Source organism: Acomys russatus, chromosome 24, assembly GCF_903995435.1.
Source record: "Acomys russatus chromosome 24, mAcoRus1.1, whole genome shotgun sequence".
Lineage (NCBI taxonomy): Eukaryota > Metazoa > Chordata > Mammalia > Rodentia > Muridae > Acomys > Acomys russatus.
Genome location: NC_067160.1, coordinates 54,833,917 through 54,971,761, shown reverse-complemented (window position 1 = coordinate 54,971,761; position 137,845 = coordinate 54,833,917). Strand labels below are relative to the sequence as shown.

At 52.4% G+C, this 137,845-nt stretch overlaps 9 protein-coding genes across 15 annotated transcripts; 5 read left to right on the top strand and 4 right to left on the bottom strand.

The window, feature by feature from the left end:
* The first annotated feature begins 2,686 nt into the window (after positions 1 to 2,686).
* LOC127207568 (guanine nucleotide-binding protein G(I)/G(S)/G(O) subunit gamma-5-like) lies at positions 2,687 to 3,118 on the top strand. The gene has a single exon (XM_051167026.1). It carries the CDS (start codon positions 2,687 to 2,689, stop codon positions 2,879 to 2,881), a length of 195 nt encoding a protein of 64 aa, XP_051022983.1. The 3' UTR covers positions 2,882 to 3,118.
* Positions 3,119 to 6,807: 3,689 nt separating this feature from the next.
* LOC127207005 (collagen alpha-1(I) chain-like) lies at positions 6,808 to 7,943 on the bottom strand. Its single transcript, XM_051166298.1, has 2 exons — positions 7,643 to 7,943; positions 6,808 to 7,568 (listed from the first exon to the last, which is right to left on the bottom strand). Exons 1-2 carry the CDS (start codon positions 7,941 to 7,943, stop codon positions 6,808 to 6,810), a joined length of 1,062 nt encoding a protein of 353 aa, XP_051022255.1.
* On the top strand, positions 7,537 to 13,947 carry Ppp1r26 (protein phosphatase 1 regulatory subunit 26). 2 transcript variants are annotated; one of them, XM_051166990.1, is made up of 3 exons: positions 7,537 to 7,608; positions 8,151 to 8,258; positions 10,275 to 13,947. In XM_051166990.1, the coding sequence occupies exon 3, from the start codon at positions 10,334 to 10,336 to the stop codon at positions 13,850 to 13,852; it is 3,519 nt and encodes a 1,172-aa protein (XP_051022947.1). In that variant the 5' UTR covers positions 7,537 to 7,608; positions 8,151 to 8,258; positions 10,275 to 10,333; the 3' UTR covers positions 13,853 to 13,947. The 2 variants fall into 2 exon arrangements, with proteins under 2 accessions (XP_051022947.1, XP_051022946.1); XM_051166989.1 differs by having other exon boundaries at positions 7,538 to 7,597.
* A 6,401-nt stretch (positions 13,948 to 20,348) lies between these two features.
* On the bottom strand, positions 20,349 to 24,792 carry Pierce1 (piercer of microtubule wall 1). Its single transcript, XM_051167025.1, has 3 exons — positions 24,516 to 24,792; positions 24,001 to 24,079; positions 20,349 to 20,537 (listed from the first exon to the last, which is right to left on the bottom strand). Exons 1-3 carry the CDS (start codon positions 24,656 to 24,658, stop codon positions 20,349 to 20,351), a joined length of 411 nt encoding a protein of 136 aa, XP_051022982.1. The 5' UTR covers positions 24,659 to 24,792.
* Positions 24,793 to 26,242: 1,450 nt separating this feature from the next.
* Mrps2 (mitochondrial ribosomal protein S2) lies at positions 26,243 to 28,287 on the top strand. The gene is made up of 3 exons (XM_051167016.1): positions 26,243 to 26,357; positions 26,828 to 26,957; positions 27,627 to 28,287. The coding sequence occupies exons 1-3, from the start codon at positions 26,306 to 26,308 to the stop codon at positions 28,189 to 28,191; spliced, it is 747 nt and encodes a 248-aa protein (XP_051022973.1). The 5' UTR covers positions 26,243 to 26,305; the 3' UTR covers positions 28,192 to 28,287.
* Positions 28,288 to 43,813: 15,526 nt separating this feature from the next.
* Gbgt1 (globoside alpha-1,3-N-acetylgalactosaminyltransferase 1 (FORS blood group)) lies at positions 43,814 to 49,547 on the top strand. Its single transcript, XM_051166297.1, is given in 8 exon segments — positions 43,814 to 43,856; positions 43,859 to 43,883; positions 44,434 to 44,499; positions 44,586 to 44,617; positions 47,974 to 48,003; positions 48,006 to 48,144; positions 48,237 to 48,282; positions 48,931 to 49,547. Coding segments are annotated over 8 exon segments (840 nt in total). The 3' UTR covers positions 49,390 to 49,547.
* Positions 49,548 to 72,243: 22,696 nt separating this feature from the next.
* On the top strand, positions 72,244 to 98,967 carry Ralgds (ral guanine nucleotide dissociation stimulator). 6 transcript variants are annotated; one of them, XM_051167001.1, is made up of 18 exons: positions 72,244 to 72,483; positions 85,901 to 86,011; positions 87,192 to 87,385; positions 87,786 to 87,884; positions 88,686 to 88,879; positions 89,118 to 89,536; positions 90,609 to 90,824; positions 91,029 to 91,132; positions 91,478 to 91,562; positions 92,749 to 92,817; positions 93,247 to 93,333; positions 93,722 to 93,754; positions 94,056 to 94,177; positions 94,305 to 94,400; positions 94,634 to 94,835; positions 94,986 to 95,231; positions 96,217 to 96,331; positions 98,252 to 98,967. In XM_051167001.1, the coding sequence occupies exons 1-18, from the start codon at positions 72,298 to 72,300 to the stop codon at positions 98,428 to 98,430; spliced, it is 2,757 nt and encodes a 918-aa protein (XP_051022958.1). In that variant the 5' UTR covers positions 72,244 to 72,297; the 3' UTR covers positions 98,431 to 98,967. The 6 variants fall into 6 exon arrangements, with proteins under 6 accessions (XP_051022958.1, XP_051022962.1, XP_051022959.1 ...); XM_051167005.1 differs by having other exon boundaries at positions 72,245 to 72,483; positions 87,825 to 87,884; XM_051167002.1 differs by having other exon boundaries at positions 72,245 to 72,483; positions 87,789 to 87,884.
* Positions 98,968 to 102,514: 3,547 nt separating this feature from the next.
* Cel (carboxyl ester lipase) lies at positions 102,515 to 111,103 on the bottom strand. The gene is made up of 11 exons (XM_051167027.1): positions 111,030 to 111,103; positions 107,849 to 107,999; positions 107,645 to 107,767; positions 107,235 to 107,432; positions 106,663 to 106,793; positions 106,407 to 106,514; positions 106,145 to 106,262; positions 104,607 to 104,793; positions 104,198 to 104,401; positions 103,454 to 103,651; positions 102,515 to 102,966 (listed from the first exon to the last, which is right to left on the bottom strand). The coding sequence occupies exons 1-11, from the start codon at positions 111,093 to 111,095 to the stop codon at positions 102,585 to 102,587; spliced, it is 1,866 nt and encodes a 621-aa protein (XP_051022984.1). The 5' UTR covers positions 111,096 to 111,103; the 3' UTR covers positions 102,515 to 102,584.
* Positions 111,104 to 115,103: 4,000 nt separating this feature from the next.
* Gtf3c5 (general transcription factor IIIC subunit 5) lies at positions 115,104 to 134,907 on the bottom strand. Its single transcript, XM_051167007.1, has 11 exons — positions 134,648 to 134,907; positions 131,419 to 131,638; positions 129,011 to 129,209; positions 122,268 to 122,463; positions 121,129 to 121,233; positions 119,822 to 119,936; positions 118,337 to 118,417; positions 118,099 to 118,196; positions 116,999 to 117,081; positions 116,152 to 116,294; positions 115,104 to 115,475 (listed from the first exon to the last, which is right to left on the bottom strand). Exons 1-11 carry the CDS (start codon positions 134,798 to 134,800, stop codon positions 115,336 to 115,338), a joined length of 1,533 nt encoding a protein of 510 aa, XP_051022964.1. The 5' UTR covers positions 134,801 to 134,907; the 3' UTR covers positions 115,104 to 115,335.
* Between the last annotated feature and the right edge of the window lie 2,938 nt (positions 134,908 to 137,845).

Sequence of the window (137,845 nt, the reverse complement as noted above, 5' to 3'; positions counted from 1 at the left end):
GGCTGCTCTTCCAAAGGTCCTGAGTTCAGTTCCCAGCCACCACATGGTGGCTCACAACCATCTATAATATGATCTGATGTCCTCAGCTAGCCTGCAGGTGTATATGCAGATAGAGTACTCATTACATTAAATAAATAAATCTTTAAAAATTATTTTAAAAAATAAAAATAAATAAATAAATAAATAAATAAATAAAATGTTTTACAGACTAGGGATATAGTTCAGTAGGTAAAGTGCTTGCCTTGCAAAAACAAGAGACTGAGTTCAAGCCCCAGGACCCATGTTTAAAAAAAAAAAGAAAAAGAAAAAGAAAAGCAGGGTGTTGGGCTGCTTAGTAGCTGAAAGCACTGGCTGCTCTTTCAGAGGCCTGTATTTGATGCCCAGCACCCACATGATCCCTCACAGCTGCCTGAAACCCAGTTCCAGAGGATCCAACAGGTCTCTGGCCTCCTCAGGCACTGTGTGCATGTGCTACAGACATACATGCAGGCAAAACACCCATACACATAAAGTAATTAATTAAAATGCATTTTAACAGCATGTATAAAAGAACATACTTATAACCCAAGTGCTGAGGAAGCAGAGGCAGGAGGGACCCCAGGGCTCACAGGCCAGCCTTGCCTAACAGGTAAGCTTCTAGGCCAAGGAGAGATTCTATCTCAAAAGGGCCTGAGTTTGTCCTCTGGCCCCCACATGAATGTATACACACATTCACACACATACATAAATAAAATTGAAACAGCTAAAAATTATTTTTGCAGAAAGAGAAATTTCAGAAATGGAAGGCTATCCTTGGCTACATAGCAAACTTAACATTATGCTTGATTTTAGCAAAAATGCTGATAAGCAATACATAACAGCCATAAGGGTAACCTGGGCTTCAAGAAAGCCTCTCTTGGTTTGTTTTGGGTTTTTTGTTTTGTTTTTTGAGACAGGGTGTCTCTGCATAGCTTTGACTGTCCTGAACTCACACTGTAGACCAGGCTGGCCTCTAACTCACCTCAATCCACCTGCCTCTGCCTCCAGACTAAAGGCTTATGTCACCACACCTGGCTAAGAAAGCCTCTCTTAAAGCTCCCTCTCCCCCAAAAGAAGAATAGAATTTTCAAAATGAATCCAGTTGATGAGGAGGAGCTCCTCCAATCTGGGCCATCTCTGTAAAAACAGGCTGTCCCCCTCTGTGGCCTCAGAGAAATAAAGTGCCACCACCTCCCAACTCGTGGCTCACAGATGGGTGCATCTGTACGCATGCCTGTCTTTTTCATGGTTGCAGAATTGTTTACTAAGAATTAGGGTGAACTGACTCTCAAAAGTTCTCCTCTGACCTCCATGTGAGTGCACATAAAACAAACAAACAAGCAAATAAATAAATAAATATATGGGGTTCTTGTTGGGTTTTTTTTGTTTGTTTGTTTGAAACAGGGTCTCACTCTGTAGCCCTGCCAGGACTGGAACTCAGAGATCTGCCTGCCTTTGCATAAACAATAAATACATAAATAGATGTGTTTTTTTATTATTATTATTAAAAGAGGGAATGGAGAGATGGCTCAGTGGTTGAGAGGACTAGAGTTCAGCTCCCAGCACCATCAGGTGACCTAAACCTGCCTGTAACTCTGGGTCTAAAAGACACGACACCCTCTTCTTGCCTCTGCCAGGACCACCACACACACACACACATACATGTGCACACAAAAATAAGCATTAATTCCCCTCCTCCCTCCCACTTTGAAACAAGGTCTCCCTATGTAGCCCTGGCTGTCCGGGAACTCATCCTGCAGACCAGGCTGGCCTCAAACTCACAGAGACCTGCCTGCCTCTGCCTCCTAAGCATTGGGTTTAAAGGCATGTGCCTCCACACCCTACACCCCACTCCTTTCAAAAATTTTAATTGAAAATAAAGCATTTTTGTTTATGGAAATAATGCTATCCATGAAAGATTACAAAATACACAAAGGAAAACAAAAACCACCACTGTGACTTTGTCATTGGCGCAGCTTAAATGCCTTTGATGTAGACTTGTGAATGCTAAGGTCCTTATCTGGATCTTTTCTGCTGTTATGTTTCAACACACCAGATCTAGAGACTGTCGGGTGCTTTTCAAAATGCGGCCCACACCCAGACTGTTAGCATTTCCATTGCAGCTGTTCAGATGCCCTGGTTTCATGTTTGCATGTCAGCAGTGGGACGGCAGAGCAGAGCTACTCCCGTTACTCCCCTCCCTCAACACGGTCAGGTGTGAAGCTTTGGCTGGAGGCTCAGCAGGTAAAAGCACTGCAGGTGAGCTCAGTCTCTGAACCCACGTAGTGGAAGGAGAGAGCCACCCCCTGCAAGATGTCCTCTGACTTCCACTTTGCATGTCACGGCACACAAAATAGGGTGGTGGTGGGCAGGATTGGGGAGATGTCTCAATGGGAGAGTGCTTACTGCGCATGCATGAGAACTGGCAAGTCTCCTGCAAGCATGGAAAAGCAAAGCGGATGTGGCGGCCCTCCTGTAACCTCAGCACTTGGGAGCAGGAGACGGAGCTCCAGGGGCAAACCTGTACCTAAACTAGCTGAATAGGTGATGTCTGGGTTCAGTGAGAGGCCCTGCCTCAGGAAGTAAGGCAGAGAGCAATCTATGAAAAAACGCCAGGTGTTGGCCACCAGCTGCTCCTCACTCGGACTAACAGCTGTCCCTGAGGGCCATGTCAGAGTCTTCTAGCACCCCTGCCATGAAGAAGATGGATCAGCAGCTCCGGCTGCAGCCCAGGCCCAACCGTGTGAAGGTTTCCCAGGCAGCTGAAGACTGGAGACAGTTCCGTCTGCAGAATGCTCTGCTGACTGGAGTGTCTTCATGTACAAATCCCTTCAGACCCCAGAAAGTCTGCTCCTTATCGTAATCATGTGTCTCGAGGTTTCTCAAGCCGCTTTTCACGAAGCAGTGAACATTCCGAGAACTAAATCTGAAGTCTGTACAAAAGCGTCTCTGTAACCCGTGCCATGACATACAATCTTCTACTTGTCAGTCCTTAACATCTACCTCTCTGAATTTTCATGGATTTCCGTTTCACAAGGTTTAACTATTTTATATAGACTGGCTGTAGCATACAATAAAACAGCATGCAAAAAGAGAAGGAGGAGGAAGAGGAGAGGAGGAGAAGGAGGTAAAATGCCAGGTGTCAACCTCTGGCCTCCACACACATGCACACACATGTGCCCACACATGTGAACATGCATACAGATACCCATCACACATTTGAGTGAAAAAAAGTATTGAGAGCATGCATATTGCCCCCACAAATATTCTTTATTTGAAAAGGGTCTTGTTATGGGGACCAGGACGCCTTCAAGCTGGCAATCCCCGTCTTAGTTTCTCAAATGGTAATATAAGCCACCATGTCCATCACACATGCATAAATATTTATGTACTTGCATTAAATATTTTAATCATTCAAATTATGTAAATGTGAGATTATACCTCATGATTTCCCTTTCAAGACACAGTTTCTTTGTGTAGCCCTGGCTGTCCTGGAACTTACTCTGTAGACTGGGCTGGCTTCAAACTCACAGAAATCTGCTTGCCTCCTTGGATTAAAGGATGTCTCACCACCGCCCAGGTATTGGCTCATGGTTTTAAGAGAGGCAGTGGTGGTATACACCTTTAATCCCAGCACTTACTCGGTGAGGGGGGGTTGGGGGGGTGGGGGGGAGGCAGAGACAGGTGGATCTCTGAGTTTGAGGCCAGCCTGATCTACAAAGTAAGTCCAGAACAGCGAAGGCTACAGAGAAACCCTGTCTTGAAACCCTCCCCCTGTGCCCCCCCCCCAGAGAGAGAGAGAGAGCGAGAGAGAGTGTGTTCACGAGTTCACATGCTTGCGTGTGCCTGTGAAAGCCAGAAAAGGGCATCAGATCCCTAGGAGCCAGAGTCAACAGGTGGTTGTAGGTCTTCCAACATAGGTGCTAGGAACTGAACTTGGTCCTCTACAAGAGTAGTAAACACTCTTAACAGCTAAACCATCTCTCCAGAATTGTTTTCCTCCTTAAAAATTGTTCATCTCAGTCAGGTGTGGTGGCGCCCACCTTTCATCCCAGCACTCAGGAGGCAGAGGCAAGTGTATTGCTGTGAGTTCAAGACCAGCCTGGACTACAAAGCAAATCCAGGACAGCCAAGGCTACACAGAGAAACCCTGTCTTGTAAAACCAAAGCAAACAAACAAAACAAAATGAAAAAGGCCAGGGAACACATATAATTTTCCTAAAGTCAATAGAAGAATGAAAGGATGCTCAGTGTCATCAACATTAAAGAGATTAAAATCAAAGTGACAAGGATGCGTATTCTACCCATCAGACTGCCAGAAACTTAATGGGATGGCATCTTCACAGGCTGGCAAGATGTGGGAACTGGCATGCCTACCTAGCGTGAAGACAGTGGGGTGGATCCCTGTGGTAGTTTGAATGAGAACAGCCCCCCCCCCCACCTCCCGTAGGCTCACAGGCTTGAATGCTTGGTCCCTAATTGGTGGACCTGTTTGGAAATGATTAGGAGGTGCAGGCTTATTGGAGGTGTGTCACTGGGGGTGTGCTTTGAGGTTTCAAAAGCCCATGCCATTTCCAGTTTGTTCTGTGTTGTGCCTGTGAGCTCAGCTACTGCTCCAGCACCATGCCTGCCTGCCACCATGCTCCCCGCCATGATGGTCATGGACTCGCCCTCTGAAACTGTGAGCCCCAGTAAATGCTTTCTTGTGTAAGAAGCTTTGGTCTCGGTGACTCTTTGCAGCAATAGAGAGCAACTCAGACAGTCCCGATCTCTGAAGGGCATCTGGCAAGTGTCAACATCTCTGCCAAGCAGACCACTGTCTTCCAGGCATCAATCAGGGACAACCCTGAAAGCATGTCAAAATAGTCCTACTGCCACAGCTCTGAGGGACGGCATTATTGGTTGGATAACTGGTTGGCAATATTACTTCATAATGACAATAACTCAGGCCAGATGTGATGGCACGTGTCATTCATAGTCAGGGGCAGGTGGATCTCTGTAAATTTGAGGTCAGCCTAGTTTACATAATAAATCCCCCCGCTGGGACCCTGCCCAAAAGAAAAGGTGGTGGGAGCTGCACTTTCTGCTCTAGCAGAGGAACTGAGTTCAATTCCCAGCACCTCAAGTTAGTTCACAGATGCTTGTAACTCCAGTTCCTGAGGATCCCATGCCCTCCTCTGGTACTCCTTGAGTACCAGGCAAGCAAGTGGTGTGCTTACATACATGCAGGCAAAACACACATACACATACAATAAATGAGTTGTTTTGTTTCAAGACAGGGTTTCTCAGCTGGGTGGTGGTGGTGGTGGCGGCGGCGGCGACGGCGGCAGCGCACCCTTTAATCCTGGGACTCAGGAGGCAGAAGCAGGAGGATCTCTGTGAGTTCAAGGCCAGCCTGGTCTACAAATAGAGGGTTGTTTTGTTTTGTTTGTTTGTTTTGGTTGGTTGGTTGGGTTTTTGGGAAGGGTTGTTTGTTTTTTTGGTTTTTCGAGATAGGGTTTCTCTGCGTAGCCCTGGCTGTCCTGGAACTAACTCTGTAGACCAGGATGGCCTCAAATTCAGATATCTGCCTGTCTCTGCCTCCTTATTGCTGGGTTTAAAGACACGGGTTACCACCATCCGGCTAAAATAAATGAATCTTTAAAAAAAGAATGAGAAAAAAAGAAACAAACAAAAGAAAGGGGGGGACCCTAGTCATTAAAATGTCTTATATGTTTCTTTACTCCAACTCCACCCCAATTCCACAAGCTTAGAAATAGCTCTTCCAGCACTAGGGCATGGTAACACTTAGTATATGTAATCCCAGTACCAGGAAGGCAAAGGCACGAGGAGAGGAGTCCAAAACCAGGGCTGGAGACATGGCTCAGAGATTTAGAGCACCATCTCCTCTTCCAGAGGTCCTGAGTTCAATTCCCAACAACCACATGGTGGCTCACAACCATCTAAAATGAGATCAATGCCCTCTTCCAGCAGGCAGGCACACATGCAGGCAGAACATTGTTTACATAATATATACATAGTTTTTTTTTTTTTTCAAAAATAGTCCAAAACCAGCTGTATCAAAATCAAAACAAGCAAACAAACAAAACCAGAGAGAGGTGGTGCAGGGGTGAGGGGAAGAAGGCCATGAGCCCTTCTCTGGAACAAAGTCTGGGGTTTTTTCCAGTCAGATCTCCAGCACTCACTAATCATTTCATCTACTCCGTCAGGCTTGCTCCCTGACACTAACATCAACGCACTATCTCCAGACCTATCTAAAAAGCAAAAGAAAATTAGAAAGCTTTCCGATGTCAGGTGGCCAGAGAGTACCACAGAGCCAAAGAATTCCACTCTCGAATCCAGACCGAGTTGGTAGAAGCCAACCCCACTCCACCTGTTCCACCAGACCACAGACTAGATCACAGATTTGAAAGTAGAGCAAGGTCACCCGCATGCCCCCGGGTGCTTGTCTATCCCTCAGCCTCTATCTCTAAGGGTAATCCTACTAAATGTGGTCTGAGATCTCCATAAGTGGAGGTGAGGGGTGAGGTGGGGTTATTGTGAAAAGACATAGAAGCATTCTGCAAAGTAAGGGGACTTGGGCACCCCAGAGACATGGGCGACACCGAAGACCCTGGCAGAAGGCCCCGCGTGTCCAGCGCAGGCAAGCTAAGCGCAATCTCGAGCTGGGTGCAAACTGTAAGCAGGGAAGCACACCTTTGCTGGCTTGAGGATGTGAAGGGCCGGGCTGGGCAGATGCCAGGCACGGGGGCAGGGGAGAGCACTGGATGTGGGCTACCAAGAGGCAGCTTAAGGTCTGTGCGAGGGTCCGGCGGCCCTCCTCCAGCTCTCCACGGCCACGCCCCTCGCCGTGGCCAACTTGCCAACGCGCGCGACCTCCAGCACCCCTGGGCTGTGCGCGCTCTCGGCTCCGGGCGTTCCGCCAGGCCAGGGTGGGAGGACAGGAGGGTCCCCGCGCAGGCTCGGACTCCCGCGGACGCCGCGGACGCTTCCGCGCTGCCCTATGCGCTCCTCCCGCGCGCCGTGCGTGTCCAAGCGCGGGCACTCGCGGTGCAGGTGGGCGCGCTCTCGCGGGCGGGGGTCCGGCCGGGCCGCGCGCCTCCCCCGGAACTCGGCCGTGCCATTCCCATGATGCCCAGCCACCGGGCACGGCTTCCGGAGCGTGGCCGCTGCCGCCGCCGCCGCCGCCGCCGCGGGTAGGTGGCGGGAGGGACGGCCTGAAGGGGGGTCGCCCCGCCCCCTCTCCGCGCCGGCCCCGCCCTCCCCTCCCGCGCTCCCACGGCGCGCCGGGCCCCGGGGGCCCCGCGGGACTCCGCGGTGGCTGCGGGCGCCTGTCCGAGGGAGGGCGGGGCGCGTGTGTCCGCGCTTCCCTTGGGCTCGGGGCCCGGCGCCTCCCGGGACGCGGGGCGCAGGGCGGGCAGCTGGGCTGGGTTCGCCGTGCAGGCCGCGGCGGGCGGGCACCGGATCGGGTCGGTGGCTGGGGCTGGTCGCTGCCACGGGAGAAGGGTCACGGGAGGAGCCTCCCGCGCTGGCCTGGCGCTTGTTGCGCCCTGCGTTCCTCGAGAGCCAGCGGGCGCAGGTCGGGTCCAGGTGAGGCTCAGGTGAGGGCTGGGCTCCGGGTCACCGAGGCCTGGCTGGCCTTCAAAGGCTGCTTTCTTGCCCACGCACGGCTTCGAGGCCCCTGATTCCCTAAGCCTGGGATCCCAGAAAATGACTTCGGGGATGGGTGTGTGGGGGCCACAGACCGGCGGGAGGCCCTCCCTCCTTGGAGAAAGGTTGGCGTTAACCTGCTTGAAGACCAGACTGCTGCTCCAGCCGCCTCTCAGGCAGCGAGATGAGCAGCCGCGAGAGTCTGTCTCCCTCTCCGCCTCCACTCCGCACAGAGGGTTGTAGACACAACAGTTTTTCTCGAGGCCCTGAATCATGTCACCACCTCTGGCTCCTAAGGCCCAAATCTTACCACACCCACTTCAAGTTGGAGTACAGTGGCCTCTACATCATAACTTAAATTTAGAGGCATGCTGGGGTGCGAGAGCTGACAGTACCCACAGCCGCTGTGGAAACCTGATTCCCAGAGCCGCCAGTTTAAATCCCCAACCTTGGCTTCAGTTCACATCTTTAACTCTCTGCAGTTCATGGTTCTCCAGAATGACAGCTCCCAAGATTGACGTAGACCAGGTAGTTGGACCAACAGCCATTAAGACTGTCAGAAGCCCAGCTCTGGGTCCATCTGTGAACAGGTGAGTGGACATAAACTGATCTTTTCCGCTCCCTCGATCTTCCTCCCACCCCACCCCACACCCCCAGCTCTGAACCTGGTGTGATGGTTGTTACCCAGCCCCCACAAGCACCCTTTGTTGTGTTTACTTTGGTCTGTTGAGATAGGAGGATCTCTAGAGCCCAGATGCTGTCTTTAAAGATAAGAAAACAGTGCTTGCTTGGAGGACCTCCTCCTCTGGCCTTCACCCCTTCACCGGAGACTCCAGGCCTGGCCACCACACCCTGCTTGATTCAGACTCTTCACACTTAGGCTGTGCAAATGTTTTGTGATTTCTGTGGTATTGCTCTGGCAGTTTGAACAGCAAGCCTACTGCAAGGAAGAGGAAGGTCCCCTAAACAGTTCCCATTGTCCTGGGCCTGGGAGGTGTTATTGTCAAGCAGGACTAAGGTAGGTGACTGCCAGGATGAGAGCCCTAGTAGCTAGTATAGGAAAGCACCCCCTAACCCCCAGCTGTGGCCCTCACCCAGAAGAGTGGCAAGTTAGCTACAGTTAATGTAGCCGATGTCAGGGCAAGCGTCCCTGAATTTGTTTTGAGTCTTTCTTTACATTAATGACATATCATAACAGAAAAAAAAAAAGCATTTATAAACTATCATCAGTTTCTAAGCTAGATGTCACCAATTTTTTATAATCCTGGTAGTAAAACTGATTTATTTTTATTCATTCATTTATTTGGACAATTTGGTCTCTATGTTCCTGAGTAGCCAGGAACTCACTGTGTGTAGTAGGACCAGGCTGGCCTAGAACTCACAGAGATCCTCCTGCCTCTGTTTCCTAAGTGTTACCATTAAAAGTGTGCACGACCATGTCCAGCCCTTGCAGTGGACTTTAAAAGCTGGTGGAAGATGCTTTGACATGTAAATGGAGCAGCGAACACCTCATGCCTTCGCTTACCCTTACACCTGTACTAGTTTCTTGGTTCTAAAAATGAGCTGCTGCTGCGTTTGCAGAGACCTCTAGTTAGGCCGTCTGCCGCTCTGAGCACATTTTGGTCTGGATGGCCAGCCCCACCTCTCGGGGGAGGGATTTCAGTATGTATACAGCACATCCCAGCCTGTCAGAAAGACAAGTTAAATAGCTGGTGGAGAGGACAGAGCAAAGCAAACAACAGGCCAGACCCTACCATCTGGCCTTGGGTTAGGGGTGGGGACAACTTCTGTGCCATCCCTTGTCCCTCAGAGGAGCTCTTGTAGGCGCTCTCCTTCTGTCTCAGGAGGCAGAAGGGGACCAAAGCAGCCCGGAAGAATTAAGAACCGCACAGAGACATTGGTATCTTTCCAAATGACCCCGCACCTCCTAGACTAGGCTCCTCTTTGCCCTGTTCCTGACCAGCCTAACTGACCTGTGGAGACCTGGCTCTGACCGCGCACAGCCATACGTATTTACTTCATAGCATCCTCGCCGTCTGAGCCCCGTGATCTCTTTACACACCACAGCCACGCAGTCCTTCCTTCAGACCCACCCATAGCCAAAGTTGGGGTAATTTTGATGCTAATTAGCCAAAATTGATGTCAGCCTACGAAAATCATCTGTCAGATATGCATTTGACATTTTCACATACAACAGTGTAGTGAAGGCATGTCTGTAAAAAAAAAAAAGCTTGAGAAAGTGCTTTTTGAGTCCTTCGTATGGTGCAGCTTTGGCTAAAGAACAGAGTGGTCATTCACAGAAAGGGTCTACCCATAAAGTCTCCTGAGAACACTGGGAGGTAAATGACACCTCTTTTGTCCTCTGGCAGAAAAGCTGCTAACCCAGGCGGGAAAGGAAAGGGCCCGGAGCTTGCACTTTTTTTTTTCCTAACTGAGCCTTCCACCTATAGGATGGAAGTGCCTGGGAGGCTTGTGTAAGCCCCTCCTCCGCCCCAACCAACAAGGCATTAGGTTGTAGCCCCAGGTGTACTGTCTCTTGTCTCTTGTGTTTGTTTGATAATGTGGCTGCTTAGCTGTGTCCTTCATTGTGCTTTCTTTGCTCCCAGGATGTGAAACAGGCTGACCCAGAAAGCCCTGCCTTCCAGCACCCAGCCTGCCTGCTAGAATGTTCCTAATGAACGCCCCTCCAGTGGTGGCGCTCCAGTCCAGATGGGAGGCCTTTGGCCAGCCCAGAAACTTCTGCTTTCCTGACTGCTTCTCCGAGTCTAGAGAGGACACCTCCAGGGCCTCAGTGAGTGCCAGGGTACAGATGCTCATCAACACGCTGCAGAGAGACGAGGCTGCCCTGGGCACGAGCCATGAACACGTCACGCAGAGAGGCCAGCGTGCGGAGAGGTGCCGGGACAGCAGGCTAGCCCAGAAGCCTGCTGTGTGCAGAGAGCGGCCAGAGTTCCCTGCCTGTGGTCTTGTTGCAAACTGTGGCCCTCTGGAGAAAAATGAAGCTGAGAGGCATGGTCCCTTGGAGCCAGATTGTGACAGTGACGACTCAGTGGACCGGGACATCGAGGAGGCTATCCAAGAGTACCTGAAGGCGAAGGGTGGGGCTTCTGAGCCTGTGTCCCAAGGCGCCCTCTGTGTCCCAGAGCCTGCCCACAGCAGTGCCCTGCCTATCCCATGTCCCCCACAGCTCAGTCCTGTCTCAGGTAGTGTTCCTGCGGAAGCCAGTGAGGACCAGGGCTCCACCTCCCCAGCTAGCATGAGCAGCGAGGACTCCTTTGAACAGAGCATCCGAGCTGAAATAGAACAGTTCCTCAGTGAGAAAAGACAACATGAAACCCCGAAGTGTGATGGGTCTGTGGACAAAAAATCAGACCCAAACGAAAGCCATGCCACACCTAGGGGGAACCAAGAGACCTCAGCCAGGGCAGCTCCGATAGGACCCTGTAAGGAGTTCATCTTCCGAAAACCTCCCCGGTTAGCAAAGATGAACTCGCAGCCCAGAAACTTCCGGCCTAAGGTCTCCACAGAGCCTGAGGCCCCTGGGAGCACAAAGCTGACGGCCCACAGGCCTGAGGCTGCACACACCAGGGGTGGAGTGAGGAGGAGCATGCCTGCCAGGCGCAGCAAGCGCATCAGGAACTTAGCTCCAGTGCACCAGGCGTCTGACTCCAGCAGCGATGATGGCATTGAGGAGGCAATCCAGCTATACCAGCTAGAGAAAACCAGGAAGGAGGCCAGTGGGGACCCGCCTCCTAGAGCCCAGCCAAGAGATGAGAGCCCTGGCAGCAGCCAGCCAAGTGCCTTGCCTGAAGCCCACAGGAGAGCCCCTGGCAAGAAAAAGCTGGCAGTTCCAAAGGTTATGGGCACCGACATGGGAGGTCTCCACCCTGACCCCATCTCCAAGCTCCTAAAGGATGCAAGAGCCTCTGTACCTTCAGGACACACAGCTGCCAAGAGTGACACTGTGCACCAGGCCTCATGCCTAGCAGACACGTCCACTGAGCTGATGTGTGCAGAAGCGATCCTGGACATTTCTAAGACCATCTTGCCCGCCCCCATGGAAGGCAGTGACAGGTCTCCATCCATGAATCCACTCTTCTGTCCCCGGCCCGTGCCTGCCCGATCTGAAGGTGACAGCAGCAACGTTGACAGTGATGACAGCATAGAACAGGAGATCCGGACATTTTTGGCCCTCAAGGCACAAGCAGGGAGTCCTCAGCCTGCCCAGGGCCAGCTGTCCTCACCTGGCCCCAGTGGCCAGCCTGGCATCCCCAAGGCCCCTCTTCCTAAAACACCAGATCCGCCTCCAGGCTGCAAGCGGAAACGGAGAGGTGGAGGCAGCAGTACAGTGCCCAAGAAAATAAGGGAGGGTAGAGAGAGTGCCCAGGACAGTGACTATATCCAGGGGAGGTTGCAGCCTGGCCGTGATGGGTGGGACCCTCTCAAAGTCACAGAGGCCGCAGGAGGGGAGGCTGAGGCCAAGGACCAGCCCGTCACCTCCAGGACAGTTGGACTTAGTGACACGCACCTATCCCAAGGCCGTGGGGGCCTCACGGCAAAGACCGGCGAGGGGAAGAGTGCTGGCGGGGAGAAGGACAGCTCCGAGGATAAGAGCAGCTCTCTGGACAGTGACGAGGACCTGGACATGGCCATCAAGGACTTGTTAAGATCCAAGCGGAAGTTCAAGAAGAGGTGCCGAGAGACCCGGGCTGCTTGTAAGAAGGTCAGGTTTGGCACCGCAGAGTCTCGGTGTGGGGAGAAGCTGAGCAGCCCTCCCAGGGACTGGAGGGACCATGGGCAGCAGGCACCACGAGGCTGTCCGGCCAAGTGCAGAGGGGAGAACAGAGACAGCCCGGGAAGAAGCCCAGGCAGCATCTTCAGCAGTGTGGCTGAGAAGGTGACGCAGGGTGGCACAGGGGGTGAGGATGCAGGCCCCACCTTTCTTCCCAGGAGGAAAAATCCAGAAGGGGCTCCCACCTCTAAGGACGTAGGAGCCAGTGGCTGCCCTCCCTCAGCCTCTGACCCACTGTCTGAGGACAGCTCAGTGGACAGTGATGACAGCATTGAGCTAGAGATCAGGAGGTTTTTGGCCGAAAAGGCCAAGGAGTCTGTACGCAGCTCAGAACCTCAAGGGGGCCCTGCCAAGCCAGAGATGCCCTACAGGAAAGAGCCAACCCCGGGGTTGCAGCCTGGAGTGTGCACACGGAGCCAGAAAGCCAGGGGAACCCCTCAGCCAGCTGAAGGAAGGAGAGGCCCGGAGAGAGCTCGGACACAGGCAGCCAGCCACTTGAGCCAGACTGGGAGGGGCACTGCCCGTGCCGAGCAGCCCACCCGCCTCCCCACCGTCCTGGGCCGAAGCGAGCCAGCACTACCCAAGAGCACCAGCAGGAACAGCTGTGCCAAAGCATCTTCACCAAGGAGGAAAAGTATTAGCCTTCACAAAGACCACAGCCCACGAGGAATCCAGACTGCCACCGCCGAAAGTGTTTTCAGTCAGCTTCCCAGTTGTGCCAAAGTGGGTGCCGAGGCTGTAAGTGCCAGGGGGACGTTTCACCTGAACTATGGAAGTCAGAACTTGCTGACCCCCAGCCCTGGACCCCAGGCTGACCTCACCCTCCCTTGGAGTGACTTTGCACACCAGAGCAGGCTTCCCAGTCCTTGGGCACTGAACTCAGGTCAAGGCACAGTGTGGACAGGGGTCTTCCGGGGTGAGAAGGAAAAGGGGGCCACACCACAGGCTGGGGCCCCACCCAGCCTCTCCTCAGGCCCCAGAAAGAGCCTGCCTTTCCTCTCCACCCAGCTGTTCCACTTCGGGAAGAGTGTCTCCTGGGGGGCCAAGCAGGCTGGCCTCTTCAGCCCTAACCTGTCCCTGCCTCTGCAGGGCCCAGCGTTCTCTGCCTTCAGGGAGACACAGCCCGGCCACAACCCTGTATTTGGAAGCCCACACTTGCTTATGAAGGACAGTGGGCCCTGGCCAAGCCGGAAGGCTCAGGGGGCCCTGAGACAGCAGGACAGGAGGAATTCTGGCTCCGAGGACAATGTCCTAGACCTGAGATACCGGCACAGGGTTGACAGGGAACACCAGGACCAGGAGGCTTTGGGCAGTGATGCCAGTGAATTCAGTGACACTTCCATGGAGGATGGGGGCAGTGCCACAGTGAGCAGTAAAGGCCTCAAGTTGTGACAGGTGTGTCATGGCTCTCGTCATAGCTGTGAGAAGCAGTGTTCATACTGTGTCCTTGTGCACACCTGCCTCTGTGTGTGTGTATCTGTCTGTCTGTCTGTGTCAACAGCATGGGGTGGGAGTAGGGGACAGTCAATGAGCAAAAATTGGGTCCTTTCTGTGCAGCCCGCCCCCCATATAAATATGTACACTAACCTCAAATGACATTTTTATTTAATGATTGTGTCCTGGTACATATGGGTTTTGTAGGGTTTTTTGTTTTGTTTTGTTTTGTTTTTTATAATTATTTAAAATACTGTTGTTTTTTTTTTAAAAAAAGACTTTTTAAAAATGTTCAATCTTGCAGGGTGTTCCTAGCTGCAATTCTCTCTGGTCTCTGTGCATGTATGGTAGTTGAGCAAACACTTGGCTCTAACTGTTCCTGTGAAGGGCAGAGGCAGAGGCTGGACCTGTTGGCCATTTGCTGATGCAAATATTCAGGCAGCAGCTGTCCACCTCAGAAGTGCTAATATGGCTGCGGTGTGTCAGGATGCAACTAGGACAAGGGTGCTTCACGAAGCACTCTGGTCCCTGGTCCAGGCTGTCTCTGGAATCTGTAGTCATGGCCTGTAACTAGAAAACACTTCAAAGCACAACAGCTAGCAAGTAGCTAACCAACCATCATCATCTCCCTCCTCCACCTCCCCTGCCCCGCCCCAGTGTGAGAATCTGGCTGCCATTGTTGCAGTTCAGCAGAGCCTGGATCATCTAATACCAAGATGCTGGGGGATTCTAGCATCCATGGTAATCTCTTCATACAAGAGCTGCTGGTCTGCTTTTAATCGTGGCTCTAAAAGGCGATTCCACGGGTTTGTTGTCATGGTCCTGTGATGGATGGATGGATGGATAAATGGATGAGAAGTGAGGCCATGAGATGGCTTGGTCCCCAAACACCTTAGCCTCCTGTGCTGGTGAGCCCCAGCCTTGCAAACAATGGCAACAAACCATCCCCACAACCCACCTTGAAGCACTCAAAGGCAGTTAGTTGTGTGTGGCCAAGGATAACACCAGCAGTCTGCGTGGCTTTCTGCAACCCTGTCTCTACCCAGGAGAAAGAAGGGCCCGGCCAGTGCTGAGGTGCCATGGCAGCTGGGGCTGAAGATGTGCCAGACCCCGGATGAGAAGGTCGCATCTGTGTTGTAATCTCCCTGTCGCCACGGAGTTCTGCAGCTCGATGTGCTGGATTGCTGCGGATCTACTTTGTGGCTGAATTCTGTTGGTACTCTTAACATTCTGATGTGGAAGTGAGCTTTCTACTTTACGCACCCGGGTATGAAGTGCAAGTCACTTCTGTGCCCAAATGCAGGCACATACCCCTGCTGTCCTCAGTGTCTGCTGTGTTGGAGCCGTGATATGGTGCAGGCCCCTGTGGTCCCGTCATGCTCCTAAATGATCTTTATCTGTGATTAATAAATTTCACGTGTATATTTGTTTATGTGTTTCTGGGAGAGACAGCTTTGTGTCATCCGCATTGCCATTTTAAATTTTTAAAGAGTGCTTTTAACCCTTGAAAACAAAAAAGCATCTTGTTTTGTATATAAGACCCATCCGGTTCTTGGTTTTTTTGTTTGTTTGTTTGTTTGTTTTCTAATGAATAAACCAAGCACTATTCACAAATTAGTTTGTCCTTTGTTTTGGGGGCCGTGATCTATAAACACAGCCTAGCCTGGGTGGGGTGATGACATCATCACCAAAGGGAAGGAGCTTTGCCCTGAAACAGCATCCCTCAGTCCTGTCCCTGCTCCCTGCCTGGGGATAGCACTGGTCCAGTGTCCTGAACCCAGTGGCCCACAGTGCTTTTCTTCCCAGGTCTGTTGTGCTGTGTGTAACAAAAGCTGTTCGGAATCTGGGAAGGACAGTGGCCTTGGGTTGAAGGCTGTGCCATCAATCAGCTATGGTTACAAGTCCCACATGCACGCTCTTGTCTTATTTTCTTGTCCTGTCCCTGTGATAAAATGCTCTTGACAGAAGCAACTTCAGGGTTGAATCTTACTCAGTTCAAAGATACGGTCCATTGCAGCAGGAAAGGCCAGATGACAAGAGCTTGAAGCAGCTGGTCACATCACATGCACAGTCAGGAAACGGCTGAGAACCCTGATCTGGCTGTCTTGCTCTGCCTCCTCATGTGTTGTTGCCTCTGCCTGATTTGGTCCAGAGTAAGGGCCTTAGACATGCCCAGCAGATACCAGGGCCTGATACAGAATCCTTAGGCACTAGAGCCCTGAGCCAGAAACAGAAGAAAAGAACAAAAACAAAACCCAAAAAACTCTATTCTCTTTAAATTACAAGCCTAAGATAATTTGTTATGCCAACAGAAAATAGACAGGTGGATTTGCAACAAAAGTATGTGGGTTTTGTTTGGGGTTTTGGTGTGTGTGTGTGGTTGTGTGCTGTGGTGTGTGGGGTGTGTTGTGTGTGTTGTGGTGGTGTGTGTGTGTGTGTGTGTGTGTGTGTGTGTGTGTGTGTGTGTGTGTCTTTCCAGACACTTCCTCTATTTAACAGGTGGTGTCTACCTTTGTACTCTCATCAACTCTTCCAGAAAAAGCATTTTATTGGACACGACCAATTAAAGTAATTCAGTGCCTAAGCATAGTGCCAGGATGAAACCCACACCGCCCACAGGCAAGCTTGGTCCTTGTGCCAAGCCACATTTGTTTGCGAGCTAACAATCCTGGCCCAGGTCCCAGCTTACCCTGGGCTTGGAAGTGGGGACTGTCCAGGACACAGGTTCTACCTCATCACACAGCAGGACGGGAGCTCAGTCACTCTGGCTAGACCCAGCCTCTGGTTTTCCTACCATGGCACTGTCCGCCTGCTTTTCAGGTTGGCTGCTGTGAAGGTGTGCCTTCTTTTCAGCCCTTGCTTGGTGAGCCCCTTTCTTTCAGCAGAAACCAGATAGGGCTGAGGATGCAGCTCGGCTGAGTTTGGTCCCCAGCACCACATAAACCAACTGTGGTAGTGCATGCCTGTCACTCCAGAGTTCAGGAGGTTGAGGAAGGGTCAGAAGTTCAAGGCCTTCCTCAGCTATGTGGAAAGCAGAGAGGCTAGATATGGAAGGGCTAGTGGCATTTAAAGAATAGTTTTTTGGCTGGGCATGGTGGTGCACGTCTTTAATCCCAGCACTCAGGAGGCAGAGGCAGGTGGATCGCTGTGAGTTCGAGGCCAGCCTGGTCTACAAAGTGAGTCCAGGATGGCCAAGGCTACACAGAGAAACCCTGTCTCAGAAAAAAAAAAAAAAAAAAAGAATAGTTTTTTGGGGGGTTGTTTGTTTTGGTTTTGGTTTTTTGAGACAAGGTTTCTCTGTGTATCCTTGGCTGTCCTGGACTCTCTTTGTAGACCAGGCTGGCCTCAAACTCACAGCAAATCCACCTGCCTCTGCCTCCCAAGTGCTGGGATTAAAGGCGTGCGCCACCACGCCTGGCTGTAAGAATAGTTTTAATGATAACCTATTTTCAGTAAGACATGGTGGTGCACATCTTTAATCCCAGCACTCAGGAGGCAGAGGTAGGTGGATCTCTGTGAGTTTACGGCCAGCCTGGTTAACATAGTGAGTTCGATGCCAGCCAGGGCTCCATAGACAGACCTTGTCTCAAGAGCCACAGATTGTTGAAGTCAGAGGCTGGAAAGATGGCTCAGCAGTTAAGAGCAGTATTGCTCTTGCTGAGGACCCAGGTTCAGTTCCCAACACCCTTATCAAGTGGCTCACCCCCTCCTGTAACTCCAGCTCTGGGGGCCCCCTCTTCTGAGCTCTTCATTCAGGCACCAGCACCCACAAACTCATAAAGACATGCACACATACACAAATAATGTATTAAATTTATTTATGTATAGGTGTTTTGTCTGCATGTATGTGTGGGCATCACATGGTGTCCTCAGAGGCCATATAGCTGGAGTCACCATGTGGGAGCCAAGAATTGAACCCATGTCCTCTTAAAGAGTAGCCAGTTTCCTTAACCACTGAGCCATCTCTCCAGACCCTAACTTTTTTTTAAATTTGGTTTTTTTTTTTTTTTTTTTTTTTTTTTTTGGAAACAGGGTCTCTTTGTGTAGCCTAGAACAGGCTATATAGACCAGGCTGGCCTCAAACTCAGAGCTCTGCACACCTCTGCCTCGGCCTCCCTGGTGCTGGGATTGAAGGCATGTGCCACCCGCCTGGCATCCCTAAAGAAACCATTCGAAACAGGGCCAACTTTTTAGTGGGACACCCAGTCTGATTTTCTACCTCAGAGAGGCAGTCTATAGATTCTGGCTTCAGCCTCAGCTCATAGCTTCTTAAACCAATCGATTTTTTTTTTTCGTAGAAAGCATTTCCACTCCAAATTAGACATTAAGAGTATTGCCAAATGTTTACTTTGTGCATTAATAATACCAAAGGGGAAAAAAAAAAACAGAGTGTTGCATTTCTGTGAACAAAACATCAATGACAATGTATAAAGAGCTCTCCTTTCTGATCTCAACATTTCCAAAATTTCCTGTAGTGAAAACACCTCATTTATGAGAATAAAGGTTTTTTTGTTGTTGTTGTTGTTGTTTGTTTTAAATATCAATGGTGGGGAGATGGCTCAATGGGTAAAGCGTTTGTCACACAGACCTGAGTTTGGATCCCCAGCCTGGCACAGGGGCATGCACCTAACACCGAAGGACAGACACCAGCGGATCCTGAGGGCTCACTGGCCAGTCAGTCAAGCCAAAACACCAGGCTCCAGATTCTGTGAGGGACCCCATCTCAACACAAGGCAGAGAGCAAATAAAAGAAGACAGCAGATGTCAATGTCTGCCTCCACACATACACACATGGCAGAGTATAGCTGCCCATAGGTACACCCAGGTGCAGGAGCATACATACACTAAAAAAATAAAATAAAATAAATAATAATATAATCAGGATCAGTGTACTGGTTGATTTTGTGTCAAATTGACACAAGCTAGAGTCATCAGAGAGGAAGGAGCCTCCACTGAGGAAATGCCTCCATGAGATCCGGCTGTGAGGCATTTTCTCAATTAGTGATCAATGGGGGAGGGCCCAGCCCATTGTGGGTGGTGCCTTCCCTGGGCTATAAGAAAGCAGGCCAGGAAGAAGCACCCCTCCATGGGCACTGCTGTCTCCAGGTTCCTGCCCTGTGTAGGAACCAGGCCCAACTGGGCTGCCTGCCTGTCTTGCTGTTTCATGTCCTGTTTCTAGCAGCTTCCATGTCTGTGTTTATCTTGGTTAGCTAGTCATGTTTACTGCTCTGAGAACGCACCCCTCCCTTCCTCGAGACTTTTCCTCCAATGTGCAATCACCTCTTGAGGGATTTCACCTGGGAGGAGGATTCCTGTTTTGCTGCCTATAAGAAAGCTCGTTGGAACTCTGAGAAGAGGAGGAGGAGAATAATAAACCGCTGTTATGGCTGCTGCTGTGGCTGCTGTGTTATTGTGTGTATGTGTGTGTGTGTCGCACGTGTGTGCATGCATGAGTTAACTCCGCAGTCCCTCACCCTCGACTCGGTACCGCGGTGGCACGGGCACCACAGCCCTGCTTGACTTCCTTTGAGCCATGGAAGTGTAAGCTGAATAAACCCTTAACTTGCCTTTTGGTCGTGTAGTTTCATTGCAGCGATTAAAAAAACAAAAACAAAAACAAACCGAAGACAATCAGCAAAATGGCTAGTAGGTTAGGGCACTTGCTGCCAAGCCTGACCAAAAAAAAAAAAAAAAAAAAGAGAGAGCTTGGAGAGATGGCCCAGTGGCTAAAGGCATATATTACCCTTATAAAGGACCCAAGTGCAGGTCCCATTTGGGATAGTTCACACCTTCCATAACTCCAGGAAATCTGACACCCTCTTCTGGATTCCTCAGGCACACAATTTAAAAATAAAATCTTTCTTTTTTTTTTTTAATCACCAGAGAGGGGGCTGGAGAGATGGCTCAGTGGTTAAGAGCACTGACTGCTCTTCCAAAGGTCATGAGTTCAATTCCCAGCAACCACATGGTGGCTCACAACCATCTATAATGTGATCTGATATCCTCCTCTGGCCTGCAGGGGTACATGCAGGCAGAGCTCTGTATACATAATAATAAATAAATAAATAAATAAATAAATGTTTTAAAAAAATAAATAAATCACCAGAGAGAGCCTTCGTGTAAACCTGAGCATTTCCAGCAGGGCGTGGCAGCACTGCTCCAGGACAAATACGAGACACATCAGGAAACTGAGGCAGTAACAACTTTTTAATAGAAAACCCAGCCATCCGCATCCTTCCTGTGTGAAATACATAATGAAGGACATTGTGGCTCTATTTGCATATTTTTCTCCTCCGGAAAGGAAAAGTGTTTTCTGAGAAGGCAGTGAGATCTGTGCCTTCAGAACTGGGCACTTGTCGAGGATCAAGGCAGCCAAGTTCCCTACAGCAGCACTGAGTCAGGAGGTTCCCCACCCCCCACCCTCACCCACCCCCGGGACAGGCATCCTGCTCCCTCAGTCACAGATGGACGGCCTGTTGACATTGTAACTGGGGTGGAAGTTAAGGCGATCACAATGGGTGATGAGATTGTCAGGGCCCGTCACTATGCTCTTCTCCAGGCCGACATTAAAAGTATTACTCTGGAACATTCCACAAGCTGCAAGTTGTCTGGAAAACTTAATTGAAGATGGATAAAATACTTTCTGGAAGTAAAAAGAAACGAGAGGGTCAGTGGGGCATGATGACACAGGCAGCCAGGCTGGTCTGTTGGAAGAAGAATACTTAGCACAGAAACCAGAGTGGGCAAGGTGGCCCCTTGTGCCCCAACCAGTCCAGTGTGTGCTTAACATATCTAATATAATTAACACTGCCTCCTTTCCTCACCACATGGACAGCAAGAGAAGCCATAGGATCACCTGTGTGTGAGCTACACCACACCTATGTGTGACAACAAACATTAACCTGGGGTGGGGCCAGACACATACACACACACACACACACACACACACACACACACACACACACACACAGCAGGGTCTACTCCTGCCAGCCATGCCACACTAAGCAAGTCACTAGGCCTCGGTAAGCTTCAGCTTTCTCTTCTGTGAGTGTGGTCACCTTGCAATACTTTAACAAAATACTTATAACTAACTTAGAAAAAGTTAGTTGAGTGTGGTGGTGCACACATTTAATCCCAGCACTCAGGAGGCTGAGATACAGAGAGAGAGAGAGAGAGAGAGGGCAGACAGACAGACACACAGACACACAGAGAGAGATCTGGTCCCATGAATGAGCAGTCTTGATGCTTTGGCCCTTGGCTGGAATTGCTGGGTGGCAGTGATCAGAACTGCTCTAGTCAGGAGCCATGAAGAAGAGCAAAGAGAGGTCTGGCTGGATCCCAGGATTCCTCTGAGGTGCACACCTCCAATACCCTGAAAACCCCCATAAAATCCCACATCCCAGCAACACATTGAATACACGGACCTTTGGGGCCACTCCTCCAAGCCACAGCAATGGGTTTCTGTTCTATTGAGTCAGAATCCTTTGTATTTTTAAAAACTCGGGGAGTGGGGGCGGTGCTGCAGAAGTTAAGAGCACTGACTGCTCTTCCAGGGGTCCTGAGTTCAATTCCTGCAACCACATGGTGGTTCACAACATCTATAATGTGATCTGATGCCCTCTTGTGGCCTGCAGGGGTACATTCAGGCAGAGCACCAGACAGTACCATATAGCCAGACAGAGCACCGTATACATAATAAACAAATACATCTTTCTTTTTTCTTTTTTTTTTTTCAAGACAGATTTTCTTTGTGTAGCCTTGACTGTCCTGAACTGGCTTTGTAGTCCAGGCTGGCCTGGAACTCACAGAGATCTGCATGCCTCTGCCTCCCAAGTGCTGGGATTAAAGGTGTGCGCCACCACTGCCTGGCAAACACATAAATCTTTGAGAGAGAAAAAAAAAAAAAGACTCCAGGGCATGCACCACCAGCCCGGTGTATGGGAAGGGGCTGGCCTGCTGCTGAGGCCTGCAGCAGTCAGTTCTTGCTGAGTGTGTAGCCACTGTGAGTGCAGGAACCTAGCCAGACAGAATCATTGGATGACAGGGAGATGTCTGCCATGTGCAGACTAACCTCCACCAAGTAGCAGTACCCTAGTCCTCGGAGAACCCTGGGTCAAGATCGCCTGACGTTTTCTCTCTTTGGCAGGAGACCCATGTAAAGAGAAATGATTTCAGAGCATTTGTCAAGAGGCAAATTTGAGTTCTCCAGGAAAACTGAACATAGTGTCCAAATGCCATCCCAACACACACAGCTCCCCCATTAGTGGCATGGTGTATTGCAGCTGCTCCTGATATGAGCCAAAACTACTTGGCTGTGCCCTCCCTGTGCACTCAGGGGCCCCCTCTTGGCCCTGCCCACTCAGGACATTTTGACGAGTATATAACAGCAGATGTCCACCACTGCAATATCATAGCAAATAGCAATAAGATCTGCTCTCTGAGCGCAGTGAACACAGTCAGAAAGCTGAAAAGCCAACCCCAGACAACGGGGCTATAAGAGACAGGGACCAATGCCGGGCGTGGCGGCACAAGCCTTTAATCCCAGCACTCGGGAGGCAGAAGCAGGCAGATCGCTGTGAGTTCAAGGCCAGCCTGGTCTACAAAGCTAGTCTAGGACAACCAAGGCTACACAGAGAAACCCTGTCTCTAAAAAGCCAAAAAAAAAAAAGAGAGAGAGAGAGAGACAGGGACCACCTACCTGTTCCTAACTTGCCTCTGATACTTTGCCTGCTAATCTGAGTGTAAAGCACCACTGTTGAACGGGGGCAGCATTTTCTCGGTGGCCTTGTATAAAGGTGCGGGCAGAACCTGGGGCCGAGGCTCAGCTCGTAGAACGAACACTTTGCCTACCACCTGCAAAGCCCGGCAGTTCATGAAACACAGTATATAGTAGAGCACACCTTTAACCCAGCACTTGGGAGGTGGAGGCAAGAAGTTTGGGAGTTCAAAGTCATCTTCAGTTTTGAACTGATTCAAAACTAGCTCCGGCTATCTCGAGGCCATGTCTCACAGAAGATGATAAAGGCCCTTATGGCCAGCCCTTGATGACTTGAGTCTGATACCCAGGACTCACGTGGTAGAAGGAAGGAGAACCAAGTCCGACAAGCTGTCCTCTGACCTCCATACATGTACCCGCCCCAAAGACAGGTCGAATATAATTTTTTTGGTTTGTTTTCTGTTTTTTGAAACAGGGTTTCTCTGCGTGGCTCTAGCTGTCCTGGAACTCACTCTGTAGACCAGGCTGGCCTCAAACTCACAGAAATCCACCTGCCTCTGCTTCCTGGGTGCTGAGAGTAAAGGTGTGTGCCACCATGCCCAACAAGTAGAATGCACTTATTATGTACTTATTATGTGCTTATTATGCGTACAATGTTCCACCTGCATGCCAGAAGAAGGCACTAGATCTCATAGACGGTTGTGGGTCACCACGTGGTTGCTGGAACTTGAACTCCTGACCTTTGGAAGAGCAGGCAGCGCTCTTATCCTCTGCGCCATCTCTCCAGCCCCATGGAATGCATAAGCAGCATTCCTGCTTATATACCTGCTTCCCACAGAAGCACCTTGTCTCTGATTCTGGAACACTGACTAGTGAATAAGTCTTTTCCCAGGGTTCTGTCACTCATATGACATAACTAAGTGACCAATTACCAGGTCTTCAAAACTGACAACTGTTTGGGAAAATGACCTCTAACATCCTAATTCCAAAGTGGGAGGCCAGGTAATCTGGGGGTGCTCACTGACTCCATAAGTGTGTTCCCTGGATCAGAGTGTGACTTCAGTTACAGAGGAGCCTTAGCTCTGACCAGCACCACAGTCCGATGCACAAAGCACATCTCCCAACTCCCAATTCAAGAACACTTGGCTTCCTGGATTTGCCCCTGGGGTGCCTGTGTGAAGGTGTGGGTGCCTGTGTGAAGGTGTGGGTGCCTGTGTGAAGGTGTGGGTGCCTGTAGAATGGGGGGAAGGACAACGTGGACTCTTCTCTTTCTACAATGTATTCTATCATCTCTCTGCCTTGGCCCATTCTAACAGGATTCGAGGTGCCCCACATTCAAGTCTGACTCCTCACGACCCTTGTCATCCCGGCATGTCTGGCTTGCACGTACCGGCATCTCGTGCACCGTGGGTACTCTGCTCCCATAAGTCTGGTTACTGGTGCTGTACATGGAGATAGCTTTGTCGGTCCTGTAGAAGAGACACACACACTCTGTTTCCCACAGCAAATGCTGGAGGTGGGGCCCTCAGTGGCTCTACTTCACACCCTGGGGCCTCAGCAAGCCATCTCCTTGTTTGTAGGGAGTGGGTGGTAGTGTGCCCGCACCTCCTTCACAGAAGTCAAGAAGGCCTCCAGCCTCATTTGTACAACTCTCAGGGGGAGCTTCAAACTCGAAGAGACACCGCCCCTCCCCACGACAACTCTGCACCCACACACATTAACTCTTGTGGTTGCTCGGACAGTAAGATAAGACTCTTAATAGTAATGGTGACACAAGGCAGGGTTCACGTCTGGCTTATTTTGGCCTCAGCAGCCAGACACTTGGGAGTTCTCACACACATGGCCAAAACTAGGGCCACCTGCCGCACCCTGCTGCACGGAGGAGGTAACCTCAGTTTTCCTTACCTGTAGCCACGAAACCACGCCGGGTTGTTGAACCTGTCTGGGAGTTGCTCGCTCACATGGTAGTAATCGCTCGTCTTCTCTGGGGCGGGCTTAGCCTTGGGTTCCACCGGCTCGGTACACTCTTGGGGATTTTCTTCAGACATTGAGGTTCGGCAGGAAACTAGCCATGGACAATCAAATGCGCGGCTGCAGGCGGCGGCGGCAGAGCGTCCTGTTGCTAGGCAACAGCGTCACCTGACCGGGAGGCGGGGCGGCGGTCCTTTATAGGCTGCTTGCCAGTGGAGATGTAGGCAGGTCTAGAATCTTCCAGAGGGCGAATAACAAAAGGAGACAGTGATAAGTTCTAAGCTGGGACTGTCGCGCGAAAGGAATTCCGAGCTTCCAAGCTCAGCTTCTCTGGGAGTTCCGCTGGCTTTTTCTGGGATTGTTGGGAACATCCTTGTATCATCCCAAAATGCACTAGGAAGCAGATCCTGGGCAAATGAAACCTTAGGGCCTGGGATTTCACTAGCAAATGCACAGGAAATTAGGTGCTTGCTCAAGCACCTCACTGGTTTGCCTGTACTTACTGTACTGGCCAGGGCTTCTCCTTGGCCTCTGTCACCCCATGCTCCCCATAACTCAGCCTAAACTAAGATTCAAGATATTGCTAAATTTAGGTAATTTTCCTAGGCCAAATATTGGTGAGCTATCTTGTGAGCCGTGCACGTAGCTCATATGGAAGAGTAACTGCATTTAATGAAGTGCTAGTGAACTACCAGGTGGCAGGTCTCTGAGTTCCTGGCCAGCCTGATCTACAAAGAGAGTTCTAGGCCAGCCATATGTATTTAGTAAACTCTGTCTCAATACTACCTACTACTACTACTACTACTATTAATACTAACAACAACAACAATAATGATAATAATTTTTTTCATTCTTTCTTTTTTCTAAGATAGGGTTTCTCTGTGTAGCCTTGGCTGTCCTGGACTCGCTTTAGTAGACCAGGCTGGCCTCGAACTCACATCGATCTGCCTGCCTCTGCCTCTTGAGTGCTGGGATTAAAGGCGTGCGCCACCACCCCTGGCAATAATAATAATTTTTAAACAAACGATAAAAACGACTTGGGGCACAGTGTGGTGGTGCACGGGCACCAGGCACTCACAAGGTGCGTATACATACCTGTAGGCAAAATACTTACATATACCTAAAATAAATAAATCTAAAACAAATTTTAAACAACAGCAAAAAATGCAATTAAAGTGGCCAGGCGGTGATGTTGCACGCCTTTAATCCCAGCACTCGGGAGGCAGAGGCAGACGGATCTCTGTGAGTTCAAGGTTGGCAGCGTGGTATACAAAGCCAATTCCAGTTCTCAGAGAGTTCGCAAGTCCTGGTTCAGGCCCACGGGTCCCAGCCAGGCACCGATAGCCTTGGCGGAATCTCACTTACAAGGTCGCGCGCAACGGGGACCAGGCGGCGGTCCTCCCGGACTGCGTGCGGCGCTGCAGCCCCGCGCGCACAGTGGAGGAGGCGCTCTGGCGCGCAGGAAGAGTCTCTGCGGCATTTCTGTCCACGCGCCCGCCATGGCGCCCGCCCCGGCCGTGTTTACCCGGCTGCTGTATGCAGGTGAGCGCGGAGGACACCCTCCCCCTACCCAGGACGGGAGGGACCCGGGGATCCCGGAGAGAGACGGGAGGACGGGAACATGGACAGAGCGCGGTCTCACGGGCTTTCTCCCCGCAGGTGTGCGGCGCTGGCCAGGTTTCCTGCAAAAGGTGACCCGGGGCCCAGCGGGACAGAATGGGAGGATGGTGACGGGAGTCCCGGTCCCCGCGGTCAGCGAGCCCCAGGACGGCGACGGTAAAGGCCAGCGTCTGGAGCTGGGCCGGGGCGCGGAATCGTGGAGGGGGTTGTCATTGCGGGATCCCCGAGCGAACCCTGGGCCAATCTCCCTAAGTGGGATGGGAGGGAGAGTGGCCCCCCAGTGGCCTTAGACGCTCCCGAGACCAGTGAAAACCGGTTTTGGATCCGTCCACCTTGCTGGTTTTCAGGTGCGACATTTGAGGCACCAGAAGTCAATGAGGCTCCTGACTCTTTTCTCCCCTTTTATCTGTGGAAACTAAGAGAAGAGGACCGGCCAGGCTTTCCCCACACAGAGGCCACCTCAGACCTGGCACTAGCCCTTCGGTGCTGTAAAAAATGCCCCATGTCTTCAAGATCTTTCCTGGCGTTTCTTCTCGCCTTGAGGTCCCCACTCCCAGGAGATTCGTGCCTCCTCGGTTGTTGTTGGTGGGCCACAGTGTCTCCCCTTCCTCTTTTTTCCCCCCCAGATCTGCAGAGCAGGATCCTAGATGTGCCACTGCAGCGTTCGGACTTCTTCAATGTCAAGGAGCTATTTTCTGTGAAGAGCCTCTTCGAGGCCCGAGTTCACCTGGGACATAAAGCTGGGTGCCGTCATAGGTAGCTGGCACAGGCAGTGTGGGCAGAGCGTTGGGATCGGGTCAAGGTTGGAAGTGATGCCAGGTCGCAGTGTCCACAGCAACACCAACTGCAGTGCCTGTATTGATGCTGTTTACAGACATGGTGAAAAGAAAGGGTCGCCACAGGCTGGGGAACCCCTGAGCTTTTGGCCACCCCAATAGAGAGGTCCTGCCTTACAGAACTGAAGTTACCACAGATAGCATCACTAACCAGAGTGCCTTGCCTGGGTTCATGTTTTGGGTTTGGTTTTCCAAGACAGGGCCTCTCTGTGTAGCCTTGGCTGTCCTGGAACTCACTCTGTAGAACACGCTGACCTCAAACTCACAGAGATCTGCCTCCCTAGTGCTGGGATTAAAGGCAGCCCCACCACCACCACCAGCCCCCGGGGCTCGTGTTTAATGTGCGGTTGATCCTCAAATCTCCACAGGGCGAAGGTGGGACAGGTTGAGCCACACACCTGATGCTGGCTGCTCAACTCCACAACCCAGAGCCCATCAGTAACTAACTAGACCAGGAGCAGTGGGGAGACAAATGTAAACAGTGCCTCCCAACCTGCATTGCTGACAGGAGTCTGTGGAAGGGGACGGGTGGCTCTGTCAACACTGCAACACTCACTTGGGGCTTGTTTGTTTGTTTTTTGGGGAGCAGGTTCATGGAGCCGTACATCTTTGGGAACCGCCTAGGCCAAGACATCATTGACCTGGATCAGACAGCCTTGAATCTCCAGCTGGCCTTGAACTTCACCGCCCACGTGGCCTACCGCAAGGGCATCATCCTGTTTGTGAGCCGGAACCGGCAGTTCTCTCACTTGATTGAGAGTACAGCCCGGGACTGCGGGGAGTACGCCCACACCCGCTACTTCAAGGGTGGCCTGCTGACTAACGCGCGCCTCCTCTTTGGGCCCACAGTCCGCCTCCCAGACCTCATCATCTTCCTGCACACGCTCAACAATGTCTTTGAACCCCACGTGGCCGTGAGGGATGCGGCCAAGATGAACATCCCCACAGTGGGCATTGTGGACACCAACTGCAACCCATGCCTCATCACTTACCCTATCCCCGCCAATGACGACTCTCCCCAAGCTGTCCATCTGTTCTGCAAGCTCTTCCGCACAACCATCAACCGGGCCAAGGAGAAGAGGAGGCAGATGGAGGTGCTGCATCGTCTACAGAGTCCCAAGGGGTCTGAGGGCAGTGGGAGCCATTCCCCATGACAGGAAGCTCCTTGTCCAGCCCTGAGCTAGATCCCCATTCCCCATGCCCAGCATCAGCGTCCTATATTCAGAGTCTGATCATCCTGAGCTAGCTCTTGTCTGGCTCTTTTCTGGGTACAAACTGAGGTAAAGTGCATACCCACATTGCCTCTGGCATCCACGAAGACTTGGACATAGCTAGCCAAGTGGACGGCACTGTTTCTGCTTTTGAAATAGGGCTGGGTTCCATTCAATTTCTCTTTTCTATTAAAAGTAATCCTCATTGTCTTCTAATTCGTCCTTCATTCTCTGAAGAAAATTCTAAGCAAGATGATACTGATGTCCCCCAGAGCCCCCAAATAGCTGCCTCTAAACCTAAACCAGACTTAAAACTAAGCAGGCTCCTGGAGGGGAGGTGGAGTATGGTCCATAAGGAGGAGCGCTACACTGCTAATGAGCTTACTTAGTCTCCTAATTCATCAAGCAGAAGTCTGGGGGATGTATGTGGACATGGATCTTAAGAGTGTGAAACAATGGTGAAGGAACATGAAACTGGATCAGGCTGAGTTTAATGTCATAGGCCTTCTGAGTGGAGATGGGGATTTAATATGGAAACCTGTGCAGCTAAAAAGGAGACACCAAAAAATAAATAAATAAAATAAAAAGGAGACACTCAGACTTTCCACTCATGGTCTGTTGGATGCTGGTTCTGAGTTCTCACCCGATTCCATGAGAGCCCAAGAAACACTGTGGCTCTCCAGTTAAAGTAGGGGCTTATGGAGGTCAGGTGACTAATGGAGTTTTGACTGAAGTCCAAGTCACAGTGGGTCCCTAAACTCATCCTGTGGTTATTTCCCCAGTCCCAGATGTGTAATTGGGATAGCGACTGAGAAGTTGGCAGACTTCTTCCATTGGCTCCCTGACCTGTGGAGTGAGGGCTGTTATGTTTGGGAAGGCCAAACAGAACTTTAGAGTCACCTCTGCCAGAAAAATAGTGAATCAGACAGTATCACGTCCCTATAAGAGCTGCAGAAGTCAGTGCCACCAGCAAGGACTTGAAAGACCAGGATGCTGCTTCCCACGTCTCTAACTCTCCTATCTGCCCAGTGCAGAGGACGGATGGATGGCGGAGACTGACAGATGACTATCGCAAACTCAGTCACTGACTGCCACTGCTGCTGTACCAGATGTGGTGTCCTTGAGCTGATTAACACATCTAATACACAGTATGCAGCTGTTGAACAGATAGATACTTTCTCGGTACCTGTCCATAAGACCATCGTAAGCAATTGCTTGCAGTTGGTGAGGCCAGCAGTGTACCGTCACAGCTTTACCTCAAGGGTGTATTAACTCTGCAGCCCTGAGTCATAGCTTAGAAGGGATCTTGATCGTCTCATGAAACACCATGTTGGTGCACTACATTGATGGCATTATACTGGTTGGCCCTAATGAGTAGGAGATGGCAACCACTTTGGACTCATTGGTAACATATACACACATCAGAGGATGGGAAATAAATCCAAGCAAAATTTAAGGGCCGTCCACCTTGGTGAAATTCTCAGGAGTCCAGTGATGGGAGCCAGGTAGAGATACTCCTTTTAAGGTAAAGAATTAATTATGGCATGTGGTCCCTCCCACCACCAAGAAAGAAGCACAGTGTTTAGTGGGCCTATTTGGATCCTGGAGACAATACATTCTTCACTTGGGGTGTTATGCCCGCCCATATACCAAGTGACTTGTAAAGCACTAGCTTTGTGTGGGGCCTGGGACAGGAAAAGGCTGTAGCGTGTCCCAGCTGCTCTACCACTTAAATTGTGATCTAGCAGACCCGATGGTACTTAAGGTGTTAGTGGCAGATAGGAATGCTGTTTGGAGCCTTTGCAGACTCCTATAGGTAAGTCACAAAATTGAGATTTTTAAGATTTATTTATTTATTATGTATACAAGGTTCTGTCTGCATGTATGCCTGCCTGCCAGAAGAGGGCACCAGATCTCATTATAGATGGTTGTGAGCCACCATGTGGTTGCTGGGAATTGAACACAGGACCTTCGGAAGAATAGCCAGTGCTCTTAACCTCTGAGCCATCTCTCCAACCCACAAAATTGCAATTTTAAAGGAAGACTCTACCATCATCTGCAAATAACTCTTCTCCCTTTAAAAGACAGATCTTGGTCTGCTATTGGGCCATAGTAGAAACAGCATTTCACAATGTACCATCAGATTGCCATGTGACACAAGCTGGGTGTCATCTGACCCACCAAGTCATAAAGTAGGATGTACCCAGTAGCAACCCATTACCAAATGGAAGTGGTACAAACACCAGCAGGCCCAAGCGAGGCCGGAAGGGCACAAGCAAGTCATGTGAAGAAATTGCCCAAATGCCTACGGTTTCTCCTCCCATGCTGTCTGCTGCTGAGCCTGCACATACAGCCTCAAGGGGTGAGGAAGAGAGGACTGGAGCCTGGTTTTTGTAATTTGTAATGTGTTTGCACTTAATACAAGGGATAATTATGTTAGGTGTTGTTAGGATAGTCATGAACTGGCTATTGTTTCCATTGGTGCACGCCTGTAATCCCAGCACTTGGGAGGCAGAGACAGGCAGATCACTGAGTTTGAGACCAGCCTGGTCTACAAAGTGAGTCCAGGACAGCCAAGGCTACACAGAGAAACCCTGTCTCAGGAGACGTGGGGGGGAGCGGGGAGGGGTGGGTGGAGAGGAAGAGAGAGAGAAGATTGTGTGTGTGTCGAGTTGACAAGGGGTAGACTTGTGATGGCTATTCGTGGTTGTCAGTTTGAGTACATCTGGCATTAACTAAAACCCAAAAATGAGCCGGGCGTGGTGGCGCATGCCTTTAATCCCAGCACTCGGGAGGCAGAGGCAGGCGGATCGCTGTGAGTTCGAGGCCAGCCAGGTCTACAAAGTGAGTCCAGGATGGCCAAGGCTACACAGAGAAACACTGTCTCGAAAAACCAAAAAAAATAAAAATAAAAAAAAAATAAAACCCAAAAATGGAGGGGCACACCTGTGGGGGATTTTCACTTAGTTTGAAGCGGGAAGATCCATCCCACCCCCGACCCAAGACAGAGCTTCTCTGAATACATTTGGCTATCCTAGAATTCACTTCGTAAGCCAGACTGCCTCTTCCTCCCAAGTGTACGGTGGCGCATGCCTTTAATCCTGGGTGGAGACAGGCAGATATCTGAGTTCAAGGCTAGCCTGATATATAAAGAATTCCAGAGCCGAGCGTAGTAGCGCATGCCTTTAATCCCAGCACTCGGGAGGCAGAAGCAGGCGGATCACTGTGAGTTCGAGGTCAGCCTGGTCTACAAAGCGAGTCCAGGACAGCCAAGGCTAACACACAGAAACCCTGTCTCGAAAAACCAAAAAAAAAAAAAAAAAAAAAAAAAAGAATTCCAGGACAGCCAAGACTGTTACACAGAGAAACCTTGTTTCAAAACAAACAAAATCCCAGAAGTGGGTTGTGGTGGTACATGCTTTAACCCAGCACTCAGGCAGATCCCTGTGAGTTCAAGGACAGCCTAGTCTACAAAGGACAGCCAGGGCTCCACAGAGAAACCCTGTCTCAAGAAAACAAAAGAATAAACAAAAACCCAGAAATATTGTAAGAATATGTTTTCAGCTGGGGAGATGGCTCAGTGGTTATGAACATTGCTTGGTCTAGCAGAGAACCAGAGAACCGAGTTTAATTCCCCGTGTCCACGTGGCTCCTCACAGTGATCTGTAACTCCAGTTTCAGTGGATGAAATCTCTCAGAAATCCAGGCAGAATACCAATGTACGGAAAAGTAACAAAAAAAAAACAAAACAAAAAAAGTTTTCATTTTAATCCCAGGTGTGGGAATATAGGGCTGTTTCACAGCAGCTAACTAGCAGAGGGTATTTAAATGCTAGTGCCCTAATAAGTGGCCGTGGTCATTCAGGGGGGTTGGTTGCAGTTTGCTAGTGGTTGTTCTCAAGGAAAAAATTACACACTAAAGACCATCTTAGACAATCAGCCTTATGAACTGAACTGCTAGATTCTTGGACTTTCCATTCATAGGGACCATTGTTGGACTAGCTGGACCACAGTCTGTAAGTCATTCTAATAAACCCCCCTTCATACCTTCATACACACACACACACACACACACACACACACAGACACAGGGAGACAGAGATTTATTCTATACATTCTGTCACGAAAGGGACATGTCCAGGTCACCAGCAGCAAGGTCACCTGAGGTTCCCTTTATACAATTTTTTGTTCATCAACCCTCTTGTTAAAGTAAGAGCTCCCGCCTGCATGACTCTCCAGTGCAACAGTGACTGCCAGTAAGGGACCCAGCCTCAAGGAATAAGGTAGAAAGCAATGGAAGAAGACGCCTGATGTCACCCTTGGGCTTCTACATGCTCACATCTATACACGTGAGAACACACCACACACACACACAAACACAGAGATATAGCAGGCACATGTGCATATGTAAATTTCTGTGTGCCAGGAAAGAGAAGCAGAAAAGACATGGTAAGTGTACTGAGCCACCTGCTCATGGCTCCCCGCTGCGTCTTGCCTTGCTCTTTTTGGCCCTGGTGCCAGCTATTGTAAATATTTATTTCTATGTCTGCCCAAGTACCAGTCTAGGTCACACATGTGCTCCAAGAATAAGTAAGGCCAAGATGGGCGTTGTGGCGCACGCCTTTAATTCCAGCACATGGGAGGCAGAGGCAACTGGATCTTTGTGAGTTCTAGGACAGCCAGGGCTGCACAGAGAAACCCTGTCTCGAAGAAGAAGAAGAAGAAGAAGAAGAAGAAGAAGAAGAAGAAGAAGAAGAAGAAGAAGAAGAGGAGGAGGAGGAGGAGGAGGAAGAGGAGGAGGAGGAGGAGGAAGAGAAGGAGGAGGAGGAAGAAGAGGAAGGGGGAGGAAGGCCAAATGCACCTGCACTTTCTCCCATCCTCTTCCTTTCCCTCTCAGATATTTTTAAGTCAAGGGAGTCTCTTATCTTCCACCCCCATGTTTTTCATCAGCCCTTCCCAGGCTTATAAGTGTTACAGCTCTGAGGAGAAAGTTTCCCCCAGTGCAAGTGTTACAGCCCTGAAGGTGGAGGTATCCTGGCAGTCAGGAACCAAGGAACACCCCAGTGTCACACAGCTCAACAAATTATCCAGGCAGACACCTCTATATTATTAAACTTTCCGTTCATCCAGCGGGGTATATAGGGTCTCACCCTCTACAGTCCAGCTGTCCACCCTCTGGTTACTTATCTGGGATTGGCTATTACTCCAACTCACAGGCCGTCACCCCAGATAGGAAACGTTAATCCGAGTCAAAATGACAAACTGTAAAGTGCTGCAGCTCTGAAGGGGAAGGCTTCCCTACAGAAGTGTTGCAGCCCAGCTCCAGCTGTGGGGGAAGGGTTCCCACTGTAAGTGTAGCAGCTCTGTTCAGCAGGCATGGTTTTCCCCCAGTAAAGTGTTGCAGCTCTGCTCCTAGGGGTATCCTGGCCATCAGAGCCAAGGAATACCACAAAATCACACCACACAACAAACCTCACACGAGAAATTTATTGGGGTCAGGGGGAAACGCAGGAGCGTGGCTGCCTCAGTTCAGTGGAGAACCAGCAGAGGACCGAGCAGAAGGCAGCATTTACGTAGGGTTTCTTTGGGGAGTGGAGCTTTCCAGGGTGGCCTGGGGGTGGAGAGATTGTACGGCCTGTTTATGGATTGGTGAAATTCTGTGGCAAGCTCAGGGGTTGGTAGGATTCTGTTTCTTTCTTTCCTTCTTTCTTTCTTTCTTTTTTCTTTTTTTAAATTTATTTATTTTTGGTTTTTCGAGACAGGGTTTCTCTGTGTAGCCTTGGCTGTCCTGGACACACTTTGTAGACCAGGATGGCCTCGAACTCACAGCGATCCGTCTGCCTCTGCCTCCTGAGTGCTGGGAGTAAAGGAGTACGCCACCACTGCCCAGCTGCTCCCCTGTTTCTTGAAGAGGGTGTTCTTTTAAAGTCTCTGGGCCCACAAAACTTCAGTCTGTCCTGGAAGTGTGGTGCCCATCACTCCACAAACCTCAAACCTCATTCTTCTACACAGAGGCTGAGAACTCCTTGCTGGCATTGCCCCGGGACACCTTCAGGGATGGTAGGCCAGGCTCTAGCTGGAGCAGCTCCCACCCTGCCCTGAACAGGAACCGGGTGAAGGCCTCAGATGCTCCTGGAAGAGGCTGTACCCCCAAACTGGCGGGAAGTGGGCACAAAGCTAGGCTGGGAGAGATCTTCCATCTTCGCCCCTGCTGACGGATGCTGCTCCACGTCTGTCTTCCAGAGGCCTTCTCCAGCTTCCGTGTCCAGAACTCCCTTCTCAAAAGAGCAACTCCTTGAATGTGTGGCCTGCCCTCTTACCACAGCGCTGCCTCAGGACCACTTCCATGCCTGGCAGCCTCAGACAGGTGCTCTCAACCAAGGAAAGACGCTGGGTCTGGTCCAGCTCCTGTCTCAAAGCCCCACAGGCTCCTCTGGACTTTCCATCTCTCTGGCCAGGCTGCACCCCTGTACTTGAGACTCTCTGTCTGCCACTCTTAGGATCACCCCTGTGTGGCAGATGAACTACAAGGTACAGAAAAGCACTCAGGGTGAGCCGCCAGCTTTGCCAGGGATGGGTGGGTTATGGGGTGCCTGCAAGACTTCAGAGTGGACACCCCCCCCCCCCGCCGCCAAATCCACGTGTTGCTTCCTTCCATGGAAAAGATCCTGCAGCTTAGGGAGTGTGTATTAGGTGACCAAGTTCTCAGAGAGTGTCCAGTTCATCTCTGCCTGGCCTCCAGGGGTCTTTGCAGTTCTGGGACCAGGCTGTTACACCCTCTGGTCCCATTGCCCTGGAGCCCCATACCCACCAGTGACCTCCCAGGGGCATAGTGGCCATGGATACAAAGGGGGATAACAAACATCCTCCTGTATGTCCAGGGACTGAGGACACACTGATGAGCACTGACATCCTCTAGGTGTGTGGCCACCTGTCCACGTGACCCCATCTCACCCAGGCTCCCAGAATTGGAATGAACACAGTCTCTGGCAGCAGAGACTAACTTTAGCATTTACCAACCCTCTCCCCACATGGACTGACTGTTTGAAACCCACTGTGTCCCCCAGAACTATCCTGCCTGGCAAAACAGTCATCCCAGTCAAGGACTTAGGCTACACGATCTTTATTTATTTAGTTTTTTTTTTTTTTTTTTCTGGAGACAGGGTTTCCCTGTGTAGCCTTGGCTGTCCTGGACTTACTTTGTAGACCAGGCTGGCCTCAAACTCACAGCGATCCGCCTTCCTCTGCCTCCCAAGTGCTGGGCTTAAAGGCATGTGCCACCACGCCCGGCTAGGAGTCTGTTTCTTGACCTTGGTCTTTAGGGTCAAGTCTGGGTCAGGATATTCTTTCCCTGGCCCTTTTGCCCTACAGTCACTAGACAACTTCCTGCTGCATGGGGGCATTGAAATCCATGGGGCAAGCTAGGTCTTCAGCATCAGGGTATAGTCGGGAGTTGCAGGCTCTATAGCTACGGACAGGTGATCTTGATTAAAAATCTGGCTAGAGGGGCTGGAGGGATGGCTCAGAGGTTAAGAGTACTGACTGTTCTTCCAAAGGTCCTGAGTTCAATTCCCAGCACCCACATAGTGGCTCACAACCATCTATAATGAGACCTGGTGCCCTCTTCTGGCCTGCAGGCAGAATACTGTATACATAATAAGTAGATTTTTAAAAATGTGGTTAGTAATCTTTTGGCAGGAGGAGAGGGGTCTGGAAAGATGGCTCAGTGGTTAAGAGTACTGTCTGCTCTTCTAGAAGTCCTGAGTTCAATTTCCAGAAACCACCTGGTGGCTCACAACCATCTATAATTTGATCTGGTGTCCTCTTCTGGTGGGTAGACATATATGCAGTCAGAACATTGTGTACATAGTGTTTTTTTAAAAAATCTTTTGGATCTATTGTGGAAGAAATCGAGACAAGAAGTTAAAATATTAAACATTAAATATTAACATTTAAATAATTAACAAGAAATTTAAAACAACTTTAATATTATTCATACTCAAAAGACATTTGAGGGGGCTGGAGAGATGGCTCAGGCTCTCCCAGAGGTCCTGAGTTCAATTCCCAGAAACACATGATGGCTTACAGCCATCTATAGTGAGATCTGATGCCCTCTTCTGTGTGCAAGTATACATGCAGATATAGCACTTATATTCATAAAATAGATAAATAAATCTTTAAAAAGAATCCAGTGACCAAAAAACCCAAAAATAAATTCTAAGCCATCCAAGCAGCCATGGCAAGTGCCATTAGCGGCGGTAACTGGTGGCTGGCAGCACCAGAGAACGCAAAAACAAAACCAAGAAACCCAGAACACAGCTCATATGCTCAAAGGAGATCAGTCAGAAACCCTGTGGTGACCACCAACCATCATTCATACATTCAACTGAGCCTGACCCATTTCTGTCTCAGCTCCCGTGTTTGCCACAAGACTCACAGACACACCAGAAAACACAGACCCATCTGCATGTGTAAAAGACAGACAAAACATTTCAAACAACCAGGACCAGGTGGGCAGGCAAGGTCTTGCTTTTGCGCTGCATGGCAGTGAGAGGGTTTTGTAGTTGGATAAGAGGAAGGTTGTGTTTGCCTCGAAGGGGTTTTACCCCACTTAGGAAACATCTAATCCAGTTGCTTTCAAGACAGAATTCTATCCTTCCTAGGGATGGCTGGCTTCTTACGCTCTTGGATTCCTTTCTCTCTTCTTGCCTGCACCTTATACGAGGCAGCCCTTGGCCCTTCACATGAATGCTTTTCATGCACATTACCAAACCCTTTATTTATTTATTTATTTTGGTTTTTTTGAAACAGGGTTTTTCTGTGTAGCCTTGGCTATCCTGGACTCATTCTATAGACCAGGCTGGCCTCGAACTCACAGCTATCTGCCTGTCTCTGCCTCCCGAGTGCTGGGATTAAAGGTGTATGCCACCACGCCCGGCCTACCAAATCCTTTAATAGCTTCAACAGGCCCCTCCTCCAGGGCCCTGGCCCACATCTTCCAGACTTAATTCTCCCCTTGTCTCTGTTACAGGGTCCTGAGTCACCAATTGGGACCTTCTTTTGCAGTGTGTCTCACAATTATATGTAAAAACAAGGCTTATTCGATGCCCACCCTAGGTCCCAACTAATGACACAGAGATCTGTTATTTTTATTAAAAGCTTTAAACACTATAGCTGGGCAGATACTCTGCTATTCTAACCCAAATCTGCTGGCCTGGCCTACTTTTCACCCACATGGCCCACTCATTACTTGACCTCTTAGTCTTGCTCTGCCACCTCCTTGTTCATCCGTGTCCTGTGACAACTCCTGGTCCTCACCTGAGACCTGCTCTGTCTCTCTAGGCCTGGGAAGACGCCCCTACCTTTTTTCTATCCTGTTTACAACATACCAAGACAGAAGATGCTTCATAATAATAACAGTGCCAGAGTCTGGACTGTAACCAGATCTCTGGGTACAGAAATCAGCATTTGAAAGCTGGGTGTGGTGGTGCATGCCTTTAGTCCCAGCACTCAGGAGGCAGACACAGGCGGATCGCTGTGAGTTCAAGGCCAGCCTGGTCTACAGAGGGAGTCCAGGACAGCCAAAGCTACAGAGAAACCCTATTTCAAAAAACCAAAAGAAAGAAAGAAATCAGCATTTGAATAATACACAGAGCACACAAACATCCTTTAACACACACACACACACACACACACACACACACACACACACAAAATTAGATCATACTATCCAAGAACAAATGTTAGGGTCCTTGTGATGTGCTGAAAAAAGACCCCAAGGCAGTATCTAAAAAGAAAGAGTGTTTTTATTCTGGCATGCTAGGATCGCTTCTCTAGAGGGCAATCCCGAAATGAACACACAGGCTCAATTTATAGACAGCCAGAGGGATTTGTGACAATTTTAAATTGATCGGTCAGAATTGATTCAGAGTGTACGAGGGGATTCAGGATTGGCTGTTTGTTTGGTTCCTGAGGACTTTGAGTCACTGAGGTTTTGGCTCTTACTCAGGAATTGGCTTTTAATTTGATTGAATGGGGCCAGCTGTGTTCGTTACCAAGGCCATGAAGTAATAAAAACATGGCATCTGGTCATTTTGTTCTATAAGCTGATTAGCTGCCCATGAGCTGTCCATAACTTGTGGTTTTCCTAGGAATTGTTAGAACCTTGGCCTAGTTAGGCAGGGTGAAAACCTGAAGCCTGTCATGGAGTTGGTCTAGTCAAGAAACTGGGGTCTTTGGGGGGTTTGGGGTCCTTGGGGTCAGGTCCCTTCACAGCAACTTCTTCTTCTTCCTCCTCCTCTTCCTCTTCTTCTTCTCACGAGACAGGGTTTCTCTGTGTAGCCTTGGCTGTTCTGGACTCTTTTTGTAGACCAGGCTGCCTTTGAACTCCTGCCTCTGCCTCCCGAGTGCTGGGATTAAAGGCCTGCACCATTGCCACACCCGGCACAGCTAAACTTCTTATATTCAAATAAAAAAGGTTAATCTTCCAATCACCCACTCTTGTCTTCTCTTCTCACTATGTATTCCACCTAACATACAAGGGTCTCCAAACACTGCTTCCTTCCCGATTTCTCTCTCTTCAGGTGGCATTAGCAGAGGGTGCCACACTTACCTTTCAGCCATGCCCACATCTCAACAGTTCTTTCTTTCTTTTTTGGGAGGAGGAGGAGGAGGTGTTTTTTCAGACAGTTTCTCTGTGTATCCCTGGCTGTCCCAGAACTCACTCTGTAGACCAGGATGCCCCAAACTCTGCCTCCTGAGTTCTGGGACTAAAGGTGTGCGCCACCATCGCCTGGTGTCTTAACATTTTAAACGGACTCAAGCTGCTGATCTGACACTCTCTCTCTCTCTCTCTCTCTCTCTTTATTTATTTTTTTTTATTTTTTGGTTTTTGTGAGACAGGGTTTTTCTGTGTTATCTTGGCCATCCTGAACTCACTTTGTAGACCAGGCTGGCCTTGAACTCACAGCGATCCACCTACCTCTGCCTCCCGAGTGCTGGGATTAAAGGCGTGCACCACTACACCTGGCTCCAGCCCCTACCTTCTAAACAACAGCCTGTCGTAATAGGAAAATTGTTCTATAGCAGGCTGTCAAAGGCTAATCAAGTTTCCTATAACTCCCTTATTTATCTCTTCACCTGGGCTTACTCCCTATGGCTGTTTTCTCTTATTTTTGTTTGATAATTCCTGTCCTGAGAACAAATACCATAAAAACAAGGTTTTGTGATAGAAACACAGCCCAGCTGCAACAAGAGTCTAAGAAAGTGTATAAAGGTCTGAGAATCCAAAAGCTTAAGAAAGTTCTTAGAGTAGAAGAAAGTGGTTTATAGCCGGGCATGGTGGCACACGCCTTTAATCCTAGCACTCAGGAGGCAGAGGCAGAGGAATCTCTGTGAGTTCAAGGCCAGCCTGGTCTACAAAGTGAGTCTAGAACAGCCAGGGCTACACAGAGAAACCCTGTCTCAGAAAAAAAGAAAGAAAGGTCTTAGAGTATAAGAAAGTGATTTATAGCTGGGCACAGTCGCATGCGCCTTTAATCCTGGCACTCAGGAGGCAGAGGTAGGACGATGCCTGTGAGTTCGAGGCCAGCCTGGTCTACAAAGAGAGTTCCAGGACAGCCAAGGCTACACAGAGAAACCCTGTCTTGAAAAAACAAAAAAAGAAAGAAAGTGGTTTATGTGGCCGGCCTTTTGCTACTGTGTGGGTTCTTTCTTCCACTGTTTCAACCAGCTGACGCCAGACAAGAGAGAGGAAAGGATAGAGAGGAGAGAGGGCGGTGTTATGTTAGCCGGCTTCCGGCTGCTTAGGGGTGTTGAGCTTACCTTTGCTGTCAGAATATCTAATTGCTTCTGCTGCTGTCTCTTCTTTGCACGTAACTACTTAACAAACAGCAATCATGGGCTGAAGAGATGGCTCAGAGGTTAAGCATACTGGCTGTTCTTCCAAAGGTCCTGAGTTCAATTCCCAGCAACCACAAGCTGCCTCACAACCATCTATAATGAGATCTGGTGCCCTCTTCTGGCCTGCTGGCTCACATGCAGGCAGAACATTGTATATATAATAAAATAAAAGCTTTTAAAAAAAAACTGATACAAAACAAAACAAAACAAAAACCCCCAGCAATCAACAACCCACCAACCACCCACCTACCTCCTATGGGCCCTAGTATTTATAAATACTCTGAAAAGTAACCAGAATTCCAAAGGTCACACATTCTCAGAAACTATCTACAGCTGGCAAAAATCACACCCCTGCTAGAGCACGAGGCAAATCATAGTCAGCTGATGTAAAGCAGACCATATTCCCACACCTGGGATTAAAACAAAAACATTCTTATACTATTTCTGTGAGTTTTTAAAAAAGATTTATTTCTTTATTTTTTATGTATACAGTGCTCTGCCTGCATGTACACCTGCCTGCCAGAAGAGGGCGTCAGATCACATTATAATGGTTGCAACGACCATGCAGTTGCTGGGAATTGAACTCAGGACCTCTGGAGAAGCAGTCAATGCCCTTAACCTCTAAGCCATCTCTCTAGCCCTTCTATGTTTTGTTTGTTTGTTTTTGTTTTTAACCAAAATACCACAATTCTCACTAGAGATTTAAGGCATGAAAAAAATGCTTGCGATTTCTTTCCCCCCATGCTATTGTTACAGTAAAGATTTCAAAGGTGCAGGGAACTTATACTCAACGGTCCAACCGTGCTGCTCATGTGGTGGGGTCTGGAGACCACTCACCAGCAAGTTGCCAAAAAAGACCTAAATCAACATATTTTTTTTCTTTCTTCTTTTTTGGTTTTAAAAGAAAAAGTTTTCTCTGTGTGCCAGCCCTGGCTGTCTTGGAACTCCATTTGTAGACCAGGTTGGCCTTGATCTCAGAAATGCCTAAATCAATTACTAAAACACCTGTCCCCTATGCTTGCTTAGTTTATTGTTGTTGTTGTTTGTTTTGGTTTGTTATTATTTTTCTTTTTTTTTTAAGATTTATTTATTATTATGTATACAGTGCTCTGCCTGCATGTACACCTGCAGGTCAGAAGAGGGCATCAGATCACATTATAGATGGTTGTGAGCCACCATGTGGTTGCTGGGAACTGAACTCAGGACCTCTGGAAGAGCAGCCAGTGCTCTTAACCTCTGAGCCATCTCTCCAGCCCCATGTTATGGTTTTTTCAAGACAGGGTTCCTCTGTGTAGTCTTGGCTGCCCTGGACTCACTGTGTAGACTAGGCTGGCCTCAGACTCACAGCAATCTGCCTGCCTTTGCCTCCCAAGTGCCGGGATGAAAGGCATGAGCCACCACACCCGGCTGCTTGCTTGTTTTATGATCAAACTAGAGATCACTGTCTATTACAGTAATCGTCTCTGTTGGCCAGAGACTTATGGAGGCTGCCCTTCTTGATGCTGTAGGAGACAGCAGGAAGGTGTTCTGCCTTTTATACAGAATGGGGGAACCTTTTATATCCTAATTAAGGATCCTCCATGGCCCTTCAGATGGGAGACAGGGGTCACTAGTACACTTTGCTCCAGCATCTGTCACAGCTGTCCATCAAACACAATCAAAACACAGAGGGTGCACATCCTACTCTCCCTCTTTTTTTTTTTTTTTTTTTTAAGATTTATTTATTTATTTATTATGTATACATGGTCTGCCTACATGTACATCTGCAGGCCAGAAGAGGGCATCAGATCACATTAAAGATGGTTGTGAGCCACCATGTGGTTGCTGGGAATTGAACTCAGGACCTTTGGAAGAACAGACAGTGTTCTTAACCTCTGAGCCATCTCTCCAGCCCCACATCCTACTCTCTCAACCCCTAGGTTACACATTACCTACTTAGCACTCTGCCTGGCCACTTTGGAGAATGCTGGTAGTGAGTCCCTCCCGGGTCAAACTCACGACCTCCATCTCTAGCCTCACCCATTAGACTATTAGACTTCTCTCACCTCGCTGCTCAGTAACTGCTCTGAGCTGGAGGGCTGTGGCCCCTGCTGCTTTGAGACCCTGGGCAAATCCATACTCTCTTTTGAGTCCGAATCCAATCCTCTCAGCCATGGTTTCTCTGGCTGATTTCTCCCCTTCTATCTTCCTTCCTAGCAGAGTCCTCTGCACAATTGATCAGATGTGTCAGACGGTCCTTCCTAGCATCCTGAGGTAGACAAGAACTGCCTTTCTTGAAGCAGATAGGCCGAAGAAAGAAGCATTGCCATTAGTTTGGCTTGAAGAAGAGACGGAAGAGGAGGATTCTGAGCGCCTTGACCCCGTTCAGAGCCCCTGGTTCTCCCTTTCCTTGACTGGCCGGAAGTAAGTTTTCCTCCAAAGTTGCACCTCGCATCTCTACCTACACCAGGAACCTGTGATTCCTGCCTGTGAGGGGACGCTCTGCACGCTAGGCTGGGACTTAGAAGGCTAGAGGAGACACCCGCGAGGTTCAAGCACCCAAAACCTTTCAGGAAGCACAAGGCTGAGGCCAGTGGGCGGAGCTCGAGTGTGGGTTCCCAGGCTGAGAGAGGGCCTGGGAGGGGCGGTGGATGGGTAGGGCTCAGGTGGCTTTCAGGGCGCCAAGGTACCAGTCCTCTCCGGGACTTACTTTGCTCCGCCCCAGAGTCCAGGAGACCCACTGTACTTGCTGGGCTGGGCTCCACCCTGGGTAGACCGGCAGCTGCGCTTTGGGGAGTCGCCCAGTTTGTTTTCTTGGTTGAGGTCAACCCTGAGGGAAAGATTCTGTACTCCCAAGGACAGTCTTGCTGCGCCCTACTCTGCACCACCCGGTCCCTGCACTTCGCTGCCACGGCTGAGAGGAGGAGGTGGTGGAGGAGGAGGTCCTGGAGCCGGCACAGGTGGGCCAAAGTTCAAGTCTCAGCCCCAGCCTCTGGAATTGCACCTCCTTTTGGACCAGCAGGGTTTGGACCTGGGCTTGGTGTCTGCAAAGAACTCCTGTCCAGCTGGAGCCCGAGGCTAGTGAGACAGGAAGTGGCAAGCTGGTTAGGGAAACTGAGGCCCCAGAGGGTGAGAGAGGGAACGGTTTACTGGAATAAGGAGTGCTCAGGACCTTAACCCCTAGGACCCCAGACCTGAGGGCTTTCTCCGATTGCGGGTCCACTGCACTCTCGGTGGCCTGTAGCACCTTAACGTCTTCCCCCAAGCCTTTGGCGGCGGAGAACCACCAAGCACAAGGTCTTTGAGCAGAAGATTGCAGAACAGCCTTCGGTTGTGTCCTGCAGAACTCAAGTCCCGCCTCCCCCTGGTGGCAGGAATAGCTTTAAGAAATAGGAGTCCCCATGAGCTGAAGTCATTGGGGATGCTGTCCCAGTCTGTCGCTTTTGCTGATGAAGGGACAGAGCCTAGGCACAGATCGCTGCCTAAGCAGGACATCCTAGCTGCCACCGAGCGTTGAGGCATCGTCCAGCTGCCTCCCAAGTAATGGGAGCATTTCTTTGCAGACCTTTCTGAACCTCAAGAAAGACAGGCTCAGAGCCTGACAGACCCTGGAGGGTAGTGCCTGATTGGCCAAGGTCCTGTCGGGTCTCTGAAGGTGCCCAGCAGCTTCTGTTCAGCACCCAGAGATGACCCGCTGAAGACTGGCCCTGGGCCTGGTATTCTGCCTGCTGCCAGCACAAGTCTCTGCTTCCTGTGGTGAGTTACCTTTTGAAGTCTCTCTCCTGCCCTTCACAACACTTGTGCCTCTGTTTGTCGCCCCTACACGTTGATGCCCATACAGTTTTCCAGGTCCCGTTAACCTCTCAAGTCTCAGGACCCTCTAGCCTCAGACAGACAAACTAGTGTTGGCTTTTGTGTCCTGCCAGGATTTGCCTTCCTGGCCTGTAACTTGCCATGTTTTCTGCCTAGATAGTCCCTTCAAACCGTGTTGATAAGGAACCCTGCTGGTGCTCCTAAAATCACCACCGTTGGCCTTGTGGGGGAGCTACTGGCACTGTGTACCTCCTTGCTGTTTGTCTGAGGGACCTGGCATCAAGGACATAGCCATGCCATGAGTGAATAGCCATGTGGACAAAAATACGGCTACACACTAGGCCTGTACAGGTGTTGTCCTTTAGAGTCGACAACCATAGTGTGACAGGGCTTCTTCCCAATTGCACTGAAGGTCTTTGCCCCTAATGAAGTGCATGTAAGTGGTGTCAGCCTCCAAGGCACAGTAGCATTAACAGATGTTTTTTCTTCCTAGGGGATATGTCAAGGACTGGCTGTTGGTCTCCTACGTGCCTTACTACCTCCCCTGCCCAGAGCTGTTGTAAGTATGAGACCAGAGGATTTAGGGGCAGTGTGAGGTGACTGTATTTGGAGAGACAAAATCTTTCAGGGTGATGTTGTCTGAAGGTACCTGCACCTTCAGCTTACGGCTCTGAGAAGTGCGTCTTACAGCGGCCACAGGCTTGAACTGAGAACCTGAGATTTCAGGCTTCAAGCATCGCTTTAGACACGCCACACAGCACTGGGCCTCCCTTGTTGCTTGCTGTGCCTGTTAGGCAGGATGGTTAGATGAGTGTCTCTCCTGGACTGATGTTTCTGAACCGCCCCGTGTCCTGGTGCATAGAAGGCAGTCAGCAAACAGACCTGCTAGGAAGGACCCTCTTGCTCCATTTTGTGTGGGTGCAGGAGGGAGCTGAGTGGCATTGGGCTAAAGCCGTCCCCACTTGGTGAACCTAACAGTGGATAGACTGAGCCTCATGACTTTTCTGTTTCATAACAGCTAAAGAAAAGGTAAGCATCTAGATTATAGGCTATTTAATAACACGGGTGGCTTATTTTATTATTTATTTATTGTTGTTGCTGCTGCTGCTGGTGGGTTTTCATTTTGTTTATTTGTTTGTCTTGAAGATGGGGTTTCTCTGTGTAGCCCTGGCTGTCCTGGGATTCACTCTATACACCAGGTTGGACTTGAACTCAGAGATCCACCTGCCTCTGCCTCCCAAGTGCTGGGATTAAAGGCATATGCTACCACCAACTGGCATAACACATGTTTTATTAAAAACAGAATATAGTACTGTTTTAAGCCTTATCCAGATATGTTTAACAGGATACTACAGCTCTGTCTGGCCCAAGACCAAGGAGCTGCATGTGTTAGGTTTCTTGGTGGCTTTCCTACTGGCAAGGTCCCAGGCCAGGGCAGGACACTGTCTGGTGAGAGATAGAGAGGGTAATGTGCATATTTTGTGGTCTCTTCATTTTTTATTTTAAAGACAAAGTTTTTTTTTGTTCTGTTTTGGTTTTGCTTTGGTTTTCTGTTTTGTTTTGTTTTGTTTTGTTTTTGAGACAGGGTTTCTCTGTGCAGCCTTGGCTGTCCTGGACTCTCTTTGTAGACCAGGCTGGTCTGCGACTCACAGTGATCCACCTGCCTCTGCCTCCCGAGTGCTGGGATTAAAGGCGTGCGCCACCACGCCTGGCTTTTTTCTTCCTTTTCAAGACAAGGTTTCTCTGTGTAGCCTTAGCTGTCTCAGACTTACTTTGTAGACCAGGCTGGCCTCGAACTCACAGTGATCTGCCTGCCTCTGCCTCCCGAGTGCTAGGATTAAAAGCGTGCACTACCACGCCTGACCTCAGCCTGCTTTCTTATACATAACACCCAGGACCGTCTGCCCAGTGGTGGCCCTCCACACTGGGCGGGGTCCTCCCACATCAGCCATTAACCAGGAAAACACCCCCATACAATTGAGCTTCTCTGTTCCAAGATGACCTAGCTTGTGTCAAGTTGACCAAAATATTAACTGGCACACTGGCCCTGAACTCTGTATACATCTGAGGGTGACTTAGAGCTCCTGATTTTCGCGCCTTAGCTCTGGAGTGCCGAGATCACAGGCATGTGCCACCATACATGGCTTGCCTTTACTTTCATCTTATTGCCTTCAAAAGCTTAGAAATATAAAGTTCTGGGTCTGGAGAGATGGCTCAGTGGTTAAGAGCATTGGCTGCTCTTCAATTCCCAACACTCACATGGCAGCTCACAACTGTCTATAACTCATTTTCTAGTGGACCAGACTCTTTCACACAGACATTCATGTAGGCCAAACACCAAACATACATAAAAACACATTTAAAAATATGTTTTAAGCCGGGTGTGGTGGCACACGCCTTTAATCCCAGCACTCAGGAGGCAGAGGCAGGTAGCTTGCTGTGAGTTCGAGGCCAGCCTGGTCTACAAAGTGAGTCCAGGATGGTCAAGGCTACACAGAGAAACCCTGTCTCGAAAAACCAAAAAAAACAAAAAAAACAAAAAAAACAAAAAAAACCCAAACACACACACATATATATATATATATATATGTTTTAATAAATAAAAATAAATAAATATGTTTTTAAAAAAATCATAGACTGTGGGGGAAGAAAAGAAATACGAAGTTCTCCTTTTTTGGCATATGTGTGCTAGGCTGAAGGGCAGCCCCTTGGCCTCCTGTGTGTAAACGGGCTCTCGGCCCCTGAACTACACTCTCAGCCCCAGCATCTGTAACCTTGTGTTTCACTCCCTAAAGTAGCTAGGGCCTGTCAGGACTTGTAGGAAAAAAGAAACCGCTGTGAGGCTGCACAGAATGCTGGGGCCTAGTGTGGCATCCTCACCTTGATTCTGACTGCCTCCTCAGAACCCCTTTATTTTCTGAGCGGGGACACGGTAGATGGAGTCTGAGGAATTGGCAATTAGAGGGTAGAGGTGACTCATGAAGGAACAGACACCCTGCTCTCAGAGTGTAGTGAGGAGCCTTTTGGAATAAGCACGCTCCAGGGAGAGTGGAGGAGAGCTGTTCCCCGTGGACCAAAGCCAGACAGCTCCGGAGAGGCTTCTGTCGGGGAGGACCCAGTCTGCATTCTCACTTGAGACTCTAAAACCACAAGGCGGGGCCTGGCAAGTGAGCAAGGTTTTACAGAAGCAAATGTGCCCAGGTCAGCAGGTGGCCAAGCGCAGCGACCCAGTGGTTTGGTTATTTCTCCAGGTCATCCTGTTTCAGGTGCCTTTTTAGGTAGCAAATGAAGCCATGCTCAGCAACTAGGCACTACAAGCAGTGCTTTAAATAAATCAATAAATAATCAGTATCTAATAATTCATCTTTTTGTACCTTATTCTACTTTAAGAAGAGGTACCAAAAAATAAAAAATTTTTTAAAAAAATTAATTAATTAAAAAAAAGAAGAGGTACCAGTTCACAGAGGCAGAAGCAGTGGTGGCAGGTTCCTCATGGGCAAACCCACAGGGAACCACTGTTGATGGGTCAAATTTAGAATGACAAAACATTTTTTTTTGCCGGGCGTGGTTGCACACGCCTTTAATCCCAGCACTCGGGAGGCAGAGGCAGGTGGATTGCTGTGAGTTTGAGGCCAGCCTTGGAGAAGGGACATGTCACCTATGGTACATTCTGTCACCTCAGCCACATCCCCTGGTCTGCAGTGGGAGTGCTTGGACCCTCCTGAGCAGTGGTTCTCAACCTTCTCAAGGCTTGACCATTTTAGACCGTTCCTCATGGTGTGGTAACACGCCCAATCAAAAAATATTTTCATTGCTACTTTATAATTACAGTTTTCTACTGTTATGATTAATAATGTAAATATCTGATCTGCAACTTATGTGGTGGGTGTGACCCACAGATTGAGAACCACTGCTCTCAACACTGTGTGTCCATGCCAGCCCTAGCAGGAGATAGCTACTATTATCCCCACTTTCACATGGGGAAACTGAGGCCCAGCAACAGGGCCAAAATGCTGCCCAGGCTTCTGAACAGGGAGGTTCCCATGGCCTGAGCCTCCCCTTGTGGCAGGCCCACAGAGCTGCTGACACTCACGCCCTGGCTGTCACCCATCATCTCTGAAGCAACCTTCAACCCAGAGCTTCTGAAGACCATGTACCAGCCACTGAACCTGACCATCGGAGTCACCGTGTTTGCCGTGGGCAAGTGAGTAGTAGCAGCTTAGCAGGGGCGGGGCTTGCTGTCCTTTAGCCACGGGGGTTTCTAGTCTAGGGTGAGGCCAGCCTGGCCATATGCAGTACAGTGATGTGGGAGGGTTTTTTGAGGGAGACACAAGATGCCTGGGTGAGGAATAGCAGGATATAGGAAGAGGTTTCGTCTTCCCTACCTCTCCTGGTCCCTGCCTGGCCTTGGGCAGATAAAAAAAATGGACCACAGAGGTCAGGTGGCCCCTTGTATTAGATATGGAACCGTGCAACTCACTCTGCTCTATGTGCCCAGCATCTAGTATCCATCTTCCCTTGATTCTGTCCCCTGGTAGCGTCTCAAGGCTCAGTATTTGTGTGTATGGAATGGTCAAGTTTCTAAGCAGATGGCTAACACTAAGATAAAGACCACGGGCATCCCAAACAGCCCTGCCTGGCATCAGTAAATGCTCAATGAAAGCAAGGTGGCTCGGCAGATGAAGGTGCTTGCCTCTAAACCCAATGAACCTCAACTTGACCCCAGAACACATTCAGGGTGGAAGGGGAGAACTGACTCCTGAAAGCTGTTCTCTGAGCTCCACAGGCACAGCACAGCATGCACACACACATATATAAACGGTAGTGGTTGTTTATTTATTTATTGGGGGGGGGGGTCTTTTCTTTTTCTTTCTTTCTTTTCTTTTTTTTTCCCCCGAGACAGGGTTTCTCTGGACTTTGTAGACCAGGCTGGCCTTGAACTCACAGAGATCCACCTGCCTCTGCCTCCTGAGTGCTAGATTAATGGGAGGAGATCTCCATGCACCGAACGGAGGCCATCAGCAAACTCATTGCCGAGAGGGCCCACCAGGGCCCCGAGACCTTGGGGGATCTAGTGGCTGCCATTCACCCGGGCTACTTTGCTGTACCTCGCCAGCAGTTCCCTTACGAACGCAGGCAAGTTTCCTCTGCCTTTGTGGCAAACAGTGAGGGGGACTTCTATTATGGCGGGGCAGTCTTTGGGGGACGAGTGGCCAAGGTGTATGAGTTTACCAGGGGTTGTCACATGGCCATACTGGCAGACAAAGCCAACGGCATCATGGCAGCCTGGCAGGAGGAGAGCCACCTGAACCGCCGTTTCATCTGGCACAAACCGTCTACGATCCTGTCCCCAGAGTACCTCTGGGATGACAGGAAACCTCAGCCGCCAAGCCTGAAGACGATCCAGTTCTCCATGGTAGACAAGGACACCAACTAGCTGAGGAGCTGACAGCAGAGCTAAGACCCACCCATAGGGGCTGGAGAGATGGCTCAGCAGTTAAGAGCACTGACTGCTTTTCCAGAGGTCCTGAGTTCAATTCCCAGCAACCACATGGTGGTTCACAACCATCTATAATGTGATCTAACGTACACTGTATACATAGTAAATAAATAAATATTAAAAAAAAAAAAGACCCACCCATAGCCCCGTCAAGTCCCACCCCATGCCAAGTGCCTTCTACCTCGAGAGTCCAACCAGGGAAATGGGAATACAGAGGGTATCAGTTGAGAGGGGCTGTGTACCCACAGTCGTATAACGATCCAACACAAGGAATCCAGAGCTTCAAAAAGGACCGGGCCTGGCATGGCCACGCAAAGGATGGATGTGCCTTCCTGGGCCAGGGCCTGGAATCCATCCCTGCTCCAAGTGCTTAGAGGAGCACTGTCACCCTCACTTGTTGATACTGCTTTTTAGTTTTGTTTTAGTCTGCAGTGTTGGGGACCAGACCCAGGGCATTGCACACCAAAGGGAAGTGCTCTGCCCCTGTGCCATCCTCAGCCCTGCCTGCTGCTTTGAAGATGCACGTTAATGACCTCATCCCAAGCGCCATGCTGTTTCCCTAGCCACAAGTGCTAGTTCTTCATTCAGGATTCCAGAGCTAGCTCTGAAGCAGACCAGGCCTAGGTTCCCGCTGGTCACCTGCATCCCATGGTGAGCCACATTCTTAGGGATTAGATCTCTCCTCTGCTACATGGTGTAAGGTAGCTTTCAATAAAGACAGTATAGCCGGGCATGGTGCACGCCTTTAATCCCAGCACTTGGGAGGCAGAGGAAGGTGGATCGCTGTGAGTTCGAGGCCAGCCTGGTCTACAAAGTGAGTCCAGGACAGCCAAGGCTACACAGGGAAACCCTGTCTCTGGAAAAAAAAAAACCAAACCTAAATAAATAAACAAAGATCGTGTATCCTAAGTCCTTGACCAGGATTTCAGCTGCACAGTGGACTGTTTTGCCAGACAGGATAGTTCTGGGGGACACAGAGTGGGTTTCAAACAGTCAGTCCATGTGGGGAGAGGGTTGGTAAATGCTAAAGTTAGTCTCTGCTGCCAGAGACTGTGCTCATTCCAATTCTGGGAGCCTGGGTGAGGTCGGGTCACGTGGACAGGTGGCCACACATCTAGAAGGTGTCAGTGCTCATCAGCGTGTCCTCAGTCCCTGGACATACAGGAGGATGTTTGTTGTCCCCCTTTGTATCCATGGCCACTGTGCCCCTGGGAGGTCACTGGTGGGTATGGGGCTCCAGGGCAGTGGGACCAGAGGGTGTAACAGCCTAGTCCCAGAACTGCAAAGACCCCTGGAGGCCAGGCAGAGATGAACTGGACACTCTCTGAGAACTTGGTCACCTAATACACACTCCCTAAGCTGCAGGATCTTTTCCATGGAAGGAAGCAACACGTGGATTTGGCGGGGGGGTGGGGGGTGTCCACTTTGAAATCTTGCAGGCACCCCATAACCCACCCATCCCTGGCAAAGCTGGCGGCTCACCCTGAACGCTTTTCTGTACCTTGTAGTTCATCTGCCACGCAGGGGTGATCCTAAGAGTGGCAGACAGAGAGTCTCAAGTACAGGGGTGCAGCCTGGCCAGAGAGATGGAAAGTCCAGAGGAGCCTGTGGGGCTTTGAGACAGGAGCTGGACCAGACCCAGCCTCTTTCCTTGGTTGAGAGCACCTGTCTGAGGCTGCCAGGCATGGAAGTGGTCCTGAGGCAGCGCTGTGGTAAGAGGGCAGGCCACACATTCAAGGAGTTGCTCTTTTGAGAAAGGAGTTCTGGACACGGAAGCTGGAGAAGGCCTCTGGAAGACAGACGTGGAGCAGTATCCGTCAGCAGGGGCGAAGATGGAAGATCTCTCCCAGCCTAGCTTTGTGCCCACTTCCCGCCAGCTTGGGGGTACAGGCTCTTCCAGGAGCATCTGAGGCCTTCACCTGGTTCCTGTTCAGGGCAGGGTGGGAGCTGCTCCAGCTAGAGCCTGGCCTACCGTCCCTGAAGGTGTCCCGGGGCAATGCCAGCAAGGAGTTCTCAGCCTCTGTGTAGAAGAATGAGGTTTGAGGTTTGTGGAGTGATGGGCACCACACTTCCAGGACAGACTGAAGTTTTGTGGGCCCAGAGACTTTAAAAGAACACCCTCTTCAAGAAACAGGGGAGCGGCCGGGCAGTGGTGGCGTACTCCTTTACTCCCAGCACTCGGGAGGCAGAGGCAGGAGGATCGCTGTGAGTTCGAGGCCAGCCTGGTCTACAAAGTGTGTCCAGGACAGCCAAAGCTACGCAGAGAAACTCTGTCTCAAAAAAACAACAACAACAAATACAAGCAAAAAAAGAAGAAGAAGAAAAAAAAAAAGAAAGAAAAGAAAAGAAACAGGTGAGCAGCTTGGAGAGAGCTCCACGCTAGGTGAAGTTCTTGCCAGGTAAGCACAAGAACTCGAGTTCAGCACAGTCCACGCATCATAGTTTGCGTTACTATGGCTACAAAGAAGCACCACAAGCAAAACCAGCTTGGGGAGGAAAGGGTTTGTTTGGCTGACACTTCTGCATCACAGTTCATCATCAAAGGAGGCCAGGACAGGAAGCGAAGCAGGGCAGGAGCCTGAAGGCAGGAGCTGATGCAGAGGCTAAGGAAGGAAGGATGCAGCTCACTGGCTTGCCCCTCAGGGCTGCTCAGCCTGTTTTCCCCTAGAACCCAGGACCACCAGCCACAACGGGCTCTCTGCACCAACAGTCCCTTATTAAGAAACCTCTTGCAGGCTTGTCTACAGCACCATCTTCCAGATGTTCTCAGTTGAAGTTCCCTCCTCTTTAGTGACTTTAGCCTGGGTCAAGTTGACATAAACTATCCAGCACACCATGATTTGCCTTGTTAACACAACAGCAAGGAAAAGCTAGCCTACCGCTTGTGGTTGATGAGGCCTTTTGAAAACCAGTAAGATTCTTAACTGAATTCTAAATACTTAAACCTAGACCCAAACATAAGTGTAGCAGATATCACTCCTCACCGAACAAGCGTCTTCTTGCAGCAGATGGAGAGCGTCACAGGAAGCCACAACTGGTCAAAATGCAGAGGGCTGACCACGGGGTGCCCAGACCCAGGCGAGACAACTAAAACACCCCCTCCACCTAAGGCTCAGGGACCATCACAGAAGAGGGTGTGGAAAGACAGGAAGAACCAGAGGACCAGAACAGGATATGGGTGGTTGTCTGCTTCAGGATAGTGTCTTCTATGACAGGAAAGTAGCACCCAGAAAAGTCTCAACAATATCCTTGCCTAAACAAGACCTAAAAATACCACCACCCATTGACATGCCAACACAGATGGGGGGAATTCTCACAGGCATCATCCCTATAAAGAGAGCAACAGGTAATTGATGGTTGTTGGGACAGGGCAAATCAGTCTTTTTTTTTTTTTTTTTTTTGGTTTTTCAAGACAGGGTTTCTCTGTGTAGCCTTGGCCATCCTGGACTCACTTTGTAGACCAGGCTGGCCTCGAACTCACAGCGATCCGCCTGCCTCTGCCTCCCCAGTGCTGGGATTAAAGGCGTGCGCCACCACGCCCGGCTCAGTCTTCTTTTTAAAAAGAAAAAAAAAATTATTTATTACGTATACAGTGTTTTGCCTGCATGTACACCTTCTTGCCAGAAGAGGGCACCATTTCTCATTATAGATGGCTGTGAGCCACCATGTGGTTTCTGGGAATTGAACTCAGGACTTTTAGAAAAAGCTGCCAGTGCTCTCAACCTCTGAGTTGTCTCTCCAGTCTTCTTCGGGGACAAACTCTCTGATAAAGTAGTTGATCCCGAGAGAGATTAGCCTTAAACACATATGGGCAAAGTTAAATGAACTCAGCAGATTGTACAAACTGTGTAACAATTATAATCAAAGAATAAGCCAGGTGTGATGGTACACACACCTTTAACATCAGCACTCTGGAGGCACTCGGCGAGTTCGAGGCCAGCCTGGTCTACAAAGTGAGTCCAGGACAGCCAGGACTGCAAGAGAAACCCTGTCTTGGGGAAGGGGCAGCGGGGGGGGGGGGGGGGGGAAGCCATGAAATTTGAAGAGTGGGATGGACATGGGAGGAGCTTGAGGAAGAAGAGCAGGGGGGGGGGGGGGGGGGTAGAAAATGTTAATGCACTGTTTATATGATATTCCCAGGGGAGCTGGAACATGGAACCAGCTGGCCATTCAGTGTAGTCTAATTGGCAAGCTTCAGGACCATAAAAGAGATTATCTTTTAAAAGGTGGATAGTGCCCAATGAAGAACACCCAAGGTTGTCCTGGGAACATGCCTCCTTCTGCCCCCCCCCCCCTCACACACACCAAAAAAAAAAAAAAAAACCAGACAAAATGAAAATGTTGACAAAGTTCAAACACAGAGCACCTGCCCTAGGTTCAAACACTGTCTCTTCACGGCCCAGCAGTATCCATCATGGCTGAGCTTAGGGCCTGGCCACACAACTCTGCTCACAGGCCATGCCTGTCAGTGGATGTTCCTGATGACACATCTTCCAGGAAGCCTGCCTTGCAGCTCTTCTGCTTCCCCACCAGGCACATCATTTGCATTGCTCTTATGTCCCTTCCCAAGCACGGGTCACGTGGGGGCAGCTTCCGCCTGGTGCCTGACATCCAGGGAGAACCCCATGGCCTGAGTAGCCGAGTGAAAGACAACAGACTGAACACCACTTGAGGAGTTTTAGGACCTGTGCAATGCTGGGCAGGTCACCCACCTCTCAGAACCCCATCAAATGGGATGATCGCTAAGAGACCTTTTTGCACTTGCTCTCCTTGGACGGCTACTTTGACTACTCCAGCCCTGGCCCTTCCAGGCAATAGACTGCACCTTCGAGGAACCTCAACTGCTTATAGCTCCATGAGCCACAGGAGGGCAATGAAACGGGTGCGTGGGCTCCATGCCAGGGTAACGGTACCCACTCAGCTCCTCCAGCCATCCTCTCTAGGATGCTTTGGCTCTGAGGAGACGTCTTGGATAGAGCCCCCGCCTTGCAACAACCCTCAACTCCTTGCCTGAAATCACCAGGCACTGCAAGCACTCCCCCCCACCCCCAGCATACCTCCTTGGTTCCCGTAGAGCATAATGTTGGGGGCCTGTTGACCTTGGTTCAAAACCATAGTTGGGCCTCACCATAAGCCGTGACAGGTGGGGTCATGAGTGACTTCTCAAAGCCTGTTTCTTACATTGAAAATGGGTTAGTGGGCTGGAGAGACAGCTCAGCGGGACCCAGGTTCAATTCCCAGCACCCACACAACAGCTCACAACTGTCTGTAACTCCAGCTCTAAGGGGACCAAACATCCTCTTCTGGCTTCCTTTGAACACTGCATGCAAGTAATACACAGACAGAAATGTATCGTACACATAAGATACTTAGTAGAACAAATTTTAAAAGTGGGTCAGTGACTGCCCCTGTAAATGTGCTTCCAAATAAAACAGGGAAGTGGGTGGCTTCCAAAAGCCGAGATAGGAGGAGGTACACTGGCTGGCGAGGGCTCAACACATGGCAGAGAGATGCGTGATGCCTCTAAGTCTCCCAGGCACGGTTGGAGGTAGTCTCCAAAGCTAGTTAGTTGTAAATGTTGGTGCCACTGCTCGTTATAAATGAGGCTTTTTGTTTGTTTAAGTATTTTATTTATCTATGTTGAGCCAGGGTCTCACTGTTGTAGCCCTGGCTGGCATAAAACTTTCTATGTAGACCAGATCTGCCTGTCTCTGTGTCTCCTCAGAGCTGGAATTTAAGGTGTGCACCACTACAGCCAGTAAGATTTGTGTGTGTGTGTGTGTGTGTGTGTGTAAATGTATGCTGGTGCCTATGGAAGACAGAAGACAGTGTTGGAGTCCCAGCATGGGTGCTAGGAACTGAACTCTGGTCCTCTGGAAGAGCAACAATCCTTCTTACCAGCGGAACCACCTCTTCCACTCCTAAAATGAGGCTTAATCCTGAGTGACCAAGAACTCCTTGGTAGCAGTAACTCCCCAGCCCCCAAAACCTGCTCATCGCCGGGGTACAAGAACCTCCTTTTAGGCTCTCTCCTAACCTTCACACCAGCCAGGAGCAACCTGGATCTTTTGGTGGGTGACATAGAAGGGAAGGGATAGGAGAGATGAAGGTCCGGGAAGGGACTGGACTAGAGCGACTTGACCTTCCTGCCAGACCTAATTGCCACCAGCCACCCACCAAGCTGACTCCAGCCTGTGGCGTCTGGATACCTGGGTAACAGAGTGTCCAGGCTCTCAGTGTCCACCCAGCCCCAGCACCTGTGTCGGTGATCCTAAGCCCTGCCAGGGTGGGAATTCCGCGCGGGCTCCTGGGCTGAGCCGGGGACACGTGAGACAAGCCCAGCGGAGCGTTCCATGCGCGGCGCGTGCGCGCGGCGAGGCGGGGTCACGTGCGCGCGCCGGGCCCTGGAAACCGGGCCGACAACCCCAGGTCCATCCGCTTGTGCCCCGCGAGGAGGCAGGCGGAGCGCGTCCCCGAGCTCGCGCGCCGAGGCCCGCCCCTCGCACCTGCGGGCGGGCTGGGCGGGGCAGGGGCGGGGTCTCGGTGTCCCCGCCCACCCGTCCGGAGCCCCGGGAGCTCCGGCGGAACCGAGCAGCGAGGCCCCGGGAGCGCGGCGAGGCGCGGTGCAGACAATGGAAGCGGCATCGGCGAGGGCCGCGGAGCCCCGGGCCTGGCGGGGACCGGAGGCCGCGCCATGAGCCCCGCAGCCCGACGCCCCGCTGCGCCGCGCGCGGGCCGAGGCGAGCGGCCTCTGCGAGCTCCGGGCCGCGCCCTGGGGCTGGCGATGAGCTGCCGAGGCTGAGGATGATGGTAGATTGCCAGGTGAGTCGGCGTGGGGCCCTGTAGCGGTGGGTGTGGATGAGGCCCGCACCCACCCAGAGAGCGAGAGGGACCGCGTCCACGCAGAGCGTGCACTTAACGCTGTTCCGCGTCCAACCTGCCGTAGTACAATCGGGAAACTGAGGTCTGGAAAGAGGCACGCCAGGTGGGCGGAGACCAGAGGAGGAGAGGCTTCCGGCCTCTTGGGTCAGGGCTGAACCCCGACGTAGGGTTTGCTTTGGGAATGAGAGTCTCCCGAGGTCCTAGGGAACACTGGCCAACCCCCTCCATGTGGAGCCCTCCCAGGCACGAGCGCTCACCCCTTCTAACTCTAGAGATCCTACAGACTTCCTAGGTTTCCAAGGAGGGTGGGACAGTGGAGGCGGTGAGGTGGAAGAAAGAAGAGACAGGAAAGAGGCAGCTCTGCCTTGGGGCTGAGGCGTCTAGTCTCCTAGCAACATTGGGGGTGTCCATTGTACCGGAGGTGCTGACGGACAGAAAAAAAAAAAACAAAAACGCTAAGCTTCCCGGGGTCTGCTCAGAAGGGGCCATCCCCAGACCAGCCTGGAGGGCAGGGCGGAGGTCTTTAGTGTGGAGGGGGCTGCTGAGAAGACCCTTCAGTTTCCTCCTTTGCAGATTGGGATGCTTGGCCTTTGTGACCCCCCCTCCACTCCCGGCTTCCACGGGCGTGTGTTGGCTTTGGTTCTCCTTCAATGACCCATTACCCACGAAGGTTCTAGGAAAATGCCTTCCCCCTGGTGGACTTGCTAAGCAAAGAGCAGCCTGAGAGTTTGAGTGATTTTAAAGGCCCAGGTAAGCCAGAGGGCGGCAAAACTCTAGACCACCCTCCAGGGTCCAGGGACAAGAACACCCCCGTTAGAGTGTGTGGTCCTTATTAGGATATAGGGTCCGGGTCATTGCCTAGACTGAAAGAGGAGGCCTCCTGAGTGAGCCAGAACCCCAGAGCCAGCAGAGAAAAAGAGAGGTGAAGCGAGGTTTCTGATGTCTTCGAGGTAACCCCTGGAACCTACCAGTCCTGTTCCTTTGCCCAGCTGGGGCCTGGGAGACCTGCTACCTTGACAACATGCAAACAAAAGGTTGTGTTTTGTTTTCTGCGTTTCTTGCCTGGGGCTGTAGTGCTGGTACTGGCCACCAGGGGGCAGCAGTGTCCTTGTACTCAGTGGAGCAACTAGAGCCTGGGAGCAAAGTTCCCACAGTCCTTTGGGTGTTGTCTATTCCACTCTTCCAGACCTCCCAACACTAGCGTGCCTGTCTTTAGGGGCTGCTGAGGGTAAGGGCTCTGGCTCTTCTTGTCTTTTCACTTAGTGCCTTGCATGCCTGGACTTCGACCAGTGACTGCCTTGCTCCTGGGTGTGGCTCTCAAAATGATGGCTGTAGGCCGTACCCTCTAGGAACTCCCAAGTATACAAGGGGAGAAGCCGACATTTCTGTTTATCCTCCAAAGTCGGACAAGCTGCCTCTAACTCACAGCTAACATCCCCCAGGCCTTGATAATAATCCATTTTGGGGTTTGGGGTACTGGACCCAGGCTGGTTCAGCTGAGAAGAGCCACCTTGGAGCTCTAGTAGGCAGGACCCAGTCAGGCCTCAGTTCCGTGTTGAGGGCTCTTCACCACGTGGGCCTGCTTTTCTGTAGGGACAGCTCATAACGTCAGAACCTGCTTCCTCAAAAGTCTCCCTGGGAAGATGGGGGGGGGGGTGGAGCTAGGAAGAAGCCAGTAAGACAGAAGTCACTTTCTAAACAGAATACTGGTAGTGACCTTGTAGCCTCGGTGTTGGTTGATTGGAAGCTAGTCACCAAATCCAATACACTCCAGGAGATGGAGTTAGGAAAGGTGGGGGTCAATGGGAGCATTATGGGCTGGGTGAAAGACCTCCTCGGGTGCAAGCCACTGGGAGGCTCTCGCCAGAGTGGCCCTATTTTGGTTTGTTGACTTGTCAACCCTCCAGTGTGTAGACTGAGAAATGACTGTCCCTAGAACACTGCCCCGGAGCCATGCTTGTCTTCTCCGCCGTCACAGGTGCCAGCAACCCTCAAGTGTTACAGTGCTGTCTTACACAGACATAGCCGAGTAGAGACCAGAATGCGTTCCCCCTCCCCTCTCACATCCCCCTCTTCCACGTTGTGCTCCTGAGAGACTAGGCAGGCCCTGAGAGACACAGTGGCTACCCCAGGAAAACAAAGGGCAGGGATGGGGGACCCATATGACCTTAAACTTCCTGAGATTTAAAGAGATACAGAAACACAGAGGTTGGTTGTCAGGGTGACTGTAGGAAACTTCTACCTCCTTGCCTGTTTCCCATCAGCCCTCTTTTCCACACATACTGCTGTCTCTTGATTTTTTTCCCCCCAGTTTCAGGTATGTGTCTTATGCATGCATGTGCATACATATGTTATGCATGCATGTATCTTATTCATTTGTCTGCTTTCAATAGTTTTTTATTTGTTTTGAGGCATGATCTCTACATAACCTTAGCTATCCTGGAACTGATTGTGTAGACCCCTGGACTCAAAGAGGTCCTCTTTCAGGTGCTGGGATTAAAGGTGTTGGCCATCACACATGGCTTGGATGCACATTTGCATGTGTGTGGGGGCACATGTGTATGGGAGGTGCTGTATTCATTGAGGCAGGGTCCCAATTATACGGCTGGTCTTGCTGGGCAGCTTGCTCTGGAGATCCCGTCTCAGCCTTGTGAGGCTAGATTTACAGACAGATAGCAATGCCCATCAGGCATTTGCCTGGGTCCTAGAGACCCAGATTTGCCTGGTCTTGGCCCTTTAACCCTTGGACCATCTCCCCAGCATCTGACTTTTATGGACATCTGAACTTGCTTGCACCTCTCATCGGTAGGGCCACACCAGAGAAGACAGGAGGAGGAGTGGAGAAAGCTGTCAGGGAGTGAGAGAGCACAGAAAGACATTCCTGGGAAATGTCCTGAAGGCAAGCGGTAAAGAGGACAGTAGGTGTGATGGTGAGGAAAAAGGTGACAGGCCTGGCTTGCTGTGCTAACGTCCTGCAGCTGCTCTGACAAGACGCCACATATTGGATGACCCTGTGCAACAGAGGCCTGATCTCATGGTTCTAGAGGCCAGGTGCCTAAAATCAAGACATCCATACCACTAAGTCTTCTCCTAAGGCTCCAGGAGAGCTTCCTTCTTGTCTTTTCAGCTTCTGGCATAGCTGAGTCCTTTAGCTTTAAATCCTGCTAAACATGTCACTCCAGACCCTCTGCCTCTGCAGAGCTGCTGCTTCTGGGTGTCTGTCTAGTTGCCTCCATCACTATATCATTGTGGGTGGCCCTAACCCATCCCAGTCTAGCCTCCTCATGTTGACTATATCCACAGGACCCGGGATCTTTTGGAAGGACACCACTGAGCCTGTGATAATGACACAGAGAAGGCCAGGTTCCCTCAGGTATTAGGGGACATCTGAGGATGTGGCCCGAGTTTCACTTTTGGTAGGAAGGCTAAGGCTTGGAAGCTACCAATGGTAACACCAGCAGGTGGCGCTGTGACTTGTGTGAAAGTCCAGCACTGCAGTGCAGTGTGCTGAGTTTCCACCACCAGGCTCACCTGGTTGCCAGGAGACAAAAGCAAACTGTAAACAGGACAGGAGTCATCACTGCTGACACGCACTGAAGGAAATCAGAATCAGACCAGGCAGACAACCTGTTGAGGAGGACACCTGAGCTCACCCTGCAACGCACACCTTGGGGGGCCTCGGCTTCCCTTCCATCTGGTTCTTCACCCACAAGTTGCCCTGGTCTACTGCAGCTTCCAGTAGCTCTCTTGTTGCCACCGGCCACAAGACCCAGGCCTGGAAGTAGCCTTAGGGACAGGAGGACTGCCTGTGCAGTGCATGACTGGAAAGCACCCTGACCCGAAGAAGGTATGCCTACCCAGTCTGCCCTTGGCAGGTTACACCGAGGTTTCCTTAGATGCCCTTTGGTACATAGGGAGGCCAGGGCCACTGAGGTGGGGCAGAGTTCTCTGTAGTGGAAGCCATTTCTCACAGTCACCCTTCTTTGTCCGCACCCCAGTATAAATGCTGCTGGATACAGTCTCACCCTTGAACTCATGGTCTGTGGCCCCCTGACCAAATGAGTTAAAAGAGAACTGTGCGCACATGGCCTCTGATGGAGAGCGCCTCAGCCTGTTACCGAACAAGCCATAAAGAGGAACACAGGGCAGGAATACGGAGCCAGCCGCTGGGGCTGATGGGAGGAGGTGTGACTGAGGCCTCAGGACCAGGCTCAGCTTCAGCAGCCCAGGAGGAGCTGTGCCATGCAGGGGAGCTGTGGGGGGGGTCCCCAACAACCCCTTTCTTGCACTGCTGGGACCTTGATGAGCTACAATCTCTCATTGTCTACCCAGAGCTCTGTGAGGTAGCTGCTCCAAGCTGTTTCTGAGCGGGAAATGCTGGTCGGTTGGTTGTGCGTGGGGACAACCCCTAGCTGGGTAAAGGCGAGCCCTAGGTGACACTTCATTACAGACAAGCCAGGGAGGGGCCAGACGCCAGGGCTAACCCGAGAATGCCTTCCAATTACATGGGGCTTCAAGTGGTCAGAGCACTGGCAGGGCGGGAAGGCCCTGAAGTAGTAGTTAGCAGAAATGCAGATGTAAACAAGCTTAAACAGTTCGTTCAGCCCCCTAACTCTAAAGAGGGCCTCGCCTCTGCCTTCCCTGCCTCGCCTCTGCCTTCCCTGCCTTGCTGGATCTTGACCTTCAACAGAATCCTTCTTCAGAGGGTCATGGTGATCCTTTCCAGTACGCCCAAGCAGAGGCAGGAGAATTAAGGTCAAGCCGGGTGTGGTGGCGCACGCCTTTAATCCCAGCACTCGGGAGGCAGAGGCAGGCGGATCGCTGTGAGTTCGAGGCCAGCCCGGTCTACAGAATGAGTCCAGGACAGCCAAGACTACACAGAGAAACCCTGTCTCCAAAAACAAAAAAAAAAAAAAAAAGAGTTCAAGGTCATCCTGAGGGACATCCCGAAACCTGAGTCTCAACAAAACAAAACAAAACAAAACAAACAAAAAATTGAGAGTCTTTTCTCTTTTTTTTCTTTTCTTCTTTTTCTTTTTCCAAGGCAGGGTTTCTCTGTGTAGCCTTGGCTGTCCTGAACTCACTCTGTAGACCAGGCTGGCCTCGAACTCATAGCAACCCACCTGCCTCTACCTCCCGAGAGCTGGGATCAGAGGCGTGCACCACCATACCTGGCTTGGATTGGTGGCTTTCCTGTAGGCAGGGGTGGGTTTGGGAGCCTCCAGGTCCCCTCACAGGTAGCCGAGACAGCCTGAGGAGGTAGAGATGGTAAAGACGGTGGCAGCCCCTTAAAAATGATAAGCCCCAGAAGGAGAGAGAGTTCCCATGGCAACCCAGTGCAGTTGCTTGGCAACTGCAGTCCCCCAAAATACCTGCTGGAAGGCTCTCAGCTTAGGGGCTTTCCCATGGCTTGTGTGTGGCCCTTAGTTCTGAGTTTGCTTGGGGACCTCTTGTGGTTGCTCCACCCACACCTCCACACAGGACCTAGCAGCCCTCACCCCCTGGATCCTTCCTGAGAAAAACCCCAGTCTACTCCCTCTTCCCATCACCCCAAACTGCAGCTGCCTACCATCAGGCCAGTCCCCTAGCAACCGAGGCCATTTCCTGGATACCTGAGTAACAGTTGGATAGCGGTAGTGTCAGAAAACTCATAATCAGAGGTGCAGTCAGTTGTAGCCTGTGCCAGCCATGCAGGAGGGGCAGGCATGATGTTTGTTTGTTTGTTTTTTGTTTTTTGTTTTTTGAGACAGGGTTTCTCTGTGTAGCCTTGGCTGTCCTGGACTCACTTTGTAGACCAGGCTGGCCTCGAACTCACAGCGATCCACCTGTCTCTGCCTCCCGAGTGCTGGGATTAAAGGCGTGTGCCACCACACCCGGCATCAGCCATGACCTTTTAATAAACACACACACACACACACACACACACACACACAGTCACCACCACCACCACACACACACACAGACCCTGTAGCCCTAGACTCCCTCTACATGTGGCAGGGTGGCATACCAGGTGTAGGAAGGACCAAAAGCCCCCTGGAGTCCCTTGAATATAAGACTATGGCTCCAAACCAACTTTGAGAGTAGCCAGGTGACCCCAGCATATTCCTTCTCCCTGCTACCCCATCCCATGACAGGGTTTCTTTGTGTAGCCTTGGCTGCCTAGACTTGCTTTGTAGACCTCTGCCTCCCCGAGTGCTGGGATTACAGGCGCATGCGCCACTGTGCCTGGCACAGACCCCTCCTTACTGGCCCATTTCTCCGTCTGTGGCTCATCTACCCTTAGCCTGTGCGCTCACCATTCTACACTTAAACACTACCCTGTACGTTGTGTCACTTCCCGGGGACTCGCATAGGAAATGAGAAGGCGGGCCCAGGGCCTCCACTTCCTGAGTCCCTCTCAGCTGGAAGATTCCAGGGCTTCAGGTGAGGCAGCTGGCTTCGGATACACTGGCTGTGGCGCTGGTCACTAGGCTTGACTCCCAGATTGAGGCTTAGTACTAGATGTCCTGAAATGATTGCTAAGCCATTTTGTGTGTTTTGTTTGTGTGTTTTTTTTTTTTAGAATAATATCACCATGTAGACCAGGCTGGCCTTGAACTCATAGATTTCCCTGCTTCTACCTCCTAAGTGCTGGCGCTAAAGGTGTGTGCCACCATCCGTCAGAACCTATCTGTGTCCGCTCTCCTTTCCCTTCCCTTTCTGCAAAAAAGTTCCTACCCCTGGCTTCCCTGCAAGGGAATATGTAGCTATATATTCCCTTAGAGTTTGTGTTCATTTGTGGAGCCCAACCCTGTGCTTGAAGAAAGTGGCCTTCTTTTAAGGCAGGACACTGTCAAGTAGCTGAGCAAGATGAGACCTCTGACCACCTGGAGTGGCTTTGTAGCACAGAGGAGAGGGCAGGTGTGAGGATGTGACCTCCAGACATAGGTGTGGCAGAGGGAGTGATTCCTTTCTCCAGGAGGGAACCAGGCTCACTAGTTTTCTTCCTGGATAACCTTGGGCTACATCCTTCCTCTGACCTGAGCTATGCTTGCTCGTCACATGAGGGACAGAGGCATGATTTGGGCAAGCCCATGGTAGGTGTTTTGCCAACAGTAACCTAGATCTTCCCTGTTTGTGCTATCCCGGCACGGAGGGACTAGAGACTGGAGCCTGCAACCCCAGCCCACCCCTGCTTGGGCGCCCTACCCTCTGCACACCTCTGCCCCTGGCCTTGTAGCCCTGCCCTTCGGATTGGAGGCTTCTTAGTCTTCCAGGGCCGGGTGAGACCTTTCCCTCTTACACTGGCAGAGGTTCTTTATTACCAAAGGAGATCCAGTGAGGTGGATAGGCCTCCTCTTCGGGGATTCCATCCTGACCCTAGGTGACATGTCTCAAGAGACTGGGGTGGGTAAGACATCCCAGTAAAGGCCAGACTGGAACGTGGGAGAAGGAAGGGTTTTGAGGCCTTGGGGCTGCCCTCACCTGAACTGAACTGAAAGGAAGTCGCCCGAGCCTGGCTGAGACCCAGCCCCGATGGTCTATATCGTCATCTGTCCCTTGTCCCGAGGAAGGGCAGGTGCTTGTCTGGAAGTCAAAAGAGAAGATGAAGGCAGGCTGGTGGGAATCCTGGCCTTGACCTGGCCAGGCTCCTTAACCCAAAGCCTTCATGGCCTCCCCTGTGGACAGGAAGACATGGACTGTGTATGAGGGTGCTCAGATAGATACCTGAGACCACACAAACAGGCCTTCCAAAGGTACAGTGCTTGAAGACAGAGAGCACCAGGGTTCTCCAGGAGTAACTGCCCTTGGAGCAGGCAACAGGCAAAGACACATGCAGGCCCTGAATCGAACCCACAGATATTCCCCAATATACCCTGAGAAGTTGAGTATGTTGTCTGAGCTCTTTGAGGTGGCCTTGCCAACACCCACTGCCTCCCCAAGGCCAGTTTCAGGCCTCTGAACATCCATGTTCAAGACTGGACTTTAAGAGTGGGGTGGTTCACCTGTCTCAGAGCAGCCCTGAGTGGTGAAAATGGCAGCCCGAGGCTGGAGGGAGCATGTGAGCAGTGGGAAGGGTTAAGACTCAGCCTCAAAGTCCCTGGGACTCTAAGAGTTTTCCTTCCCAGCAGCCAGGACTGGGAAATCCCTTCATAGGCTCGCTTCCTCCGCTCGCTTCCTGCGCTGCTCCCAGCAGCCCTGCCAGGAGCAGGTGCCAGGCACAGAAGCCAGATGGAGGCACTGAGGGAGTCAGCCACCAGGTCACACTCCCTTCTTGTCGGGTAGTTGTGGGGAAGATTCTGCGCCTCCCAGGCCTCTGGGCCTTCGACGTGGAGCTTCTGTGTGGTGTGCTGCTCTGTGTGTGTGTATGTGCAGGGTGGGGGGTGCTCTAAATCAGCGTGTGCTCTGTGTGCCCGTGAGCACAAAGGCACGGGAACATCTCCCTGTCTTTGGACGCCATTGCCCACATTTGAGCAAATACAGGCCCCTTGTCACTGAGGTCCGATGGTGCATGCATCCCCAGACATGACAGACCTACAGGTGGCTGAGCCAGTACCTATGCTAAGGGACAAGTGGCAGTATGTGGGGCCCAGTGCTGAAGGGGAGAATGAATACATGATCACATCCTGGCTGTGGGGTAAGGATATGAGCCTCTGCCCTCAGCTGCCCCGTGTCCATTTTCCGATCTCTTCATATGTTGATAGTCATTTGCAGCTCACCCAGCATTTCAGTGGCCGGGAAGAGCTCTGCCTAGTGCCTGGCATATATAGTTAAGCTAGTGCCAGCAAGGGCACGGAGTCCAGGGCAGCCCCTGGCAGGCCCCAACAGGAGAGGGTGCCTGGCACTTTACTCTCTTCCCTTGTTAGGTTCCCAGATATGAGAGCCTTCTGGAAAGACAGCGATGAAGAAGAAAGTCTAAGGGTTGGGAGAGAGCCAGCAGGTAGGTGAGGGAGCGGGGCAAGACAAAGCAGTGTCAGCAGCCCCCAGGCTGAGGGAACTTCCTCCCTGGGAAAGTTCTGTGGGAAAGAGGGCAGCAGGCATCAGCCCTGACATCTCCTGGCAGCCAGCTGGAGTCTCGAGTCCTCTTTAGGCCAGGGCGACTCTGGAGGTCCTGCCGAAAGGACAGCCCTGCTTCCCAGCCCTGGGCTGCAGGCTGGTGGCAGCTCTGGGCACACAGTGTCCCTGGCACAGCAATTGGTCCCCCGCACCACAAGGGCCCATTTGTCCTGACTCCTGTGGTTCCTGAACCCTGGATGGCCATGGCACAAGGGCCTGGCTGTGGACTCCCCTCACCCATAGGCTCTCCAGGCTTTCTAGCTGTCCCCTTGGTGCAGGCTTCTCCACTCAGGCCAAGGTACATCAGAAACAGCCTCTACTTAGCCAATGGCCAGAGACCCACCCCCTAAAACTGTTTCTGGCTAGCCAGGAAGGAGGGAAAATCTCAGTGCTGAACCAGAGCTGACACAGCATCCCAGGGCAGGCTGATTTCTGGGAAGCACCCAGCTCTTGTAAGGAAAATGGCGCCTGCTTCCCAGAAAGCCTGGCCGCCACCTCCCCTACTTTCCTCCGCTGGCCTCCAACACCCTTACTGGTTTGCTTCACTCTCTTCTTGGGCAAGAAGACACCTCCATGGGAGTAGGTGGTCAGACAATGTGTCCCTCCTCTTCCTCCATGAAACTGTCCTGATCTTGAGGAATTCTGAGTAGAGTCCATGAGTTTGGAAGCTACAGGGACCATCAGATCCACCTGTCCCTGCAGGTACTCACAATCTGGCGTGTCCAGTACCCACCCGTGCCGGGAGCAGAGCCCTTGTCCTCCAGGGGCTGGTACCCAGCTCCCATCGCTTCCAGTTTTGGAAGGAGGGAAGGCTGTGGGTTGACGCAGCAGTATCGGTGTGTGCTGCGTGATGCGGGTGTGCTCCCCCTTAACCTGTCAACACCGAGAGACTTCTGTCCCTTCAAGCCCACTCTGACCATGGGTGTAGATGAGAAACAGGACAGTGCTGTGCCCATGAAGCCTACGGCTTCCTGGCTTGTGCCCTCCCTGTTCCACAGCGCGCCCCCCCCCCACAGTATTCTTGCTTTCAAACATTTTTTACTCATATTGCCCCAGGGTGACAGGGGCAGAGTTGGATTTTTTTTTTTTTAGGGGAATCGTGAAACTTTTTTGTTCTTGTTTTGAGATGGGGGTCTCATGTAACCCTGGCTGGCCTCCAACTCCATATGTAGCCAAAGATGCCCTTGATTCCCAGTTCTCCTGTCTCCCTCTCTCCCTCATGAGAGGATGACAGGTGTGTACCATCATGTCCCTACCATGCTTTGCTGGGGATGGAACCCAGGGTCTCACGTGGGCTAGGCAGCCCTACTGAGCAGCAGCCCCCAACACTGAAGGTGGCTTTATATCACTAACTCTCAGACAGTGCCGTGCACCCTGTAGGTGCCAGGAAACTTCATCAGGCTGATGTGCATGCAGGCTGCTGTGTGGCCCGGGGCCCCCGTGGTCTTTGATGATCAGGTGCTGGTGCCTTCTCAGTTAAGTAGGGAAACTGACAAGATTTAGGAACGGTGGCATTTGTCACCAAAGCCATGCCGGTTACATTTTGCAAAGGTGGCACGCCTCTGCCTTAGCAAAACTGTGTGGTTCATCTGAGAGAAGACCAGCCCTAGGCAGCTTTGGGGCTCTGTTCTTCTGAGCAGTTGGCCCACGGGAGGCCCTGTCCCAAGTGTTTCCACTGACTATCTCTTTCGAACGGTACAGCCTGTCTGAGGCAGAGATTAGCTTTTTGTGGGCCAGGACCAACAAGGAAGAGACCCACACAGCCATCAGGTGGCCCAGATCCCAGCTCACAGCTGCCACTTGGATTTTTCAAGTTGGACGGAAGCTACTTGTAGGACATCCTGGGGGCAGGCCCAGGCTTCAGGAGGCAGAGCTAGCTCCAGCTGCCACGGAGAAGAGCTGTTGGCTGTGCTTGATCCTGCTGGGCCCACAGCCAGTGGGAGTGGCCTGGGCAAGGCACAGATTCTCAGATCCTCCCCTTCTTGGCAACCTGAGCGACTCAGTGGTTTGGTGGAAGGCCTGGCAGCAGGCAACCACAGCAGGGGAGCCCTGTGCTGAGCCAGTCTCCTGTGAGGAACTGCTGAGCTTGGGGCAGGCCTCAGCTGTCAACGTGAGCCCAGTGCCCCTAGGCTTTTCCCAGTTTACACAAGCTGGGGCAAGTGTGCCCTGTGCTTGCTATGCTCTGAGGAAGGCAACACCCCATGGCTCTATGAAGCTTCCTCTAAGTCACTTGGAGGCTCCAGCCCCTCAGAAAACCAGAAGCCCCTGAGATGCCCACCCTGCCTACAGAAGACACCGCAAGGACAGAGGAACTCTTGCCTTTTAGAATGGCAGGGACTGTGAAAGGGGCGGCCGGGAGTGTTGGATGACTGGCTCTGCTGCGTGCCTAGGAGGGAGCCTCTCTGCCGGGCACAGTGGTGATTCAGTGACGTCCACGCTGCATGGTCTTTGTCAGTGAGGGCACCCTGAAGTCACTGAACTGAATTGCTACATGAGTGAAGAAAGATTTTCCTTTCGGACCTAACAGTTATGCTCCAGGCACCAACCAGGCTAGGGATGGTGGTCAGGGGAAATAGAAGTCAGTATCCCAACATAGGCTCGGTCCACGTGACAGACCCCCTCTCGGTGACATGCAGCCCTACGCCTGCAGCGCCACCAGAAATAAATATTTTCCAACCGTTAACTTGATTCAGAGTAGAGGACAGCAGGCAGCCTTGGGAACTGAGTGGGCCTGAGCATCCCCTTGGCCTTGGTACTGATATGCTGTGTGAGCTCAGGCAGATGGTTTGCCCTCTCTGGGCTTCCCTGTTTCCAGCTTTACAGTGACTTCACTGATGACTGTGGCTTCAGCACTCTGGCACAGGCTGGGGAGGAAATGTTTTGTGTTTACTGAGAAGTGCTAAAGGCAGGGTCTGACTGGGGACCAGGCCTTCAGGAGGGGTTCACCTCTCCAACCTCTCTAGGGGCAAATGTTGCCTTTGGGCCACACAAGTGCTCAGAGCCTTGTGGTGTGAGCTGAGGTGTACGCCCCTAACCCAAGGCCTACACTCTCCTTGGCCCCAGAAAGCCAGAGCAGCACGAACCTCAGGAACACCGTGTTGAGTGACTGGAGGGTGGGCCTACTTCCGGGTGTGTAGGGGTAGAGGGGCTGTCCCCTCCCTCCCCCACAGGACCCCAAATGTCAGGCCAGCAGCGGGCAGCAGGAAAGAAAAGGAGCAGGACCATGGCCCCAGTCAGCCTCCTGGACAGGATGTGATACCGAGAAGTCACAGCTCAGCTGAGTCACAGCTCCTAGCGACAGCCACTAGCTGTTTATAAACAATGGGCTCTCACCCTTCAGAGCCTGCCCCCACCTGTGAAGCATGGGAAAACACTCACCTAGCTGTAGTACCCCAGAAAAACACTAGCATCACACGTGGCAGTCAAGGGACACCACACAGGCTTGTGTGAACGGCGGGTACCTTATCCTAGGGCCGCTGGTGTGTAGAAACAGAGCATATGGCACAGGTATCCTGAGAGCAGGCAGGTGTACACACCTGCAGGCAGGAGTGCTGTACTGTCCCTGAGGCAGGGCCAAGGGGGCACTGCCTGTCCTCATACTCTTGTGGCTCTGGGAGCTCCTGTGGCCATCTTCGTTCCAGGCAGTGACAGTGAAGTGTCACGTGGCTCCTGAGGGCCTGGAACAAAGGGCCTGCTCTCCAAGGCCAGCCTGTGGCAGGGTGGGGCAGGGAGCGAGTGGATGGGAGGAGGGGCAGGTGCCTACTGGCTCCTCCCTCCCTCTGGTCCCTCCCCCTGGAACCCCAGCTTCTGGAGTGGCAGCTGGTCCCTTCTGGTCCTGTTCTTTGACCTGGCTATGACTCAGACCCTCCAGCCTGCTCAGTGAGTGTTGTTGCCCCAGGCAGCCCTGCCCGGCAGGAATAGGACTAGCCCTGGGGTCAAGCCCTGCAGCCCAAGCTAGATGCTGGGCCATGATAGAGAATTGAGGGTACTAGGCCTGCAGGGATGCGAGCTTGGGCAATAAAAGGCCTGCACCAGAGGCAGGCATTGCATCTTGCACAGGCCAGGTTGTCAGGAAGCCCACACAATGCTTGTCCATCAAAGGCACTAACACGGTACCATTGCTCTTCTGCTCCTCCACAGGCCTCTGTGAACCCTGAACAGGTTCACATCACGGGAGACCCCTTCTCTGCTTCCTCATAGTAAATATGTACCAGGCAGTGCTGATGGGCAATGCTGCTGTGGGCAGCATAGGAGAGAGGCCAACATGGAAGGCGACCAAGCAAAGCGAGGCAAGGGGCACGGGCAGTGCATGGAGCAGAAAACCCTGCTGGGAACTCCTTACCCCGCAGCTGTTGCCCCCCTCCCCCACCAGATTGTCCTGGGGACACCCTTTCCATAAGTAAAAGTCTTTTGCATCAGTGGATATTTCAGAGTTATTGCTGAAGGCCCAGTTACCAGGCCACACTGAGTGCTAGGCGGACCCCAATCGGTCCTGTGGAGCTCCCTCTGTGGTGTGGAGCCCAGCTATGGTACTTGGCTTGTCCAGGCACTATCCACTCTATTCTCTTGTGTTCAGCACTCCTGTGTCCCCAGGAGAAATGGTGTATCTCATGCTTAATGCTCAAGGCTGGCCCCTGCCAGGCTCTGGTGGCTTCTGCCAGGGCCATTGGTGTGTGTCCTGGGAGTGTGAGGAGCTGCTGCCATGAGACTGACACATAGTAGGTTTGCAGGGCCTATGGCATGGGCCCATGTCACATACTGAAAATGAGGTCCAAAGTTGATCTGTTGCCTCAAAGCTTTGGGGAGGGGCGGTCAAGCATTGGCTCCCGTGCCTGCTTGGTGCTGCCTCCTGCAGGACTTGCAGGCTCACTCCACCCCACACTTGTCTCTGGACTGCAATTTCCTCATCTGTGGTGGGAGAAAGAGAGGTGCACACAGACACTTTCCAATGTGCCTCTAACCTCTTGCTGCCCCTCCCACTCCACCCCCAGCCTAAGTCACTGGATCCAAGTCCCAGAATCCTGAGCTGGCTGACTTACAGCCTACAGGTACTGCTTTTTCTCAAAGGTTAGGGCTGAGTGTCAGAATTTGCCAGAAGCCAGAGATGACACCTGACCTCCCAGGGGACAGTGACAAGGGGCAAGAAGTGCACCTGGTACACAGCAACAAGACAGCTGGAATGGGCGGTGTTATGTCACAGCAGCCTAAGAAGCTTGCTCTGAGTGGTGGGCAGCTGAGGACATGGGGAGGTGGCGGAGGCCCCAGGCAGAGCACGGTCCATGCAGATGAGGACTTGGCAACCCCTTCTGGATGGGACAGAAACAGCTACTATAAGGATTTCAGTAGAGAGTATGGGGAAGGGAGGTATGGGGGCATAGGCGCTGCAGGCCTTTGGACCCTCTGGCCCAACTGCACCCCCTCCCCCAGAATACCACTCCGCATCCCCAGAGAACCGCCACCCCAAGGTCCCTGAAATCCTTTGTTCCATGAAATCCTCCTGTAGAGCCCTCTGGGTGAGTTTAGCGTGCAGATCTTGCCATGAGGCTGGGGGTGGTTGGGAGGGGCAGCAAGACGTTAGAGGCACGTTGGAAAGTGTATGTGTGAGCCTCTCTTTCTCCCACCACAGATGAGGAAACTGCTGTCCAGAGACAAGTGTGGGGTGGGGTGTGCCTGCAAGTCCTGTGGGAGGCAGCACCAAGCAGGGACAGGAGCCAAGGCTTGAGCGCTCCTCCCCACACCAGGGCCATTGGGAGAGGGTGTGAATTGCTCAGAGGGATGAGCTAAGGTGCTGGCAGGACTCAGGCTGGACCCCTCAGAAGGGATCTGGGTCACCCCTACTGAGGATTGACATGCCTCTGATGGAACCATAGAGCCACTGGCCACCACCCTCGTATCCTTCCTCTTCAATGCTGGGTGCCCAGCCCTGTGCTCTCCATTTTCAACCTTGGTCTGGATGCCTGCCCAGCCAGGGTCCCAGGAAGGAAAAGATGCAGCCTGGCCTCCACCTAGCCTGCACCCGGGGATTGGTGGGCCTTGTCAGGTCTCTGGATGCAGATGGAAGTTAGCAGCCAGTGAGACCTTGGGCATGCCCCTGTTCCCCTGGCCCGGTTCTTCTGTGTGTCAGATGGGGGTGCCCAGCCTGCTTAATGGCTTCCCGCATGTTTGATGAGCAGTAAAGTCAGGGCGAGGATGCTGAGTTGCTCGTACAGCCTAACACACCAGCTTCATTGCTGCCCTTTTCCCCACCAGATGGACGCCCTACCTGCTTTTAATATGGTCTCTTTTCCGAAAAGTTGCCAGTGGCGGTGCTCAGTTTTTACCACCCTACTTGGTGACATGGACGGTTGACAATTCTGGCTTAAAATGAAATACTGTGCCTGGCGTGGTGGTGGCACCTGTAATCCCAGCATTAGGAGTTCAGGGTATTCCTTGGCTTCATAGTAAGTTAGAGGTCAGCGTGGGCTACAAGACACCATCTTAAAAATAAACCTGGGACCAGAGCCGTGAGCTTGGTGGTCAGGAAAGGCAGATTCTAGAGAAAGCTGGGGACCTGGCTTACCTTCACTTGGTGCCTGATGGGCACTGCTTTTGGTCCCCATGTGGAGACTTCCAGGCCCCCAAGGGAGATCAGTGGAAATGAGGTCTTGGGGGTGGGGGGCTAGAGGAGAGAGCTGGGTCTACCTAAGGGGTGTCAGCTCAGACTAGACTACTGGGCCAGCCCATAACAGAGCCCTGGCCACTCATCCTTGCTTGCCCTGTTGCCTGGTACAAGCGGGAATTCCTGGCCCTGCCCGTCACAGCAGCAGGTATGACAGCCACGCAGGTGACAGCAGGCCTAGGCACTCGTGGGGCTCAACTCTACTGGGGCAGGCAGGTAGCAGGCACACTATCTGAAAGCCTGCCAAAGGGCCTACTCCCCCACTGGGTTCCCACCCTACCATGGCCCGGGAAGCAGGCCAGGCCCATGCCAGGCCTACTGTGCCCAGGGGGAGGAAGGGCTCCATGTTCTTTGCCTGTATCTCAGTGGTGACTGCCAGGCGGTGGGCCGTTGCCCGCCACACCACTCCTCGCACTCCTACCCCTCAGACACCTTGGTCGGTAACCCTGCTGGCACCCGCTACAGAGGTGAGTGTTTGCTGGGAAAGGCTGTCAGGTCACAGCCAAGACCTGGCCTGGGCTGTGGGAGTTGGTACCTTAGGGCTCCTTGCTCTCCTTGTTAGAACTGGTTGAAGGAGTTTGGTTAGAAGCACCAGGAGGCTCTGTCTCCTGTACCCGGTGTCAGCTCAGAGGCTGGAGCGCTGTGCCCACAGTACCGGTGTGTGAGCTCTGGCTGGCCACCTGTCCCTGGCAACAGCAGACAGCATATCTGTGGGCTCTCACGGCAGCTTGTATTGGATGGTGCTTCTCGGATTTCGTGGACTTTTGTGTCTTGACAGAGCTGGCTGATGTGTTGTCGTCATTGTTTTGCTGGTGTCTCCGTTTTTCTGGGAGAAAAACTTAGGCTCAGAGGTGCGCCTGAGGCTCTGAAGGTGTGGAGCAGGGAGTGGGGCCCAATTCTGGCTTCCAAATCCTCAGGCCACTTCCTACCTGGCGCTTGGCTGAGTGTGTGAGAGGGCAGGGCTGGTAGCCCTGCTGACCACCCTCCAGGGAACGGAGAGAATGGGTGCCTGACGCTAGGCCCTCGCTGGGGTGTGACGGGCACTCTTCAGCTGTGAGGCTGATGAGACCGTGGGACACTCGGAGTTATCGATGCATTCATCTTCCATAAGTGCTCAGTGGCTCCCTTGCCTGCTCTGAGCAGCTCACACAGGGGGCCAAACAGCGTACCCCTCAGCTGGTCCCTCCTGCCTGTCCCTCCCTTCAGCTTTCTGTTTGGGGCTCACCTTTGAGTCTCAGCTTCCATTTCTATTTGCCTGTGACCCTACTGGCTTTCTCCTCTGCCTCCGTGTACCTCACACGGCGCCTGTAGCTTTAGTGGTCCCTAGGGTTGCCAGTGACCCCTAAGGGGTAGGTCTGCAGTAGGTATTTTGTTGCTAGGGGGCAGCCATCAGGGTGGCCTTGGTTCTTGCTCCTTGAATAACACTTCTCATGATACCAAGCAGACTGGTCTTTGCCACCCCTGAGCGCTCCCCAGCTTGGGACAGAGAGCTTCAATCTAGAGCACCTCATTTCCTGGGGCCCTGGGGGGCTGATCCAGAATTCACGTGTCCTTACATAGGCCGTTTCCATTGCACAGGGTTAGGGCTGCTTGTGGATGCGGGGAACTGCTCAGGTCCTCCGCCAGAGCAGTGAGTGCTTTTAACAAGCCAGCCATCTCTTCGGCCCCTCTTATTTGTTTATTTACTATTCGTATTGTTGTGTCTATATATGCACACATATGTGGTGTGTAGGGGCATATGTGCCACAGTGCATGTGTGGCGGTCAGGAGGCAACTTGTGGAGCTGGCCTCTCCTTCCTTCCAGTCCTGGGAACTTAGGGGTTCTAGGGATTGCACTCAGACAGTCCGGCAGCAAGCCTCCACCCGCTGAACTTCAGGCTGGCCTTGTTCCAGTTTTCCCTGGCCAGTAACTCCATGTGAGGTCAGAGATTTGGGGTAATGATGTCACATCCCTCCACCCAATGTGACCTCTTGGGGGTGTTGAAACTTCAGTTCCCACCTCCAATGTGCGGAGAGGCCCATGGAGGCTGCAGTGATGCAGTAGAGCCAGGCCCGCCCCACTGTGCTAGCTGCACCCACTCTGGCCCAGGTGCGTGCGTCACCTCCCGCCAAGGTGTGTTCACACGCCCGCCCACACAGGGCCACCCCAGAATCCAGGCAGGCCAGGAATGATGATGCCCTAGCCGGGAAATGACAGAGGAGCTGGTCTGGGCCACACCCAACAGTGTCCTCCCTCTATGCTCTCTAAATGTAGAACAACAGACAGATGAGTGAGCAGGCCTTTACCTGCCAGCCAGAGGTGAAAAGGTTTGTGTTGTTCTGAGGCAGGGTCTTGCTCTGTAGTCCAGGCTGGTTGTAAATTCAGAATCCTCGGACCTCTCAGCCTCCCCAGTGCTGGGATTGCCGGTGTGTGTCGCTGGTGCCCAGAAAAGAAACAGGGATTTCGGCCCGGGCCCAGCCTGGCCTGCTGTCCTCACTGGCTGGGGCCCAGCCCAGATGCGAAGAGGTGTAGTTACCCTGACACTGCCTGGTGTCCAGTTCTGGCTCTGTCTGTCTGCTACTCGGGAGTTGCGAGAACCGCGCCCCTGGGAACCAGTGCAGAAGCAGCCCACACAGCCTGACATCCTCACCAAAGTGGGGTGAGGACTCATTTTCATCCTAGTGGAGGGGGGAAAGGTTCAGAAGACTGGAAACCCAGACTCCAGGGACCCTAGGCAGTTCATTTGTCAGGGAATCAGGGATGGTGTCCAGGGGTCTGTGGCAAGCTCAGAGCCCATGCCTAGCGAAGGGCCACGGTGCCGCTTGCCGCCTCCCTCCCCCGCTCAGCCTCTCTGTACATGCAGGAACACAGCTGATGTGGCCTGGTCACCCAGAGTTACAGGAGAGGCCTGAACTTCAGATTTTTATGTGAAATCACCTGACCTTTTACTGTTGGCTCCAAAATGTAAAAACACTTTTCGGTCCAAACAAAACACACATCTGAGGCACACTTGGCGTGCTTACGGTTTCCAACTGTTGGTTCAGAGTCTTTCTCTCTGAGGAGCATCTGACTGCTGGAGGAGGTTCAGCAGTGTTCCTGAGGGGCTGGTTGTGAGCCCCAGTGAGGGCCAGATGCGTTCCCAGGAGGGTTGGGAGAAGGGTGAGGAAGGGGAGAGCCCAATTCCTAGTGATCCTCACTTGCAGAGGCAAGCACTGCTATGTGACACCCCAAGTGTTAGAGTTCACGTGAGCCTTGCATTTCAAATGCATCCAAGGTCTCACGAACATGTGGGCATCGGGACTCTGTTTCCTAGGTGTCCACTGTTGGGGCCGAGCACAGGCTCTCCACACTGTGAGTGACTGGGCCGAGTAAAGCACAGCGGAAATGGCTCACACTAGCCCAGGATGACTACGTCCATCAGGGTCTAAAGCTTGTAACCTTCCCTCAGTGGCTGCTGGGAGCTCCAGGGGCCTGAGAGGGTGATTCTTCAGCCAAGCCCCTTTTATTCTTTTAGCTTTAATTATGGGACACCCAAACAGACCCAGGGTAAAGAGTACGGCATAAAGCTGTAACACAGTAGTTCACCCACAAATCCCAGGTACATGGATCTGGCCATTATAACTGTTGACAGTAACCACCATAGTGGTGCCTGAGAAGCCATGTCCCTGTCCAGCCAGGCCTGGTGGCACACTCCTTTAAACCCAGCACTCAGAGGCAGAAGCAGAGACTCAGAGTTCCAGGACAGCCAGGGCTATGCAGAGAAACCCTGCCTCAAAACCAAAACCAAAACCAAAAGAGAACAGAAAAATTGAGAAGAAGAAAAAGCAACAATGCTTAATGCCAGCAGTATCCAGTAGTCTCCAGCGACCTAAGGTCAACCCTGCTCTGAAACTATTACACAGAAAATTCTAGAAATAAATCTCTTGCTGTTCTGAGTAGCATAATGAAGTCAAGCCCTTCCTTTCCAACCTCCACGCCGCCCTCCCCCCCATGTGAAGTCACCCCTTTGCCCACCATTCCCACATTAGACACTCTACTCGCCAGTCAGCCACTTGGCCGCCTGGGTCATTGCACCAACCATGGTGGTAGCAAACACAGATCACTGTTACCGTTGTTTCACGGTCCTGCTGTGTGTCTTAGAGTGCACCCCCTCAGGTAATAGGGGAGCCTTAGTTACTTACCAGCTGCTTTGTTCACAAACCCCCACACTGGCTGCTATCTCTTCTTTCTGTGTACTCCTTCTCCCTCATATATTTGTTAGCAAAACAAAAACCTGTCTGTCTGTCTGTCCTGCAGGCTGGCTTCTGTAGGCCGTAGGCTGGCGGTGTGGCGAGCATGTGCTTCTGACTCCTCTTGTTCCCCCAGGTAGGGCTAGATTTAGGTGTGGACTGCAGGAAGCTCGCTTTGTGTATATGCTGTGCTCTTCAGTGTCATGTCACATGCTGTCCTTATCCCCTCTTTTAGGATGGGCTTGCCCTGCATAAAGGATCTGCCCTGTAGCTTAAGGCTAATCATGAGGGAAAGCTTAGGAGGCCTTGGGGGAGGGCTTTGCTTTCTGGCAAGGATCTAAAAAGTCACAGCTGCTGCCGAGGATGCTAAGGGTTGAGGCCTGTGGGGTCTAAGGGCACCAGGCACGGTGTGCTGCCTGCCAGCTTCCCTCTCTTCACAGAGGACGCTTACCTTGGTGAGAGGAGGTCAGAGTAAAAAAAAGGGGGGGGAGGGGTTGAGCTATTGGACTGTGGGTGCTAGGCGTTTCTGTGTGTCAGTATGTTTGTCTGTGTTTCCATATCTGTGCATGTGATATCCATGAAAGGACTTTGCAGGAGACAAGGTGCTGAGTGCAGACAAAGACAGGAAAGGAACTTGGTTTAAAAAAAAAAAAAAAGTGGACAGCAACCAGAAGGGCCAAGTAGGTGAGGGGACCCCCACCTATCTGCCAGTGTCAATCGTATGCAGCCAGTGAGACAGGAGGTAGTCAGTCCATCTGCAGTGAGATTAACTCCCTGAAACAGCCTCCTTAGGCTGGACAGGTGGTGCCTGGGGATGAAATATAAGCAAGAGCCTGTTCTTAGAAGGTGGTAAGATCAGGAAAAGGCAGCGACAGGCAACAAAGCTGAGCTGGCTGCTGGGTCCTTGGCCCAGGAATGGGGTTGAGGGAAAGCCCACAAAATGTGTGGAAGCCACTGCCTTTCTGACATCTGCCCACCATCCCACCTGGCCTTCCCTGGAGGAAGGGCAGGGCCCCAGGCTTCTGAGCAGCTGTAGGGATCTCCACCCCAAGCCAAATCTGCCTATCTTTTTCTTAAATCATATTTATCACTGGAGCCTGCTCATAAAAATACTTTAGGACAGTTAGAAATTTCAGAGAAAATGTACGCCTTGGGGCTGGAGAGATGGCTCAGCATTTAAGAGCACTTAACTGTGCTTCCAGAGGGCCTGGTTTCGGTTCCCAGCACCCACATGGCAACTCACAGTGCCCTCTTTTGTTCTCCTCAGGCACCAGGCATATGTGCAGTGTAGACACACGTGCATGAAAAATAATCGTGCGTATATAACAAATTAAACAAACTTATTAAAAGTATACCGCCTCACCTAGAGGTAACTAGCATTTCTTTTGCACAGTAGGTCTATCTGCTTGTGCATGGCTGTGGTTGCTGGGGCCAGGGCTGAAAGTCGTCCCCTCTCCCAATGGGGCTTGTGCTGGATACCAACTCCCTCCAGACACTCAGTCCGATCAATACTTACAGTCACCATTCCCATGCTGTGGTCTATCTATGAGCACATAGCCAGTGACCACATGACATCCTCTGTGGGTCACACTCTTGGAGGAAGTAATTTTCATTACCCATACTTTCCAGTTGAAGAAACTGAGGCTACAGAGCTAGAGGGTGTGACAACTGGAATTCCTGGGAAGTGGATCTGATTTCAGCAAAACAGCATCACGGGCACACCCACACAACACACTGACTGCATGAGAGCGCGCGATCCAGGAGGCCTGACTGCAGAGCAGAGGCTCCTGATGACACGCCCCTTCCAGGGCCCCGCCCCTGCAGCCCCCGCCCCTGCCCCGCCCCCAGCTGACATCAGCGGGGCCGGGCCACGGGCGCAGAGCGCAGGCAGCGCGGAGCCGCGCCGGGCCGGCCCCGCGCCCGCGCCCGCGCCGCCCCGGGTCTCGCGGCCCGCTGGCCACCCGCGCCGCCGCGAGCCGTCCATGGTGCAGCGCATGTGGGCCGAGGCGGCCAGGCCCGTATGGGGCGCCGAGCCGTTGTTCCCCGGCACCCGGCGCAGCCGCAGCGTGTGGGACGCCGTGCGCCTGGAGGTGGGAGTCCCCGACAGCTGTCCGGTGGTGCTGCACAGCTTCACGCAGCTCGACCCGGATCTGCCGCGCCTGGAGGTGGGTTAGCGGAGTGGGCCGGGGCCCAAGGTCCTTTGCAGCGCTGTGTGGGGGTGGGGGAGATTCCTTCCGCAGAAACCCCCCTGCTGCCTCAGGCCCAGGCCAGTGAGTAGGGCATCACAGCTTCCAGCATACCCTCTGCGGTAGTTAGGGATCAAAGCTGAATTTCCGTATCCCTCTCATTTCATCTTGGTGTGACAGCCCCAATTCTCAAAATCAGGCAGACCTTTAAGCCCCTCCCTGTTGTCACTGTTTAAGTCCGTGGTACGTGAATGCTCCAAGCTTGAGTGCCTGGAGCTTAAAAACATGAGGAGGCTACACAGTATAGTGGACCAGCAAATGGTTGGGATGTCACAGACCTAGACTCCCCAGAGGTGAGAGGGACCTCAGGGGCCTCTGGATAGCCCCTCGGACATAGGTCCAATAACCCAGGAACATCAAGGCTGCTCAGAGGAGACAACGAAGGAAAGAGGAGGGGAGCTGGTCTCCAACAGGTGCTATCGGGTGCTCCATCAGTGAGATGCTCCATCAGTGAGAGGACGGGGCTTCTCAGTGACCTGTGATTCATTTCTGCCTGATTAGAAAATGTGCCGACACCCTGACTTTGTAAGAGTTTAGGAGGATTCAGAGGATACCATTTGCCTTTATGCATGGCGGGAGGTGGAAGTAATAAATGAGAGTAGGGCCTTGTTTTTTGTGTGTCCTGGACAGCGATGGCTTCTGCCTCCCTTAGTGTATACCTGCCACCATGCCCCGGAGATAGTGGAATCCCAAGGCGGTCCCTCATCCTGCTCTGCCTAGAGAAGGCCTGGACAAAGCATACTTGGGAGCTCTCGGTCAGGGAACCCCCAGGCCTGGGAGGCCTCCCAAGCTTGGCAGGTGTCCCAAGCCTAGGCGGCTCATTCACCCAATGGTCTCATCCACATGGTGGCTGGGGAGGGACTCCAGGGAGCATGGTAGTGGGCGGCCCGTCATCAGCCCTGCACCCATCTGGCTTTCATTATGTCTGGCAGAGCCTCGGGCTTTGTGTGCTGGAAGGGCCTGGCCTGATCGCTCATGGAGGGTGGGGGGTGGGTCAGGCTTGTTGCTGGCTCCACACCCCTGAGGACCCCTTGTGGCAGGTTGGCTGGTTCCACCCCTACACAGGTTGCTGCTGTCACTGCCTCCTCTGCGCTCCCTCTTCAGGTCTCTGTGTTGTCATGCAGCCTGGCCACTGTTTAGAAATCAGAAGGGAAGCTTCTGGCTGGGGCAGGAAAACCAGGGTCCTGGCAGGAGAGGAGGCCACAGCCGGAAACTGAACACAATGACCATTTACCATTCCCCCCGGGGGAGGGGGGCAGGGAAGTCCCTGTCTGTTTTGCCAATAATTTCCTCCCATCCCCATCCTGAGACTGACTTCCTGGTGGCAGTCCCGGGTCCCGAAATGAAGCTGACCCGATTAAGTTCCCCGCGATCTCTGGGAAACATCAGACTGTCTCTGCCTTTCCTCTTCTGTCATTGTTTCCATCACCCTAGGGCTGCCAGATGTTCTCACACATCTGGGCATCTGCCTACCATCTCGGTTCTAAGCCAAGGCGTCACTGACTTAGCTTGACCTGCGGCAGTCTGCTTTCTAGAGGTCATGAGGTCAGTCTGTGCTCCTGCCACAGGTAGGCGCCAAGTTCATCCCAGCCAGAGTGGTCTGCAGATCTGTAGCATTTACAGGCAGCAGGCACCAGGGCCATGTTCCCTCCCGGCTCACGTGGCCCTCCAGTTCCTGTGCCAGCTAAGACGCCGGAGGGCAGAGGGGTGCCGTCCCTGTCCTAGATAGATACACTGCCAGGACGGGTCTCAGCCAGGACTCCGGCACAAGCTGTGTGCCCTGGGGCTGAGGGTTGAGATGCCCGCTGCATGTAAGGGCTGGAGGCATGACAAGACAGAGAGGGACAGTGGACAGCAGAAGCCAGCAAAGGTTGTGGACGGAGCTTGGCCCAGGCACTGCAGAAAGCCTTGGTCAGGTGAGATATGGGGCCGCTTATTTAGAGCCCAGACGAAGGTACCCCAGATTTTGAGAGCCTGGCAACAGTGGAACCAGAGTCTGAGCATAATAGCTAACTGCGGCTCTGGCTAGAGAGCGTGATGGAAGGGCCTAGGCTAAATAATTTGCATGCATTTTGTCCTTTTGGGTGGGGTCAGGGCTATTAATAGCCCATTTACCACATGAAACAACTAATTAGATTGCACAGTCAACAAGCTGGTCAACTGCAGAGGCAGAGGCCAGGCAAGCTTCTCACTCTGGCAATGCGCCTATGGAGCCTGAACACTGTGTGGGTTGTGTGTACACGAAGGGGCGGGACTTCTCTGGGCTGTCTGGTCTCTTGATCACAATGTGTGCAGCTCTTAGTTTATCCCAGGGTTCTTTTGTTCCCTTGACACTGGAGACCCAGAGACATCGTGTGTGTGTGTGTGTGTGTGTGTGTGTGTGTGTGTGTGTGTGTGTTGTGTACATACACACAACATAATCTTCCAGAGGTTACTTCCTGATTCTAAAAGGGCAGCCTCCAGGAACTTGAGGGCCTGTTACATTCCTGAGGAGACAGGCTATCACAGCGATGGCCCCAGGACCCCCTTGTCCTACTGTTGCTTCACAGAGGCCCAGTAGGAGAGGATGAGGAGGCCCAGGTGGCTGGTACTGGTCCTCTGTCTCATCTGGGACACTGAGAGGAGACATGCTGGCCCATTTCCTGAGAGCCTCGGGGTAACTCTGGAGCAAGAGGAACCCAGTTGCCAGCAGGGAAGGAACAGGGGGTGACTCTCAAGAAGTGGTCAGTTTGTTTCCAGGCCTGTGGGTAGATCCCCCACTGGCCCTCGCCTCTGAGGAAGCTTGTGGAGGGGATGTGGCTGCACTCTGAAGGGTCTCATGGTTTGGCACCTGTCCTGGGTTGGATGTCTCATGCACTCACAAATGCTATATTATCAGGTATACACCCCAGCGGGGTGAGCCCCAGCCCAGTGAGAGTAAAAAGCTGAGATCGATTGCCTCCTAACACAGGAGCTGAGGCTTCAAGCAAACTCAGTTCTCCAGTGAAAAGGACAGCCTGAGGGCTGCTCGCTGAGCAGGGCACAGGGACCAGAACTGCTGGGCCATGGGTTTTCCGTTGGCACACAGCCCTCCTTTTGATGCCTTTGCCTGAAGCCGGTGTCCTGCAGTCGCACCTGCAGGTGTTCTGTCCTTTTGACCCCAGAGGCAGGGAGCTTGAGCTCTGTGGGGAAGGCAGTTATGCTGGAATGCCAGCATGGCCCTAGCCCCAGAGTTTCTTCAGCTATAAAATGGACACAATTCTAATTGCTCTTTGAGTTCTAGAGTGGACCAAATAAGACCAACAGCCTGGCAGGTGTGGTCCACAGAGCCCATCAGTGGTCACCATTAGCCCTCCTGACCAGATGGCAAAGCCCAAGCCTTCTGAATGTCTGGGCTCCAGGCTCCAGGCTCCGGGAACATGCAGCCTGGCACTTGCAGCTGGCCTCAGCGTGGCCATTCCCCAGGACATGTCCTTAGGCCTCTGCTCAGAGGTGCAGGTGTGAAGCCACCAGCCTGGCCACCTTCCCACTTGCTGTGTAGCCTGAGGAAGTCATTTCCAGCTTCAGCCCCTCCCTGCATCGGTATACCATGGCTGAACCCTGCCCTGATGTTGTGCCTCTGGCAGAAGCAGCAGCCAGCTCTGGGTGTGTCCCTATAGGTCAAGGATCAAATCCTTGTCCTGGCTGCTGTTTCCTGGCTCTACCTGCCTGTTCTCTCATCTGCCAGGAGAGTTACGTGCATTAAGTATACAGATGACCTGGTATAGGAAGTGCCAAGTAATCTGGATGGCATGGTAATCTTCAGTGGTGTGGGTCTAAACCTTCAGCTGGGTCTGCCTTAATACCTTGTTCTCCCAAGCTTGGCCTGACAGTGGTCATTTGCAAATGGACAACAGGACAGGGTGGACAAAGCTATGGATTTACTGGGCTGAAGGGATGGGTCTCCCCTCCCCCATTTGGGCTTAGTTTTCTTTCCTGAAATGCTAACTTGGCCAATAGCAGGACTCAGGCTAACAGGGAAGGTTCCGGAGGACCTAGATCTGACTCCATGGGGGTTCCTTGTGGGCCCAAGACATTACTTTCTGAGGTCTTGGGTGCTCCCTTGCTGCATGGCAACCAGGCACCTTGTACAGTCCCTGGCTGAGGCTGCCTCTGGGCTGTGGGCTTGGGGCTTGCCGAGGGCTGTAGAAGGACTTAGCATCTTGGCTCCCCACTCAGTGCTGGAGCTGGCAATGAGGACTCTAGTGGTTACTGTCTTAATTTTCCCTCCTCTACTGAGGTTCAAGGTCCAAGAGCTGAACCAGTCCCTGGGCTTGAGAAGTCTTGGATTCACCCCTCAACCTGGACACTTTGTATTTGGCCCCTCCCCTGGGCCTTGGTTTACACCTCTAAACTGGGAAAGGTGCTTTCCCACTATGGATAGTAACAGCCTGAGATTACTAGCCATCATCTGGACTGCTCCCTCCCTGTTCTAGATGCTCTGTTGCAAGCAAGGCCCAGGCCAATGTGTGAGTGAGCTTCCATCTGCGTCCAGGAGTCCCAGGTGGGCCTCTGACAGGTGTGGCTCTCGGGCAGCATCCGTTCTTGTGGTGTACCAGGTGTTGTCCGCTGTCCTTACTCAGCTGCAGCCCCCATCCTGTCCCCTGTCAGCTGTTGCTGTCCTCCCAGCCCATGGCCAGCTCACCCTCCCAAGCTGGGGGTTGAGACTCTTCCTGAGGTACGTCACATGGATCTGGTCCCCGTGGAGCTGTAGGGCACCCGAAAGGGGCCCGCTAGACCTATTGGCTCAGCAGCCCTGGGCAACGAGGAGCACAATGTTGAGGTCCCTGAAGGTTTGGGTCCCCCCTGCCCCACCAAGTAAGCTGAGGCCCTGCACATGTGGAGGGAAGCTGTGATCCTGTCTGCCAAGGCCTCCTGAAGCAGAGGCAGCCAGGGTCTGACTGGACACACCCCTCACCCCTGCCCAGTGGGCCCCTTGCTGCTTGCTGTTCTAGGCTTGGCCTGCCACTCCCTCTCTCTTTCAGCTGCGGACACACAGTCTGCTGGCCTGCTACCCTGAGAACATTGATCAGGTGACACTCAGCCACCCAGGCCATGTCTTCTCTCCCCATTCAGGGAGCTGTGCTCAAGAGACAGTGATTGTGGGGGCAGCTCGCCCACAGGACTCTCACCCTCAAGCGACTGGCCCAAGTGTGGTAGACACAGCTGTCGGCTTCATCCCAGAGCCTTGGGGGCCTTGCACATGTGGAGGTGGAGTGCCGTGGCGGGGGGGAGGAGGAATGATCGTCCCTGAGGACACAGCCAACCATGTGGCATTCCTCCCTTAGAGCTCAGAGGCTTCCTGGATGCCTGCCCCAGGCAGGCAGGCAGGCAGACATTTTTGCTGCATCAGCTGTTTACTAGGCCGGCTTATCCCCTTTCTCCCTGGACTGCTTGAGTATCCTTGAGAGCACGGCACTGCCTACATGGTGCCCAAGGTGGCCTTAGGTTACATGGCGCCTGCCCTTCCAACCTCAGAGGGGCCCGAGGACAGATCCTTAGACTGTTGAGAGAAGCTCTTCATTATTGTTTTCTAGCCAGGCCTGGGACGCCTGTCTTCTCTGGGTATCTGGTGCGAAGGTGCCCACACTGGGCGTTCTGGGGTCTGGTCATTCCTGCTGTGTTTGCCTGAAGGAAGCGGAGTGCACGGGTTAGTTCCTCATGGCTGAAACAGTTCCCGTCGGCTCCCTGGAGGAAGGCATGTATGGCTCTTGGCGCCCTGTCTGCACCCCCATCCAGCTGGCAGGATGGCCCCCCTCAGGTGGGGGAAGGGTGCAGGATCACATGACACTCCCATAGGGCCCAGGCCAGCTGCTGAGCTGTCAGCCGAAACCCAGGCCTGAGGAAAGCCTTGCTTTTGAGCCACGCTCAAAGATGGCTGCTGTTGCTGCTTGCGTCCAGCTCCTCCTGTGGGCTTGCCTGGCCAGGACACATTTCTGTCCAGTGGGCACCAATAAAAACGTGCTGCAAGGCCTGGTGGTGATGGTGGCGGCGCCGCCGCACGCCTTTAATCCCAGCACTGGAGAGACAGAAGCAGGTGGTTCTCTGTGAGTTGGAGGCCAGCCTGGTCTACAGGACAGCCAAGGCTACACAGAGAAACCCTGTCTTGAAAGACAAAAAAAAAAACCTGTTACAAACTGGCACTATACCGGCTCCTTGGGCTGAAATCCCGTGTTGTGTGGCAGGAAGAGAAGGGTCACATGTGAGACCTGACTGAACCTCTGAGGTGGCACAGTGGGTAGTCCAGGGCCATGGTGTTTTTTCATCTCCTCTGAAAGACTTTCCAGATTCGGGTCAGGGGTTAGCTGGTGACAACATCACTGGTCTCTGAAGGGAAGTTCCCGGGGCTGTGGGCCAGAATTGCTTAGGGTGCATGAACCTCCTTGTTACCCACTGATCTTCAGGACACTGGCCTGGCCTTCTCTCCAGAGAAGGTGGACAGCCATGAGCCTAGTGTGCTGGTATGGCCCAGAGTGGGAGGGCAGAAGCAGTGGGTCTCCAGGCCCTGTAAGGGTGGACGGCAGACCTGAGGACCCTGGTCCAGCCCCAGAGAAGGCCCTGCAGTGGGGCTCCAGGTACATAAGCACTTTGACCCCAAGTCCCCTGGGACCCACATTGGTCCCTGTGGGTCACACTGGATGTAGAAGTTCTGAGAGGTTGGTCTCTGTGCCTTCCATCCCAGGCACTGCCATTCCCCAGACAGCAGGAGAAGGAGCGAGCCTGGGGTGTCGGAGGAAGCGAATGCCTTCTTTTTGCTCTCAGCTCTGAGAAGCATGCACATGACCGCCTCTTTCCTCAGCTAGGTCTCACGACACGGGGTTCTGGGGAGCCCCGGGGTCGTTGCTGTTTCCCACTCACGTGAGGAAGAACAGCCAGCTGGGAACCCCCATGTTGCCCAAGAGGTCTCAGAAGCATGAATGAGCAGAAGGGGAAGGAAGTGGCCTCAAATGTGGCCACCATCAGCACCTGCCCTCAACCCATGATGCTGACCCCAGGGCTGGCCCACAAGGAACTGCTGGGTCAGCCTAGAGCCTCAGACGGGACAAACAGATGAGGGCGTGGGGGACCCCAGGCCTTGAGCTCTAGGGACTAGGTTTTCCTGAGCGCCAGCGCCATGTTAGGACTTTGGGATGGTTTGGCCTGTGTCAATTATTCCTGTCTCGGCCTCCACTTACCCTTCTGAGAAATGGCTGAATAGCCGTACCTGGCTTAGAGAGAGACTGGCGTGGGCAGTCCAGTACCAGGGGCAGGAGCAGATTCCTGAGGTGTTGGCCGTTAGGTCATGAGGGGCCAGGTGGGAAGGAGAGTCCTGGCCTCTTCACACTGGACAGCTAGGAGCCGCCTGTCTGTGCCGTCCCCCTGCAGCAGACCCCTGATGTCCTGGCCCCGTTGTTGGGCCTTGTCTTTTCAGAGCTCTACGCAGGAGATTGGGGAGGAGCTGATCAACGGGGTCATCTACTCCATCTCCCTGCGCAAGGTCCAGCTACACCAGGGAGCCACCAAGGGCCAGCGCTGGCTAGGGGTGAGTATGCCAAGGAGACCAGGGCTGATCCTTCCTTCCCTGCCCAAAGTCCAGCCCACTCACAAATGCCTTGCTGACTTACCTCCCTATAAGTGAGAGGAGAGGAGACACCACTGACTCTGTTTCCCCTTTCCCACAAGGCCATGCGTACTTGAATGTTTCACTGGGTTTAATACCTGTCCTGAGATGTCAGTCCTCCTACAACTTCCTCCTAGCCCTACAAATCCTCTCACCTAGTAGGGCTGCCCTTTACCCCCCAGTGAGTAGAAGTTCAGGCTCTGTAAACTTGGGATTACCATTGCTATGAAGAAACAGCACAACCTAAAGCATGTTGGGAAGGAAAGGGTTTATTTGGCTCACACCCCCCACCCCCCCCCACCCCCCGCCCCCTACACCTATAGTCCGTCACTGAAGGAAGTCAGACAAGGCAGGAACCTGGAGGCAGGAACTGATACGGAAGCCACAGAGGGGTGCTGCTCACTGGCTTGATCCCCCATGGCTTGCTCAGCCTGCTTCCTTATAGAACCCAGGACCACCTGCCCAGAGATGGCACCGCCCACAGTGGGCTGGGCCCGCCCCCATCATTCACTAATTAAGAAAATGCCCTGCAGGCTTGTCCACAGCAGTCTTAATGGAGGCATTGTCTCATTGGGGCTCCCTCTCAGAACTGTGTCAGGTTGACATAATTAGCCAGCGCGTGTACAAGTCCCTGCAACTTGCTGTCTCAGAACACAAGTCTCTTGGGCCCCTTGAGCTAAGCAGCCGAGCCTGACCCAGGCACGTAGTATTTTGGAAGATAAACCTGCTGCCTCGGCTGTTGACCTCGATTGCTATTGGATCCCAACGTGACCCTTCTCAGTGGTCCCTGAGCTTCTTCAGGGAATGTTCTGGGTCCTGTTGGGCCAGCCCCCTGACTCTGGAGTAAGGCTCTCTTCCCACCTCTAGGATGGGCCGTTCTGATTTGGAACCCCCCAGAGTATGTTAAATACTGTTGTCACTCACCTGAGAAACTACCCTGAAGGTTTCCACACCTCAAATCCTGCTTTAAAAGCTGAGACCCTCTTGTCCCAGCTTTGGCCACATTCTTCTGAGGGTGTGCAGGAGGCCATCTGAGCTCTAGCCTCCAGCTTTGCTGAGACCCTGGCCGTGCCGCTGACGGTGCCTTCCCTTGTCCGCCCAGTGTGAGAACGAGTCGGCCCTGAACCTCTACGAGACGTGCAAGGTACGCACCGTGAAGGCTGGCACTCTGGAGAAGCTGGTGGAACACCTGGTGCCCGCCTTCCAGGGCAGCGACCTTTCCTACGTCACCGTCTTCCTGTGCACCTACAGAGCCTTCACCACCACCCAGCAGGTGCTAGACCTGCTGTTCAAAAGGTGAGCACCACCTCCACACCCAGAGGCACCCTTCCTCCCGGGTCTCAGGAATGCCTTGTGTCTCTGTGTGCCCCAGTTTGATAGTAAGCCTTCTTACAGGCTGTTGTTGGGACCCAGCTAGACGGGCCCTGGCAGTGCCTCCTCAGCCTGCGCGGTCAAGGCTTGTGGGGTCTTATGTGACTTTCCCTTCCTCCATGGAAAAGCTGTCTCACCTGAGCCTCAGGCTAAACGGATTTTCCCACATAGATAGACACACAGCAGGGCCCTGTGGTAATGGACTGAGAGGCCTCAGGTCCCCAGGTCAGCTGTGAGCACTTAACTCTGTGACAAGAGCAGAGTCCCTGCCTCCCTGGGCTCCATTCCCACCAGGGGGTCAGCCAGTAACACTAGACATCATAAGCAGGTACGGTAGATGTGACGTCCTCACGGCCTCCTCTAGATATGGCTGCATCCTCCCATACTCCAGTGAGGACGGTGGACCGCAGGACCAACTCAAAAAGTAAGTGGGCTCTGGGTCAAGAGGGGAGGTTTGGGGAGCAGGGGTTGAGCCAACTGTATGTCCCACATTTCCTGGTTCCTGCTGGTGGACTGAGGGCTAAGGCCCCTCCAGCAGCAGAGTTTTGGGTGATGCTGAACATTCCGGGAGCAGAAGGGATATATGTATGTATGTGGGGGGTGGGGTGGGGAGTCATTCAGGACCAGGCACTACAAGAACTCTTCCCTGGCATAGCCTGTCTCAACACACAGCCTCACTCCTTGGTAATGGCATTTAGCTGCTCCCCAGTGGGTTCAAAGAACAAACCATTTCCCGAGCTGAGCATGGTGGCGCACGCCTTTAATCCCAGCACTCGGGAGGCAGAGGCAGGCAGATCGCTGTGAGTTCGAGGCCAGCCTGGTCTACAAAGCAAGTTCAGGACAGCCAGGGCTACACAGAGAGACCCTGTTTCGGAAAACAAAACAAAACAAAACCATTCCCCACAGGAAAATACCCCCCACACTTAGCTCACAAAGTATAGGTACTAAGGTAGCTCCTGCCACTGGTTGAGGTTCCAAGTCCTTCCTGCATTTTTATCCCAGTGGAGTTGGACAGGAGTGGGACTGTCTCCCTAAGCAGCCGGGAGAACTGCCATTCCGTTGATGAGCCTTCGCACTCCTATAGGGCTCTCTGTAGCCTTTGTCATTACTTGGCCTGCCATAGCCTGGACAGCCGAAGGGGACTTGTGGGTGGACGTACACCACAGGGGTGCTGAGGGAGGGAGGGAAGAGAAGCCACAGCTCTGACCCTGTTGCCTGCTCCCAGTGCCATCTCCTCCATCCTGGGCACCTGGCTGGACCAATACTCTGAGGATTTCTGTCAACCTCCGGACTTTCCCTGCCTCAAGCAGCTGGTGGCCTATGTGCAGCTCAACATGCCTGGCTCAGATCTGGAGCGCCGTGCTCACCTTCTCCTGGCCCAGCTGGAGGACCTGGAGCCCAGTGAGGTTGAGCCTGAGGGTGAGGAGCCAGGGGCAGCTACACAGAGTCTGGTAGGAGGGGTCAGTATTAGTTCTCGCCACAAACAGCTGGCACTGGGCTGGGAGCAAGGAGGAGCCTGGGACCCAGCAGGCAGTGCACTATGGTCTGGGACAACATCTTGTGGGGACAGGGGCTTGCTTCTCTGCCAGGCAGTGATCCTCTGTCTTGGGAAATGCTGTGGACAAGGCAGCCATGTTAGACATCTTATCTCCTACAGCCCTGTCCCCAGCTCCAGTGCTGTCTCTGAAACCAGCCTCACAGCTAGAGCCAGCTACCGAGCCAGCTTCTCAGCTCGAGCCAGCTCCTGCCCAGGCTTCCCAACTGGAGCCAGCTCCTGAAGTTCCGGCGCCCAGCCGAGTGGTGTCACCGGTACCAGAGCCAGCAGCAGCCCCAGTCCCAGTGCTAGCATCCAGCCCGGTGGTAGCCCCAGCTCCAGAGCCACCACCAGAGCTTGAGCCAGAGCTGGACCCCGCTCTCCCACACGCCCTCGAGCTGGAGCCAGCTCCTGTGCCGCCTCCTGCGTTAGAGCCTTCTTGGCCTTTGCCTGGAGCCACAGAGAACGGGCTGCAGGAGAAGCCTCACCTGCTGCTCTTCCCTCCTGACCTCGTGGCTGAACAGTTCACACTGATGGACGCAGTGAGTGGCCCAATGGGGCGGGGCAAGGCTGGCCTCCCTTTGTATTCTGCTGTCGAGACCTGTTTTCTGGCACAGCCTATGTCTCAGGGCAAGTCCAGGGCTCCACTGTTAACAGCTCTGTGACTAGGGCACACATCTTAACCCCCAGGCATTGACTCTCCCCTGGATGGTGATCATGGAGTGTGTGTGTGTTGCATGTGCAGACACACACAACACACACACACACACACATGTACAGAATTGAAGGGCTGGAACAGATAGAAAGTGTTGACTCTGTTTCTTAGCAATTAAACTTTATTATACAACCCAACTAGCTTATACAAGAAGGAAAAAGGTTAAAGGGACAAAAGAGTGAACCTTCCAGTAGCCGGTCCACGGGACGGGTCCTTAGGTGTCTCTCTGGCCCTCGTGCTGGTCCAGCCCGTCCGCTGCTGCTCCCAAGCTCTCTCGCCCAGCTGACTTTGTTGTTCTCTCTTCCCCAACTCCCTGAGTCACGTGGGAAGGACCGGCTCCTTCTCCCTGTGAGGGTCAATTAGAAAGACAATAGTCCAGGTGGGGTTCCCAGGCCTGCTTCTTGAATTCCAGCCCCAGGATGACTCCACTCAGTCTGTCACAAGGTATTCATGGGGTGCCCCAAGGGTAAAGCCCGCCAAGACTGCTCCCACCTGTGACAAGGCTTATTCTTTCCCACAAGAAAGTGTGATGGGCCTGACCTGTTAGGGATGGAGGCGTGCTCACCAAGGTGCCCTTAGGCCTCTGGGTCACCCTCCTCCATTCTGCCCTGGGCCCCTAGCTAACATCAGCACTTAGGAAGTGCTTACTGTGTGCAGGAGACTGTGTCAGACACAGGCCAGGGCTGTGTAGCAGGTATGCTCTCAGGTGAGCAGACATGAGCCACTGTCGTGTGCACCTCTCCCCATCATTTTGCCTGGTTTACCATGTACTGGGTGCCCTCAGAGGTCAGGTGGAGGGGGCGAGAGTCCCACAGAACACAGCCGCATCCTCACCATCCTAGCTTCAGCTTGGGCCTGTGGGCTGTGCAGGGCCCAGTGACACCAATCCCCCTTCCTAGGAACTATTCAAGAAAGTTGTGCCCTACCACTGCCTGGGCTCCATCTGGTCCCAGCGGGACAAGAAGGGCAAGGAACACCTCGCACCTACCATCCGTGCCACTGTCGCCCAGTTCAACAACGTGGCCAACTGTGTCATTACTACCTGCCTTGGGGACCAGAGTATGAAGGCTTCGGACAGGGCCCGGGTGGTGGAACACTGGATCGAGGTGGCCAGGGTAGGCTGCAGGAGGGTCTGGGGACCTCATCTCTTTCCTCACACACCTCAGGGCCACATGGCCCATTGCCCGACACACACTCCCTGCCGCTGTACACTTGAGTTGCTGTGTAAGCATGTGTCCCTGGCATGCCCTCTGTGGAGTTTCCCTGGCACTAAGGAGGGGCTTAGCCCAGGGCTTCACTCATAGACTCCTTGTCCCCAGGAGTGCAGAGCGCTCAAGAACTTCTCCTCGCTCTACGCCATCCTCTCTGCTCTACAGAGCAATGCTATCCACCGCCTAAAGAAGACATGGGAGGAAGTCTCCAGGTAGGCCTCCCCGTCCCCACCCCAACTATAGCCTGGGGTGGCGCCACCTTCAGTGAGCCTCAGTAGCAAAGTCCGAGGGGTGGGTCCACTGGTAGGCACAGCTCAGTGTGTATACCCTGAGAAGAGCCAGGTGAGTGTCTCGTCCTTGCACACGGCCACAGAATTGTCCAGCTGAGAGAAAAACCACAGGTCTGCCGACTCCGCTTGCCCTTGGTGGAACCATGTTTAGAGCATCCTTCTCTAGCAGCTTAGAATCTTTGTTCTAGAAGAAAGCAGGTTCCCCACCGTGCCTGCCCCGGCGCACACCCATCCTAACTGCTGCCTTCACTCTGCGCTTCTCTTCAGGGACAGTTTTCGAGTGTTCCAGAAACTGTCGGAGATTTTCTCTGATGAGAACAACTACTCCCTGAGCAGAGAGCTGCTCATCAAGGTGAGGTGGAATCCACAGAGGTGGGGGCGGGACTGGGCGGAGGGGACAAGAGATGTCAGGTGGGGGGTTGGGGAGATGCTCCTCACTATCCAGGCTGGACAAAGGGAGGAGGGCTGTCTTTGGCCCTCAGGCAGGCAGCAGGCACTTGGAGGAACAGGAGGCCCCTGGTAATCTGATGTAGTGAAGACAGCCATTCAGGCTTGCCGCAGGAGGATGAGGCAGCCAGATTAGCAGGTCTACAGCTTCCTGTTGGCTGGGGTTTAGCCACTGGCAGGCGGACAGAATAGGGTGCAACTTCTCTGAGCCTGTTTGTTCTGTCCCTGTGATGCCAGGCTTGTCCCAGGGGAGAAGCTACCTAGGATGGGGACCATCCCTCACTCCAAACATGTAGTCCTATGGTGCAGATAGGCCTGCTTATGTGGCTTTCCCCAAAAGCTGCTGGATGCCCGGGCTGGAAGCTACAGGATGCCCAGGCAGCTTAGACATCTCAGGGACCAATTAACTCATTTTTCTGTCTTACTCCAGAAGCTTCCATGTTTAAAAAAAAAAAAAGGCAGCATTATCAGTAGGCCCTGCCCCTGCCACACTGGTCAGACTGAAGACAGCCCTGTGTAGCCCTTAGGGAATTAAGGCGGAGGGCTCTGCTGAGGGCCGTATGGAGCTAGGAAGCTGGGGACTGGAACAGGAGCCTGAGACACCTTGTCCCTCTCCCGTTAAGACTGAGCTCAGCGATCCTGTCACAAATCACAGGGCCAGAGGCCAGGACTCCAGTCAGTAGGCTGCACTTCTCTGAGTCTCTGTAGGGTTCTGCATGGGGTGCTGCCAGTTTCTAGGCCTCCGTTTTCTTGTCTGGCAAATGGAGGTACTGACCTTACAGGAAACTATGAGGTCTAAGGGAGAAGTGGGGTGTTCAGGAGGTCACAGGGATTTGGCTCACGAAGAGTCAGGATGGCACTGGGGACCAGGCACTGTCCCCAGGACGCAGGTGCAGGACCCTCTGAGTTTCAAAGGTGAGGACTTTGGGCGCAGCAAGGCCAGGCCCAGGCCCTCCCTTCCTCCCCAACCAGTGAGTGGTAGGAGCCATGTTGGCCCAGATGACGCAAGGACCTCCAGGCCCAGGGTCGGAGCACAGGTTGGGTTCAGGAAACGAAGGGAATCTTACTAACGTCACCTTCAACCCTGGCAGGAAGGAACCTCCAAGTTTGCCACGCTGGAAATGAACCCTAGGAGAGCCCAGAGGCGGCAGAAGGAGACAGTGAGTGACCTGGGGGTGGGGACAGGAAGGGGTTCCCTTGGCCCGTATCTCTGGTGGCAAGGTGACCAGCTACATCTTGCGGGACAAGAAAAGGCTGTGCTGCCGGGCGTGGTGGTTGCACGCCTTCAATCCCAGCATTCAGGAGGCAGAGGCAGGTGGATCACTGTGAGTTTGAGGCCAGCCTGGTCTACAGAGTGAGTCTAGGCCAGCCAAGGCTACACAGAGAAACCCTGTCTTGGAAAAGAAAAGGAAAGTCTGTGCCATCAGAGTCAGGGCCTGGCAGGGAAGGTGTGAGCAGGGCCACATAATGTTGATGACCTGCCCTTTGCCAGCCTGGGATGAGACCTAGAGAGAGGGGGCAAGGGTTCTTGGTGTGCCCTGGTGGAGCTGGGGTCCTGAGCCTTGCTTGTCTCCCACTTGATGCCTCAGGGGGTCATCCAGGGCACTGTCCCCTACCTGGGCACTTTCCTCACTGACCTGGTGATGCTGGACACAGCCATGAAGGACTATCTGTATGTGAGTGAACGTGGGCCTAAGGGGAGATCTGAGGGTCGGGCCTGGGAGAACAGACCCCCCCACCCCCACCCAGAGCTGTCTGACCGCAGAGCTGAGGAGTGGGTTGGCTGGACTAGACATGCCAGATGGTAGCTCTGGGCAAGAGAATGAGGCTTGGCACTCCAAGATCAGACAGCATGCGGGCCAAGCCGGGCCTTCTAACCCAGAAAGGCTTGGACAGGAATATCTACAAACCTCTGCCCTCAGGTCTCCCTGTGCTAGAGCCTAGAGCCAGGTGTGGGTGGTCCCTGCCCCCTAGTGGGTGCCTATGGTAGTGCAGATCAAGGTAGGCAGGACTTAATGGTGGAAGAGGGTGCTTTCTTATGGACCTTGGCTGTCTGTCTTCTAGGGGAGACTTATCAACTTCGAAAAGAGAAGGAAGGTAAGGAGCTGCCACGCTCACGTGGGGAGATGGACTGGGCAAGACATTCACTCCACCCTGGTGGTGATTTCCCTGGTGGTGACATTCGGTTTACCTCACCCTTCAAGGGCTGTTCCACACAGGGAGCCTAGGGATGACATCCAGGACAGCTTCCTGTGTGGAAGTCCAAACAGTAGTGAAAAAAGGAAGTGGCCTGAGTGGGTGTAAGTGGGGGGGGGAGTAGGGAGAGAAAGATGCAGAGGCCAGCTCCTGCCGGACCCTCGTGGGCCCACCACCACCACCCTGTTTTCCCTCGACCCAGGAGTTCGAAGTGATCGCCCAGATCAAGTTGCTGCAGTCGGCCTGCAACAACTACAGCATTGCTCCCGAGGAGCGCTTTGGGGCCTGGTTCCGAGCCATGGAGCGGCTCAGTGAGGCCGAGAGGTGAGGCAGTCATCACGTCACATGGTTGGTTGGCGATGTCCCTGTACCCAGCCTTCAACTTCTGGGTTAGCCCTGGATGGGAGCCCCTGCTTGGCTCCTGGGAGCCTCACGACCACCTCTGCCTTAGCTACAACCTGTCGTGTGAGCTGGAGCCGCCATCTGAGTCAGCCAGCAACACTCTCAGGAGCAAGAAGAGCACAGCCATTGTCAAGCGCTGGAGCGAGTAAGAGCCTGGACCCGGGGAGTACACAGGGACCAGAGAAGCTGGGGGCTAGGAGAACCAGCCACACTGGTGCTGGGGTCTTACCTAACACTGGCCGGTTCTGTCAGTCATAGAGTGAGTTGAGTCAGCTCTCCGGGCCTCAGTTTCCACCTCTATGAAATGGGATGATCCCTTAGAGCAGTCGAGGGGGGTGGGTGGGAAGACCCCTAGAGTAAACCAACCTCTTCATCCAGCCGCCAGGCTCCCAGCACGGAGCTTAGTACCAGTAGCAGTGCCCACTCCAAGTCCTGTGACCAGCTCCGGTGTGGCCCCTACCTCGGCAGCGGTGACATCACCGACGCACTCAGTGTACACTCAGCCGGTTCTTCCAGCTCTGACGTGGAGGAGATCAACATGAGCTTTGTCCCAGAGTCTCCTGATGGCCAGGAAAAGAAGGTGACCCCCCCACACACACACACTCCCTCCTGCCCCTCCTCATTGGTGCATCTCACACTATGTCCAACAAGGGGCCCACAAGTCCCGAAAGCTGGCTGTCGGCCTTCAGGGCCCCTCACAATTCGGGCTGCTGTTGACTGTCGTCCACAGTTTTGGGAGTCAGCCTCCCAGTCGTCCCCCGAGACCTCCGGCATCAGCTCGGCCTCCAGCAGCACCTCCTCCTCCTCAGCCTCCACCACGCCCGTGTCTACCACACGTACCCACAAGCGCTCCGTCTCAGGGGTCTGCAGCTACAGCTCCTCCCCACTGCCGCTCTACAACCAGCAGGTGGGCGACTGCTGCATCATCCGCGTCAGCCTGGATGTGGACAACGGCAACATGTACAAGAGCATCTTGGTGAGCTGGCAGCAGGGGCGTCTCCCCATGGTGCCCAGCCTGATGGGGCAGCAAACACGCACAGATACCTGTGTGCCATCTTTGACCTCCTTTGCTGTCTTAACCTAGCACTGACCTTCTAGGTTTACAAGAATAGAGAGAAATAACTGCGGACCTTGGCCCTCACTCAGGGCCCGAGAAGAGGGAGATGAGCAGTATGCCCCAGCCCCCAGGACTCTGGATTGTAGGGCATCAGGCCTGTGGCAGTGGGACAGACATTAAGGCAGAAGCAGTCAGGGCCCCCACTGAGCTGTAAAACCCTTGACTTTCTCGGGGAGGCTGAAACAGAGGGCAGCGGTGACTTGGTGTGTGCGTAGGGCCAAGATGGAGGCCCAGCTCAGGAGGCTGCTGTTGCAGTCCCAGCTCGGGGAGATGGGCCCAAAGCAGGCTGGAGGCCCCGGCAAGAGTCAGTAGTGTCAAGGTCATGGAGCCAATGGATCACTTCTACAGATGGTGGGTGGGCACACAGGGAGGGCCTTTTCCACCTGCCAGGGCTCCAGCTGCAGGTGGCCCCTACCCTGGCTCAGGTACCCTACCAGGCTCTACCCCACTGGATCCTCAGCCTCTCTGTGCCAAGAGCTGGGAGGACTTGTTCCCATTCACCTGGGTAACCCCACGACTGAGGCCCCCTGAGCTAGCCTGTGCTCCCTACAGCCTCAGAGCAGGGCAAGACATAGGTGGCCAGTGGGCATCAGCTGGTTCCTCCTTAGAGTTTGGGTGGAAATTACTGGTTCCCCAGGCTTGTGATTCTCTTGCCTTCAGGGACACAGCTCCCCGTGGGAGTTGGTGGCAGGCTGTTGTAGGAAAATGGAGCTGGAAACGGTTGGGAAACAACCATGCTCATGCCGTGGAGGCCATTCTAGTGAGGCGGAAGGTGAGGGGTGCCCAGATGGGTCTCTGGCCACTGTACCCTTGTCCTGATAGCCTGTCCCCCATTCCAACCCAGGTAACCAGCCAGGATAAGGCCCCAACTGTCATCCGAAAAGCCATGGACAAACACAACCTGGATGAGGACGAGCCAGAGGACTATGAGCTGGTTCAGATCATCACAGAGGATCACAGTAAGTAAGCCAGTCAGACTCCGGGCCAGCAGCACAGGGGCAGGCCAGCACGTCCTCCGCCCCAGATCCGAGGCCTGAGGCTCAGGAAAGCACAGTAGCAGGCCAGTGGCAGAGGGGCAGGCCAGCACGTTCTCCGCCTCAGGTTTGAGGCCTGAGGCCCTGGAAAGCACAGTAGCAGGCCAGTGTGAGCTTGGTACCCTTGCCTCGAGGCAGCCCCTTGAGGCAGGGTCTCCTTCCTATCCCAGCATCTGCTGGGCCTCCCTGTCCAAAGTGTAAGGCTCGTTCATGGACCTGCTGGAAGGGACCTTGTCTGGTTAAAATAAGAAAGCAGGTACTTCAGGAAGAATCCACACATGAGGTGCTGGAAAGATAATTTCAGCAGTTAAGAGCACTGGCTGCTCTTCCAGGGAACCCAGGTTCAATTCCCAACACCCACACGGCAGCCTAAACTGTCTATTAACTCCAGTTCCAGGGGATCTGGCACCTTCACAGACATATGAAGGCAAAAACCAATGCACATAAAATTTAAAAAAAAAATTTTTTTTTTTTAAATCTACATGAGATAAAAACACACACTGAGTCAGTCAGTGTTCTAGAAACCAGAGGAATGGATCAAACAAAGACTGGAGGGGTAGTGCAGTGTCTTAGAGTGTGTGCTGTGTGCTGCAAAGATGGCTCAGTGGTTAGAGTGTGTGCTGTGTGCTGCAAAGATGGCTCAGTGGTTAGAGTGTGTGCTTTGTGCTGCAAAGATGGCTCAGTGGTTAGAGTGTGTGCTGTGTGCTGCAAAGATGGCTCAGTGGTTAGAGTGTGTGCTTTGTGCTGCAAAGATGGCTCAGTGGTTAGAGTGTGTGCTGTGTGCTGCAAAGATGGCTCAGTGGTTAGAAGAACTTGCTGCTCTTCCAGAGAGCCTGCGTTCAGTGCCTAGCACCCACAGACAGGCGCTTCGCAGCCGCCTATAATCCCAGTTCCCGGGAATCCAGTGGCTGCTTCTGATCTTCTTGAGTACCGGGCTCAAATGTGCTGCACATACATATATGTGGGCCGTTACTCATACATAAAATTAAAGGAAGATGAAATAGGTCTTAAAACCATCAGTGTGTGCTGCTCTTGCGGAGGACCTGAGCTCAGTTCCCAGCACCCGTGTCGTGTGGCTGACAGCCTCCTACAGCTTGAGCCCATTCTCAAAGAACTTGGAGACTTCCAGGCACTCTGTGCCCGTGCCCTTTTCCCCAAAAGGAGGCTCTTAACAAGCAGGTAATGCAGGAGAAAGAAACCACTGTAGAGGTCACCCATGTTGAATGTGACGTGACCCGAATGCCCACATCCACCATTTGTCCCAGTCAACTGACGGAATGACTCCTGTGCTATCTCGAGGTTGTAATGCAAACCTTCTTTTAGCTTCTCATCCCATTGTGGACAGGATGAGGGGCTCTCCACACACGCACCTTTCAGAAAACAGACCTACAGAGGCTCAGGAGCTAGCGTCAGGCACAGGCAGGGTCAGCGGGAGCAGCAAGTCCAGCTTGGTAATGACAGACAGATTCTAGGCCAGAGGAGACTGGTGGGACTTGAGCCCAGAGGAAGGTTCTGCCCTCTGCTGGTCCTTGGAGCCTCTGTGAGGAGTGGGGAACCATCAAGGAAGGCAGTCCGAATCCAGGAAGCCTGCTCTGGCTGGAAGTCCCACCTGGCCGAGACAGCCACACGGGTGTGATGGGGAGACTCTTGGCCAGTCAGTAAACACCCTTAGACTCTCAGCAGCATCTATCCCCTGGTGGGAGTCACAGGAGAGGTTCTTGGTGGTGGCACAGCTGGATTGGAGGGCCCTCAGGACCTTGGTGTGGCCTAGAGGAGGCTCTCCAGTGGTGGGGTATCCTAGGCCCCCCACCACCACTGATTGCTCCCCTGCCCCTCTCCCACCAGAGCTGAAGATCCCAGAAAACGCCAATGTGTTCTATGCCATGAACTCTACCGCCAACTATGACTTTATTCTAAAGAAGCGGACCTTCACTAAGGGGGCTAACAAGGTCAAGCATGGAGCCAGCTCCACCCTCCCTCGAATGAAGCAGAAAGGCCTCAAGATTGCCAAAGGCATCTTCTAAGGACACCTCCCGGGCTCTGGCTGGCTGGGGACTAAGCACTTACAGACTAGAGTGGCCCAGGCCACCCAGGTACCTCTGCCCACCTGCCAGCCAAGGCTACCCCCCAGACTCCAGCTTCACCCTAGACTTCTCCTGCCACCGCCGCCGGGATTGACACCTGCCACTGACAGGCTGACCTGGCCTCCAGGGACCACTCGCTGCCTTAGGTGCCTTCTGCTCTCTGGAACCAGAGGACTAGCTGACTTTTTGCCAAGGGGTGCTGCCATTCGGGCACGATACCTTGCCTGCCCAGGACACTGCCCTCCACACTTTCCTGACACCTCCCCAGGTGCAGATCACTGCCATCCATGCCCCCGGATGCTCCAGGGCACCATACACACACACCCAGCAGGGCTGACAACTGCGTTCTCTCCTTGTGCCCAGAGGCACCAGCCTGGGACCTTCATGGAAGTTCCAGTCTTTGCTCCCACACTCTAGCCTTTCTCCGGCTGCACCAAAGATTCCATCGCCAGGGCCTACAGAGTGAGGGAGTCTTTTCCCACCACGAGCGCCAGCCCTCCCTTGGATCAGAGAGACAAGCCCTGTCACGGACCCTCACCTGCTTGGGATTGAGTCCCACACCACTCCAAGTGCCATTCAATACCACTGCACCCTGGTTGTACATGACTACGTGAAATGGGAGGCTCGGGGGAAGGACATTTGCGGGGATGGGGAAGACGACTGCATATTTGTATAAAAAGTAAAAGTTTACTGATTGGGGTGGGGCAATATTTATTTGTTGTAAATAGAAAATGCTAGACTTGAATATTATATTAAAATCCCGTTTCTACTATGGCTTGGTCATGGTGGTTTGGTTTTTGTTGTTGTTGTTATTGTTGGTTTTTTGTTTGTTTGTTTGTTTGGGTTTTGTTTTTAATTCCTCTGACTCTGCTCTGTGAGGGATTCTCAGTTGATCTCATGCAGGCGCAGAAGAGCCAGCTGCCCTTCCCAGGTGTGCTGAAGGAGCTGTGCACCTGCCGCATGTGTGGCAGACCGGTTAACAGGGGGCTGTGCTCTGTGCTGGCAGCTTCTCAGCACCCGGGGTGTTCTCATTAAGCTCGGTACAGCCTTTGGATTATTGGTGTCAGTGGCTCCAGGGTGCAGTCTATAGTGCTGGGAGACTGGGGGTTTGGAGAGAGGCTACTCAGCAGCTGTGTCAGTGAAGTGTGCGAAGGGCAGTTGCCAGAGGCAAGCTTCTGTTCATGGAGAGGACCTGGGTTTCGTTCCCAGCACCCATATCAGGCAGCTCACAAACACAGTGCCTCCTCAGGCACTGGAACACGTGTTGCACACATGCAGCACACACACACACACATGATAGATGGTAGGTAGGTAGGTATACGTACGTACGTACATACATACATACATACATACATACATGACACATTGTGAGCCAACAAGATGCCTCAGCAGGTAAAGGCACTTGGTAAGCCAGACAACCCCTGGGACCAACATGGTGGTAAAAAAAAAAAATCCAACTCCTGTAAATTGCCCTCTGATCTTCACATATCCCATGTGCTCATATGCACACTCATACATAAAATAAGTAAGTAAACACATAATTTTTAGAAAGAAATAGGGTCTGGAGAGAGCTCTATTTTTTGTTTGTTTTTTGTTTGAGGTTTTTTGTGGTTTTTTGTTTTTTGTTTTTTGTTGTTTTTTGGTTTTTCAAGACAGAGTTTCTCTGTGTAGTCTTGACTGTCCTGGACTCTCTTTGTAGACCAGGCTGGCCTTGAACTCACAGTGATCTGCCTGCCTCTGCATCCTGAATGCTGGGATTAAAGGCGTGCGCCACCACTGCCCAGCGAGCTCTGTTGTTAAAAGCACTTGTTTGTTGAGCTTGTAGAGGACGCAGATTTGGTTCCTCATGGTGGCTTACCACCACCTGTACTTTCTCGGAAATCTGGTGCCCTCTTCTGGGTTCCAGGAACACACGTGACACACAAACACATGTAGGTAAAACCTCATACACATAAAAATAAATTAGTCTTTAGAAACAGCCAGGATATGGGTGCTGGAGGCATATCCTGTGTACTATGGGGCAAGGCCCTGGCTTGATGCCCCATACCACAGAAGAAAATTCAGGATGGTTGCTGACCTCAACCTTTGCCCTCCATATGCATGTACCCACACATACACAAATTCACACATCACACGCACCACACCATACACACACACACACACACGGAAATATATAACAGATAAGTGGAATAGGGAACCCGGTTCTTTGAAAAGATTAACAAAACTGACAAGCCTTTACTTGGATCAGCAAAGAAAAAGGACCCAAGTCACTCAAATTGAAAAGGAGCTGCGGGGCTGGAGAGATGGCTCAATGTTAAGAGCACTACTTGCTCTTCCAGAGGTCCTGAGTTCAATTCCCAGCAACCAATGGTAGCTCACAACCATCTATAATAAGATCTGGTGCCCACACATTCAGACAAAGTACTCTGTACATAATAAATAAATAAATCTTTAAGAAAAGGGGCTGCATTTGCTGCCAACTCCGTGACAACCAAAAGGAGCTCTCGGCATCCGGAATGCTGACAACAGACAGGGTGTGCTCAACCAGGAGCTGGGCTGGAGAGCAAGGACAGAACCCGTCATTCTGGTTACAATAAGTATCTGTGACAGACAGATGCTGAAACAACAGGTCACAGGGGTTGGGGAAAGAGGGAAGGGGAGGGTTGGGCTGGTGTCCAATGAGTCCAGTTTCTGTTGGGGGTAATGAAATGGTGGCATAACAGAATTCTCCTGAAAAGAGTTCAACCAGCCTAAGACGTATATTTTATCACACCTAGTGAATAAACATACGTGTGTGTGTGTGTGTGTGTGTGTGTGTGTGTGTGTGTGTGTGTGTGTATGTGTGTGTAGGTTAGAAGATAACTTCATGGAATTGGTTCTTGCCTTCCACCTCTATGTGGATCCTGGAGCTCAAACTCAGAATGTCAAGTTTACACAGCGAGTGCCTTGACCTGCTCGGCCATCTTGCTCAGCCTATTTATCACAACTTCAGGACTTTTACACTTGCAGTGTTGCCCTATGTTGTGATCCCAGCACTTGGGAGGCGGAGGCAGGAAGACTGAGTTGGATGCTAGCTCGAGATAGATACCAAAACTCTGACTTAAAACATAATTATTTCATTTAATATGTAAGTAATTGTTCTAAGCCCTAGTTCCTGGTTCCAGCTTCTTGGGAAGCTGATGTCAGAGGAACACTTGAGCCCAGCTTTGAGACCAGCGTGGCCAATATGGCAGGACCTAGGTTCCAGACAAAAGACCAAGGACCAGGCCGGGCGTGGTGGCGCACGCCTTTAATTCCAGCACTCGGGAGGCAGAGGCAGGCGGATCGTTGTGAGTTCAAGGCCGGCCTGGTCTACAAAGGGAGTCCAGGAGGAAGCTGTCCCACAGCTGTGTAGAAGGGAAGACATTGGAGCTTGCCTCAATATTTCTTTGATCACAGTTTAGGGACACGTAGACTCCAAAGTCATTTGTAAATTTGTAAAAGTCCAAGGAGGAGGGGTTACCTGATGACTGGTGGGACCCTGGCAAACCCCTTTCCTGTGGAGACCCTCCTGACTGCCCTGCCTGGCTTCAGGGTTCTGCCCCCTGCTGCAGAGTGCAGCGCTTAAAGCTGTAGCATGCATCTTCCCATTGGCATGTCTGTGGCCTGTGAACCAGGTCCCAGCATCCTATAGCTGCCTGAGCCTCAGATGGCCCTGCCTCTCTGTCACACATGTTGGCCGGAGCTGGACCATGCCCCTGATAGATGGGGTCTTCCAGGAACTCAGGGTAGGTTCTGCTTTCTGCCTGCAAGAGCCCCACCCCCACCCCACCCTGCACCGCCTGACCTCACCCCACCTGACCCTACCCCACCACTACCGTATTCAATAGCTCTATGGCTATGTGTTTGCTCCTATCTAAGCTGAAGACAGTCCTTTGACTTCTGCAGCCTGGGGACAGGAGGGGATGACCAAGTGCCTGTCAACACTAACTGAGGTGCTCTCCTTCCTCCAGGCTGTTTCAGGAGCAAAGACAAATACCAGGTGGGCAAAATTGAGGCTTTATTGAGGGAGAGCTAATAAGAAGAGGACCCTGGGGCCAAGGCTTACAAGACATTTAGAAGCCAATGACAGCAGGCATCTGAGCCTCCACAGAGTCACCTGTTGAAGGCTCAGGGGCAGCCTGAGAGTCATCAGCAGGGGGCATAGGGACTGTCTGAGAGTCATCTGTAGGTGGAACAGGAGCATCCTGGGAGTCATCCACAGGGGGCGCAGGGGCAGCCTCCGAGTCATCCACTGGGGGAGTGAGGGTGTCCTGGTCCCCACTCACTGTGGGCAGCACCTCGAATGTCAGGGCCCAGTATTTCAGGAACTGCTCCCTCAGGTGCGCCTTCATGGAAGTGCTGGTTATCTTCTTCGTGATCTCCAGGTAGCTGCCGTTCTCCAAGGTGTAAGGGTACCAGTGTGTGGGCACAGGTGAGTTGCCCATGTTGGGATCCCTGCGGAGTGAGGAGACACTGAGCAGAGGCCAAGGGATGCAAAGAGACTGGAGCTCTGTGCTCCCAGACAGCTCTGCAGACGGGTTGGCCACCGTCAGTCATGGTGAGCATGTGCTTGGCTCTGGGGCTGGGTGAGCAGGTTCTTCTGCTCATGGGCAAATTAGCTAACAAGGCTTGAAGATAAGGAATTTGCCCAAGCAAAAGAATGGGACTAAAAGGGGCTGGAGTGATGGCTCAGTGGTTTAGAGAACTGTCTGCTCTTCCAGAGGTCATGAGTTCAATTCCCAGCAACCACATGGTGGCTCACAACCATCTATAATGTGATCTGATGTCCTCCTCTGCCTGCAGATATACATAATAAAAAATAAATAAATCTTTAAAAAAAAAAAAAAAAGAATGGGACTAGAGCCCAGGCCTACAGGGCCACAGGGACAGGGGAGCCATCAAGTTTGTTGCCTTTGGTCTTAGGCTCAACCACACAACTTACCCACTCCTGGCAAAGTTGGTCCAATATGCAATCATGGCCTTGGAGACAGTCCTGTCCTGGGGCCGGTAGCCCAATGGGGTGGCGAAGGGCTTTCCGAAGACGTACTGGAGGTCATCAGCGTGGTCTGCCCCCATCCATTTTGGATAGACAGGCATCCGTGAAGGGTGGGAAAACAAGTAAGAGTAGGTCTTGGCACTCCTGAGGGGAACAGAGGCAGCTGGGTTAGTAGGGGGCTTCCTTGGGAGCTGGGCCCTAGAGAGAGGCCAGGAGGAGCAGCGCAGGGGCTGGGAGACACACCCCCCCCAAGACTCACAGAAACACTGGGGTTTGTTTGTTTGTTTGAGAAAGGATCTCTTTGTGTAGCCTTGGCTGGCCTGGAGCTCACTAAGTAGACCAGACTTGTCTTGAACTCACAGAGATCTGCCTCCTGAGTGCTGGAATTGAAAGCATGTGCCTCCATGGCCAGCTCTGAGCGGAAAGTTCTTGATAACAGTAGAAAGAAAAGCTGCGTCTCCACTTTACAAAATATTTAGAGGGTCAAGGATTTATTTTTCTCCACCTGAGTTCGTATCTCACATGATTAGACAACGTATCTGCCTCTATTACCCTTTTAACCTTGGCTGATGGGACACCCAGAACTAAATCAATTGTTTAGTTAGTCAAGAGATCTTGGCAGAACGCTGCAGTAACCTAGACAGTCCTCTCCGGAACCTTCCCCCCACCAACCCCTTCCCAGAATCTCACTTGGCATGGGCTCTGTGCTGGGCCAGTGCCATCTCCGTGGGAATCAGGAAGAGTACGTCAGTCTCAAAGGCCACCACTGTCTTCTTCTTGGTCTCCTGGGATGGGTCCTGGGCCCAGGACTCAGTGTAGATGTCAAAGGTGCTTTGGGCACCCTTGAGCCCCTTGCTGACAGTGTGTCCACTGACGAGCCTGTAGAAGTCCTCCCTGCATGGGGACGGATGAAACAGATGCTGGACCTGCCCTTGGCATTGATAGGAGCATGCCTGCTGCACTTACCCCAGGACAGCGCCCACCTCCTCACTTTCACCCTGGGCCCCTGCTGCTCACCCAGCCCCACCAAACAAGGCCTATTCTTTCCTAGCTGTCATCAGGGGCATAGACAATCCTGAGCCCCGGACTCCCTGCTCACTCTGTGACATCCTGTTTGGTCTTGTCGATGGCGGGCATGTCGACAGTAGCAAAGAGGTGGCCGTCCATGTCATTAATGCCCGCTAAGTAGTCGATGTCAGCGGCATTGGCATACAGATTGATAGGGTCATCAGGGATGAAATCTCCATCGACGACAGGGGTGAAACCCAGATAGTGCACAACAGGGTCTGAGTGGAAGAGCCAACAGGTTCTTAACACCTTCAAATGCCTGCCTCTTCCTCCTCTTGGGCTTTTGTGCTAGACTTGACTTCTTTCTTCCCTTTTCTGAGCAGAGCAGGGTTCCTCAACCCCAGCCCAATGGACCTTTCACCATATCAGCTTGTGATAGAGGCGACTGTCCTGTGTCCCTTAGCCTAACATGCTAGGTGTCACTGGCACCCTTCTCTGCTTGTGACAGGCAAAAGCATTGCCAGATTTTGTCTCATGAGATTCCACTGCTCCATAGGCCCAGGCTTCGGCATCCTGTCCTCTCCCTCTTTCCTTGTTGAACCTACACCACGGATATGGTTCTAGCCTGCTTGCTGGCCACCGTGTGTGAGGCCTGCCTGCCCTCCAGGCTTGCCAACTGGCCAGTGTACAACCAGGCTTTTTCCGGGGGTTCTCCAAAGGAAATAGTCAGTTTGAGTAGCAGAGGTGCTCAGAGGTAGAGCCTTTTGCCCATCATGCATAGGCTCTGGGTGTGATCTATGGTACAGAAAGAAAATGAAGCCAGGTGGTGGTAGTGCACACCTTTAATCCCAGCACTCGGGAGGCAGAGGCAGGCAGATTGCTGTGAGTTCGAGGCCAGCCTGGTCTACAAAGCGAGTCTAGGACAGTCAAGGCTACACAGAAAAACCCTGTCTCAAATAAATAAATAAATAAGAAAAGAAAGAAAGAAAGGAAAAAGTAGAAAAGAAAGAAAGAAAAAAACAGAAGGTGCAAACACTGAGACCGCTAGATTTGTTTTGGAAGAATTTTTCTAGGCTGACGGGCTGCTTCTTTATGTTTGCTGCAGCTCCAGCTGGGAGGACCAAACATGCTTGGAATTTTGCAAAGGACTGCCAGATTTACAAGGAAGGTTAAGAGTCACCATCCAGTATAGTGGCCGTGGGTCTGGGTCCACACATCTCCCTGAAACGGTGTATGAGTTTCTGCTGTTTGGGACTCATGTTTGCCTTCCTTCCTTCCTGCCTGCCTGCCTGTCTTCCTTTCTTCCTCCCTTCCTTCTTTCCTTTTCTTTTAGACAGTATCTCTGTCTGGCCTTTCACTGTGTAGACCAGTCTGGCTTCAAACCCACAGAGATCTGCCTGTTTCTCCCTCCCAAGTGCTGGCATGAGAGGAGTGCGCCACCACACGTGGCCATATTTGGCTTCTTAAAAGTCTCTCTGGAGGATTGGAAGACACTCCTCTTTACCACTGGGGCCTGCCAGCGGGTGGTGGCAGGAAGTTAGGGACAGGCCCAGCCTAGCACCTTTCTATCTTCTCCAGGAACACAACCTTGCCCCCACAAAGGCCTCCCGCCCAGCAGCACCCACTCACACTCCTGGCGTTTCAAGGGCAACTTGTAGGCCAATGTCAAGGCCTGGGGATCTGTGATCTTCAGACATCTAGCCATCTTGCCCGTATCATCTGTGGGACACCCCACTTTCTGAGCAATCTAGGGGGAAGGCAGAGGCAGGAAGTTAGAAAAGGTCAGTGATGAGGCTTGGGAAAACTAGGGGTAAAAGACAGGCCCAGGACAGCATGGAAGAATAGGAAAGGTCTCCCCCCACCCCACCTACTCCTGCCCTATCATGGTTACCTTTTTGGCCCAGAAAAGTGGGTTCTTCTGGATGGCCCAGGGGCTCAGTGCCACACCGCTCTGACTGATGGCTCGCCGGATGAGACCCTTGTTGTATGGCGTGAGGGTCTGCAACACCCAGACGTTCTATCAACATGCTGTACCTGGGGCGGGAGCCTCCCAGCTCTACCCCACTCGCTCTGACCATCATCCTACGCCCCATTGACTCCCTCCTTTAATCTCGGGGTCAGACACTCCACATCAGAGGACGCCAGACCTGCAGAGACACACTGGCAGCTCCAGCAGACTCCCCAAAGATAGTGATGTTATCGGGGTCGCCCCCAAAGGCTGCAATGTTCCTCTTCACCCAGGCGATCGCCATGTGCTGATCTCGAAGGCCAAAGTTACCTGAGGGTTAGGGGAATAGCCTTCGTGAGGAGGGCCCTCAGCTAGAGATGAAGATGAGTGACCTAGGGCTTCTACAGAGGGTGGCAGGTCAATGTGATTTGGAGGGAGCCAGCCCTAACTACACCAACACCCTGGGGAGGCCAGGGTGGGAGGCGGAGCTTAAAGGGAGGTAGCAGGGGTGAGAAGCACAGGATGTAATGTGCCTGGTAGCTCTGCTTGCCCTGTCCTTCCCACTGTTCATCTGTCCCTTGGTTTCTCTAATTTCCTGATGGCTACCTTATGGTCCCATGCCCCCACAGTTCAGCACCAGTACCCCAACTCTGTGAAGAAGGTTCTGGGCCTTCCCACGGCTGTCAGGGCAGAGGCTGTCTACTGGGCTCAGTGTTCACAGGACCCAGCACATTCACTCTTCTGCTCTTAAGGTCAGAGGCTCCAACACACCTGGCAGGTTGGCGTCCCCGGTGCTAAGGAAACCCAAGGGTCCGACACGGTAGTTGAAGGTGACCACGATGACGTTGCCCCGAGTGGCGATCTCCTCTCCGTCATACAGGTAGTTCTTGAGGAAATTGGCCCCTTGGCCAGACCCCATAAGGAAGGCGCCCCCGTAGATCCAGATCATCACAGGCAGGTTCTGGGAAACTGGAAGAGGCAGACAGGAACTTCAGACAACACCAGGCACTCTCCCTCAGCTGGCTCACTAGCCCTGTCGGAGCAGGTGTGAAGCCCAGGCTGTGAGGACAAGCAGTAGGCACCCCTCCCCGCCTGAGTGCTGATTGCACTGCTGGTCAGCTTGGCAGCACCAACTGCAACCCAGACCTGACCCGGATGTCAGGGTAGGGTGGGATCCAGACCTTGCTTTCTGCCCTGGGGGACCCAGATGTTGAGATAGAGGCAGTCTTCTTCCCCGTAGGTGTTGTCCTGGGTGATGGTGGCCTGTAGGCATCTTTTCTTGAAGTCCTTAGCCTTCAGAGTCCCTACGGGGAGAGAAAGGGCAGCTGTGAAGAGGTACAGCCAGGGCCAGCCCCGCTACGGCCAGCCCAGCACCCAGCACCCACCTTGCCAGCCGGGGTGACGCTGGGGATTCTCCAGGGTCTTGGTGGTGGCAAAGGGGATGCCCTTGAAGATGTCAACAGAGTCACCACCCAAGAGGCTGAGCTTCTTGTTGACGCCCTCCACGAAGCCGCCTTCTGTGTACACGGCACCCAGCTGCAGGTGAGATACGGCAGGGTCGGGTGAGCTTAGGCGTGGCTAGCCCGAATCCAGAGTGGTCCCCTGCCAAGTGTTGGTGGGATTGGTTCACTTGGAGGGAGCCGTTTAGCCCATGCTCTTCCGTTGAGCTGGGGGGAGGGTCTAGATCTCGGCCCATGCCCCACAGGTAACATGGGCCACAGCAGTTTCCCCCAAGGCTTGATGGCAGTCATAGAAGACTGCAGACTAGTGGCCGATGTTCGGTGCTTTCAGAATGTTCCTGACATAACCATGAGTTTCTGAGGTCTGACTCTCCTTCCTTCACCTCTCCTTGCCATCTTGCTAGCTGGGCACGGGGCTGGTGGCCCTATGTCCAAGTCTCCACAGGGCCAGTTAGTACTGCTACTCGGTGTCCAGCCTTAACTGGAGGCCTTGAGGCAGGTACTCAAATGCCCATAGTCCCTGCAAACTGAGGTGCAGGGGCTCTCCCCACGGAAGTCATTGTGTGTCACTCAGCATCCAGCAGGGTAGCCCAGGTCCTACCCACTGGCTGTGGGTTGGTCCAGGCACTGCTTGTTTCTGGACAAGAACAGGCAGATCTTGGGATAAAAGGTTCCAAGGTCCTGCTTCTTGCTCAGGCGCAGTTTAGAGGGCTCAGGGTGAGGCTCGTGGCTCGAGTACTAAGCCAGGTTCTGGGTCTTCCTGGGGGAGGTAGGAGATGAGTTTCTGCTGGGTGTGACAGTTTAGCACTTTTAGAATGAGATGGCTGGTATCAGACAGCAGTGGAGACTCGTGAGTTCCACAAGCTCGTCATGATGCCAAAGTGTTACGGCTCCTTGTTTAAGCTGCTGTCCTAAGCACTGCAAGCAGGTCCAGAGAGACTGAGGGCAGGCAGTGCTTCACGGGGGGGGGGGGGGGGGGGGGGGGGGGGGGGGGGGGGGGGGGGGGGGGGGGGGGGTGGGGGGGGGGGTGGGGGTGGGGGGGGGGGGGGGTCAGCACTGAGCTAGGAGGCCCAAGCGGCTGCCCGAGGCAGTTCTGCCAGAGTTGCCTTGACCGCCTTAATCAGCAGTCAAGCCCCGGGCATTCTGCTTCCTCCCTGGGATAAATTGAGTCTCAGAGGGTCCCAGTGAAGGAATGGGGAGCTCGAGAGCCCCCAGCAAGTACGGCAGCCAGCCTTTATTTATAAACCTTGGAGAGTGGGGAGGGGTTTGTGAGTGAATGTGTCTGATTTGCTAGGGCAGTAACCCGGGAGTCCTATCACAAGAAGAAGGCAGTACTTAATTATCCTATGTGTGAGGGGATGACTTCTAGGTAAGATCCAAGGTCATTTGCTGGAGGCTAGGATCTCCTCAGCATAGGGTGGGGAACTTCCAGGAATTCCCTGTGCTTGTTGAACTAGTTCCTTAGCAGGAAAGGGTCAGGCCTGTAATCCTCCCTGAGGGCTATGTGACACTCCTTATAAGATCTGGGGTTACCAGATGAGGTAGAGTGGGCACCCCACTGAGAAAAGGGAGTCCACCTTCATAGACCTAGCGCAAAATGGCTGTCTGGAGAAGTCAGACTTCAACCTTATCCTACTACCCTGCTGAGTCAGGGCCATCCAACCTCATGTCCCCTTCCACTCTGCCTGGATCAGTCCAGGGCACATGGAAGAGTGCTCCTGGGCAGCGGTGACAGTGTGGCCTCCTGCTTCTCCTGTGCAAGGTTTCAGGTAGGGAGAAGCAGGTGGCCTGTGGCTGTAGGCCCAAGCGAGGATGCCAGCAGGCCTTTGAAGATGCTGGAAAAAGAGAGTAGTCAGGCCGGGCCGTGGTGGCGCACACCCTTAACCCCAGCACTCGGGAGGCAGAGGCAGGCGGATCGCTGTGAGTTCAAGGCCAGCCTATTCTACAAAGTTAGTCAAGGACAGCCAAGGCTACACAGAGAAACCTGTCTAGAAAAAAACCAAATAAAACAAAACAAACAAACAAAAAAAAAAACAGAGTAGTCAGGGAGACTACAAAGGCAATTAGGTCATCTGAGGTTCCTAGCTTCACACACACACACACACACACACACACACACACACACACACACACACACACACACACACACACACATACTGGGAGGAGTCAGAAGGCAGGTGTCACCTATCAGAAGTGTGTCTGTGTTGTGGTGGTTGACCTGAGTGCTTCAGGTCGGGGGCCAGATGCAGGGATCCTGGCCAGTGGCAGGATGGGGGTGTTGGCTGACAATGGAGCCATGCGGAGACTTCTCAGATCCTTCTAACACCTTAAAAGAACTCTCCCCAAGAAAGAAAATGACTTCCTTCCCATGGCGGGAGTCCCAGACCAGCACCCCAACTTCCAAACTCCAGGAGGGGTAAAATGGTCCCCAGGACCAAAGACAACAAGACAAGGGCTGGAGTATGCACCAGTTGGAGAGCAATGTGGTGAGGAGCTGGGGCCTCTGTGCAGGGACTTGTGTCATCTTTCTGCAACTATCGAGCTTTCTGTGACTTGTCCTCACCACCGAGGATAGTTAAAGGCCAGACTTTACAAGCACCCCCTAGAAGAGCTGTGCAGCCCACTCAGGGCACTTGGATGGGGGAGCCTTGCATACAGCAGGTAGGTCTCACCCTGTCAGGAGGAGCAGGAAACGGGGATTAACTCAGAGCCAGGCCCCTGGTTTGGAAGACATCTCAGATTCCAAAAACAGGATGTGGTTGCTGTAGAGGCAGGCAAGGTGCTTCTCGTGGGGAGCCCCCTCTGACAGGGGAAAAGCCCGGGGCTGTGGGTAGGCTTGCCAGACAGGCACACCTCAAACCACACAGAGCAATAGTTGGGACATCTTGTCACCCTAAATCCCTCCTGGTGTATGAGACTCTGGTACAATTTTGCATGCTGGGCTCCATGTGAATAGGACAAGGTGGGTATGTGGCCCAGGCAGGACCAGAGCTGGGAGTGCTGTGAGGCTTGCGGGCCTCTTACTCCTTCCCTTTCCCTGTCCCTAGTCTCCAGATCTTAATGAATGACAGACGGCATTGTAGCCCCCTGCAGGGCTCTGGCTTACCTTTGCGGCACAAGCTGCTGCCAAGCAGCAGGTGAGGCCAAGAAACAGAACCTCCAGGCGCCCCATGGTGAGTGTCTGCCTCTAGGCACCCTTCCCTCTACCTCCCCAGTACTTATAGAACCGGAGCCAAGGTCATGTGCAGTCTACACAGGTGCACAGGTGTGGGATGGTCCATTTTTTCCCAGGTCAGGCTGGCCCTGTGCATCCTGAGTGGTGGACACAGTACACATGTGTGGGTTACTGCCTACCTGGGAGCAGAGGCAGGTGGCGTAGATGTGGGGGAAGGGCCTCCCAGGGCTAACCCTGGCTGGGGGCTGGGTGCCTTGCATTCTGTCATATTAGGGTTTAGTGTCACCTTCAGAAAAATGGGTGTGCTTCATCTTGAGATGTTGAATGCCCCCCAACCCTAGTAGGGGATCCACAAGGGACTCCCAAGGCAGAGGTGGCACTGGTGTGGCTGATCCTGGGTAACTCGGAAAACTTACACTAAAGTATCGGGTAGTGCAGGCTGAGCTGGTGCAGGAGGCAGAGTACTGGGTGGGGGTAAGGGGAGGACAAGGAGCGCTGGGTGGATGCAGTGGCACAGATGGGAGGGGAACTCCCAGAACAAAACCTAGCATGGCTCACTTTCCAGAGCTTGGTGGCACCTTCTGATATAAAGGGTCACATTTCACCTCGGTACCTTGCTGAGGGGGTGGGGGGCTCCCTAGGGAATACAAGCAAGGATTCTGGGGGCACATCCAGGCAGAAAGAAACAAAGTCTGGGAGGAGTAGAGGCACAGAATGAGGGAGAGAGGGGAAAAGTACTGGTCTTGGAGGTGACCGCTGGTAAGAGGTTATCAGAAAGCAAGCCACCATCTTAGGGATATGTACCTTGGCTACCAGGAAAAGGATATCATGGCAACAAATCATAAACCAAGTCTTTTTTTTTGAGACAGCGTTTCTCTGTGTAGCCTTGACTGTCCTGGACTTGCTTTGTAGACCAGGGTGGCCTCGAACTCACAATGATCCGCCTGCCTCTGCCTCCCAAGTGCTGGGAATCAAGGCGTGTGCCACTACCGCCTGGCATAAACCAAGTCTTAAAAGGCTCCCTTGAAAGAGTTCAGCTGCTTTGGGGCTGCCCATTAGACACCGGGAGGGCACAGCAGCTGGTCAGGCACAGCCAGTCTCTCCAGGCCAGTAGCCCCTCCCCTCTGGGAGCCCAAGTCCCCAGCTCACATCACTGCTCCACTTGTGCCAGTGCATGGGAGACCTACAGATCCACACCCACAGCGGGTCCATGTGCTCTGTCCAAGCCAGTTGCAGGTCTCTGTGGTGCATAGTAGGTGTGCAGATGAGAGTGGTGGGAAGTAGGCAGGAAGCTGGGACACAGCAGAAATGGGGTTGCAGGGAAGACACGTGTTGGGTCATGTGCCAGCTACTGATTCTCAGAAGCAGCCTTACAGAGAGCAGTTCTGTACTGGGAGTGCTGGGTTGAGCAATGCAGGTAGCTGAGGAGGAAAGAGGGCAGGGGGGAAGGGGGGACGGAGGAAAGAGGCCTCTTTGTATGAAGCTTTCGGAATAGTTAGGGTCACAGCAACACTGATCAGGAAGGAGAGTCCCCATGTCCACTTCCCCAACACTGAGGTGACTTGTCTCTACAGTGACAGATCCACGAGGACACATCTCTCACAGTCCAGTAGTGCTGACTGCTGCTGACACTGGACTTATTTGTGGCACAGCAAGTTTTTTTTGAAACTCGAGGGCCACAAATGGATGCTCAGAGCCCACAATCTCCCTCGAAGTCTGGGCTGAAAGCATCAATGTGAACTGACAGAACCCAGAAAACTAGCTCCCACAGTGACATAAACACACTGGGATTTAGGCGAGTAATTTTAAAAGAGGGTTGGGGTTTATTTTGGGGGGGGGGAGGTAGGTAAAGGGGTTCAAGAGAAAACGTTTCCTAAAAAGCAAACTCCACCCTTGATGCCACATAAAGCAGACCTGCAAGCACACCTCAGGCCAGGCTGCGGCTGCCACTCCCCAGCAGTCTGGCCCTGGTCTCTGCAGGGAACCTCCAACAAGACGTTCCTGGCATGCCGAGTGGAGGGTCTGCAGTTCCCTGTCTTGTTTACAGGTGCCCTCAGGTAAAACAGTGTGGTGGGCTCAGGTGTGTGTCAGGGAGAGGTCCCACTTGTGCGAGCGCGGGTCTCTTCAGACAGAATTCACCCCAAGCACAAAGAGTGGAAGCTTCAAAGACCCCAAGCAGTCTTAACGCTTTTTTCATGCTACCTTGTCTACTTTACGTTTGTACTTCAATGACTTGTGTGTGTGTCTGTGTGGAGTATGTATGTACAGAGTGGGTGCTCCCAGGGTCCAGAGGGCTGCTGGGAAGAACTAGGGAGCCCTGGGAACTGTGTTACTCACGGCGGTCAGCCTCATGTATTAACTTGCTAACATGGTACCGGTATCTGGTCAAGGCGGGCATGGCGGTACATGTCTTCAATCCCAGCCCGCAGGAGGTAGAGGCAGAAGGACCTGAAGGAGCTCGGCATTAGCCTGGTCTACACAGTGCATTCCAGGACAGTCAGGCCTACACGGAGACCCTGTCTCAAAAGAAATAAGTGCAGCCAGTGAGAAGCCCTAAAACATTTGGTCAAACGTTATGGATGTTTCATGAGGCTGTTTGTTGGTGAAATGCTGTTTAAATCATTGGGTGCTGACAATGCAGCTTAGCCTCCAGGTGGGTGGGCTTCATGCAGTCTGCTGCAGGGCTGAGTCGGAGTGGGGGTGGTGGATCTGCAGCCCTTCACCCAATCTACACCCTACAGCTTGCCTTGAAGACCTTGGACCTGTACCTTAACTGTGAGCCAACTGCCTACAGTCAATCTAACTGCTGTCTGGAGAACCCTGGCTAGCAGGTAACCACACAGCTGGAGACAAGCACAGTCTTTTCTTAAACACAGCCAGCAAAAACACAAATAGAAAACAAAACAGTACTCGGTGACTCAATGACAGCAACCAGCTGCGTCAAACAGCAGCGTTTGCTTCTAAGGGTCTTTTTTTTACATAGGCGTTCAGGAGACTCACACTTTGCTAGACCTCAGGAACTTCTAGCCTGGTCAACCTGAGGCACACTGCCACTGCCCTGCACTCTGTAGGTAAGGCCTTCCGAGGGCATGGGGTCCCTCGCTCAGCACCTCCTTCAGATCTAGAGTCAAGGCATTCCTAGGTATGGGATCAGAGCCTAGGTCCTCTCCAAGGACCAGGATGGGCAGCAGCTATGAGAAGTCGGGTAGGGGACAGGCAAGGCTGGCCAGCCTTTGGGGAAGAACTACTTCCTGCCTCTGGGCCGAGCTTTCTTCGAAGCAGCAGGAAGCAGGGTGAGCAGGGGACACAGGGTCAGTCTGGCTGATTCCCTGCAAGGCTGGAAGTTCCCATTTGGGCCAAATGAAACAATCGGTCCTCAATCTTGTCAGGAGGATGGGCTGGCTCGAGGCATTTGACTTTGGAGTTGCTGTGCCTTGACTGTGCCAGGCTGTTCAAGGCACAAGAGGCCACACAGAGAAACAAGGCAATAGCCCATCTCTGGCTCAGCATCCTTCAGGAAGTGGTGCTGCTGCCCTGAGGGATTGGGAGGCTATGCATGGGGGACCTTCCAGGGAGGTTGGCTTGGCAGGGACTTGACAGTCTCTGGTTGCACAAAAGGAAGCTGAAGACAACAGTGTTTTCAGGGAACTGAAGAGCTGGTCCATTTGGCGAAATCACACTGAGCCCAGCCTGGGTTGCCTAGTGTCCTCATCTCACTGCCTGGGATGGGGGCACAGGTCAGTCACAACTGCCCACTCATGGCATACCAGCAGGTCCTGAACAAATGAAAGAACAAATGAGGTGCTATAGAACCTCAGGCAAGAGGAAACCCTCCCAGCTACGCCCCCTGCCCCCCACCATGCTCAGACACCCAGGAAAAATAACAGGACAATTCTGGCAGGGTCCAGCTTCCACCAATGCTACCCAAGACAGACAGTGTCCGAAACCCAAGGGCAGCCTGGCCATCTCCGCTACTAGATTCACGAGACCCGGCAGGACGGGTGTCCCCAGCTTTACCTCATCTTTGCCTTGGGTCCACCGCATGACAACAGGATCTTCCCCAACCACCCAGGACAAATGCCCTACTGAGCAGCAGGGGCCCAGCTGGAGCCAGGGCCTCTTGTTAGGACACTAGTTTTTTCAGAGGTGCTTTGGGGCCAACCTCACTACCATGATCTTCTTCAGGCTTCTGGGGTCAGCTGCCAGCCTCACCTGGTTGCCTGGGACCAGAGCTTCATCACACATAATCCAGAATCTCTGTCTCCATCTCATTTTCACTCCCATCTGAGGGCTTGAAATCCTCTTCCTCCTCCTCCTCCTCTTCTTCCTCCTCTCCAGACTCAAACATCAGCTGCTCTTTCCCACGGTCAGCCTTACCTGTGTTGGAGAAGAGAGCTGCACATGAAGGAAAGAAGGCTGTGTGCCAGGGCAGGCTTCCTAGGTGCTCCTGCAGGCCACCGACTATGACAGGTAGTTGGCTCAAGCAATGAAGAAGCTACTAAGGAGAGCACGAGGGTGGGGTGAAGCTAATAGGCATGTTTCAAGCCATTTTGGGGGGAGAGCCATGAGCAGCTGGGGCCCAAGGTACCTTGAGAGGGCACACACCAGTATTCCCAGGAAAGGTTCACAGCCTTGACTGGACTCCCAAGAGGCTGAGCCCATATCCCAAACATAGCAAGGAAGCCCTGCTCTACTCAGATGGCCCCTGCCCGGCTTGGAGGGAGTCTTTGCAAGAGCTTTGCACTGCTCATCGGGTCCTTTTGTAGACCCCCGCCCCCACCCCCGAGCAAGCGCCTCACATTCCACTGCCCCAGAGACTAGCTCTTTGTTCTGAACAAGGAGCTGGGGAACGCAGTGCAGGGCCATGGGTCACACAGCCCCATGGGAGGACATGTACTGGCAGGCAGCACCCCTTCCCTCTTGTCTGCACACTGTCAGTGTCACACAGCTGAGTCTGAGCTCACAGGCCTCCCTTCCACCGTGGATGGCATGAGGCTCTCTGGAGCTTCTGTTAGGAGCAGGTCTGAGGCCTCCCTGCACCCGTGGCTCTCACCAGGCCTCTCTGAGCGGATGGTCTGCAGAATCATGAGTGACATGCTGTCCCTCAGGTGGTCTGTGGTCTTGGGGAGGCACCACCCATCTCTCTCTGTGCACACAGTCTCTGTCCCATCGTTGCGGTGAACAATCTTCTGCAGCCTGTGGGCAGAGGAGGCTGTGTAGGCACACTCCGGGAGCTTACACAGAACCCCAGAGTGTGGCTCCTGGGATAGCGTTCCCGCACAGCTCTAGGGCAGGGGTTTGTAGGACCAGGATGCCAGTGGAGGGCTCTCCATGGCCTCTGAGAAGCAGGGCTCAGAGGTGCTGGGTAATGAAAAGCTTGCAGGCACAAATGGTCCCAGCTGGGTTCCTTAACTTTTGCTGTCTCTGGACAGCTACCCCGACACCTCACTGCCCAAAAAACCCCAAAACTGTATGAAGCTGGAGTAGAGCCAGACACACTCTTCTGTTAACAGTCAGCTCTCCCCAGGCTCCACCTGCTGCCTGGTTCCCTTCCGTGCTGACGCCTGACCCTTGCTGTTCTCTAAACCTGGTTGAGAACAAATGGGCCGAAGGTGTCCAGGGTGAGGAACCACGTCAATCAAGGACACTCTCGGGCAAAGACTCCAGCAGGAGTGATTGCTACTAGCAAGGGTTACTTTCCACAGGGCACACTGCAGCCTGTGGTTGCTGCCAAGGGCCTTACAGCCCATGTACAGCAGGACCCAGGGCAGCACCCAACTCCCACTGGCCAAGTCTCCCTTAAGAGCTCAGCGCAGAAGAGCTGCAGAGAACGCTGGTCCCGAGCGAGCTCTAGCCTAAAGTTCCATGGCCACCAGTGGCACAAGACCAGTCACACGTACTCCTCCACATTCAAATCACACAGCTGGTAGAACATCTGTCGATAGGGCGGCAGAGCCCCTTCCCGGAAGATGTAGACCGAATCCTGCGAAAATGAGGGAAGAGGATGGGATGGTTACGCAGTACCCCAGGACGAACAAAGCTGGGGACACCCATGCTGTGGTTTTCATGGAAGCCTAAGGAGTTGGCTTGTCCCCAGGCCCAAGGTGGCCAGCAGATGTGGAGAAAGGAGGTTCTCACTCCCCAGGAGGTTCTGGGAGGGTGGAGGCACTCAGGCTCTCCTCAGACCCCTGGGAAGTCAGCCAGTTTACAGCATGGGCGGCCACCAGCCCGCACAGGGCTCTTCTGCCTTCTGCACTTTCAAAAAGGAGCTGGTCTGTTCCTCAAGAGCTGTTTCTAGTCAGGCACTCTGTGTAGCCCTGCATGCTCCCTTGACTGCTTTTTGGGAGCACAGCAGCGTTTCCATTTGGAGTACAGCCTTAAAAGTCCAGGACAAGGCCCAAGACACTGAAGGCCAAGGCATCAGGCACTAGGGCACAGCTGTCTGCCTTACGGCACCTGTCTCTGCCAAACTTAAATCTCCTATCACAGCTTCTCGGGCAGAACTCCCCAGTAGAGAACAGACTAGCTCCATCTCTCCCTGGACTGTGGAGAGATCACGCCAAGTGTGGGAACGTGCCAACCCCTGCGGGGTGATGCTGGAGGTCTGGCTGCATTCTGTCATGCGTGGCCTCCCACAGCTGAGCCCCACATGCCAGAGCTCATGTCTGGCCTGTGCTCGTGTCTAGATCTGACTCTCATCATCTCAGCAGCAGTTAGAGGCCCACCAGGGGCAACCACACACATCTGCTGCTGTCGCCATATCCCTCTTCAGGACTTGTCAGCACCTCTCTTCCCAGATGGTCCTAATTCCCCATGGCTTTGGGCAGACGGCACCCCAAATTCTCACTTTGTTTCTGGAGGGGTCTTAATGTGTGAGTAATGCACAGGCAGAGAGTTTAGTGAGTCAAAGACCCTTCCGAGGATCACTTAGAAGTGCCCAGCCCTGCAATGACACTTTATGCCCACAGTTGACCTTGCAGTGGAGCGTGAGGGCACTCACCTTGAGCTTATACTTATTGTAGGTCAATTTCCTCGGGCCTTCAGTTCCTGATGGGCCCAGGCCCTGCTTCAGGTCATGCATGGTGACAGGCTGGTTGGCTGTATAGGAGCAAGGCAGTGCTTCGGTACAGTGGGAGGGGGCATCACCCTGCCTGTAAGGAACGGCCAGCAGACCCCCACTGTGTTGTCCAAATGCCCGCCTCCCTCCACGTCCCGACGCGGACAATCCAGTCACTCACATGTCTTCTTGACGGTGATGGGGAGGCTGTAGTTGTAAGTGCTGCGCTTTGCTTTGACCGGCATGTCCCTGGAGCCATAGCCTACGTGCGAGGGCGTGTGTCAGGAGGGGAGTCAGTGCCAAGCCCCTCGGGGCACCAGCCAGGGATTCATGTTAGGGTGGCCAGCTCCACCTGCCACCTACAGGAGGAACGGACTGCAGCGCATCCAGCAGTTCTCACACGCTGGCACCCTTGTGTGGTTCCCCTGGCATCCAGGCTTAAAATGTAAGTAGGCCTGTGTCACAGTCCGTGCTTATAATCCAGAGGGCACGGCATAGCCAGCAAAGAGCTGGCTCTTCCATTTCCAAGCTCCTTTATGTTGTTCCACAGACTCTCAGGGGGTGAGGGTAGGGGGGGTACAAAAGCTTAAAGAGACTGTTTGTTTTGTTTTTGAGATGGCTCTCACTATGTAGCCTTAATTGCCCTGGAGTTCACTACAAAGGCTATGCTCTCCCATGCATGGTAGCGCACGCCTTTAATCCCAGCACTGAGGGAGGCAGAGGCAGGTGGAGCTCTGTGAGTTCAAGGCCAGCCTGGTCTACAAAGCAAGTCTAGGACACACAGGGAAACCTGTTTCTGCCTTGTGAATGTTCAGACTAAAGCTGTGTGCTACCATGCCCTGCTGGGAATAGACTCTTTAAAAAAGAAAGAAGAGCCGGGCGTGGTGGCGCACGCCTTTAATCCCAGCACTCGGGAGGTAGAGGCAGGTGGATCACTGTGAGTTCGAGGCCAGCCTGGTCTACAAAGTGAGTTCAGGATGGCCAAGGCTACACAGACAAACCCTGTCTTGGGGAAAAAAAAAGAAAAGAAAAAAAAAACCCATAAAATTAAAATTTAAGTGTGTGTCAGTATGTACGTGCACATGACTATGAAGAGTAGAGGCACTGTGTTCTCTGCACGGAGCTGTCTGGCATGGGTGTTGAGAACTGAACCAGGGCCCTCTGCAGGCATATGCACTGCTGAGCCATCCCTATTCGCCCCGAACAGAAGACAGGGCTAGAGGGAGTGGCTGCAGAGGTACCTGTGCAAACATGAGAGTTCTCATTAGGGTCCCAGCGTCTCTTCGGCAAACTACTGACCCAAACTCTGCGTTGTGCATGCATGCGACTTAAGACAGTATTGCTGGGGCTTGCTGGCTTCGTGCTGAGAAAACACGAGCCTCAGGTTTATGAAGACATTCTGTCTCAAAGAACTAGGTGAAAAGTGACACAGGGTACTTGACCCTTGTTTCTGGCTTCCAAGTGTGTGCACAGGAGTGCTCACCTGCACACACACGTGCTTATACTCAAATTCACAGATACATTAAAAAAAAAAAAAAATCACTGTGAGTTTAAGGCCAGCCTGGTCTACAATGGGAGTCCAGGACAGCCAGGGCTACACAGAAAAACCCTGTCTTGAAAAACAAACACAAAAACAAAAGAGAGAAGAAAAGAAACTTATTTTTACCATATTTCATTCCACAACGGATTCGGAAGTCAAGAACTTGATAAATCTTGGCATCTGGGTGTTTTCGAGGGTCATAGCCAAATCGAATCCACAGGCTTCTCCATGGGCCCGTTATCTGGAGACCAAAAACGTATTGAGTGAGGCGGGGTCGAGGGTCCTCTAGCACATGGGTGGGAGCAAGCCCCACAGTGAGGCGGCGCACCCCGGAGCTGAGAGCACGGCTTTAGACCCCCACCCTGTGACAAGGCTCTATGAGGATAAAGTGAGCTCAGGGGTCTCTACCATTCCTCCTGTTGCCCCAGATGCAATGACACAGCTGCCCTAGTGCACTGCTTCCTGCCCTTGAGCAGCACCTACAGCTGGACTGCTAAGTCATGTTCAGTGACAGGAGGCGGCTTTCCAGGCTGGAGTCCAGCAGTGACTGCGCATCATCAACCTTTGAGGCCATGCTATGCTGGCTCTCTTGGCAGGCAGGACCGCCTTTCTTCCGAACTTTTAGGAACCCCCAACCCCCATCTCTATCCTCTCCTGGGAGGAATCCAGGGTGGACTTCTTCCACTAAGCCCCACTCAGCGTGGGGAGTTGAGAGATGCCGTCACTAAGGGGCCTGGGCCTCAGGTAGCACTGCCACTCACTGGCTGCAGACCCAAGACATGGTAGTCAACTCTCTGAACTCAGCTTCTCCTCAGAGATAAAAAGGGACCCCATAGTCACCTCCAGGAGGAACAAAGGCAGTGGTATGTAGCCTTGCCCAGGGCCAGGCCCTCAGGGATTTCTCACCACCATGTCACTATGCACAGACGCTTAGTATGAATCAGGCAACGCTCCTTACAGCCACCCGCTCACGGCCACTAACATTATCACAAGGTTGTGGTGGACCTGGGGGCTTTGAAATCTATTTGTTTCTTTTGTGTGTGCACGTGTACAGGTCTCTGTGTGTACATACAGAGGTGTGTGCGTGCACATGTGTGTGTGCATGTATCACAGCAGAGGCTGTGGCTGGTTGTCTCTATCACTCTTCACTTTATTTTTTAAGATACAATTCACCAGGATCTACAACCACTCAGTGTAGGGGTTACAGGAACATGCTACCATGTGGGTGCTGGAGATCCTCAGGCCTATGCAGCAAGCCCTTCGCCCACTGAGCCATCTCCCCCACTCTATAACTAGTTGTCTCAGGATGCCAGGTGACAGGGATGCTAGGAGGCATGTCTGCCTTCTGTTGCCATGGCTCTAACATGCCACATCAGGGATTAAGGACCACAGTGGTGGGAACCAAGGTGAGTGTGAGAGCAGCTGCCACTTACCATGTAATAAGCCATATAGGGAAGCAGGATCTTAAGCTTGTCAGGGTGGACGCTGACGTTGGATTTGACAGCATTTCGTGACCAGATGGGACGGACGTCAAAGAGCTGGGGAAAGTCCAGCAGAGTCTGATGAACACTGACAGCAATGGGTCTTCTCACACCAGCCATCCCTGTGCTTCTAAGCCCCAGGGGTGGAGTGCAGGGACACAGAAAGCCTTCGGGACCTGCCACACCTACCAGCCACTCATAACCCTAACCCTCAGAGGCACGCATTATACATCTTAGACGTGCAAGTGCAACTCTGCAGTGTGGGGGCCCCTGCCCATACACGGCTCACAGTGCAAGGGAGCAAGAGGACTGAGCAAGCGAAAACCCCAGAGCGCTGAAGGCAGGTGCTGGGGATGGGACCTCAAGAAAGTGAAGGGGGTGGCCTGGTCCTGGGGAGGGCTGTACAAGCCACTGTGGCCAGAGGATGAGGGGCAGGACAGAGGTGTGCCACAGAGGAAGCCTCTGGTGACTACTGAGATTCGGCAAGGGCTGCAGTCTCTGAAGGACCCCGTCCTTCAACAGGGTGTGACTTCAGTTTCAACACAGAAGCCTCACTGAGAATCCACTGTTTAAATCTGTGGGCCCAGCAGAGACCCAGGCACCACCACCACACAGCACCGGAAGCCAGAGGGAATGCAGTGCCCTGTGACATGCCTCCAGCTCCACCCAGGGTGAAGGCACCACAGCCAGAGTCCACGGGTTAGTTCTAAGTAATAGCTCTGCACAAGCTGCTAGACTAGTGACACCCCAAAACGACCCATCTCTAGCACCCCAAAGGGACTTCAAAACCTCCAGGGAACATTTGCAACTTTGGAGGCCCAGGACTTCTGAGGTCTGAGCACCCAACTGTGCACATTCCAGATAGCACATGACCCAGCACAGGGTCTCCCAATTCTCTTTTGACTTTCTGGTCTGTTACTGGCACTGCCCCTACTCCTGGGGTCATAGGCCACGCCACCAAGCCCAGCATCTCACCCAGCTCCTAGATATAACAGCTAAGGGTAAAACCTCCTCTGTGTTAACCAGCCAGTGCTAGAAGCCAAGCCACCCAGTGAACAGCACAGGTGGCCCAGCACTTGAGACTCACTCACCTTCCTCAGCTCTTCCTCCACCTTCTGATCTATGGGGTTGGTGCAAGCCTTCTTCCACGTCTGCACTGCAGCCTCCAGAGGCTGTTCAGGTACCCCAGCATCCTCAAAGTTGACAAAGATGGCATTGTGGGGGCGCCGGGCTCTACTCAGTCCAATCAGGTTCTCACCTGAGATGGAGGGATTGTGATAGCCTTCCCTGTGGACAGAAAGAAGCTTACATTACCATCCCAGGCACGGGCCTGCCGCAGCTGTAGACCATTGCGGTGTACCTTTCTCTGAATTAGGTGGAGCGAGGGCCCGAGCACTGCCTGCTGGAGAAGCACTGCCCTCAGGTTGCCATCATGCGTGAGAAGGGACTATACCTGCCTGCAGTGGCTCAGGGAAACAGCTGCCTTCAAGGAGGACAAGACACCAAAGTCCCAGAGGCTGGGGTATGGGAAAGGGCACCATCAAAAGGCTCGCAGCCTCCCAACTGCAATTTCATCCAGCCCCACATAACACCATGAGCTAGCGCAAAGCCACACATTATCCACATGCCTATCAGCCACACCATGCGGACAGTGCCGTGGACTCTGAGGAAGTAACTGAGGCCACCAAGATTAGGAAATGTGCTACAGGAGTCGTAGCCCTAAGAAGCCTGGCTGCAGCCACCCCTGAGCTTCCATCATGTCCTTCCACCTAGCAGGGTGACTCGGCTCAGAAGCACCTGGATAACACAGGTGAATGAAAAGGATGCAGCCAGATGGTATCACCAAAGCCCAGTGCCCTGGAACAGACCACTTTGCATGTGTGCATGGGAAGGGTGACAAGTGTTTTATGAATCTATACTTTCGCCAGTTTGCTATGAACCTTAAGAAATAGTATTGAAACACATAAACTCTGCACATGTATCAGCACAGAACATGCCCAGGTGGATGGTTCCGGAAGCACATGCAGCAATTACCTAACTCTTCAAGTGCAGTCATCATCAAGAACCCCCGTGTACATCCTCAGCTTCAGCAGCTACTGCCATACACAGGCCTCTGCTGCCTCCACACGAGCCCCACCACACAGCCCTTCAAAGTGCATTTTACTGTACGTCCAGGATGCCACAATCCCATTTGCAGTCATCATCTTTTCATTTGTTTCCATACCTTTTAAATATATTAATTTTTAAAATTTATGTGTATGTGTCTGCATGTTTATGCAACATGTATATGGGTTTTGTGGGGTCAGAAGTTGTGAGTCACCTGATGTGGGTGCTGGGAACCAAACTCTGGTCCTCTGGAAGAACTAACCACAGTGCTCCTAACCACTGAACCATCTCTCTAGCCCCTTTACCCTAAAACAAAACAAAACGCGAATCTGTAGCTCTGCCCCCAGGCTGGCCTACAGTTCCTAGACTCAAGCCATTCTCCTCAACGTCATCCAGTTTGCACTTTACCCTACTTTTCCACATGAGTACATATCAATCGCAAACTTAAAAAAAAACCAAAGTCAGACGGTTTTCATATAGACAAGCAGAATATGCCACATGAGGTCAAGCCTGTGTTTTTTCCAAATGTGCCTTTCAGGAACCATCCCAGGTAGGCCCAACACTATCCTGCTTTAAAGACCTTCTCCCTGCGCCCCCAACACTCTCAAGAAGAAAAGTAGGTGGCTGGCCTTCATTTCAGTGAGGAGCATAGGGGAGGGCTGCCTCTGCTGCCCATCCGCTGCCTCTGCCAACTCTACTGACCTCAGTGATTCTAAGTCTGTGGAGAACTGCTGGTAGGAGCAGAAGGGACTCAACACCCTGCCGGCCTCCCCTCTGCAACCCTAGCCTATAGGACACTCAAGCCCCAGGTAGATACCCAGGCTCTCCTTCCCCAGGAAGGCCAGCCATGCCCCAAAATCAACAGTGCCTGGGAAGAAAGGCAGGTTCTTTCCATGTGCTGGGAATCTGCCCAATCACATAAGGAAGAAAAGGGGTCATACCTCTGAGCCCAAAGACAGCTGGCCGCAACTGTGACCTACTCCAGAGGCCGGGACCAGCTGCCTGCCAGCCCTGTGTGCAGTGTTCTACTTTCCTGTTGTGTTGTTCTTCCTACCACAGGAGTAAATATCTTTGTAAGGTGATAAAAACCCGTCAGAAACATGTAACTTTGAAAAAGCAATGAAGCAACCGGGCATAGTGGTATACACCTTTAATCCCAGCACTTGGGAGGCAGAGGCAGGCAGACCTCTGTGAGTTCAAGGCCAGCCTGGTCTACATAGTGAGTTCCAGGACAGTCAGAGCTATATAGTGCGACCCTGTCTCAAAAAAACAAAACAAAAGAAAAAGCAGTGCTGCAAGGTGCTTGGTAGATGAAGGCCTTATTGTCAAGCCTAATGACCTGAGTTCAAGGCCCAGGACACACATGCTGGAAGGAGAGAACGGACTCCTACAGGTCTGACTTCAAAACATGCACCATCTCACATGCATGCCCAGAAGTTTACCCGTGCATTCGAGTGTACGTACACACACACACACACACACACACCATACACACAAAATAGATAGACAAATAAATATAATGGGAAAAAATGTAAGAAAACAGCAAGCACACCTAGGTGTAGCGCTCTTGTGCCAGGCACTGCAGGAGCTGCCCTTCTCCTGCCAGGGGCTTTGGCAAGGAGGCAGTGGCATTAAGTCTTTTTTGGTTGTATCTTTTTCTGAACAAGTACAACTTACTCTCATAATGAGAAAAAATGGCCGAGGACTGGATGGGAAAGACTAAACAGCCCTGGATGACATCAACACAGAGCACCATGGAAGCCCATGTAAGGCAACTAGGCATCTCTTTTTGGTTTTGTTTTTTTCCCCAGACAGGGTTTCTCTGTGTGGCCCTGTTGTCCTGGAACTCACTCTGTAGACCAGACTGACCTCGAACTCGGAGATCCATTTGCTTCTGCCTCCTGAGTACTGACTGGGATTAAATGTGTGCACCACCACTGCCTGGCTTCTTCTTTTTAAGTCAGATCAGGGTGGACATAAAACTTGTGACCCTCAACTTGTGAATGCTGGGATTACTAGTGCATAAACCTATAATCCCAGCAGTTTTACTTATTTATTTGAGGCAAATTCTTTGTTGCCCAGGCTGGCCCCAAGCTCCTGGGTTTAAGTGAGTGTCCTGCCTCAGCTTTCTCGGTAATTGGAGTACAGGTATACTACTGCACCTCCAGTTCACAGGAGAGTTTTTGTTTATTTGTTTGTTTTCTTTTTCCAAGAAGGGGTTTCTCCGTGTAGTCCTGGCTGGCCTCAAACTCACAGAGATCCGCCTGCCTCTGCCTCCCAAGTGCTGGGATTAAAGGCGTGTGCCACCATGCCACATCACTGTACTTTTCTGAAGCAGAGAAAGCCAATACTTTTTGGAATGAGACCTAAGCTTGCTGTCACAGTCTGGAGATCCTAACCTGGATCCCTGGCTTTGGAGGTAGCAGCTCTCATGTTCCATCTGCACTGGGCTTCAGGCCTGTTCTGGAATGCTGCCTCTGAGCCCTTTCTTGCCCTGCTCTGCCATCACTCATTTCTCCTACTTGCTCCTTAATGGCTTTCCTGAGCCCTCACCCACACAGCATCTTCAATGTGCCCGGCATGCTCACATTCTGTCCTGCTTCCCAGTCTCCCTGCAGTGTAGTCTGCTGACACCAAGCTCCAAGCCTGAGTCTCCACGGGACTCTCTCAGGACTTGACAAGGGTTTCTCTCTTACCCCCTCCCAAAATGGCCATCCTGGACACAGCTTAGGACCATCCCAGGCTTCTGCTCTCCCTCACGGCACCATTTGTTTCTATGCCACTGTATCTGTTTCAGCACCTGCCCTTTTCACAGGGCACAGAACCCACCATGTCCCACGTCAGCACTCAATCTTCTGAAGGTCGCACACAGCCAGCCAGTCTCTCCTTAAGGAGACCAGAGACCAACCGCAGGTCGGCTTTCAACCTCCGGCTTATCTGTGTGTGACCTGCTTCCCAAGGCTCTCTCCACTGAGCTCCAGCAATTGGCAGCACTTGGCTCATGCCAGGCCAAGGGCTACAACAGAGAACAGAGGCAGCCAGACCACTGCTTCTGGGGAGGATACAACAGAACGAGAAAGGCTGCCTCCCTGTACATCATTTTTTAAAAAGGCTTATTTATTTAGCCAGACTTGGAGGGGCACGCTTGTAATCCCAGCACTTGGGGAGGCAGAAGCAAGCCGATCTCTGTGAGTTCAAGGCCACCCTGGTCTACAGATGAGTCTAGGACAACCAAGGCTACACAGAGAAAGCCTGTCTCGGAAAACAACAACAAAACAAAAACAAACAAAAAGATTTATTGCTGGGCATTGGCGACACACGCTTTTAATCCCAGCACTTGAGAGGCAGAGGCAGATGGATCTCTGTGAGTTTGAGACCAGCCTGGTCTACAAAGAGAGTTCAGGACAGCCAGGACTACAAGAGAAACCTTGTCTCAAAAAACAAAACAAAGCTGGGCATGGTAGTGCACCCCTTTAATTCCAGCACTCAGGAGGCAGAGGCAGGGGGATTACTGTGAGTTCGAGGCCAGCCTGGTCTACAAAGTGAGTCCAGGACAGCCAAGGCTAACACAGAGAGACCCTGTTTCGAAAAAACAAACAAACAAACAAACAACAACAACAAAAACCAAAACAAACTTGGGAGGCAGAGGGAAGCCGATCACTGTGAGTTCAAGGCCAGCCTGGTTTACAAAGTGAGGCCAGGACAGCCAAGGCTACACAGAAAACTCTGTCTCAAAAAACAAAAAAACAGGTCTGCCATCCCCAGGGTCAATGTGGTATTCATGGACTGCTCCGGCCGGTGGATCGCGGTGAGGGGCAGAGTTGGGGACAATGTTCTTCACCTGGCCCAGCGCCACGGGGTGGACCTGGAAGGGGCCTGTGAACATCCCTGGTGTGTTCCACCTGCCATGTGTATGTAAATGAGGCCCACCTGGATCTCCTGCCTCCTCCCGAGGAGAGGGAGGACGACATGTTGGACATGGCCCCACTACTCCAGGAGACTGGGCTGCCAGACTGTGCTGACCCCTGAGCTGGAAGGAGTTGAGTTCGCTCTTCCCAAGATCACCAGGAACTTCTTCTACCTGGATGGCCATATACCCAAACCTCACTGACCTGAGGCTACTGGACTGACCAGGGCCTCAGAACTGAAAAGAAAAGCTATGCTTCCGGCCCCAGAGCACAGACTGACCCGGAAAGCACAGTGTGAGACCAGAGCTGCCACTGGGGACCACCAGTGTCTGGGCCCTGAGGGGGATGGGACGGGTCTCCATCTTGAGCATGTTGGTTCACCAGGGAGACTGGAGCTATAAATTAAGGATGGACTCAAACCAGAGCTGCAATAAAAAGCCACACACACATACACACACACACAGAAAAACAAAAACAATTAAAAAAATTTATGTATATAAGTGCTCTATCTGCATGTACCCTGCAGGCCAGAAGAAGGCATCAGATCCCAGCACAGATGTTTGTTAGCCACCATGTGGTTGCCGGAAATAGAACTCTGGACCTCTGGAAGAACACATGGTGCTCTTAACTACTGAGTCACCTCTCCAGCTCTTGTGTATGTAATTTTAAAAAGGTATGAGGCACAGTGATTCAAGCCTATGATCCTAGTGCTTGGAAGGCTAAGGTAAGACCAGATTTGGTGCATGTCTGAAGCCAGCCTAAATGATGCAATAAGCTCTGGGCTAGCCTGGGCTTCAGAGACAGACCTTTTCTTTAGACATCACTAGCATAAAAGAACAGTGTAAGACTAAGAAGCAAGCACGGCCTAGGAATTGGGCAAGGCCAGGCTCAGAGCTTCCCATGTGGCCTAGAAACCAAGTCTCATCATCTCCCTCCTTTGTAAAATGGGGTCGGCAGGGACCTGGCAAATTGCTAAGACCAAACGAAGACTCAGCATTTCCCCATAGTTGGTGACTGTTATTAATCTCATATAGTGAATGTTTAAATTAATCTCTTCCACATGAGTCAGTCCTGGCTCTTACAGAAAGGGCCTCTTCTTCCTCTGTGTTAGTGTGCGGCTGCCTCTAGAGAACACCCACATCCGACAATGCCGAGGACCTGCCTTTCCAGCAGCCACAGGGTCCCCACTGTCCAGACTGTGTGAAACTAAAGGACTCATCTCACTGGAGTTCATGTGGTCTTCTGCGGGACGTTCACAGCCCTCAGTGCAAGAGATACCCACCGCTGATTCTGAGACCCCCAGCACGCATCCTCAGAACATAGAACACAGCCTCCTCATCAGTGAGAAAGACTTGGGACAGTCAGAGCCGAGGCACCGGCAGACTGGAAAGAGTGGACAGTCTAGACAGCTGCCTCCAGCTGTGTGAACAGACAAGAGCGGGCATGTGGGACAAACAAGCAGAGAGTCTGCAGGGAGATGACAGAAGGCTGAGTTGCCAGCTATGGACTGTGCTGGGACAGGAACCAAGAGGCCATCAGGTGGACAGAGGAGACAAAAAGACCTGGCTCAGGGTTGGATGCTCGCACATGACGTTTCACAGGTAATGTCATTATTGGTGACTGCAAGGTCCAAAGAGAGGCTGGTCAGTAATGACCAAGGGATCAAAACCAAAGAGACCATTCTTATCAGCAGCCCTCAAGTGTGTTGGGAATGATGCCAATCTATGATTCAGGCCACTGCTTGGGACACTTCCCTTCTGACTTTAACCCATGCCTGAGCCTCAGGCCTTCTGTTGCATGGGAGGGGGAGGGCGCCCTACCGGTGCTGTGTCTCAGGGCGATAGAAATAGTCCACAGGGGTGTCGAGCCGGGAGAAGATGGGTGGGGGGATGTAGAGTGGCAGCTCCTGGTGGAAGAACTCCTCCTTCTCAGGCTTGTGCATGAGCACTCTGTCGTACATGGACACGTGCTTGCCACCTGCTTCTGTGTGCACTGCCAAGTACTGGAAGTCAGACATTCCTGGAAAGACAAGAGAACAGATGGAGACTCTCACTCAGGTCCCCACCCAAATCCTCCCATGAAGGCGCTGAATGAGCTGTGCAGCACCCTCTGACGGGTGTGCAAATTAGTGCAGTAAGAATGGCTTGGGGGAAGGGGGCATGTAACAGCAGGGTAAAGCCAGAGAGCTAATTCATAAGACACGCTGTACCACTGTTTTCAATACAGTATGTTCACCAAGCTACAGGAGCTGCTGGTCCAGGGCCACACTGAGAGCAGGGTGCTGACTCAATCAGAGAAATACAACTGCGATACATTAGGAACCACTCTGCCTCTGGAAGGCCAATCCTCATGGTGAAGGCTCATCTCACAGGTGGTCTGCATCAGTGCCCAGCTGAAGGCATCTTAGGCCTAGGTCCCATTCTGTGTTCCTCTTGTTTTACGTTTGAGACATGAACTTCCTGTAGCACAGGTTGGCCTCAGACTCCTCCCCCCTCCCTGTTTCTCTTTGGATTTCTCTTTTCTCATTTAGTGTCTTCAGATTCCTCCTTAGGGCTATAACAGCTGGGTCTAAAGTGTGGGTCATTCGTCAAGCACTTCCACAAGCTCTTTAGCAGACATCATCTCTGAATCTCCTCCAGGGTCTAGTGAGCTCCTGGCTCTGCAGCCCTCGGTGCATAGACAAGGAAACTGAGGCAAAGAGAAGCTAAGGCACCTGCCTAAAGAAACTAGTGAGTGGGGCAGTGGAAAGTGGGTGAACAGGAACACATATAACCATATTCATGTATGAAAATGTTACCCTGAAACTCACTACTTTATATGCTAACTTAATTTTGATAGCAAACGGGGCTCAGCAGGCACAACTCCAAAGTGAGAGCTTTTGGCTCTGCCTCTCTGCTTCCTCCTGGATCCTGAATAAGGACCCTATGGCAGGCATCCAGTTCACAGAAGCACGAGGTACCATGGGCCCCGAGTCGGCTGGGGAATCAGAGGGGTGAAACCAGCAGCAATCACGGCTGGATGGGGAGGCAGGCAGTGTCACAGCGCTGCAGCCTCTAAGCTGGAGGCGGAAGCAGACGCTCAGTGGGCTTAAGAGTCTACAGCAGCTACGGACAAGCTTCCAAAACACTGGCGATCTGGCCACGAGTTTGATCTGGCCCCACACAATGGATTATCTTAAAGTTGGAAAGTCTCTCACAGAACTCTGGATTCCCAGCTTCTCTTATGAGTATAAAAGGCTGGGGCTGGTTCAGGGGTTAAGAGCACCTCCTGATTTTTCAAGGACCCAAGTTTAGTTGCCCCATCAGATGACTCACAACAGCTTGCGATTCCAGCTCCAGGGGCTTGGACACTCTCTTCAGACATTTACAGGCACTTACATGTGGCATATGCACATACAAAAACAGAAAATAAACTCATAAAAAGAGAGAAGGCCGGGCTAGAGAGATGGCTTAGAGGTTAAGAGCACCGTCTGCTCGTCCTGAGATCCTGAGTTCAATTCCCAGCAACCACTATACTGTGATCTGATGCCCTCTTCTGGCCTGTAAGTGTATATGCAGGCAGAGAACTGTATACGTAATAATAAATAAATCTTTAAAAAAAAAAAAAAAAAGAAAAGAAAATGCCTCCGTAAGCTCAGTCTGTATGCAAGCCTGTTAACATTTTCTTGATTAGTGATTGATGGGGTAGGGCCCAGGCCATTGTGGGTGGTTCCAACCCTAGGTTGTGGTCCTAGGTTCTATAAGAAAAGCCGACTGAGAAAGTCATGAGAAGCAAGCCAGTAGGCAGCACCCCTCCACAGCCTCGGCATCAGCCTCCAGGTTCCTGCCTTGCTTGAGTTCCTGCCCTCACTGCTTGTGATGAAATATTATATGGAACTGTGAGGGAAACAAACTCTTTTCTCTCCAAGTTGCTTTGGTCATGATGCCTCATCACAGCAACAGTAACCCTAACTAGGACATTCTGTCTTGGTCTCAGGAAGAGAGATGGAGGGAGGGAGGGAGGGAGGGAGGGAGGGAGGGAGGAAGGGAAGGAGGGAGGGAAGGAGAGAATATGAATGAATGAATGAATGAACGAGAATAAAAGGTTACAAGGCAGTATACCCACAATCCCTAGAGGACTGCTGACTGAAGAGGCTGCTTCCACAAAGGGAAATGGCTCTGCCTCGGGCATGGGCATACCCTACCCCACTTGCCACGTGGCTCTACACCACGAGAGATGCCATAGTTACCCTGGAATTTGTAAATTGTGGAGATGGTGCCAAGGATTTCCAAGTCGAATGTGACCCGGGGTTGAGCTTCGTCTCCCAGGACTCCTCTCCGTCGCCTTGTTCTTCTCCTAACCCGGAGCAGCAGGCTGCTGGTGCTGAACCGGTTAGCACACACAGGGTGGCAGTATGGGTCCTTGGGCCGGAAGTAGAGCTCAAGTCTCTTGCTAGGGTCAGTGTAGATCTGCAGGGAGAAACGGTCAGCAGGCAAGCAGCCAGAAAAGTACTGCCGGGTCCCAGGAAGGCCCGGCCAGGAGGCACAGGTCCTCCTTCCAGCTCTGCATTCCCACTGAACTCATTTTTTGTTTTTTTTCGAGACAGGGTTTCTCTGTGTAATATGCCTAGCTGCCCTGGACTCGCTTTGTAGACCAGGCTGGCCTTGAACTCACAGGGATCCACCTGCCTCTGCCTCCCGAGTGCTGGGATTAAAGGCGTGTGCCACCATGACAAGCTTGAACTCATTTTTAAAATGTATTCTTCTCTCCAGGGGTGGTGGCTCACTCCTGTAATCCCAGCACTCGGGGAAGCAGAGAAGGGTGGATCTCTGTGAGTTCAAGGTTAGCCTGATCTACGAAGCAAGTTCCAGGACAGCCAGGACTACACAGAGCAACCTGCCTCAAAAAAAAAAAAAAAAAAAAAAAAACCACCACCACCAACAACAACAAAAAAAACCAAAATCAAACAAAAAAATCAACCAACCAACCAAACAAAAAATGTATTCTTCTCTCACATATCAGATCCTGACTGCTGCTTCCCTCCCTCCCACCTCCCATAGGTCCATGCAGGAAAGAGCAGGCCTTCCAGTGATACCAACTGAACATGTGAACATGGCATAACAGGACACAGTAAGACTAAATGGGCAGGCACAGTGGTGCATGTCTTTAACCTTAGCATTCAGGAGGCAGAGGCAGGAGGATCACTGTGAGTTCAAAGCCAGCCTGGTCTATAGAATGAGTTCCAGGACAGCCAAGGCTACACAGAGAAACCCTGTCTTGAAAAACAAAATAAAACAAAACCCCCTAGAAGAACAGTGTCCACCTAATGCTTGATACTGCTACAAGAATTCAATTAAAATAGTGATGCCTAACCCATCGTAAACACTCAACACACGCCACCTACATTCGAACAAATGCTTGCCAAACATTTGGTAAGAGTCATGCAACGAGGGTCAGCTGTGTGTGTGTTTGAAGCAACAACGTGCACCAGCTTGTCATCCACAAGTTCAACTCCTGACTCCCAATATCCAGGACAGGGGGCCGTCAGGAAGTGCTCAGGTGCAGTCTAGGGAAAAGATAAAGGCTAAAGGAAGTCTGTGGGCTAGACAGATGGCTTAAAAGTTAAGAGCTCTTGCTGCTGTTCTAGAGGAGTGGAGGTCAGTTCCCAGCACCCAAACACCGGGTAGTGCACAGCCATCTGAAATTGTCCTATACCCTCTTCTGGCTTTCCCTGTCACCTGTATACACAACTAAAAATAAAGTTTAACTATTAAAAAAGAAAGAAAGAAAGAAAAGCTGGGCGTGGTGGCGCATGCCTTTAATCCCAGCACTCGGGAGGCAGAGGCAGGCAGATCACTGTGAGTTTGAGGCCAGCCTGGTCTACGAAGCCAATCCAGGACAGCCAAGGCTACGCAGAGAAACCCTGTCTTGAAAAACAAAAACAAAAACAAACAAACAAACAAAGAAAGGCAGCCTGAATCTCCTCAGGCATCCCCTTCTTACAAAACATGTAACTCTGGCCAGGCGTGGTGGGGCACGCCTTTAATCCCAGCACTCGGGAGGCAGAGACAGGTGGATCACTGTCAGTTCGAGGCCAGCCTGGTCAACAAAGCAAGTCCAGGACAGCCAAGGCTACATAGAGAAACCCTGTCTCGAAAAACAAAAATCATGTAACTCTGACCTAATTGGGAAGCGATGAGTCCAGACATGGCCTGGCACACAGGAGTACTCCAGAAATCAAAGCAGAATGTATGCATTACAGAGGGTCAGCCCTATCAGGCATCCCTGGGGTAAGGGAGAGCAAGGCTTCTGTCAATGTGACACTGTGAATAATAGAAACTCTCCAGGCATGATCAGGTCTTTTCCACACTTATAAAAAAATGGAGCAGCAGCTCAGACTCTAGGTGGCCAGGTATTCAAGTCCCTGCTGTACCTATAGCGACTGTCTGGCCTAGCCTTTCTTACCTGTCCCCTTATATGGAAATAAAAACAGTATCTAGTTCATTAGGTTGTCATTAGGACCTTTGGGGGTAGGGGGGCAGGTGTTTCAAGACAGGGTTTTTCTGTGTAGCCTGGCTATCCTAGCCTCTGCCTCCCAAGTGCTGGAATTAAAGGTGTGCACCACCACCAACTGCTTCATTATAAACATTTTCCCCCCCAAGACAGGGTTTCTCTGTGTAGCCGTGGCTGACCTGGACTCGCTCTGTAGACCAATCTAGTCTTGAACTCACAGCAATCCACTTGTTTCTGCCTCCCGAGTGCTGGGATTAAAGGTGTGAGCAACCAAGCCCGGCCTTCATGATAAACTTTTATAAAATAGGGGACTTGTACAGATATTGGAACAGAGGTGAGCAATCGAGGTCCCAGCTGCCAAGTAACAAATGAACAGGTAATAAGTGTGTCAAAAATGAAATCTCAGATTGTAATTAACAACGGAAGGAGCCAGATATTAACTGACATAATCTGCTTATGCTAAAGTGTTCAGAGAAATCATTTAAAAAGAAATATTCCAAGATCTGGTACAGAGAGCATCACTCTAGGCCCCCCACCCGCCTTGTGGTGTGGCCTTAAAATAAATTGTGTCAGCACTGTGGCATGTAAATAAAGCACTTTGTACTTTATTCTGTACTAGCACAGAATACTGCGTCAGCGAATCGCACCACGTTGAATTTCAACCACAGGTGGGGCAAAAGTTCTTAATCTTTTCTCCCTTGCCTCGGTTTTCAATACAAAGCAATAAGGTCTGAGAAGTTCGCTACATTTAGCGCGGCTGCAGCCGAACTGTGGGGTCCTGGGACAGATGCTAAGTATGCTACTCACATTTGAGGACGGAAAGAAAACAATCTTTCGCTCGCGGCAGATCCTAGAGCCAGCCTAAACTCTCTGTTGCCGTGGAAACCGCTCTCCCGCCGGGTGGTCCCGCCCATTAGGAAGCCATAGCTCCTTTCTCGAGGACCCGGAGTTTCCCAGCTACTTACTCGAGAGACGCCTTCCTCGCCGCCTAGAGTCTGTAGCATCTTGGCCTCGTTACGCACCACGCCTGGGTACTCCACGCACACCAGTCGCCGTTCCCGCCGCAGGTCCACGGGGATGGCGGCCTCTGGGCCTGAGTCCGGCTCCACCGCCGCCATGCCTACCAGTCCGGATTCGTCCCGTCCCGCTGCGGTCCGTTCCTCAAATGGCTCCTCACCTCAAAGGTTCCGCGAAGAAATCGTTCCGATCCTTTTTTTTTTTTTTTTTTCCCCCCCTTTACCGTACACGTCTCTCTAAATCTGTGAGACTTGAAGGCTTCCAGGAACCAGCGCGCCACGGCATCTGCTTATTTTGTGATACCACAGAGGCCTGGAGGATTTTTGTTTACAATGAAGAGGGTTGGATAAAGGGCTGAGACCCACCAGCCCACCCGACCGTGACAAAGCTTGACTCGACCGGGCCCTTCCGGAGATTCCCATCCAATGAGAGCTTAAAAGCGTTCCCAAGGCAACTTCCGGCCCGCCTCCCAGCAGTGAGCTAGTTTTCGGCTGTCAAACAAAAACCAGCCTGCTGAGTCCTTTCAGCCTTGCTCCTGTGTGCATGTATTGAGGGCTGACCACTTGAGACTGGATATTTAAGGGACTCAACAATGAAGAAGGCGAATTCTGCCTCAGTAGCCATTGATGATTGGTAGCTCTTTATCTAGAGGAGATTTCTCCCATCCACGTTGGGATGCCCATGGCGATGTTTAGGAGACCATATTGTTGAGATTTCATGAGTGTAAGCTTTCCTGCTCTTGAGGACACACTATGCGGGACGGGATTTCATTTTTCTTTATTTTCCTTTTCCTCCCCTCTTCCTCCTCCTTCTCCTCCTCTTCCTCTTCCTCCTCCTCCGTTTGAGACGGGATCTCTTTATGTAGCACTAGCTGGCCTGGAACTCAATGTGTAGACCAGGCTGTGTTTGAACACACAGAGATCTGGCTGGCCCTACCTCCCGAGGACTAGGATTAAAGGTGTATGTACCATGCTCTAGAGCGAGACTGGATTTCTGAGGGCCCTTAGAGGGAATTCTGGGTGAGAATGGGGGGCTTGAGGCATTGTGTAGCAAGTGCTGTCCTCACGGCACACATACTCGAAGGACCGAGTTCCGGGCAGGATGCAGGCGTACTTCTTCGTCTATTAGGCAGATGCTAGAGACCTCTGTTGTGTGGAGGGATGGCTCAGGAAGGTGAAAGTGGATTCAGACGAAACACCGAGAGGCAGGCTAGTCCCGGCAGGAGATGCATCCTGGAGGTGAGAGCGACTACGAGAAAGATTGTATGGGCACCTCAAATTTCTGAAGTGATTTCTCAGTCAAAGAACTCATTGCTCTAGGTGGATTCAGAAGGCAGAATATGGGCTGGGGATGACTCAGCGGTTAAGAGTACTTGCTCCTCTTGCAGAGGACCTAGGACAAGTTCCCAGAAGCCACGTGGAGACTCACTACTGCCTGTAACTCCACCTCCAGGAGGTCTAACACATTCTGGCATGTATGTGGTGCACCCATAGGCAAAACACTCATGTGCATAAAAACTTTTTAAAATATTTTGTAAAATCTTTAAAGAAGGTAGAATAAATCACTGCAAAGTTTAGGCAATTCAACATATCTTTCAAAGGAAACCATAGACTGATAGGAAGTAATTAGGATTATTTTGTAATTGGGATATCCACCCAGGAACCCAAACCACTGTGTGTATGTGTGTGTACATCTATGTGTGTGTGTGTCAGAAAAGACTGGAAGAGTGTGTCTGATCTTCTGTAGCTGAGTTACAGGTGGCTACATGTCACCCCAGCCAACATGGGTGCTAGGAACTGAACTTGGGTCCTCTAGTGAGCAATCCACTAACAGCAGACACAGGTGAGTTGAAAAGGGACTGAACTAAAGGAGTTGTAGTTCTTGCCCTGCCTTTTCCAGTTAGGACTTACATTCTGCCATGAGCGCTATTGCGGGAGGACGGGGGTGGGGGGGTGGGGGGGGGGGGTGGGTGGGGGAGGCGCTGAAGAAATGGCTCAGAGGCACTGTCTGCCACTGGGGAAGCAGAGGCAGGCAGATCAGTGTAAGTTTGAGGCCAGCCTGGTCTACAAGGTGACCCCAGGACAGCCAAGACAGAGAAACTCTGTCTTGGCGGGGGGAGGGAAGCACTGTCTGCTCTTCCAGAGGTCTTGAGTTCAATTCCCAGCAATCACATAGTGGCTCACAACTATCTATAATGAGATCTGGTGCCGTCTTCTGGCCTGCAGGAGTACATGCAGGCAGAACACTGTATATATAATAAATAAATACATATTTTAAAAATAATTATAAAAAAGACAGAGAGAGAGATGAGAGAGAGGAGAGAGAGAGAGAGAGAGAGAGAGAGAGAGAGAGAGAGAGAGAGAGAGAGAGAGAGAGAGAGAGAGAGAGAGGAGAGAGAGAGAGAGAGAGAGAGAGAGATATTGTGGGTAGTGAAGTCAGGGTACCTCATCAGAGTTTTTCACACACTGAGAAAAACTTGCAGCGTGTATCTTCCTTGTCCCTTGTTCTCCAAGCGTCATCTGATGATTTAATCTTCCAGAAAGCTGACTCTAAGTAACCTGCACATGCACTGTGTCCACACCTTATCAGTTATATCATCACACCTCGGTGAGTCTGATGCACTAGAGTCCATTTCAAAGGCTTCTTTGTCGCCTTGCAGAGATGATGGTAAAATATCAGGTGCACATTGTGTTCAGTATTTGGGACGTACTCACAGGGCCTGCTTAGCAAATTGTTGGTCAGCTCTATGAGGGTAGGCATGTGTTTGTTTGCTGAGCACAGCACCTCCCCCAACCCTACCTCTGATGATGAGTTTGGTACCTGGACCTACAAAGCTGCTTCTAAACTCCATGGGGCCTCGGTGAACCCGTCATCCAACGGGTAGCGACACTCTAGCTTTTCAGCCGTAATCCCTTTGCCTTAGTGATATGAAAGTGGCCTCAGGAAGGCTTCCCCTGCTGTTCTTGTTCTCAGTGGCTCCCCTACACTCTGCCCTCTATCGCCTCATTGTCAACTTCTCATCAGTTAGGTTTGTGTGTAGGCTTTACTTTCCCCAAATCCTCCATGACAACCAAAGCCTCATTTGGTGATTTCCTTGGTGCCTATGTACTCAAATGCACACCCCAGGAGCCTGCGGTGAGCCTTAT

Coding starts and splice junctions, on each gene's coding strand:
- LOC127207568 (XM_051167026.1), top strand. CDS start 2,687: ATGTCAGAGTCTTCTAGCACCCCTGCCATGAAGAAGATGGATCAGCAG.
- LOC127207005 (XM_051166298.1), bottom strand. CDS start 7,943: ATGATTCAGGGCCTCGAGAAAAACTGTTGTGTCTACAACCCTCTGTGC. Junction 7,569..7,642: donor TGAAGGCCAGCCAGGCCTCG/GTGACCCGGAGC, acceptor CGAGGAACGCAG/GGCGCAACAAGCGCCAGGCC.
- Ppp1r26 (XM_051166990.1), top strand. CDS start 10,334: ATGTTCCTAATGAACGCCCCTCCAGTGGTGGCGCTCCAGTCCAGATGG.
- Pierce1 (XM_051167025.1), bottom strand. CDS start 24,658: ATGTCTGAAGAAAATCCCCAAGAGTGTACCGAGCCGGTGGAACCCAAG. Junction 24,080..24,515: donor GCGTGGTTTCGTGGCTACAG/GTAAGGAAAACT, acceptor TCTCTTCTACAG/GACCGACAAAGCTATCTCCA. Junction 20,538..24,000: donor CCACGGTGCACGAGATGCCG/GTACGTGCAAGC, acceptor TTTTACTTCCAG/AAAGTATTTTATCCATCTTC.
- Mrps2 (XM_051167016.1), top strand. CDS start 26,306: ATGGTGACGGGAGTCCCGGTCCCCGCGGTCAGCGAGCCCCAGGACGGC. Junction 26,358..26,827: donor CGAGCCCCAGGACGGCGACG/GTAAAGGCCAGC, acceptor TTTCCCCCCCAG/ATCTGCAGAGCAGGATCCTA. Junction 26,958..27,626: donor AAAGCTGGGTGCCGTCATAG/GTAGCTGGCACA, acceptor TTTGGGGAGCAG/GTTCATGGAGCCGTACATCT.
- Ralgds (XM_051167001.1), top strand. CDS start 72,298: ATGGCCCGGGAAGCAGGCCAGGCCCATGCCAGGCCTACTGTGCCCAGG. Junction 72,484..85,900: donor TGCTGGCACCCGCTACAGAG/GTGAGTGTTTGC, acceptor TTGTCTTTTCAG/AGCTCTACGCAGGAGATTGG. Junction 89,537..90,608: donor AGTTCACACTGATGGACGCA/GTGAGTGGCCCA, acceptor CCCCCTTCCTAG/GAACTATTCAAGAAAGTTGT.
- Cel (XM_051167027.1), bottom strand. CDS start 111,095: ATGGGGCGCCTGGAGGTTCTGTTTCTTGGCCTCACCTGCTGCTTGGCA. Junction 104,402..104,606: donor ACCAAACAGGATGTCACAGA/GTGAGCAGGGAG, acceptor GTCCCCATGCAG/GGAGGACTTCTACAGGCTCG. Junction 102,967..103,453: donor ACCAACTTTGCCAGGAGTGG/GTAAGTTGTGTG, acceptor CTCACTCCGCAG/GGATCCCAACATGGGCAACT.
- Gtf3c5 (XM_051167007.1), bottom strand. CDS start 134,800: ATGGCGGCGGTGGAGCCGGACTCAGGCCCAGAGGCCGCCATCCCCGTG. Junction 131,639..134,647: donor GCGAGGAAGGCGTCTCTCGA/GTAAGTAGCTGG, acceptor TTCTCCCTGCAG/ATCTACACTGACCCTAGCAA. Junction 121,234..122,267: donor TGGAGGAAGAGCTGAGGAAG/GTGAGTGAGTCT, acceptor GACTTTCCCCAG/CTCTTTGACGTCCGTCCCAT.